This window comes from Mixophyes fleayi, chromosome 1 (genome assembly GCF_038048845.1).
Source record: "Mixophyes fleayi isolate aMixFle1 chromosome 1, aMixFle1.hap1, whole genome shotgun sequence".
NCBI lineage: Eukaryota > Metazoa > Chordata > Amphibia > Anura > Limnodynastidae > Mixophyes > Mixophyes fleayi.
Genome location: NC_134402.1, coordinates 80,998,469 through 81,142,647, shown reverse-complemented (window position 1 = coordinate 81,142,647; position 144,179 = coordinate 80,998,469). Strand labels below are relative to the sequence as shown.

At 40.1% G+C, this 144,179-nt stretch overlaps 2 protein-coding genes and 1 long non-coding RNA gene across 4 annotated transcripts; 1 reads left to right on the top strand and 2 right to left on the bottom strand.

The window, feature by feature from the left end:
• Nucleotides 1-22,834: 22,834 nt before the first annotated feature.
• Nucleotides 22,835-56,589, bottom strand: LOC142104889 (uncharacterized). The gene is made up of 3 exons (XR_012679675.1): nt 56,533-56,589; nt 23,112-23,215; nt 22,835-22,924 (listed from the first exon to the last, which is right to left on the bottom strand). It is a non-coding gene; the product is annotated as an uncharacterized LOC142104889 (long non-coding RNA).
• Nucleotides 56,590-56,731: 142 nt separating this feature from the next.
• Nucleotides 56,732-76,653, top strand: NEIL3 (nei like DNA glycosylase 3). Of its 2 annotated transcripts, none has more exons than XM_075197424.1 (10): nt 56,732-56,911; nt 64,825-64,952; nt 67,197-67,331; nt 68,405-68,618; nt 69,388-69,462; nt 69,559-69,725; nt 71,549-71,712; nt 72,720-73,101; nt 75,169-75,343; nt 76,336-76,653. In XM_075197424.1, the coding sequence occupies exons 1-10, from the start codon at nt 56,807-56,809 to the stop codon at nt 76,492-76,494; spliced, it is 1,704 nt and encodes a 567-aa protein (XP_075053525.1). In that variant the 5' UTR covers nt 56,732-56,806; the 3' UTR covers nt 76,495-76,653. The 2 variants fall into 2 exon arrangements, with proteins under 2 accessions (XP_075053525.1, XP_075053535.1); XM_075197434.1 differs by having other exon boundaries at nt 56,804-56,867.
• Nucleotides 76,215-94,287, bottom strand: AGA (aspartylglucosaminidase). Its single transcript, XM_075197446.1, has 9 exons — nt 94,123-94,287; nt 91,935-92,088; nt 89,948-90,060; nt 86,038-86,150; nt 84,680-84,797; nt 84,497-84,572; nt 83,645-83,752; nt 82,467-82,600; nt 76,215-80,077 (listed from the first exon to the last, which is right to left on the bottom strand). The coding sequence occupies exons 1-9, from the start codon at nt 94,244-94,246 to the stop codon at nt 79,977-79,979; spliced, it is 1,041 nt and encodes a 346-aa protein (XP_075053547.1). The 5' UTR covers nt 94,247-94,287; the 3' UTR covers nt 76,215-79,976.
• Between the last annotated feature and the right edge of the window lie 49,892 nt (nt 94,288-144,179).

The following is a 144,179-nucleotide window of genomic DNA, read 5'->3' as shown; positions in this document are numbered from 1 at the left end:
TGTCTTTCACATTGTGGCTTCGCAAGGTGTAGGCTTCTTTATTTTTTAACCATTGGATTATCATAGAAGACAGAAGAAAAGAAGAACATGATTGATTGGTGGAGTGTTAATTTTCTGGTGGAGTATTTTATTGTGTTGCATTAGAGTACAAGCACCAGTGTGCCTTTCAGCTATGTAGTTCTACAAGTACAAGAATACCAAAGCTGTTTATGGCTATAAGGCCTTGCTTGCATTAGTAGTGTTGCATATTAAAGTACTAACAATTTAAATTAAAAAAATATTAACCCAAGGGGTGTTGAGATGAACCCCAGTTCTATCATCTTGAGGCTGTTTTTCCTCAGGCGGGAAAGCGGTTTTTTTGCAGGCAAGAGTCCAATAGGAAATTCAGCCCCATTATGACGCTGCAGGTTTCACTGTTATAAAGTACACAAGATACAAGTTGCTCAATCAATTTATAAACAGCAGCAGGTGCTAGGAAGGGAGGGGTTATCTAGACATGATACAAGTCCCCCAGAACACTGATGTCAACTAATAAAAATGACTCAATGAAAGTGCCTTCTATTTCTGAAAAAAATGCAGAAGTCTTAGCTACACACATTTGCAAATATATGATAAGCTACCCACCAGACTGAAGCTGAATACATCTTCTCCAGGTGGTTACCCACACTGTTAAGATTGATGATGATGACTGACATATCTAGTATGTGGCTGCATAATAATATGTTTAAAGTGTATCTTGAGCAGGCACATTCTAACATATCATTCTTGTACATGCAACTTGAAATAATAACCACGTGCAATTTTAGCAGCCAGTGTGTACATTCAGTGTGCAAATGAACTCCATACAGTTCTGCTTCATTCAAAAACATGGGGCCTGATCCACCCAGGCACGCATACTGGGCTTGATTCATCAAGGAACATAAACAGCGATTTTGTGCACACAATCCACCACAAAATCACTCTGCGCATGCCCAGAACCAGCTAATACGCCACAGAACACAGCAACGTTCAATTAATCTTCTAGTGCAAAACACACTTACTACAGCCTACAATTTCACAGAGGGAATGGGGCATTTGCATGTAGTCACTATACACTAAGGGCAAGCCAATCTAGAGTGCACGCAGCAGCGTCCGATCAAAGCTCTGGGCATCTCAAAAGTACTTTTTTTTCAGCCTTATCTCTTGCTGTTGGTCGATGCAAACACATGTAATAGCATTAGGGATGTGCACCGGCCACTTTTGGGGTTTTGGGTTTTGGGTTCTGATTACCATAAGGTTTTGGGTTCTAATGGGTTTTGCCAAAACACACCACTCAAGGTTTTGGGTTCTGATTTTTTTTTTTAAAAAGCATAAAAACTACTAAAATCCAGTTTTTTTGTTTGTTTTCACTCCTACGCTATTATTAACCTCAATAACATTCATTTCACTCATTTCCAGTCTATTCTGAACACCTCACACCTCACAATATTGTTTTTAGGCCAAAAGGTTGCACCAAGGTAGCTGGATGTCTAAGCTAAGCGACACAAGTGGGCACAAACACGTGGCCCATCTAGGAGTGGCACTGCAGTGGCAGACAGGATGGCAGTTTGAAAAACTAGGCCCCAAAGAGCACATAATGCCAAAAAAAGAGGTGCAAGATGGAATTGTTCTTGGGCACTCCCACCCACCCTTATGTTGGTGAAATAGGACATGCGCACTTTAACAAACCAATCATTTCAGCGACAGGGCCTACAAAACTGTGGCTGAAATGATTGGTTCGTTTGGACCCCCACAAAACGAGCTGCCAAAGAAAAAAAAGAGGTGCAAGATGGAATTGTCCTTGGGCCCTCCCACCCACCATTATGTTGCGGAAAAAGGACATGCACACTTTAACAAACCAATCATTTCAGCGACAGGGCCTACCAAACAACTGTGGTAATGATTGGTTTGTTTGGGCCCCCAGACAAAAAAAGCTATTCATCTCTCCCTGTACAAAGTAAACTGGCTCTACTGAGGCAAGATGTCGTCCTCATCCTCATTCTCTGATTCCTCGCCCCCTTCAGTGTGTACTTCCTCATCCTCACACATTATCAATTCGTCCCCGCTGGACTCCACAATCACCGGTCCCTCTGTAGTCTCTGGAGGCCATAGCTGGTCTTGATTGAAGAATTGATAATTCCTTTTTATGAACATCATCTTCTCAACATTTTGCGGAAGCAACCTCCTTCGCCGCTGCACTAAAAACTCTTTTGGAGTACACACTGGAGGGGGGACAACTCAGGTAAAATAGAGCCAGTTTGTACAGGGGCTTCCAAACTGCCTTTTTTTCCTGCCAGTAAAAGTAAGGACTGTCTGACATGTCTACTTGCATGGTGTCAGCAAAGTAATCCTCCACCATTTTTTCAATGGTGACAGCATCCAATGCAGCGACAGTAGACATGTCAGCAATGGTTGGCAGGTCCTTCAGTCCGGACCAGATGTTCTCTGCATCCCCGCCAGCGGGTCGTTTATGAAATCTCAGCTGTTTCCTCGCAAGAAAATGAAGAAAATGAAGGAGGAGCTGTTGCCATGTCACGGTCCTCTTCAGATGACAATCTCCTGACCAGCAGGTCTTTGCACCACTGTAGACTTGTGTCCGCCGGAAACAGAGACACAACATACGCTTTAAACCGAGGATCGAGCACGGTGGCCAGAATGTATTACTCTGACTTTAAAAGTGTGACCACCCTCGGATCCTAGCAAAGCGTACGAAGGGCTTCATTCACAAGAGCTCCATGCTTTGTGGAATCACAATGGTTTACCAGCTCTTCCCTCACTTTCTCCAGCTGCTTCTGCAACAGCCTGATCAGGGGAATCACCTGACTCAAGCTGGCAGTGTCGGAACTGACCTCTCGTGTGGCAAGTTCAAACGTCTGGAGAACCTTGCACAACACGGAAATCAGTCTCCACTGCGCTTGACTCAGGCGCATCCACACTCCTTTGCCTATGTCGTAGGTGGCTGTGTAGGCTTCAATGGCCTTTTGCTGCTCCTCCATCCTCTGCAGCATATAGAGGGTGGAGTTCCAGCGCATCACAACCTCTTGTTTGAGGTGATGGCAGGGCAGGTTCAGGCTTTTCTGATGTTGCTCGAGTCTGCGGTAGGCAGTGGCAGAATGCCGAAAGTGGCCAGCAATTTTGTGGGCCACCGCAAGCATATCCTGCACACCCCTGTCACTTTTCAGGTAATGCTGCACCACCAAATTTATTGTGTGGGCAAAACATGGCACGTGCTGGAAATTGCCCATATGTAATGCCCGCACAATGTTACTGGCGTTGTCCGACACCACAAATCCCCAGGAGAGTGTAAGTGGGGTAAGCCACTGCGAAATGATTTCCCTCAGTTTCTCTAAGAGGTTGTCAGCGTTGTGCCTGTTACTGAAACCGGTGATACACAACGTTGCCTGCCTTGGAACGAGCAGGTGTTTCGGAGATGCTGCTACTGATGCAGCTGCTGCTGTTGCTGCGGAAGGCGATGCATCTACCCAGTGGGCTGTCACAGTCATATAGTCCTTAGTTTGCCCTGAACCACTTGTCCACATGTCCGTGGTTAAGTGGACAGTGGGTACAACCGCATTTTTCAGAGCACTGAGGACACTTTTTCGTACTTCTCTGTACATCCCGGGTATCGCCTGCCTAGTGAAGTGGAATCTAGACGGGATTTGGTACCGGGGACACAATACCTCCATCAACCATCTAAATCCCACTCCACTGATGGCGGACGTCTAACACCAACATAGCTGTCAAGGATGCAGTTATACGCTTTGCTATAGGATGACTGCTGTCGTACTTCGTGCTCATTCCAAACGACTGTTGTACGGTCAATTGTTTAGTGAAAGACGTAGCGGTCTTACGACTTCCCCTCTGGGAAGATGACCGATTCCCAGCAGCAGCAGCGGCAGTAGTAGGCATACCGCTGCAGGATCCTCCGGAAGAATCCCGGATTGAAGAGGACTCAGTCATGCCGGTGACATGGCCTGCAGGACTATCTCTGATCGAGATTGTGGAGGAAATTGACGAGGAGGGTGTTGCTGGTGTGGATACAACAGGACCAAGGGATTTAGGTGTCCCTGGACTGCTGACGGTCCTAGCCACAGTTCCTGAACTAAACACTGAATTATGAAGGGTCTTCAGGTGACGTATAAGGGAGGATGTCCCTAGGTGGCCAAGATCCTTACCCCTGCTTATTGCAGCTTTACATAAACTACATATGGCAATACAATTGTTGTCCGGATTGGGATAGAAATAATTCCAGACCAAAAAGGTGGATTTTTTGGTCTTCTGCCCAGGCATGACGATGGGCTTTTTCATCCCATGGACAACAACTGTTTCCCCCCCTGGTGCCTCATTTAAGATAACCACATCAGCATCCTCCTCTACAAGTTCCTCCTCAGCGCCAGCTACATCAATATCCTCCTCCCGGTGTACAACATTGACACCTTCATTATCCAAATCTGTAACTGCACTGTGGGTGATCCTTCCAGCATATGCAGAGGACGTGCTGCAAATGGTGGAAGGAGCCACTTCTTCCCGTACAGTGATGGGAAGGTCAGGCTTCGCAACCACCAACACCCTTGGACTCGCCTTGGGGATTGGTGATGACATCTCTTAAGGCAGAGTTGTTTGCTGTGTTGTTGATGACGGCTTAAATCTCTTAAATTTTTTAGAGGGGGGAGGAGGAGGGCTTAGATCCTTGGGTGAAGCTGAACCACTAGTCATGAACACGGGCTAGGGCCTTAGCCATTCCTTGCCACTCCGTGTCGTAAATGGCATATTGGCAAGTTTACGTTTCTCCTCAGATGATTTCAATTTCTTTTTTTTTATCATTTTAGTGACCTTTGGCTTTTTGGATTTTACATGCTCTCTACTATGAAATTGGGCATCGGCCTTGGCAGACGACGTTGATGGCATTTTATCGTCTATGTCATGACTAGTGGCAGCAGCTTCAGCATTAGGAGGAAGTGGTTCTTGATCTTTCCCTACTTTATCCTCCAAATTTTGGTTCTCCATTATATGCAGCACAAGAGAGCGTACCCCTAAACCACACACACTCGTCAAAGCCTTTAAAAATTATATGCGGCACAGGACAGTACAACTGGACTGGAGTTATACAGCAGTACCAATGGAATTATATACTGCAGGAACAGTGAACGTAGTTATATTGCAGTACCAATGGACTTATATACTGCAGGAACAGTGAACGTAGTTATATTGCAGTACCAATGGACTTATATACTGCAGGAACAGTGAACGTGGTTATATTGCAGTACCAATGGACTTATATACTGCAAGAACAGAGAACGTATTTATATTGCAGTACCAATGGACTTATATACTGCAGGAACAGTGAACGTAGTTATATTGCAGTACCAATGGACTTATATACTGCAGGAACAGTGAACGTAGTTATATTGCAGTACGACTGGACTTAGCAGGACAGAGCACAGGACACAGCACCAATGGACTGAACAGGACAGAGCACAGTACACAGCAACACTGGACTCAGCAGGACAGAGCACAGAACACAGCACCACTGGACTCAGCAGGACAGAGCACAGGACACAGCACCACTGGACTCAGCAGGACAGAGCACAGGACACAGCACCACTGGACTCAGCAGGACAGAGCACAGGACACAGCACCACTGGACTCAGCAGGACAGAGCACAGGACACAGCACCACTGAACTCAACAGGACACAGCACCACTGGACTGAGCAGGATACAGCACAGCACCACGAGAAAGAGCAGGACAGAGGACACCTAACACACCCTCCCTCTTCCCTGATCAATGCCCGAATGAAGATGGCGGCGGAAAGCAGGGAATATAAAGAATCCGAATCTCACGAGATCCGACGGCAGGATCCTTTAAGCCTCGTTTTCAGTTTTGCGATCAGCGGGTATACCCAAACAGTGCTCGGATCGGGCTCGGATCCGCACTGTTCGGGGGTGTTCGGATTGCGAGAATCCGAGCCCGCTCATCCCTAAATAGCATGCATACTCAGCTGTCATCATTAGCAATCGGGTCTTAGACTAGACCTGTAGCAAGAAATACGGCTGCAAAACAAGTACCTGAGAGATGTCCAGAGCTCAAATCAGACACTGCTGCATGCTATTGAGATTGGCACGCCCTTTCTGAATGCCCCTTCCGCACTCCTTTCCCTCCCTGAAATCGTAGGCTGTAGTAAGTGTCCTTTGCGTTCGAAGATGAATTGAACATTGGTGCATTCTGTGGCATGTGAGACAGTTCTGGGCATTCCTTGATGACCAAGGCTCATGGTGTTCAGAGCTGGTTATATGAATATAGCATAGCAAACAAAAAAATGTCATCATGGATTGTGCTTTATTATAATTAGTTCCAGTTCAACAATTTTCACCTTTTCTAGTGAATTAGTTCAACACACCTGAGAGCAATTAATACTACATTGCCAAGAGTCTGGTTATGGTCTACTGAAAGTGTTAATATTCTACCATGAAGAGTCACTCAATTGCAAAAAGTACTATAGTGAGAAAAAGCACTTGCATTTAAAATTTGAACAGTCAAAGAGAAATATATTAAAATTCAGTTGCTGGGACGGATGAAGCAACACATCTGTTTACATATTTATTTTTGGCACCCAAAGGAGCCTGTTAGCTAAAAAATCTTGTAAACAGCTAATAAATTGCTTCTTTCCTCACTACATCTTTTTTTTCTAGCAGATTAAATTGCAGTGGTTTCAACATAATTGCCATTTTAGGAGTTAGCCCGCCAGACATACGTTAGTACATGACACATAGGAGCCTGTTATCAGTTTAGTTCCAATAAAAGTTGAGAAGGTTTATTGAAGTTCATTATGTTTTCAGATGAAATTTGCCAAAGACTTAAATAACATTTATCTAACTTAAAAAAATATATGCATGACATTGCAAGACTCCTCAGATGATTGTGACACTATTTCTCCTTTAAATGTTTAAAAATTCCTTAAGTGGCATGAACATCATCATCATTACCATTTATTTATATAGCGCCACTGATTCTGCAGCACTGTACAGAGAACTCATTCACATCAGTCCCTGCCCCATTGGAGCTTACAGTCTAAATTCCCTAACATACACACACAGACAGAGAGAGAGAAAGAGACTAGGGTCAATTTTGATAGCAGACAATTAACCTACTAGTATGTCTTTATAGTGTGGGAGGAAACCGGAGCACCCGGAGGAAACCCACGCAAACACGGGGAGAACATACAAGCTCCACACAGATAAGGCCATGGTCGGGAATTTAACTCATGACCCCAGTGCTGTGAGGCAGAAGTGCTAACCACTTAGCCACCATGCCCCCATCTGTAAGAACATAAATAAAATGGGGCTCATGTGAGTTGGACATACATCCAATTTTTTTCCCATAAAATACACATTTTCAGAACTAAAACAAAGTATGCATTAAATTTGTATCCAGATTTTGCCACAACCTACAATTTCTACAGAGAGAGGAAGGAAGGGACAGTAAACATAGGCAGAGTTTAGAAAGGGCGTATTCACATAATTGCAAACCAAGTAGACCTTGGTGCGGATGCAGATATGTCTGACAAGAGGCATCTCTCTTGTGGTGCAATGATACAAAATGCTGGTGACAACAACGTTTTGAGGTTTGTATATAGGTGTTATAATCCACCATTTTTAACTAACATTGCTATATTAAAGTGTCATTTGATGTTCAAACTGAAAAACATATTTGAAAGAAATTCATTGTGGCATTCTCTGAAGGTGGCAATATTTTTTCGAAGTGTATTTATGTGAGAGCAATATAATTTGATATGGGGAATTTAGTTCCCGTATTAGTGTAAGCCCCTTGCTAGATTTGCAACAACATTAAATTGTTGGAATGGCAATCGCTGTACATATTCCAATGCCATAACTGACTGTTGCACTGTTCATTTTACATAACTGGGAACTCCTGCTTATAACTAAATGACTGAACGTTGGCGTCCAACTACCTGCTGCCTTAATTGCTCTTCACATTTTGGGATGATCATTGGCTTGTGAAGATAATTAGGGACCCCTGCTATGCAATCTAAGCTAGGAATCTTAAAGCTAATTAAAATGAAACTCTGCACATATGCAGCTGGCTGATAAAATTGTGCTATGTTTTATCTGGATCATGGAAATACAAGCGAAGCACTGATTTCAAATAAGCTTTACATATAATTTCATAAAACAGCCATAAAAACATAATTCAATTAAACAAGTCCATATTTCTTCATTGTTTAGTTGTTCCTTGTGTGTTCTGTGTAAGGATTGTAAACAAATTTATAATTTCTTTACTTTATTCAAGATTTTTCAAAGATTTTTGTTTTCAGTCTTGTGTTTTTCACAATGATATGTTAATATAAATCTTACTTAAAACAATATTAAACTGCAACATTACAATTCCATTTCTAATTTAAGCCTTTAGAGTGTTCAATAATTTGAACCACTCTAGCATTGATCTTGTTGTCAAAGAGGCAATAATAAAAAAGCATATTAAATAACTTTAATGTTGTATTGGCGGAATTTTGAATTGTGTGTAATTATCCTTGATTGCATCAAGCTTTTTTGTATTTCTTTCCTGGATCCTAAAGTAAATATTTTATTTCTCAGAGTTATAGTTTACACAAAAAAATGTATTAATATATCTCTATGTAAGCCAACATAGTAAATATAGAACAGCTTCAGATCAATGATCTCATCTATAATTCCTACAGAAAGGCTTCCTATACTTTTAGCTGCAATGGCTCACCAGTCAGCATCCATTGCTCTATTTTGACCTGATGCAAAGTTGGATGCAATCGTGCCTAAAACAAAAGTGCTCACTGTATACACATTTACAAATATATATAATGATTTTAAGAGATAAATATAAATTATATATATATATATATATATATATATAGTGAGAGAGAGAGAGAGAGAGAGAGAGAGATATTGATCAACTTACGCCAACGTCTTCCCCCTTCTCGTCCAAACATGCATGATCAAATGCTATGCTTTTTTTATCTGGGTTAAAACTCACCTGCACACAGCTTTTAAATGCTTTCTGAAGCTTTAGCAGGTGTGGGACATTTGGGGACTCAGTTGAGCAGTAGGGGGGAGAGGGAGAGAACAAAAAGAGTGGTTTCCCTTACACAAGCCAGTGCCAGCACTATTCTATGACAGGCTGTCCTGGTGACAAGAGCTGGCTGAACACGGTAAGCTGGGTAATCGCTTGCAAGGGCACCCTCCCAACTCACCTGCGCTGAGAAAACTGTTTTCGGCGCTGGCAATGTGCCACCCTAAGTTCCAAGGGCATGTTGCTAAGTTACTATGCCATAATCTTCAGGGGGTTTTTTACATCCCATGAAACTTTGTGAAATTTATACTTAATAAATAATACAGTCATTTTATTCTAGTCTGTGTGGTGGGGTTTAAATTCTGCACAGAAAAAAGAATATATAGTGGGTATTCCACTTAACGCCAGATTCCGCTGGAGAAACACGAGAAATTCCACAGGAAAAATTTAGGGTATTTCACTGACTCTAACTCACAGGTTTACCTATATGTTTTGAACAATGAATAGAAAATGGTGAATAATTAAAAATAGTGGAAAAGCAGCCATCCTCACCTGGGAGAGCATATATTTGATGACCACAGTATAACACAAAGCCTATATTCTGGTGACAACAGAAAAATACAGAGCCTATATTCTACTGATCATAGTACAACACAGAGCATACATTCTGTTTAGCACAATACAAAGTCAGAGCCCAGATTATGGTGACATTAAAAATCCAGAGTCCATATTCTGATAACCCCAGTAATATTTCATGGTTCACTACATGTATATTAGAATCACCTGCAGCATTTCAGTGGTCTGCTTTCTCCAAAGTCTCCTGGCTGCACTGATGCTAGAGCTTCTCACCTCTGATCAGCTAAAGCTACTTAGTCCCAAAGACTAGCAGACTAAGCAGCTTGTTAGGGGAGCTGAAGCAGGGAACACCAAATATAGGATTTGTAGTATGTGGTTTCCAAGCCACGCCACCAGAGTGGGCATGTTCAGCATGCAAGCATCATGGCTATCGTTTTAGACAAATACACGGGCAATACTGTGGGCACTACTATTAGGTGCACACAGCTCTCCCTTCATGAGCAGAACAATGTGAAGTAGACATACCTTCCAACTGTCCCTGACTGAGCTGGACACTCACCCAAAATCAGGACTACCCCAACGGAATCTGTACCTGTTTTTGTAGCTTTCACTACCTGCTGCTGTTGGTGTCTTAAGCTCAGTTGCTCCTTGTCTGGATTCTGGAATGGTGGGGCCATATTTGGAAAAAGGTAGGTCCTTGAAATACAGAAAGCCCAAACCAATCTCAGCATTAAATTAATAGCACCCACATTTAATAATTAGGCCTCCCTCCATGAAACCAACCGCAACATTAAATTAACAGCATTCACATTTAATAAATAGACCAATTTCCCTCCAACCAGTCCTGACATTAAATTAATAGCATTCGACTGTAAATTAATATTATTCCCATTGAATAAACTTGTTTCTCTCTCCCCAAAGAGCTCGAGCAATAAAGTAATAGCATTTACATTTAACAAATAAAGCTATTTCCCACAACCATCCTCAACATTAAATGTGAATGCAAATTATTTAAATAGCCTTTCATCTATCACCACACCCTAGATAAATAGTCCAACTCCCACTGACATTACATTAAGACAACCCCCCCATACTTATCTTCTTCCAACCAGCGCCATATTGAAGAGGTAGCTCATTTGTTTGCTTTGTGTGCAGCCTGCACACATGGGATGGCATGTCTGTCATGTGGTGCACATCTCATGTGACACATGTGTCACATAGTCAGATAGGAGGAGGCTGACACTCACATAGCAGAATGGAGGAACCAGGATGATCTGCTGCTGCATCAAGTAAGGTGTCTGGGGCCAGCTAGCAGGAACGATACAGTGCCCTGTTACCACCACATTCCTGGGTTGGGGGTATTTCCAGGCAACTGGAAATCACCCAAAACTATGTGCGTGCCTGAAAACACAGCTAATAGGTAAATTGTCCATGCCCTATGGCTATAGAAACCTAGACAGGTCCTGAAATATCATACTATCTGGGGGGAAACTAGAGATAGGACAACCCTACTTTTCATATATGAAATCTGAATAAAAACCCAGTCACATGGTTGACCTGACAGTGTAATATATTAGCCTGAGGATTCCTTGTAGGATAATGCTCCCTATTCCCCGAACCTGCAAATCTGTGTTGGTCCCATTCCAGGGCATCCTGCAGTTTGGAAGTACTGACCTCTTTAAATCACTCCAATTTAGCGACTCCTCTAGGACAGCGCTAATTGCTTTGGAAGTATCCCAAATTGATACTTGAAGAAACAGTGGTCAAGTGACAGCAGGGGTGGGATATCCCAATCCTTGTCATGAAATCCTCACAGGTCTGCTAACTGGGGAGAGAGGAAATGTTTGTTTAGAAAAACTTTGGTTGTGAATGTCCATACAGTAAATAAAATAATAGTGTATGTTACTCTCCTTGGAAAAATAATTCTCTGCATCCTTTACCCTGGCCTGTAACATCTATTTTGATTTCAAAATGAAGCCACGCCAGATGAAGCTAGAGGTTGCATTATTTAGCTATTAGCAAGCTCAGGTGATGTACAACTACTTTTCCCAGCAAGGTGTATGCCCCCTCGTCTTGTCTATCTGTTTTTTTTAAAACATATTTTATTAGGGAATTTTTCCATTTTTAAACAGTATACAGAATAAAATACATTGAACAATCAACATATATAGTGCGATTAAGAAATTCAATACGAACAAGAACAATAAAAGTAAAGACAAGGAAAAGAAAAGCAGGGGACAGGGAGGGGAGAGGAGGAGCAAGTCTCAGTAAGAAGAGAGAGAAGAGGGAGGTGAGAGGAAAAGAGCTTGTTAGCATGATAATAGGGGGGGGGGAAGAAGGGTGTCTGGCCTGGCATCTAGGCATACAATAGGCACTTCGCGCGTGGTGCATAACTGATATTAAAAACGTCAGTTTCAGCACTAATCGGGTCTTGGTTGTTCTATTCCATAGGAGGTGAGCCAAGGGTCTAGATTGCTCCAAATTTGTTTGGGCAATCATTGACAATGCTTGTAATGTGTTCACAGCGGTAGGTCTACCATACTCTATTAATCACTTCAGGCAACATGGGGGATTCTGGTTGTTTCCAGCTTGCCGCTATTGCGCATTTGGCAGCATTGAGTATATGGCCCACAAGCGCCATTGTTCGTACACAGATAGAGCTCTTGGCGACTCGTGTCCTGATCTTAGCCCACTACTCCACCTCTAGTTCCTGGTCTTGTCTATCTGTAGAGCAAGAAGTCAATTCATTGCACATGCACAGTGTATTCTGGAAGCACTCACAGGCATTACCTCATGAAGTCATTGCCTCTGTAACACACAGCTGAAAGCTTCTTCTTACATGGGAAGAAATGGTAAATGTTGGTGCCAACTACTACACCTATTAACATAGTTTATTTGGATTCATCAGCCTGTGGAGGCAGAGAGCTATCCATGTACTAGTACATGTTTTTTGGTAGTTTTTACTTGATTAGCATCAAGTTTGTAATGTACCAATAATTAGAATGTTGATTGAAACTTTGAAGACTATAATTCTCAAAAAAGTGTAGACTTATTCTTTAAAAATATATATATATTTTACAAGTGAAATTAGTTGTATTTTCAGTGCATTTCTTTGTGAGTAATTGCTTTTACATTATATCGCAGTGTACTAATATGCCAATTCTAGATAATAATGTAAAATAAATGTAATTTAAATAGTTTTGAAACAGAAACATTACCATGCCCACACAAAATTAATTTGACAAAGGATACATGTACATTAGTTTTCAAATTTACTTCCCAAAATGATGAAAATCCCATGTGAATCTGTGAATGAGTGCACTCATCCAATTTAATGATTCTCGCTGCTAAGCCTCTGTGTACGACACATACACAATGTAAGTGAAAGCAACTTATTTAACTGCGCTGTCTCTCTGGGATACAACAATGTCAATGTTTGAAAAATAATTTGATGTATTACTGATTTAATATGCCAAAGGTTGTCATACAGAAACCTAACAAGCTTATTCAAACTAGCAGCTCCACAAATTGCCAAATGCATTATTGCTTTTGTCTGCTGGAAAGAGAGACAGATGTTGAGTGGGTGGAATGATTTTCATTAGTAAATTAACACTATGTTTTCCACTTTTACTATGCCTCTAAAAAGTAAGTTTGTAGAGTACTAGCTATGTTGACAAAATGAATAGAATTTCTATATATGTAAAACATATTCTAGGGGGTATATTAACTAAGCGGCAATTCCGCCAAACCCCCGATTCTTGGCGCTTCTTGGCGCTTTGCCATCATTTTTTAAAATGCCAATTTTATTAAACACAAAGCCCATCAGGTTTTGTCTTTAATAAAATTAGCACTTTCATTTTTTTTTTAAAGCGCTGAGAATCGGCAGTTTGTCGTAACCGTCATTTAGTACATATACCCCTAAGTGTATTTATAGTTGTTTTTATCAGAAGGTAATGCAGAGCAATACATTCTACACACTCATTATAAGTCTGATCATTCATTTTTAATATCATGCAAGTAAAATGTAGGTTCTTGCGGCACATTGCAGACTGAATATCATTGTAGCTGCTAATAAACTATAGATAGAAAGATATATTGGACAACCATCCCTGATGAGCTTACCACCAAAAAAAGTTGCACTTGCTTGCCCATTGCTCTCCACTTAATAACAAGCCACCTTCAGGTTACTTTAGTTTACTGGTTTTATATTCCCAATTGTAACTGTTATCAATACATTGGTTAATCTGCATTTGTATCATCCTGTTATCGTTGCTTATTTTCCTTGTCTTTGACTATAACACAGAACTGCTATGTTCTTTCTATTTAATACATCTCTACAGAAAAAAAACAATAGTCAAAGCTGCCTGGATGATATAAAGGCCTTGCTGAAAAACACAAATGTATTCCATGAAGGTAAAACAGTGCATTTAGCAGATTTTTTGGAATAGTATGTAGAAAACAAGGTGAATGACTTTTAATAGGAATTCTCAACAAGGTATAATTTTAATATATTGAAATTCATTAAATATACATACTCTGCCATTCATTCATTTAAAAAATATGCAGACAGATGCAGACTATAATGTAATCTACTAACCAAAATCCAAAATAGGATATACAGTACATCATAATAAAACAATGTTATATTTTTCTAATAAGATAAATTACAGGTAATTTCACTGTAGTTTTCTTTAATGCACTAATGCTTCACATGCACATTTGTGTTCTTTATTTAGTTTATCACCTCTTGTGTCTGAGGAACACTGCCCTATTGAAAGTATAGACCTGTGCCTGGTTTCTACCGCCTTGAAGATATGCAAATTTTCAGTCCTTTTTCAAGGAGGAAAATGCTCTGGCAGCAGCTTAGAACTTCAGTGACCTTGGAGGCACCCGGATCACCTTTAAATAACAAATATATGTCCTGGACATGCAATCACCAATTAGACACATGGGGAGATAGAGATCACTATCCCAGTGCACTACAATGCACATCCGGAAACAGACAGAAAACACTGGTTACGGTATCACTGGTGTCTCTTGGATAAAAATAGTAATAGTAATGCCCACAGTATCTATGTCACAGTATCCCTAACATCAAAGCATGTGTTTACATAGATATTACAGCCAATAGTATTGCATGTCAATACACACTTCAATAGTTAAAAATGTCTAAAAAAAATATTAAAATTATAATAGAAAAAAAGGGTGGGGAAAATCCTGTGACAAGGAGATACATTTTACCTGTACATTTTATTATGGCCCAAAACCATACTTGCCTATTCTCCCGGAATTCCCGGGAGGCTCCCACGGACTCCCGGAAGAGTAGGCAAAGCTCCAGCATTTACCGAAATTCACGGCAGGTTAATCGTGTTATTAAGCTCCGCCCCCTCCATTCAATGCCGTGAATTTCGGCTTTTTATAGTGGGGGTGGGGCTATGGTGATGCGACAATGTCACCACGCCCTCCTCCTACCCCATGTTGCATGACTCTCCCCCGGAACTCTTAACAGTGTGCCCAAAAAACATGCGCTAATCCTCTAATAGAGTGTGTTAAAAGTCACAGTATAAGCAGTGTCGGAATTACTATACTATGAGTACAGTAACTATAGGGACCAGATGTGTGGGGAGCCTAGCAAAGCCACTACCCCCATCCGGGGCCCCCGCACATCACCTCTAGGCCTACCATTCTGTTCTAACGTGTGCAGAGTAGAGTTCTCTTCTGAGAGGCGTATACGCCGGCTGTGCATGCTCAGAAGTGGTCCCCTCTCTGTTCTTTTCAGAGCAGAGATGGGGTGCTCGAGAGGTTGCAGCTGCATCACTAGGCCACTACCAAAACTTTGCCTAATTCAAATACCCAAGAAAAGGTTTTGACCACTTTACATACCAACTAATTTTCTCTTCAGCCTGAGCCTTTGCACATCTTGGGCCTGATGCACAAGCGAACATACAACTTTTGCAAGCCTTTTCACTCTGCCATGCCCACAAAAAATCCTGCAAGTACCCACGTTTATGCAGAGCAGAACACATCGACACTTGCGCCTGTTGAGGCATGATGGAGGAGGGAAGGGGCCTTTTAACATAAGCTGAGAACAGTAAGGGCATGTTTGCAGAATTGCGAGCTGATTCAGACCTGAACACGGAAGAAGATACGCCTTTTACAGTTCTATTAAATGCCTTAGTCTAGGGGCTGGTGTAAATACATGCTGATGATGATCTTCAACACTAACGAACCGCTTCAGATCGTCAGATTGCAGTTTCACTTCTATAACTGCTGGGTACTTTCTTAATTGACCGTGCATATATTATAAAAATTTGTGTATTAAAAAAAAAAAAAGTTTTTGTATTTTCATTCATATGTGAGGTTATATCTGCTGTATTATATAAAGCCCAATAGCAAATGTGTTTTTCTCTATGGAGACATATGTTTACAAAGCAAGTACGCGGTGGCTGGACAATGTACAAGGATTATTAAAAAGCACTGTCCAGCCGCCGCCTACTTGAATTGCCCCCTTAACAGCACTTATACCACTTTCATACTGCTGCCCCGGCAATATCCCGGGTTGTTAACCCGGGATATTGCCGGGGCACAGGGCAGTATAGATAACAAGATTCCTATTATATGGTATAGATGTTACTAATTGTGTAACACTTCTTTAAGGCTAGGTGGGCTATTGTAAAAAAATGTGTGATATTTTGAATGAATGATAATGGTCTTTTGAATGCACACGAGATATTATTTTGTTTTTGTTTGTTAAGGTAATTATGATTAGCCTCCAGTAAATGCCTCAACCTTAATAGCTGGGAGTTCCCTTCTTACCACATTATAATGTTGCTTAGGAGAGGAAAACTTACTGGACAAGAAGGTACCAGGTTGTAATTACAATTGAAAATGTTTGCACAGTGAGTGGACACGTCCTCCCCAATATCAGAGGCATCAACCTCTAGGAAAAAAAATATATTAGGAGCTAGGTGAATCAAGGTGGGCAAAAAGTCTGTTGAGACTATAGTCTTGGCTAGAGGCGTAGATGAAAACTTGGGAAAGGATGTGGTAGGAGCTATAATTTTAGAGATATTTGGGATGACTCTCTTGTAATAATTTGCAAACCCAATAAAATGTGCATAGGTTTAATACTAGTAGGCCAATCTAAGACTGTTAATGCCTTGGCAAGATCCATCTGAAATCCTTTTTCAGAAATTTCGTACAGCGGGAATGGATGTTCCTTTTTTTCAAATTGCCATGTTTTTGTAGGACTCATCTGACACTTTATTGATACAACCATGGAAAATTGTTGAGAGACATGATGGTATAATCATAAGGTGCACTGCATAAATTTAAAATGCTTTTCTTGTCCTCACATTCTGTAATGCGGATGAGATTAAAGGCTCAACACAAATTCAGTTTAGTAAAGAATTTGGCTCCTAATATATGTTCAAATAGTTCAGTGATCAGAGGAAAAGGATATCTGTTTTTGGCGGTTATTAATTTTAGTCCTATAGACAGGCTACAGTTAAAACATTCCCCAACTGAATACACTCTCTCTCTCTCTCTACCTATTTGGTAAAATTACTTCTTCACTTGGTCCCACTGGGCCTCCTCTCCCTTCTTTGAATCTTGAAGATGGCTCTCACAGTGTTGTTAATGGTTGCTCCGTGCTGTAGCTGGTAATGGCAGACTGTTCATGTAGGTTACTCATAGTTAGTTACCCATGTCTGTGCCACACTTGCACCTCTCACATCAGTGCCCAGGACCTCTCTCCTGATATTGGTTGTGCAGTTACTTGTGTCTTTTTGTATGTAAGCAAAACAGTGAATAAGGAGTAAATACATAACAACATTTCCACATAACCTGCAAGTAAATTTAAACTTGTCTCTTGTCCATGGTGGTGGCTGTATACTCTGGCAGTACACCAGGCAGACACATTTGGACTAATTCATTAGAGCAGGTATCTGCTGATTGTGAGCGTATAGTACGCAACATCACTCTGCACAAGCTCAGAACCGGCAGCTACGGCCGGTAAAAAAAGCCCTTTTGGGCGGGGAAGGGGTTTGTGGTCATAGTGACTGTACAGTGTGGACGTGCCAAACTTGAGCACAAAGCTACGGCCATAGCAAGCTTTACGGCTTTATGTCTGTCTGCAGCATCTCTTACAGTCCATATGGCACATGTTTGTAATAAAACAGTACACCTTGTGTAATAATTGCAGTGAAGTGCCCACTGTCTTAATGGAGAAGTTCACAGTGATATGTACTCTGAAGATCCAGTCCAGAAAATAGTGTTGCCCCTCTCAGTTCACTAAACACTTCTACCATCTGTGAAAGAGGATGGCTCTTTTAAGTCCACACATAGACGAAAACCTCAATTTTTGTCATTGTAACAACAAACGGTAAACCCATTCAGAAGAGTCAATTACATTTTGTTACAGGCTTTTTAACTCTTGCAAGACTGCATCTCTCACTGTGAATGGCAGTCAGCGCAATTCCTGTTGTACTGAAATCACATTCAGTCACCATTTTCTTTAATGTACAAAACCTTTTGCACATTCCCATGGTGCCTCTGTTTAAATTTTTTCACTTCTAACAGCTAAAATTGGAGTCTTTGTTGAGGTGCATGGCTTGTTAGTGGTAATAAGCACATTTAACACTTGAATAAGTAAAGCAACAAAAAAATCTCTGCCTTAGCAATTCCGTTATGTACAATGTAGAATTCTGGAGGTACACAGTGTTTGTCAAAAGCCACATTGGCTTGTAAGCAGAATGTGATTTCTCAACTCACCAAATGCAGTCTCGGTTCAGTCAGTTGCATGTCAGCAAAGCTTTTTAAGTAGACAGAATCGGGTAATATGGAAACTGCTGAACCAGTGTTTAACATTAATTCAATAACCTGTGGCTGTCCTCCCAATGTAGTTTCAATCTGTACAGTGCACATAATTTTATCAGCAATGCATATATTTATATTTTCAACACTTAACACAGTAGCCTCAGGTGTAGCAACCTCATATACTTTAGACTAAATACTCTGACACACCTTGGCAAGATGTCCTTTCTCTTGTTATTGCACTGCATTTCTTTAGCAGGTCATTCATAAAATCTGCAGTGTGATATCCCTTCTGTTGCTCCCTCATTGGCTGGCAATTTGGCTCCCAGTTAAAAGGCACTTCCTCCTGCAGCTCAGTGCCTGTGCTTTTGGTCGCCTATCCCTAGGTGCTAGACTTGGCTCCTTGTATCTCCTGCTGGATTTCTACCTCTCCTGTGATACACTTGCCCTCCGCAGATTATTACACCTCCTGTGTATTCTCCACCATTCCAGTGGTAAACCTGCTGTCCGCAGACTATTACATCTCAAGTGTCATCTTTATCATCCCTTTGGTATATATCGGCCATCCGCAAACTATCTCCTTATCTCCTGTGTCTTCAACCAGCTAGCACCCCTGTCGGTGCCATACAACTCCTTGTTTTGGTGACTTCCCTTAAAGGTCTCTCCTGGTACTTCCAGTGAGGGCAGCGACCTGCGGTGCAGACGCAGCTAAGATCAAACCACCTTGCGGAGGTCCCAGTTGAAAACCATCTGCCTGTTAGTGCTAAACTGGGCAGACCAAGAATCCAATTCTACTAAACCGTGACACTACCGTTTTTGCCTCTGCCATTGCTGATTCAATCTGGCTAGTGATATCCATAGCCTCTGTCGTGTCAGACCTGTTTCCAGCAGCAAATGCACTCTAGTGCAGGGTTAAATATTGTTATACAGTGTTGATGCTGAGCAGGGATGTCCCTGGGTGTCACTATAGCTTGCTCACAAATATTCCAAAAGTTTTGACCTTTGGTAACTCTCCACAGATATATATCCCAGAGACATAACTCCCCTAAATAAACAGGTCATAATATCCCGCACATTTAAATACCAAACATGATGGAATTATGACAATGTGACATACCTTTCCCAAAGACATGTGATTACAGCTGATCCCTGATACCGCCAGTACCTGTCATTCACAACGCTGGTGTGATTTCTGCCCCTCAGTATAGAGTGGCACCCAGATTTCCCAAAATATGAACTATGAAGACATTTTCCTTTGAAGTTCATATTTCAATATACTTGTATAGGCAGTCTTCAAATGCTGCCTTTGTCTGCAAGGATGTCAAGCTGTGAACGGCCCCACAAAGTCAATTCAGGTGTCCAAAACACTAATTTGTGTCAGGATATAGCTCACAGCAGGGGCCTTTGAAGCTGCTATAGGTGACACTACTATCTTCAAGCACTGGGATGTGCAGTTACCGAACACACACACAACTGACTTTCTGAATTCACATTTTACACTTTAGTAGCTCAATTTATCAATGGATTCATTTGATATACCATATTTACACTTCAGTTATGGTTTAGGCCTTATTCCCCACAATTATGTAATGGGTTAACCATTATAACTGTAAGTTCACTATGTTCACGACACAACCACTAGCGTGTAATAAATGTGCTGGCCTTCTGCACCAAGGCAGTGTATCAGTAAAGGCTCTCCTCTTGGGACTCCAAGGCTGTCATTGGCCCTCTGCTCTTCTCTCTCTACCCCACCTCTCTCTGTGAACTCATTCAAGTATTTTGGCCTTCAATACCACCTCTATGCTGATGACATGCAAATGTATCTTTCCTCCTCTGACCTCTCTCCCGCCTTCCTAACCCAGATATCTAGTTGTTTCTCTGCTGTAACTACCTGGATGCCACAGCACTTCCTGAAACTCAACATCTCGAAATCAGAGCTCCTCATCTATCCTCTCACCAATGATACTATCCCTCCAATATCTCCCTCTTGTCACCCAAGTCCGCTGCCTTGGAGTCATCCTTGACCTCAGCTTTACCCCTCATATCCAGTCCCTCACCAAATCCTGCCCCTTCATCACAAAATTCTGTCTCTTCCTCTCTCAGGAAGCAAACAAAATCCTGATCCATTCACTCATAATTTCTCGTCTCGACTATTGCAACCTCCGTCTTATTGGCCTTCCTGAATCACACATTTTCAACCTTCAAAACCTAGGCTCATTTTCCACCGCACATCTCCGCTTCTCCTCTGAGTAATTCCCTTCATTGACTTCTTATCCGTTTCAGAATTCAGTTCAAGCTCCTTACCCTCACTTACAAAGCCCTTACCAATGCTTCTCCCTCTTACATTTCTGACCTTGTCAAAGGTACATACCTACCCGGCCACTCCGCTCTGCCCCTGACCTCCGCCTCAAGTTCACTTCTTATTACTTCCTCCCATGCTTGCCTCCAAGACTTCTACTGCCCCTATCTATGGAACTCCCTACCCCGTCTCACTCAACTCTCCCCCAACCTTCAGTCCTTCAAACGCTCACTCAAAACTCACCTTTTCAAGCTCGCCTATCCTACCACCTCTTAACCATTCTATTCATCACCTCCTCTTTCATCTCAATCTCTGCCCAGATGGTCCTACTGTCTCTCACCACCCCTCCCTCTAGAATGTAAACTCTCACGGGCAGGGTACTCTCCACCTATTGTCCCCCGTCTATCTACTGTCTGACTCCCTAGTTTGTCCTGTCACGTCTTTTGCTGCACTCTGTGTGAGTCCCCATGGCATTACTCACACTAATCTGTGGTACTTATATGCATTACCTCATGTATTTCTTACTTGCTTCTGTATCCGGCGCTATGGATTCTGTGCCTTATAAATAAATAAATGATAATCGTAATAATAACAATAATAATTGGGGAGGCGTGAAGGGATTTACCTGATTTTTCCTCCTGCAAGAGATCCTGATTGGCTGGTGGATCTCTGAGGGTTTTTATGGGTTTACCTTCATCTGGGTTAACTCTCCTTTTGCCACTTTGCAGACCTTGATTTACATTTTTGTGAGACAGTGGTATGTTTGTGATACAGCTGTTAGGATTGAGTACGAATTAATGACACTGAAAATAACGACAACCAATAGAACTACACGAGAATGCCTACAAGTGCATTATCACGACAGCTACATAGTAGACGCGATGTAAAACAGACGCGCGCTATGCCACCACATAATATAACGGCATACATAAAATCCCTACTTATTTTAAATAACGATAGCATAAATGACTACAATAAAGGTGAACGACAGTGCTAAATGTCTACACTAGAAATGCCTACTGAGAAATATTACTTACAAATATAAAAATCACTACAAAAAAATATCCGACAAAAAATATTACCTACACTACATAAATGCCAAAATAAAAATGACTCTGAAATAATAACTACAAAACTGAAATTACTACTAAATATATTCCTACATCCTATATTAACGACAGAATATTAATGTCTACATAAAAAATCACTACTGAGATATAAACCCTATACATTAATTTTGTAAACAAAACAAAATTGGTAATCTATTACTAAAAATAAAAATTCCATTTACTCACGCAAAAAAAGGTGTATGAAAAGGGTTAGAGTGAAATCGATATCATTAATAGTTATGTAATTCTATATTTACCCAATTACTACATTATATATTAGCTTTATCAAACATTACAGTCTCTGTATCTTATTAACATATTCAGCTTATTATTGACAATTAAAGGTGTTAGGGCCATAATAGTTTAACAGAACTTTGAATTTAGATGAACATATATACTTTTCCTGACTATGCTTGTTATTACTATATGTTGTAATGTATTCTGTAGCCATGTTTGCTACAGCCTTTTTCATCATACTCACAAAGCATTACGCCAGTTAGTATGTTTTTAATACCAATAATAGGTCAGATGTTTCGTTGTGTTCATAATTGGTATTTAATTAGACCTTAATCTTTTGTTCTTGGAGGAACTGTTATTATTAACCAATATTTTATTTTAACTGCTGCCGTTTATGAAGTATAATTGTCTATGTTTATATTAATGCAGACGTAAATTAAAGCAAATTGATGTATACCTTGTAATGTATATATTTTAAAGAATAAATATCATTATTATTTTTTATTATTATATTCTCAACCATTTTTAATCATATTGTGCAATACTGTTATATACATGTTATTATAATTCTTTCTTATTTTTACATTAAATTTTTTTTTAACTGTTTTACATCAACCAATTATTTATTATTTAAAACATAGTTCATTTTCTCACGTAAGCATTCTTTTGTATATGTGGTATTTATATGTGGTTAATTTATTAATATTGTCATTATTAAAAACAGTAGGCTTAATGTTGTTAATATACAATTCACAGATACATCCATAGATTGGCCAGATAAATCTGTTCTTCTCAATTCTTCATTTCCCCTGTATTTTTGAAAAACAAAAAGGACATTGTTAGCATAAGAAAGTGTATAGAAAATAATAACAATATTCCTAGACACACTTTAAATGTAAATTTCCTGATTAAAACACTTCAATCACTGTAACATCTAAATTTTTTAAGCATAACTACAAAAATATATGTTATATCATAGCCCTTACAAGTACTTACATTTGATTAGGAAATGGAAGGCCCTATGCCATCACTCCAAGATATGCCAGTTATATTCATGGATAGCAGTGATGGACCCTGTTTTGTCTTTGTATTAGTTTTCTCTATGGAATAGAGATTATAACAATGTAATTCTTCTTTATTGTACATTGGATCCTATAAGACAAACTCCAAATCTTCATTCAATTTAACATCTATCCTAATAATGGTAATGTGTTTAAAATTAAATACAGTCTTAGTTAATGAAAAAAAATATTATATTTTCATAGTCAAATCTAATATATGTCATCCATAATAATTGTATGTTCATATTCTTCTCCATGTGTATTAACCATTTAATATAATCTTAAATACACTTGCTTATTTGCTGCGTATTTTCTTCTCTATAAGCAAAAAAATTAAAACACACAATTTAGTTGAAAATTAAGGAGAGTAAATTGGTCATTAAAAATTTTGCATCCACGGTACTTTATAGATCCTTTCTATTGTTGAAATGCTCATAGGCCTGAGGTAATTCTTATTCAGCACCCTTCTCTTCTTAGCATACAACATGTCCTTTATTTCCCAGGTAGAAAAAGGTCACAGCTAATATAAAACTAGCATTAAAAAGTAGTTTGCAACATGTGGTAGCGCAATGCTCAGACATTGCTCTAAGTGGATACTTACGGGCAATTTTTGGGAGCGCAGCTTGACATCCAGACTTGTTTGAAGACCACCTCAGGCACACGATTTCCTATAGGATAAACAACATTTTAAGGAATAAAACATCATTCGCCTGTTCATTTTGATCATGCAACAGTCAACATTGCTCATGCTCAGACATTGTTACTTCTCCCAAGAGACGCCTATTAGTCAGTGTTGACACTGGCCTTCCCAGGGCGCGGAGTCTAAGGGACCTACCGCTCTTGAGAACAGGAGGTGGAAGATCCAGTGGACAGACTCAGATGTGGAATGGCTGGACGAGACTGTTAGCTGAAATAGCAGAAATGAAGCAAAAGTCCTAATGGGTCAGCGAGGTTCCGACATGCTGAGGCAGCCACAGGTGAGAGAGTCACCGGATGGAATCCCGGAATCACCGGAGAATGCACCTAGGAGCAAGCCGCAGAGAGGACTAGGAAAGCCGGGTCGGTACACAGGTTCAGCCGGGTCGGATACAACAAGGAGCAGAAAGTAAAATGGTTAAAGTGCTTAGCCGGGTCGGATACACAGGTTCAGATACACCAAAAAGCAAACAGATGAATAGTAAGCAAAGCAGAGGTCATGCACAGGGGAAACAGCAATTGCAGCACAGGTACACGGAGGGAATCCAGACGCAGAGGAGTAACTCGTTGCTCTGACACATCTAGTGTGTCAGAACGGGGAAAAAATAGGAGGGGAGATTCAAATTCCCCTTCTCCAGATCACATGATCGCAGCCGCCCCGGCCGGAAGCACGGAGCAGCGGCCGCGATCGGAGGTAAATATCTGACAGACATTGCTCTAATTGCATACTTACGGGCAATTTGTGGGAGGAAAGCTTGCATTACATATATTTTAGTTGCACAACCAACTTGTTTATAAGTGGTAGGCGATCCCTCTTAAATATGTCATGAGGTCCACTGTTTCCCTCTGGCCAATGCATCTTTGTAATGCAATTTCCCGTTCTTTTTGCTCCCGTTGTGGCGGTGTCCTTCTATTGTTGCCAGTCACCTTATGAATTTGGGCTTTTGTGGTGTTTTGCTCTTTAATGAAGTAGGTGATCGGGTTGTACACACCTAACTTCTTCTCGCCCAATATGCTGTTCCATCGCCGGTACCAACCTCCCAATTTATTATGTGTTCACAGGATGGCCAAACTGTTATTTTCATGCACCGACCACATTCTGGGGGGAACAACGGTGCTGTAGATTGGCTGCAAGTTCTTTTGCTTCGTCTACCATGAACATAATTTTCTTCAAAATATTTTATGACCGCTTCTGCATTTTCCAGTAAATGTCTTTTCAGTTCTTCAAAGGCATCTGGGATCTCGTTCAGTGGCAATAAGGCAAGGGCTTGAAAATGCCTCATGCGGAGTGCAAAAGCTGGGTCAGTGTCACACAGCGGAGATAATCCTGCTGTCTGTATGCTACGGTAAAGGCTCTGATCCAGGTGAAACAAGCAACATTTATGCTGGCAGGTTCTAAATTCTAGCTAAGTGGCATTGATTGCAGCTATCTCAAAATCGGTGAGGATATATTGGGGTGCCAGGTCGATTTCAAATTCCATGGCATAATCCTGTAGTTCTTGTAGAAACTTTTGATAGCACTCCTGGCTTTTACTAGAAAGTAATCCATAAACCAGTGGCACAAAACGTCTGGTGTGTTCATTTGTACAAACCATAGCGTGGATGGTGTACATCTGCCTAAATAATGTTGGGCATGTTTTGAAGGTGCCATTCATCACCCAATATGCGGCCTCCTGTAGTTTTTCCAAATTTTCACGTCTTGCAAATAGTAAAATTTGTTCACTGCCAAATGTGGTGTCCTTCCCGAAAAATTGCTCTCCATCGATTTCTTTTAAATTGTCAGGGACATTTATATAGTTTATAGACGCTGGTTGTGCCAGCATGTTAGCGAGTCTCACTCTCTTCACAGAGTGCCTGAGAGAATATCAATTTGGCATGTACACTGTGCTTGTTGATGGCATTTCAGCTGTGACACGCTGCATGATCTGTGCTGGGCTCTTCATCGTATTACGTGCCTGTTCCCTGATGTTGTGTCTTGCTCTGGCAACATCAGTTCTTTCTGCCCTCGCTGCGTGGTTATGTTCAGTGTGTGAGATGAGCTTGCGGCTATTGGCAGATTCCACGGTGATGGCCCATGCGCGACAACTTCCATTCTTAAACTTGTTACAACGCCAATAACACCTTTCTCCATGCTGTTTGTTCCTGGTGAAAAGAAATCCATCAACGTTGAGTAGATTTCCACCTTTCTGAGATGGCACTAGTGAAACAGATGCAGTCACCATAATTTCGGTAGTAGTTTAACCCATGTCTAAACAAGTTCCTCGAAATTGCAGAGATTTGTCACAAAGGTGGATAACAGCGGAATGGAAAGCAGGTATCCCAAAGGGGTATATAGCAAAATCCGTTCTCTGTAAAAGATTCAGGCAAAGCCAGGTATACAACATGAATTAGCAAGCTTATTCAGCAGCAATAAGTGGCGATGTGACTCTGGTCGGGAGAAGTTTTTATAGGGGCAGATGTGAGGTTGGCCTATTTACCTATATTACATAATTATTTACACTATGTCTGAATTATAGCCCAAAGTTGAAGATGTCAAACTGTGTATCTCTGCATTAATTTAATGTTTATTAATGAGTTAGTTAACACTTGTAACAGATAAACTGTCATTTGACAGTCGGTCGCGTGAACTTTATTAGCTTGTAAATTTGGCGACAGATTTTCAGTTTGTTAATACATGGAGACAATCAGAATTTCTTAACAATGTGGGGAAGTAGTAAAATGAATTTAACTGTTGAATCAGATGCTATACATGTTTGTAATACGTTATTCCATATGTAATAAATGTACTTTCTACAGTAAATTTAACGTTGTATTTTTATTTATTATTAATTACAACTTTGCAATTTTTAATTTCACAATAAAAGACACATTCATAACACTGGTGGGTTACTGACCATGCTATGTTAATGAACCCCTGTGTCTCTCTGTCTGTCTACCCCTCCCCTTAGATTGTACGCTCCCTTGAGCAGGGCCATCTCTCCTCCTGTTTCCTGCACCTTTAACTCTGCTCTCCAGCTACCTTTTCCTCCACCCCTCTGGGGGTCTCCCCGTCATCCGCGCCCTTCCTCTTGGGCTCCGGCGCCTGCTAGTCTTCCCTCCCCCCTCTCTCTAGCTGTGCTTTGAGCTTACTGAGTTACTGTGCTTATTGTTTACTGTACCGTGCCGTCCCACCTTGTATTGTATTGGTTTGTCCCTGTACGGACACTGAGTGGCGCCTTATAAATAAAAATTAATAATAATAATGAATATTACTATCAATGTTATGTAGCATGTATTAGGTTATTTTTATACGTTTTTAAAAAATATTTAATTATTGCAAGTAATGCCCGTTCCTGCAGGGCATACTTTAGGTTTTAGACTGTTTAAATTTAATTACTATGTAGGCAATATACTTTGGAATTCAGACTCAATTTATAAAGTGATTGTTGGTCAACTTATGTCGTAATGTCCTATTTTTGACTTTAAATTTTATATTTGTGTATTGTTCCAAGTTTTTATTTGAAAATTTGCAAAGTATATTACACTATTTATCAAGTTAACCAGTAAATTAACCAAGAATTAACATTCTATTGTAATACAGATGTTAATATTCACTGCAACCACATTAACCATAGACCCCTTGGAACACAAATATATTTTAATTAATTGCATAGAAAAATTAAATTACAATGAATTCAGACAGTGTAATTTGAAAAACAAAAAGTTTTTATTAGAAATACAATCATTAACAATATATATTGAAAAACCACAGTTTGCAATATACAGTATTTGAACATAAATTATTTTATGACGATAATAATGTACAATGACTTTGGCCAAATTTTTTGGTGAACATGTTCAGATGGTTAATAAAGCTTTGTTGGATGCTCTCAAATCTAGGTCACTCTTTTAATTTCAGTTAGTGCATGTTTTCTTCCTGAAAATATTCAGTCAAGGTTTTGCTTTCACGGTTAAGCTGACTTTGTAACATCTGTTGAATGACAAAAAAAAAAAGTTATACATCACATATTTTTTACCAACATTAAAAACGAATATTTTAAGTATGAAGATTTATAAAGATTAACACAGCAAAAAAATAATTATAAAAAAAATGACTAGACCTAATGATTAGAAGTTATTTTTTTTAAAGAAAATTAGATTTAGAAATGCTGTTTCATTTACATTTATTCAGTGTGTATTTTGAGAGTTGAAGTGGTTATCTTACAAAACACTTGAGTAGACCGTCTGTAGTTGAATTTACAATGTCATTCAATAGACTGTACAACCCAGCCTAAAAAAATAAAAAATAAATACTATACACGTCCTAAAAGTTAATTAAAGAAGGAGAAAAGATAAGAAGACTGTGAGAGTCCAGATAGGGGTGAAACAGTCCCACAAATAAATATAGAAAAAATAATTAATAAAAAGGACCAAATGAGAGATATTTGTTGGTTGCCAATTGTAATTACCTGATGTGCCGCTGTGGCGCAGGGCGGGCGATTCTTCTGTCTTCAATGATGAGGCATGGTTGGTGACTGGTACTGTTACAACATGAAACCTACAAAGAGTGGCATAAAAGGCCTGTGAGCTAATGCATTTTTGCAAAAGGAAAAGAGGAGGGATAAGGCAGAAACAAGCAAAGAAAGCCATGGTCAAGGGAAATACAAGATGGAGCCAGGGAAAGAGATATGTCGGTTGCCAATTGTAATTACCTGATGTGCTGCTGTGGCGCAGGGCAGGAGATTCTTCTGTCTTCAACGATGAGGCATGGTTGGCGAATGGCACTGTTACAACGAGTGTTCTGTTTTGCACATAAGTTAAATACTGACTGTTTTTTCATGTAACACACACATATCAACTTTAAATTTCAGTGTACAAGACCAATAAGGATGAAGCACAGCAGTCATTATACAACCCACAATCTATAGCTGATGGATTCAGTTCCTACTACACTTTGCTATATAATCTCCCCCTGCCTACAGACTCCCCAGATATTCTTCACACCCAGATACAAGACTTTCTTCAGACTTGTTCCCTCCCCCGCATTACTGCAGCAGAACTTTCAATCTTAAACGCTGAAATCACGATAAAGGAGATTAAAATGACCATTAAGACCCTAAGAAATTCGGCAGCTCCAGCCCAGATGGCCTTACGGCAATATATTATAAAAAAAATTGCCTCTGATCTTGCACCTATGCTCCTCTCGCTTTTTGAAACAATTTTGAATGGTAAGAACTTTGAAAGGGACACCACCAGGGCGGACGTTATTGTTATAGCTAAAGAGGGACGAGACCCTAGTCGTTGTGAAAGCTATCGACCAATTTCACTACTAAACGTAGACCTAAAGCTATTTGCCAAATTACTAGCGAACAGACTAGCCAGAGTGATTCCCACCCTAGTCCACCCGGACCAGGTGGGTTTTATCCCTGCTCGACAAGGAGCCGACAATACTAGGCGAGCTATTGATCTAATTGAAATAGCAAATCGGGCCCAGGTTCCTGCTCTGGTGGTGTCTCTTGATGCAGAAAAGGCGTTTGACAGGTTCTCATGGCCTTTTACGAGAGCCACCTTGGGTGCAATGGAGTTCAAAGGCCGTTTCCTATGCGGACTAGCGTCCCTCTATCATAATCCCTCAGCTATGATCATAGCCAATGGCGCCGCGTCGTCTCCGTTCTGTATTACAAATGGTACTCGATAGGGCTGCCCACTCTCCCCCTTGCTGTTCGCTCTCACGATGGAGCCACTGGCGTCGCGTGTACGCAAGAACCCGGCAATTTCTGGAATTTAAATGGGGACGACTGATTATAAGATATCTATGTACGCAGATGATATTCTTCTTACAGTCACCAATCCCCTCACCTCCATCCCATCTCTTCAAAAAGAACTCAACGAATATGGCGCAGTATCTAACTTTAAGATCAACATGGACAAATCGGAAATTCTCCCTCTTAACCTACCTCCTCACCTATTAGATACGCTGAAGAGCCAAACAAATTTCCGATGGCAACGAGATAAACTTAAATACTTGGGGATTTACCTAATGACCCATTATAATCAGATATATGCAGCTAACTTCCCCAGGCTCTTAGACTCACTCAAATGTGATCTTGAAAAATGGGATAGATTATATATCTCTTGGCTCGGCCGCATGGCGGCCGTAAAAATGAACCTCTTGCCACGAATTCTTTAATTGTTTCAAACCCTACCTGTTCGAGTACCCTCTCTTGCGCTACAGACCCTCCAGAAGCAAATTACCAGGTTTGTTTGGGCGGGCAGACGACCCCGTGTGCGGGCTTGCACGCTCTTCCGACGAAACTCAGAGGGAGGGGTGGGCCTCCCAAACATCTCCAAATACTATATTACTGCACACTTGACCCAACTATTTTTATTTCACTCCCCATCTTCCACAAGGCTCTGGGTAGACATTGAGGCTACTTTTTTGCACTTACTCTCGCCCTATACATTACTTTGGATATCAATCAAACATAGACCGCCACTCTCTTTACTCTTATCCACCATCCGTTTCTCCCTCCAGATATGGGACTACAGTACTCGCACGTTTCAACTAATAAAAAATTCGGAAGCTATGTTCCCACTGTGGAAAAATTCAGCCTTTCCACAAGGACAACAACACTCCTCTTTCCACCACTGGTCCCGACGGGGGTCTAAGATTTATTACTGACATAGCGCCTATGAGGATATTTCCTGAATTTGCTGACTTACAAGGCCGATAGGACATCCCCCATGACCGTTTCTACCCATACCTTCAGTTAAGACATCTATATCAATCAATCCCAACTCTTAAGCTTATATACCACTGTACACCTTTAGAAACTTTTTGCAGAGGTAAATCCCTCCCTACTGGTTTAATCTCTACTTTTTACAGCATTATGGTGGCATTTCGTCAACCTGCCAAAGATCGCTATGAGCTGAAGTGGGAAGAAGATCTTGGCGTTGAACTAGAGGTAGAGGAGTGGGCTAAGATCAGGTCACGAGTCGGTAAGAGCTCTATCTGTGTACATACCAAAGAGAACTCGTATAACCTCTTATATAGACGGTATTTAGTTCCAACCCGCTTGAAAGCCATATATCCTGATTCCTCTAGCTTATGCTGGAGATTATGTGGACAGAAAGGCTCATTCCAACATATTTGGTGGTCCTGCCCGGGACTTGTGGAATTCTGGCGGAAAATTCACAATCTAATCAATAGAGTCACCTCAGTAAAACTTCCCCCTTGCCCCTCATACTCACCACTACATAGGCCTATACCAGACGTTAGCAAATATACAATGGCTTGTGGACCATATACTCAATGCAGCCAAATGCGCAATAGCAGCAAATTGGAAGCATCCGGAATCCCCTTCACTGCCTGAAATTATCAATAGAGTATGGCAGACCTATAGCTGTGAACACATTACAAGCATTCTCAATGACTGTCCCAATAAATTTCGAGCGATTTGGGACCCTTGGCTCGCCTCCTATGGTGCAGAACAGCCAAGGCCCGATTAGATTGGAAACCGATGAATATAGTATCAGAAGACGTTCAATATACGGTTTGTACCTGTTATACATTTAGAAGCCAAGCCAGGTGCCCCTTCTCCTTCCCCCTCTCACCACACTAACATGTTTTCCTTTTCCTTTTCCCTTCCTCTCGTTGTCCCCTGCCCTCTCTCTTTTTTCTTTTTCTTTCTCTGTTCTTACTTTTATTGGCAAAGTTCTTATTGTTTTTGTCATTCGCAATGTATCTGTTGTTTGATCAATGTAACTTAACCCTTACACTGTTTAAAAATTGAAAAATCTCCCTAATAAAATATGTTTAAAAAAAAGTATTGTGTGCTACATGAAAAAACAGTCAGCTTCTATGACAAAAAGGCAATATTTTGGAACGAAACCAGAGAAAAACAAGCCCGCACTCAGTATATCCCACATTATATATGGTACCAGCTGCTTGGCAATAAGCCCGCGCTCGGTATATCCCATATTGTAAGTGGTACCAGCTGCATAGCAATATAAATGCCCATATATGTATACAAACAAAAAGACAGTTGTCAGCGCTTATCCTTCACACTGCATATCTGTGTGTGTCTAGCAAAATGAAAACATGAGGTATTAGTTCATATTTTGATCAAAAGATTTAAGCCAGCATCCCAACGTCAAGAGAACCTCATTATATGCATGTCCTACACTGACCTATATGCTTTAAACACCATTAAAATGCAGTTAAAATAAGATGCACTCGCCTCCCAGGTATAGGGATTTACATCTAGCAAGGGCTGGTTTGTGAGCCACACCCAAATGTGCCTTAAATAGGCTTAATGGATAATTAAAGCTATGACCTCTTTTATTAATGTCCATTAAGCCTATTTAAGGCACATTTGGGTGTGGCTCACAAACCAGCCCTTGCTAGATGTAAACCCCTATACCTGGGAGGTGAGTGCATGTTATTTTAACTGCATTTTAATGGTGTTTAAAGCATATAGGTCAGTGTAGGACCTGCATATAATGAGGTCCCCTTGACGTTGGGATGCAGGCTTAAATCTTTTGATCAAAATATGAACTAATACCTCATATTTTCATTTTGCTAGACACACACAGATATGCAGTGTGAAGGATAAGCGCTGGCAACTGTCTATATGTTGTGTATAATGGACTGTTTTGTTGTTAATTGTGTTTTGACACCAATAAATATAAATGAGCATCAAATAAATAGTATTGATATATGTAAATAATGGGTGCGTTTTTGTTTGCTAACTATCAGCATACTGTTCAACCATTTGCATGTGTGGATATTTTACATTTTGAAATATTATACATGTGTTTATTAATGTATGTATGTCATTTTTGGGTTGATGTTTCATTTATTGGTGTCGATATTTAGGTAAGTCGTGTTCATTGATATTTCTATATTTATGTAGGGATCGGAATTAGGTAAGTCGTGAGTTCTATTAGGTGTTATTTTGGATCGTTCATCAATTGGCCGTCTTCATACATATTTCAATATTTCTGTAGTTATTTTGGTGTGGTCGCTATTATTTAGGCTGTGATTTGTTTTATTAGCTGTTTTCATATTAGTAGGGTTTTAATGGGTAGGTATGTTTGATATAGGTTTTTTGAATGTGTTGTGATTAAATATGTTGTGATTGTGATTTTGTAATTGTTTTAATGTCATTATTTTTGTACTTTTTTAATTTAGTTGGTCGGGTAATGAATCGCATCTAAATATTAACAATCGCTATTTTTGCGTCGGAATTATTGTAGTCGTGTTAATTAGCGTAGGGAATGTGACTACAATCGAGCTGTTAACAGTTGAACTCATCCGTTACAGGTGAGACTGCAAGATGTCGGTAAGTCTAGATTTTGGGGCATTTTAATGTTCACTGGGTTTCCAAGAATACTGGGGCCAAGAGTGTCAAATAATTGGGGACAAGGGGTATGTGTTGGTGCAGCTTTAGGAACCTGATGAATAAGGCAGTAAAGATTTGGCTTTCCCGGCATTGTAATGGTACATTTAGGCAGGAAAAACTTAGGGAAGAGAAAGACTGCTGATCTTATTTTTAATATAAAGAATATTATGTCTGCTTTTGGGACTCAGTGGTCCAATACTCAGTTTATTTGTTCTAACATGATAGTAAGGAGGTTTTGTAAAGGCATTAGTGGTGGTACTCTCATGAATGACTCCTGAAGGAAGGTCAGTGCAGTGACTGGAATGTTTATGTTGAGAGAATGTAGTCGTGTGGTAAAGCACCCAATGATTCAGTTTCAGTGGCACCCAATGATTCAGTTTCAGTATGACCATTTATATAGATTGGATGGGGTGTACCACATAGATAAAGATTTGGGTTTGTTTATAGAGCAGTTGTTTTGGGGGTTAGCAGGGTGTTAAGAGGTTAAGGATGGTGGGTCTGCTTCTATGTGGGAATCCTTGCTTAGGCGGGAAAGCATGGCACTCATCAGCCACAGTTTATCGCAAGATGCAGTTGATAAGCACTCTCCTTCATAATGCGGCTGGAAGTTGTGGGGGTCCTGGGCACCATCCTTGCTGAGCCAAGGAAAGTGGGTTCTTCACATACGGTAGTGCTGGGTGTATAGGGCTGCCCCCCAATGGTTTATTATTTTGGTTGGAGTCAAGGGTTTGCTCATGCTATCTTTGGCATGATTCCAGATAATTAAAGCTATGACCTCTTTTCGTCAAACATGTCTCCTGTGTTTCATTTTATTATAAGATTTAATATTTTTAGCTTTAGTGTTAGGTGAAGGGGAGAACATTAACTCCTAGGTGGCTTTTAACAGGACTGCATAAGCCAGAGGGTGTTTAAACGCCAAAATTGGGTTATCATTCCTGCACATGGGAGGGTAGAAGTTAAAGCAGCAGTTAAAATTCTGCCGCTGGGCTGGTTTAGGGGATAGGTCCAATAGGTGTGAAGTAGGGAGGGTTCTTAGGATTTAGGAGTCTATTTATTAGAGTTGGTTTGTGACTACTTCCTCTTGGATTTGTGAAAATCCCACCCACACCTCTATTTTTATTTTTTATGTTTATGTAATATTTGTTACACAATAACATATTTATTTACAGATGGAGCAACATTGTAAATACACTATTTATTATACTCTCGTGCTTACAACTACATTACAGAATATTGTCCCTAACTGTACTAATGGGACCTTCACAATAATCACTAACAGTGTAAATAACGAAACACTTGGAGGTATTTCTGCACCTGGAGTTGTATAAACAAAAAAAACTAAATTTTGCAGCATATGTGAGACCCATTGCCTGAATGTCATTCCATCAAGCATTAAGTAAGATCCTATATCAGGGGTTTTGGTAACAAAGACCATGGTGTAAATGTATCAAGCTAATAGTTTTCCAGTGGGTTTGAAAAAACCAATTAGTTTCTAGCTATGATTTATTTAGTTTGTAGTACATTCTACAAAATGATAGCTAGAATCTGAGTGGCTGCATATAGGCAACATCTCCACTTTCCAAACCCGCCGGAAAACTCTCCGCTTGATACATTTACCCCCATATAGCCATTATTAGGAATGTGTGGGGACCTCTGTGATACAATACTGTTGTTGGGAAGGTTTTCATCTCACCTGGTTCTCCTTGTTCTCCTCTCAACCTGTCAGTAGATGTCAATACTGAACAGGGCTGTTAGATCAGCAATCATCTTCTTTAAGTCATGCACCTTGTCACGGGCACTAGGAGTCTTTACCCAGGGATCACCAGATGGTAGGCTTACCAGAGCAATGTAGATGGTAATAGGGTACTCTGGTAGCTGGGTGATCACGGAACATGAAATGATGACCGATGAGATGCTCAGGAAAGTCTATGACTAGCAACACTGGTAATACTGAGGTAATGATTAACAAGGAACTGTATGGACAAGGACACGTGAAGGTAGTCAGTGGTCTGCGATAGCAAGTTGTACCACTGCTATAGTGAGGAGGTGCACGGGGGAAGACTGCAACACAGGATATACACAGGCACCTTATACACGATCCACAGTAATATGCACAATATAGGTATATATATATGTAAATGACTGATCAGGTCTGCAATCTAGAAAGTCTCTTGAAGTAGTCCAGCACAATGATAACACAGTCAATGATGGCAATAGACTCAGCGGATAGCAGACTCCAGAGAGAACCAAACACAGTCCAGCAAGATATGCAATACACAGCACAGTCAATGAGAAGTATGCATACCGTGGTTCAGCAGTAGCAGTCAGATGGAATTGCAGCGGTACCTGAGCGGCTGGAGACCGACTGGATAGGAAGTCCCTGGATAGGAGAAGCAGCGGTCTAGCAGGTGCAGCGCACAGGTGAGTAGACCGACAGGGACACGAATCCACAGGAGTCAGCAACACGTGGAACTGGACTCATAGGAAACCCAGGAGAATGGAGATGATCCAGCAGAGGGTAGTAGAAGAGATACAAATCCAATGCTGACAGGAGGGTAGAGGCCAGTGGAACACGTGAAGGCGTGGAGAGTGGATCAGCAGGAGATGGACGATAGCGCTGACCACAGCGGCAGGACTCAGCGGCACACGGAGGTAACCAGTAGCAACCACAGGAACCAACAGCGATGGGAAACAGGAGTGCAGCGCAGGGCAGGAGCTGTAGATCACGAAGTGAAGCAGATGGTAATGAAAAGCGGCAGTCTCGAGGAAGGCACAGCAAAGATGAGATGAGAGTGTAGTGCACGGAGGCAGCGGATAGTAATCAGCTGGCAGTCACGATGTTGAACACAGGCGAGTTGCAAGCAGGAGACTGTAGTGCACAGAGGCAGCGGATAGTAGTCAGCTGGCAGTCACGATGTTAAACACAGGCGAGTTGCAAGCAGGAGACTGTAGTGCACGGAGGCAGCGGATAGCAATCAGCAAACAGACTTGATGAGAAGCAGGTGAGTGAGGTAAAAGCTGGAGTGCACGGAGGCAGCGGATAGCAATGAGTAAACAGTCACATAGATATAACATAACGTTGAAGTGGTGTAGAAGACTGTAGTGCACGGAGGCAGCGGATAGGAATCAGCAAACAGTCATGATGATACAGTTGATGGTAGAAGTGGTATGGAAACCACAGAAGTAGAAGTGGTTTGGAAACCACAGGAATCAGCAGCGCTGAATACACGAGAAATACAGGAACACCTTCAGAGACTCATGAGGAATGAGACTCCAAGATCAGGCAACGTGGTAGTGACCACAGGTGCTTAATATAGGGAGGTTGCCTGATCTGCCAATTAAGTTAAAGGGGTATACACTAAAGTATAGAAAAGGGCTGCGCATGCGCAGACCCTCAGGATGGCGGACGGCCACGGTTCCTAAATGTCCGGGAAGAGGCACTCACGGTCCGGTGAGTGACAGTACCCCCCCTTTTAAAGGTGGGCACAGAACGCCTGGAACCGGGCTTGTCCGGATTTTTGGAGTAAAACTTCTTCAAAAGGACAGGAGCATTAAGATCTTCAGCTTTGATCCAAGAGCGCTCCTCAGGACCAAAGCCCTTCCAATGAACGAGGAAGTGGAGGACTCCTCGCGAAATTTTTGCATCTAGTACCTCGGTAATCTCAAAATCCTCCTCCTGATGGACTTGAACTGGCTGCGGAGCTGAGGGAGGAGTTGAAAAACGGTTGATAATAAGAGGTTTGAGCAAAGATACATGGAAGGCATTAGAAATCCGAAGACTCTTAGGAAGAAGGAGTTTCACACATACTGGATTGATAACTTGAATGATCCTATATGGACCAATAAAACGAGGGGCGAATTTCATGGATGGAACCTTCAAACGAATATTTTTTGTGGATAACCAGACACGATCTCCAATTTTTAGTGGTGGAATAGCCCGCCTCTTCTTATCAGCGAAAGATTTATATTTGACAGATGTCTTCTTTAAACAGGTTCTAACCTGAGACCAGATATTTTTAAAGGTCTGACAAACAGTCTCCACCGCAGGAACTTGGGTGGGCGGGAGGGCAGGAAATTCCGGAAAAGACGGATGGTGACCGTAGACCACAAAGAATGGAGTTTGGATGATGACTCATGGTACATGTTGTTATGGGCGAACTCAGCCCAAGGGAGTAACTCTACCCAGTTGTCTTGATTGGCTGATGAAAATATCCTTATAAAAGTCTCAAGATCTTGATTGACACGTTCGGTTTGTCCATTGGATTGTGGATGGTAAGAAGATGAGAGTGCTAATCGTATGCCCAAGGTTTTACAAAGGGCTCGCCAGAATCTGGACACGAATTGTACTCCTCTATCAGACACAATCTCAGATGGACATCCATGGATACGGAAGATCTCTTTAATGAAATGTTCAGCCAGGATAGACGAGGAAGGCAAACCAGACAGAGGGATGAAATGAGCCATCTTCGAAAATCTGTCCACTACCACCCAAATAGTGTTATGGTTCTTACTAGGTGGTAAGTCAGTAACGAAATCCATACTAATATGGGTCCATGGTTTGGACGGAATGGGTAGTGGTCGCAGCAACCCTGCTGGGGTTCTGCGGGAGGATTTGAATTGCGAACATAATTCACAGGAAGCAATGAACTCTTTGACGTCTCTCCTCATTGAAGGCCACCAGTAACTTCGAGAGAGGATCTCAAAAGTCTTGTGTTCACCGGCGTGTCCAGAAAAACGAGAGGCATGGAACCACGAAAGGATTTTCCTCCTTAGAGTAGAAGGCACGAGGGTCTTCCCAAATGGTAGCGTTTTGGTGGATGAAGCAGCCAGTGAGATACATTTGGGGTCTAGAATGGTATGGTTGGACACCTCTTCTATATCAGAGGACGTAGCAAAGGCTCTAGATAAGGCATCAGCTTTTTTGTTCTTGGCAGCTGGTTTGAAGGTAATTATTAATTCAAAACGGGAAAAGAAAAGAGACCATCTTGCTTGACGAGGGTTCAAGCATTGGGCAGACTGGAGATATGACAAGTTCTTATGATCCGTGAAGATCGTCACCGGATGGCGAGCTCCCTCCAACAAGTATCTCCATTCCTCTAATGCGGCTTTGATAGCCAGTAATTCCTTGTCTCCGATGGTATAATTCTTCTCTGCGGGTAGGAGACCCCGAGAATAGAAGGCACAAGGGTGGAATTTTTGCTGTTCCGAGCGTTGGGAGAGAATAGCTCCTAAGCCCACATTAGAGGCATCTACTTCTAGGAAAAAAGGGAGTGTCACATCAGGCTGACGAAGGATTGGAGCCGAAGAGAAGGACTCTTTTAATGTTTGAAAGGCTTGAATAGCCTCAGTAGACCATTGCTTAGGATTAGCCCCTTTACGAGTCAGGGCCACAATAGGAGATGCAATGGAAGAAAAATCTTGAATGAAGCGTCTATAGTAATTGGCAAAACCTAAAAAACGCTGGATGGCACGAAGAGTAGTTGGCTGGGGCCAATGTAGTACAGCATTTACTTTGTCAGGATCCATCTTCAGACCAACTCCGGAAACAATATACCCCAAGAATGGAATCTGGGGTAATTCGAATGAACATTTTTCTAATTTACAGAACAATGAATTTTTCCGTAGCCTGGAGAGGACTTCTGCCACATGTTGGTGGTGAGAAGGCAGGTCCTGTGAAAAAATCAATATGTCGTCCAGGTAGACGACGATACATACATATAATAAGTCCCGAAAAATCTCATTAATGAAGCCCTGAAAAACAGCGGGGGCATTACATAGCCCGAAAGGCATTACCAGATATTCGTAATGCCCGTCTCTGGTGTTAAACGCCGTCTTCCATTCGTCACCGGAACGGATTCTGATTAAATTGTAAGCACCACGAAGATCCAACTTAGTAAAAATACGGGCTCCCTTGATGCGGTCAAATAACTCAGTGATCAACGGAATGGGATACCGGTTCTTGATAGTAATGGCATTGAGTCCACGAAAATCTATACAAGGGCGTAATGATCCATCCTTCTTTTTGACAAAGAAGAACCCAGCTCCAGCGGGCGAGGTGGAAGGTCGAATGAACCCACGCTGGAGGTTCTCCCGTATATATTCAGATGTAGCTTGAGTTTCGGGTAACGAGAGTGGATAGACCCGGCCTCTGGGAGGAGTCTTGCCAGGAAGAAGATCAATCGGACAATCCCAAGAACGATGAGGAGGAAGACGTTCAGACTGAGCTTTATCAAAAACATCGGTAAATGAAGCATATTGAGGAGGGAGTCCCGGTGAAATAGCTGAAATGGAAGCTTGCTGTACCTTGAGAGGAATGACTTGGGAAAGGCAATGATGGTGACATTCAGGCCCCCAAGACGTGACTTGAGGGGTGCGCCAGTCAATCTGGGGAGAGTGACACTGAAGCCATGGAAGGCCTAGGACAATCGGACTTGTCGTAACAGGAAGAATTAAAAACGATATCTCTTCATGATGCAGAGCACCAATCTGAAGGGTTACTGGAGACGTACTCTGGGTGATGAGACCGTTGATGAGACGTGATCCATCGATAGCCGTCACAGTAATGGGAGTTTTTAAGGTAATCATTGGTAGAGACCATTGATTAACTAACGATTTGGAAATAAAATTTCCTGCTGCTCCGGAATCAATCAATGCCTGTGACTCAAAGGTCTTGGTAGCAAAGGAAATAGTCACATCAAAAGCGCAGACTTTAGATTTCATAGACGATGGAGAGGACTCCAGGGACCCTAACTTCACCTCTCCAGAACTAGTTAGGGCCTGGCATTTCCCGATCTCTTAGGGCAGGAGCTGAGGACATGAGTGGAATCAGCACAATAGATACAGAGTCTATTCTTGACTCTTCGTTTCCTCTCCTCAGAAGATAACTTGGAACGTCCAATCTCCATGGGAATCACAGCGGGTGACACTGGACGAAATTGAGGGTTAGAGCGAAAAGGTGCTTTAGCAGAAGTCGTTTTCTCAGCCTCTCTTTCACGAAATCTCATATCAACACGATGGCATAGAGAGATCAAATCTTCAAGTGACGAAGGAAGCTCTTGGGTAGTCAGTGCATCTTTAATTTTATCGGAAAGCCCCTGCCAGAAGGCGGCAACTAGGGCTTCAGTGTTCCACTGAAGTTCAGAGGCTAAGATCCTAAATTGAATGACGTACTGGCCTACAGTATGAGATCCTTGTCGCAGACGGAGGATGCTGGAAGCAGCGGAGGTCACACGACCTGGTTCATCGAACACACTTCGGAATGTAGAAATGAATTTGGCACTATCTTGTAATATTGGATCGTTCCTCTCCCACAGAGGGGAGGCCCAAGCCAGGGCTTGTCCTGAAAACAAAGAGATAAGATAGGCCACTCTGGAACGATGGGTAGAAAAATTTTGAGGTTGGAGCTCAAAATGGACTGAACATTGGTTAAGGAAACCCCTACAAGTTTTGGGGTCTCCATCGTACTTTGACGGAGTAGGCAGGTGAAGCGTGGAAGCTATAGACACCTGGGATGGCAAAGGGGAAACGGAGGAAAGCACAGGAGCTTCAGTAGTAGCTGTCACAGTCTGTCCAGATGTTCCTTGGGAGGTTAATGACTGATAACACTGAAGTAACAGCTGTTGGCGGGCATCCTGTTGCTCCACACGGCTAACCAGATGTTGCAGCATCTCTTTGGCGGTAGGTTCCACATCTGGGTCTGTCATGGCCTGATCTTACTGTCACGGGCACTAGGAGTCTTTACCCAGGGATCACCAGATGGTAGGCTTACCAGAGCAATGTAGATGGTAATAGGGTACTCTGGTAGCTGGGTGATCACGGAACATGAAATGATGACCGATGAGATGCTCAGGAAAGTCTATGACTAGCAACACTGGTAATACTGAGGTAATGATTAACAAGGAACTGTATGGACAAGGACACGTGAAGGTAGTCAGTGGTCTGCGATAGCAAGTTGTACCACTGCTATAGTGAGGAGGTGCACGGGGGAAGACTGCAACACAGGATATACACAGGCACCTTATACACGATCCACAGTAATATGCACAATATAGGTATATATATATGTAAATGACTGATCAGGTCTGCAATCTAGAAAGTCTCTTGAAGTAGTCCAGCACAATGATAACACAGTCAATGATGGCAATAGACTCAGCGGATAGCAGACTCCAGAGAGAACCAAACACAGTCCAGCAAGATATGCAATACACAGCACAGTCAATGAGAAGTATGCATACCGTGGTTCAGCAGTAGCAGTCAGATGGAATTGCAGCGGTACCTGAGCGGCTGGAGACTGACTGGATAGGAAGTCCCTGGATAGGAGAAGCAGCGGTCTAGCAGGTGCAGCGCACAGGTGAGTAGACCGACAGGGACACGAATCCACAGGAGTCAGCAACACGTGGAACTGGACTCATAGGAAACCCAGGAGAATGGAGATGATCCAGCAGAGGGTAGTAGAAGAGATACAAATCCAATGCTGACAGGAGGGTAGAGGCCAGTGGAACACGTGAAGGCGTGGAGAGTGGATCAGCAGGAGATGGACGATAGCGCTGACCACAGCGGCAGGACTCAGCGGCACACGGAGGTAACCAGTAGCAACCACAGGAACCAACAGCGATGGGAAACAGGAGTGCAGCGCAGGGCAGGAGCTGTAGATCACGAAGTGAAGCAGATGGTAATGAAAAGCGGCAGTCTCGAGGAAGGCACAGCAAAGATGAGATGAGAGTGTAGTGCACGGAGGCAGCGGATAGTAATCAGCTGGCAGTCACGATGTTGAACACAGGCGAGTTGCAAGCAGGAGACTGTAGTGCACAGAGGCAGCGGATAGTAGTCAGCTGGCAGTCACGATGTTAAACACAGGCGAGTTGCAAGCAGGAGACTGTAGTGCACGGAGGCAGCGGATAGCAATCAGCAAACAGACTTGATGAGAAGCAGGTGAGTGAGGTAAAAGCTGGAGTGCACGGAGGCAGCGGATAGCAATGAGTAAACAGTCACATAGATATAACATAACGTTGAAGTGGTGTAGAAGACTGTAGTGCACGGAGGCAGCGGATAGGAATCAGCAAACAGTCATGATGATACAGTTGATGGTAGAAGTGGTATGGAAACCACAGAAGTAGAAGTGGTTTGGAAACCACAGGAATCAGCAGCGCTGAATACACGAGAAATACAGGAACACCTTCAGAGACTCATGAGGAATGAGACTCCAAGATCAGGCAACGTGGTAGTGACCACAGGTGCTTAATATAGGGAGGTTGCCTGATCTGCCAATTAAGTTAAAGGGGTATACACTAAAGTATAGAAAAGGGCTGCGCATGCGCAGACCCTCAGGATGGCGGACGGCCACGGTTCCTAAATGTCCGGGAAGAGGCACTCACGGTCCGGTGAGTGACACACCTACTGAACACCTCCAGTATGCTCTTGTCCCATACTCTGTATATCTTGATGCTTATTAGTGAAGGAACATTCACTGTATTTCACAAAGCAAACACCAAAATTAGGTTTTAAGGCCTCTCATGTGCTGATGTAAGGCCAGAAGTATTTTGGTCTGAGATAAGATATTAGGTCCAGGCTAATCAGATCTAGGCCCAGAGTCAGTGGCCAGAAAATAGCGTAGTCAGGGACAGGGTCAATGGAAGTCAAATAGCATTGTCAGGTCCAAGCACAGGGTCAGCAACAGTGAACAATTCAAAGCACAGCAGAAGACAGGATCCAATTGATAGCTATGGGTGGAAGAGGTATAAAGCCACAGGAAGGTGCACTAATTACTGGTTGGAGGATGATGTTAACTGTCGCATTGCTGGAATGGCAATGCGACAGTTATAGTATATTACTGCACCAATAGTGCAGAATCATAGAGGCCAGGAGCAAAGTCATGACAAGTGGTCTGCTTGGTACGTATGTCCAGGTGGAGTTATTTAAAATGTCCATGGTTTCTCTAAAGATCATACCTGTGGCATTGTGAGGATTGGAGATTTGGGGATTAAAACAGTGTCTTGTGAATCACAAAGTATAGATGAGAGTAGTGGATCACGTTCTTTGGCATGCAGCAATGATAACAATTCTTAGCAGGTTGTTTCACTTGTCATGTAGCATGTTCTTGGTTACATCTTGCAAGGATTTTTCTCAGGGTCTTGGGGCTGCTTCTCTGCATGAGACAGGGACAAAGGAGGTGAGCCTCAGTGGCAGGAATCTTCTATGCTGGTTAGATCTGTAGATCATTGATGAAACGGAGAAAGAAAATCAGATCACCCAAAAAACATGAAATGTCCACCACCCATCTCAAATTTTTTTGAATTTTTTTTAGTTAAGAGAGGAGGTCAAAACAACTATTTCTGCCAAATATCTCGACTGTCTGACAATTAGTTGATTAAATATTGATTTTCAATGTATTAAATAATTTACTAATCGCAGCTTCTTTATACAGTTTATTTGAAGTATCACGGGTGTTTATTAAGGAATCACCACAAAATATGGATTATTGATCTAGTGTACACTTGAGTAAAATGCTAATTTTACTCAAGTGTACACTAGATCAATAATTGTTTACCCGTGGTGACCAGCAATTTTTCTCTATTCAAACTTAACACTGTGCTTACTGGAATTTATTGATTTGGCACATTTGGATGCAGCATGCTATTAGTTGTTTGTTTGCACCAGTTTATTTAACACAGTTTTAAAGGAAATTATTTATTTAGTCAATACTGTAACACATTACAGCTGTCACTATGACACAACCCAGGAAAATCGCTAATCAGAAAATGTCTGGATCTGGCATGACTGTTTCTGCAGTGTTAAGGACATTACTAATATAATATAGGGATCTCCATATTGAGAAATACACGTTATTATCATGCTAATGGTATGGCAAGAGAATGTCCACAGAAAGATTCATTGTACATACATTATTCTAAAATAATTGTTATATACTGTATAAAATAGCACAATATACTGCAAATGTAACATTATTATTTTGAACTGTATTTTTCTTTACTGCAGACAGGCTATGGAAATAGTTGAATCATTGACCAAAGTAAATGACAAGATTGCTGCAAGGCAATTTCAACAATTGTTTTCCATGAAATATGATGAAAAAAATATGTCTTTCCATGATTTGAAAGATGCGTAGGAGACTAGGATGGGAATATGGACAAATAAGTTATGCCTGTCATTATCAATGTTATTATTGTTACAGAGTGGAGGAATGGTGATGTTTTCTGGCATTTTTACCATGCTGTGATTGCCTTTAACATTTGCAGTAACTATCACTGAGAAGTAGTGTCCCACTGTGTTTACTCATTTATATGACAGTACAATCCATGTAATTAATTTTAGCGCAAGGGGAAGAAAGTTTATGTCCTACTTATTCATCCCGATATAGCATGATAGAAAATTCTCAGTGTCCAACTGTATTGGGCAGTGCTTCAGGTTTAAAGTTTAAATTGAAGCTTGTGTCCTGTTTACTCATCCAGCTAGAGTTCTATGAAAAATGAACAGGGGATATTTATAGTGTATATTTCACTTAAGTCTTTTTGTTTGGTTGTCAGTTTTGCAGAAAAGGTTGTTTATTCACCTAACACAAGCAAAGATTGTCCAGCATATGCTTTCTTAATGGAGAACCATGATAAGATGACAGCCATAGGATGTGTACGGGTGAAAACAATTTACACATAAGTCAGGAGTCCTTATGTGTTTCCCGCAATTTCATAATCCTGTGAAACACATGTATTACTGTACAACAGGGGTATCATCATGTGAGTAGCATACATTTGTGTATGATTTATTTACTATGGGGAAGAGCAATGATTGGACTTCATGTTAACAAGGCATGTTTTGTGGCAAAATTGGACACAGATCCCGTGGTTTGGTCATTTGAGCGAATTATGGAATGGTGCCATACTTGAGTAGCTTAACCCCGTCACAGATATATGATATTTTTTTCTCATGGATCCACACTACAGGCTGACATTCAAATCATAAATCAAGAAATGGGGCATTTAAGATTGTGCATAACACTCCATCACCCAACTGCAGTTGTCAATGAAGCTGGTGGGTCCTGCAAACATTTCATACAATTCCTGGCCCAACAATCTAAGTAAACAGTATTCAAATTTAAAAAAATGTTTGTTTAATACAAACACAACGTAGTACTGCAGGATGGTGGTTAGTCCCAGCACAACTTGCCAATCTTTCATACATCACCTCCAGAAGGGGCAGATAAATAAAAAATATTATTTCAATACATGCTCGGAATGTCTGATAGACTCAAGAATTCCGGGTACTTCTCACAGCCCCCGTAGAGAACAGGCTGTCTCCCAAACTGGGGCCTCAATGATTTGATTGCACCGATCCATCACAGGGATGGGGCCAAAATGACAATATTTGCGTTTCAATTTCGCCACTCTATATCCCCCCAAAAAGCTGTATAGAATGTCTAGGGTGGTACATCCAGGCTAAATCAATGCAATATGAAAACTTTAGAATTAGTCTGGTCAAAGCTAAACTGACTGCAGTCTTGAAGATATTAAGAGGATCAAATCTACACTTAAAAAATTGTAGGTAGCATATTAAAATAATTTCCAGTGACAGCTTGCTGCTTAGTGGGTGCATCTAAGCCTGTCATGAGAAATACTGTCTCTGTGGGGATACCATATCTGTAAATATAAAGGAGAGGACACGCCGCACCATATATGTTACTACAAATTTTTTAGGAGGTGTCTGGCTTGATCGAGAACTTGTGTCCCAAAAGCAAAGCTAATTTTGGTAAAGTACAACACAAGTGAAAAAAATAATCTTCTTTGTAATTTGCTCCCATAGTAAATTAGAGACACCCATCTAAGCTTTTTATAAGGCAGGAATGCAGTTTGTCTCTGAATTGTAGTTACAGTCAGAGGGCGATGCGTCAATTTAGGAAAAAAGAACAGATAAGGTATTGCAGATTGACCTCCTTGGCATCATGGTGCACTACACAGTTCAAGTAACAAATGTGGGCCTCATTTAGAGTTGGATGGATATTCGCTCAGAACGGATGCAGACAAAAGGCGCATATAAAATAAGTATATTCACGTGTATCTTTTTCTTCATCTCCAAAACAGTAGCATTAGCACCAGGCATACATGAAGTGTAAGAAAGGTATATACTTTTATATGCCCCACAATATCATATCAATAGTGTAGAGCTGTGCCTTGACAGTGTTAGCAGTAAATGCTAAAGTCACATTGCCCTATTTGTACACAATATTCCAAAATAGTCAAATCTTATATACATAAGATATAATAGTGTCTGAACAGTTATTAATTAATGCGAGTCACATTTTCCATATAAAAGGTAACAAACACAAAACAAATGACATTTAATGAAATAATGGTCCAATGGCAATCTTCTTTTCTGCAGTAGACCAAATGGAAATGACAAATACTTGATGAACAACATCATTAAATACAGCCGCAATTCTGATGAATTAAGTATTATCAGCTGGAGGGTCAATACTCAATTAGCCAAACAGAAGCAGATAGTTATTGCTGCTAATTATCATTATAATCATTCTGTTTCGCTGCACCAGCAAAAGATTTGCCTCCTGACAGGCATACCTGCAAATGCTTCCACCTCTGAGCCGCATTTCCGCGAACAAGCCCTTACTGTACTTGGCCTATGCTTGTCTACCTCTTTCCTCCCCCATTACACCTCTCTGTACGCAAGGAAACTGAAGTCAAAGTTATAGTTATATATATATATAGCTAAAGTCTACATACACACGTATGTGTTTTTATTTTTGATGTTCTTGCACAGTATGAAAATGTATTTCGTATGCAAAAAACCCCCAGAAATATGTCCAACTCTAAATGAGCCCCTATGTGAGACCATGTAATTATTAGTGGGTATTGTCAGAAAACCTGGATGAAATGCAAGCCGGCAACTTATAAGACAAACTGAGCCAAATATTCAATACTGTGTCATACCTCTAACACAGAAGATCCTATAAGACACTAGTAACATAGTTCCCTACTCTCCTGGAATGTACGGGATACTCCCAAGTTTCTGGGAGTCCTCCTGGACTCCTGGGAGAGGAGGGCAACCTCTCGGCTTCTGGCTAGCTCGTTAGTTAAGTGATGGGGGCGGGGCTTCGCATTGCGATTCACGTGTCATCACGGTCCCAACCCCCACTGTAATAGGCTACAAGGGTTGTAACAGTTTAGGGGGTGAGCCCAAATGATTTGTTTTGCTTGACCACACCCCCAAAATCGTCATGAAATGAAAAGTTGATGCAATGGAATGCTGTTTTAACTTCTTTGGACCAATTAGAGGGATCGGATCCCTTTTTGGTAAGGGCTGTGATGGGAGCCACATAAGTGGGGAAATTTCTAATGAATTTCCTGTAATTCAACGCAAAACCCAGAAAACGTTCTTGAGAGTGGTTGGAAGAGGCCAGTTGAGAATCGCCTTAAGCTTCTCTGGCTCCATCTGTCAGTACCAGAAATAATGTAACCTAAAAAGGAAATGGATGGTTCTTTGAAGGTGCATTTTTCCAATTTACAAAAGAGCCTGTTGGTACAGAGTCGTGAAAGAACCTCTTTGACATTGGCACAATGCGATTCCAGATTATCGGAGAAGATAAGAATGTCGTCCAAGTAGACTACAGCTGTTTTGTCGAGGCGGTCACGGAAAACTTAATTGACATAATGCTGGAGTTACTCAATCCGAATGGCATAACAAGGTACTCGTAGTGCCCGTCACGAGTGTTAAAAGCCGTCTTCCATTCGTCCCCTTCACGTATTTGAATTCAATTGTAAGCCCCTCTGAAATCTAGTTTGGTAAAGATGGTGACACCTCTGACACGATCAAACACTTTCATGATAAGGGGCAAAGGATAACGATTTTTAATGGCAATATCGTTCAAACCTCTATAGTCAATGCAGGGGCGGAGACCGCCATCTATTTTCTTCACAAAAATAAATTTTCCCGCAGGTGAATAAGATGGATGGATAAACCCCTTTTCAAGGTTCTTCTGGATATATTTGGACATTTACTTAGTCTCAGGGAGAGAGGGTGAGGTATTTTCCCTGGTATCAAATCTATAGGACAATCCCACTCTCTATGTGGTTGTAAGGAGTCAGCACCAGCTTTACTGAAGACATCAGAGAAGTCCTTGTATGGTAAGGGTGGAAGCTCTTGACCAGAGACTGTGGTTCGAAGTGGTACAACACGCTGGAGGCAGGAGCCCTTACAAGATACATCCCAGGATGTAATCTGAGACGCAGGCCAATCAAGCTGGGGGTTATGCAACTGGAGCCAAGGTAAACCTAGGACTAAGGAATGTGAAGCTTTGGGAATGATCAGAAGATTAAGCAATTCTGAGTGCAGAACCCCCACTCTAATCTTGAGGGGATGAGTCTGGTGGGTGACAATACTATTTGAGATGCAACTTCTATCCACTGCCATGATGTAGAAAGGCTGCGGAAACAGGTCTGTGGGTAACCACAACTCTTGAGCCACTGTGGCAGTAATGAAGTTTCCAGCAGCACCAGAATCAAGAAGAGCTGAGAGGTTCTTGGTTCGCTGAGCATGTTCAAGAGTGATTGTTAGATTTTTGAGGAGAAGAATTGACCACTCATAACCTAGCAAGTAAGGGTCCCGGAGCAGCACAGTAAAGGCATAAGCTTGCCAGTCACAATCTCTGACGCTCCTCTTTGGTAAACCGAGAGTGGTTCACCTGCATGGGCTGATCACTTGGCGGTGAGGACTGCCGGGACCGAAGTTAGTGATGCGGCTTAAAACTTTCACTCCTTCCTTTCTGCAGGGCACATTCCCGAAACAGTAAAGCAACTTTAGTACACAGGGAAATTAGTTCATCAAGTGTAAAAGGCAGATCATGAGTAGATAGCTCACCCTTAATTTTATCAGACAAGCCACTCCAGAAGGCTGCGATCAGGGCCTCATCATTTCACTTAAACACAGAAGCTAATATTTAATACAGAACCAAGTATTGGCACACAGGACGAGAGCCTTGTCGATGCTGAAGTGGTTCTGACTGGCTCGTCAAAGATCCGAAGAAAGGCTGCTGTAAATCCAGAACATAAGGAAAGCAGGGAATCTGCTCTTTTCCACAATGGAGATGGCCAGGCTAATGCTTGTCCCGATAGGAGGGAGATAATGAATGCAACTTTTGTTTTCTCCATAGGGAAATTGCTGGGCTGCAGCTCAAAATGGATCTCACAGTGGTTCAGAAACCCTCTGCACAGTTTTGGACCGCCATCAAAAATGGCATAAGTTGGCAGATAAATATTAGTAGCAGTGGCAGGAACTTGAACAGGTGGAGCTTGTGCAGGAACAGAAGAGTCATCTGAACTGAGAGTAGTTTGAATGCTATACCGACAAAAGGACAATTCTTGAAGGAACTGCATGATTTGTCCCTGTGCAGTTTCCTGACTCATGAGCCGATTCACCAGGTTTTGCATTGGGGCAGATCACCAGTGGAATGCATTTGGCCAGTGCAAACTGTCACACCTGAGGATCTGTCTGTACCCAAACTGGGTTGTGTCTCTGGAGTTAGGCTGGTGACTACGCACACAAATCTGGGTGGCCTGATTATGTTTCTTTGCATGTAGATGAAAGGACAGGAGCAGGTGGTGATAAGCTAGCAGAAAATACCAGGGATCTCTGGAGTGGAGACAGAGTGGGCAGCATCCTGCAGAGAGATTTAAAACCAGCAGAGCCTAAGATTAGCAGAGACAGTTTGGAAAGACAGCGGAGAGGTAAGTGACAGGACATGAGAGCCTGGTGCGAGACAGTGCCTCCCCATCCCTGCTACCTATTATAACCATCCACCCGCTGTCCACTTCTCACCACTATTCTCCCCTTCTTCCATGCTCTTCCAACCCCTGCAACCTAATCTTCATCCCTTCTCTTAAGTTCCTCCTCTTTACCCGTGCACTCTGGAATGCCAAATTTGTCTGTAACAAGCTTACTTGCCTCCATAACCTTTTCATGTTGCGCTACTTCATCCTACTTGCCTTCACTGAAACCTGGATCCCACCTTCTGATACAGTCTCCGCTGCTGCTCTGCTCTCTATCCTTTAAAACAAACTCCATGCTTTGACGGCCGCCCTGGTGGTGGCATATAGGTATTTATATTATAGCAAATAATTAAATAATATTGTTCTGTTACAGGACTGAACACAGGGCTGATTTATCAAAGTGCAATGAGCCCATTTGCTTTAAAACACTGATGTTTGCCAGCAAAAGGGCTTGAGCAGAGCACTGGGTTAAGGCTTTGGAAGGCCTTGGACACTTGAGGGAGGGGACATATTTTAGACAAATACACAGGCAATACTGTGTGCATTACAGTTAGGTGCACAAGAAGTACAGTGCGATGTAGTACTGTCATTCCTGTCAGACCAGATTCAGGATGATTGGCAGACTGTCCTGCTCTCTCCTACTTGTTCTTGTCATTTTCACTACCTGTGGCTGCTGTTGTCTTTAAATCAGTTGCTGCTTGTCTGGATCCTGGAATGTTGGAGACCTTATTTGGAAAAAAAGGGTACATGAAATTTAGAACACTCAAGCCAACCCCGCCGTTAAATCAATAGCACCCACCTTTTATAATTAGCCCTCCTTCCAGCCCCAACATTAAAATAATAGTATTCACATTTGCTAAATAGATCTATTTTTCTCCAACCAGCCCTGACATTAAATTAATAGTATACACATTTAGTAAATAGACAAATTTCCCTCCAACCACCCCCAAAATAAAGTTAATAGTATCCCCAGACCAATAGCCCAGTCCACGAACTTAAATGGGAGGTTGATTTGGGCAGACCACCAGATGAGGACACCTGGTCAACAATCAGAAAGCAGGTCTCGAGGACCTCTATCTCCTCTCTTGTGAATGAAAATGATTACAAAATAAATCTTTGGGTGTACCTTGTCCCGACTAGGTTGAAAACAATATACGGGACCACATCTGACCTATGTTGGCAGGGATGCGGCGAACGGGGATCATCCCTCCACATCTGGTGGTCCTGCCCAAAAATTGCATTGTTCTGGGATGATGTGGCTGCATTAATTAGTGAAGTTACACAGATTCAAATTACTAAATGTCCCTGTTCCTTCCTTTTAGGATCTCCACTGCAGGCTCTTGATAAAGATGCAGAAAAGTTGTCCACACAAATACTAAACGCATCCAGATGCCTAGAGGCTAAGAACTGGAAAAAGTCAGATACCCCATCTAGACAACACCTTTTCAATAAAATATGGTTCCTGACATCAATGGAAAAAAATTTGGTATACCTAAACAATAAATCCCAGAAATTCTCCCAAATGTGGTGCGACTGGTCTATTTACAATAATCCCCCAATACACACGATGACAGCTCTCATCCACAGGACACTTCATCCCTCTTCCTATAACCTGCCTAACTTGAAGCTGTCTGTGGATTCACTTTTCCTCAGAGGAACGCTGGCTGCCGGGAGTCCCATGTCTTGTCTTAGTCTTTTCCCCTCCTCCCTCATGTCACTCTCTCTGCTTCCCTTCCTCATTATAATATAAAAATAGACCTCACACTCTGATTTATCATTCATTAGTTTGGTATATAATATGTTGATACAGTTCTGACCTCCTAACTGATTGTACACTTTACTTGCCTTTGTTTTTGTGTACATTCTTATGTGCTTTAGCTGGGGCTGCTTCATAGACTCCTCCATACATTTATACTGTTACCTATTTTGGCTTTCTACATTGTATGTATAAATTGTGTGCTGGTACTCTATAAATAAAGTAATTACAAATAATAAATAGTTGTTTCCCCCAAACTAACCCACATTCAATTAATAGTTCCCAAACCACCCCAACATTAAAATAAAGGTCTCATCACCCAATCTTAAATTAAATGCCCCACCCACAAATGAAATTGCTCATTAATAAGCCCCCACCTACACTCCACCATTAAATTAATAGCCTACCTCCACATTATATTACGACCCCAATTCACTTCCCTCCCACATTATGTTAAGATCCCTTTCCCTCTCACACATTATATTAACATACTCTTTCCCCCTCCCTCACACATTATATTAACATACCCCACCCGCTTCCTTGCACATTATATTAACATATTCCACCCTCCCTTTCCTCAAACACTATATTAACACTTCCCCTTCCTTCTCTCACACATACATTGTTCCATCCGCACGGTGTAGGAGAGCTGCTCTGCAGATATGGGACAGCTCCTGTCACATGGTTCATGTCCCATGTGATACCGGAGGGTATATTTACTAAACTGCGGGTTTGAAAAAGTGGAGATATTGCCTATAGCAACCAATCATATTCTAGCTATCAATTATTTAGTACATTCTACAAAATGAAAGCTAAAATACGATTGGCTGCAATAGGCAACATCTCCACTTTTTCAAACCTGCAGTTTAGTAAATCTAGTCCCAGGTGTCTTACACCGATAGGAGGCAGCCACACATAGGGGAATGGAGGGAGAGGAACGGATTATAAGATCCGCGGCCAAATGATGGAAAGTGGTTTTTGCCAGAGTAGCCTGTCCCTGGAGGGGGTAATAGGGAATGGGAAAATTTCTTACATTGTCTGACTGAAGGAAGACAGTGAGTTGCAATGTTGGAATTTTACCAACACATTGATAGCCCCAACATGTAACCTTAATAGCTTCTCTCACAAACATTACATTAGTATCCTAACAAACACACACATTACTTTTATACCCCACCACCACACTTACCTGATCTGCAGAGCTTGCATGATTTCAGAAACAGACTCCTCTATCTGCCACTTGCACAGTTTGGGAAGGATGGATGCCTCAGGCGGAGAGGAGAAAAGAGGAGGAACAGCAGGACAGCGGGGCAGTGGGAAGGGTGGAGGAAAAGGGCAGTTGAAGAACAGGAGGGAGCAGCCAGACAGATTATCAGGGAGGAAGAGAGGAGATCAGCCACCTGCCTTGGCTTACTGCGCACCCTGTATGTCAGCCTAAGCATCTTACCCTAGGCTGACAGGCAGGTAGTTGAGCCAATCAGGGCACAATGCTGATCCCTGCTAAAAGCGGTACATATACAATGTTAGTGCCAGACCACGGACGGACCTTCCATTACAGAAAAACTGTAGGTGTAGAGTGGGCCCATAGGTCAGTGAGCCTTTGTGGGCCCATTTGATTCATGGGGCCATGTGCACCCATTTACTTGACGTGTGCAGTAATTGCAAATTGCCCTTACTATCATTAGAGGCGAAGAAGAAGATTTAACAGAATAAAAAATAAATATTAAAATTTCCACCCAAAGAATTTTAAAAATATGGGTTTTACTCATCAATCATCATCACACAATACAATGTTTTTCACATGCAAACTGAACTTGATTATAATGTAATGTTATATATTTTAAATGTTCCTCTTTAATAATTATTATCTTATAAACCTCAATTAATAATAATACTAATACTAATAATAATAATAATAATAATAATAAATCCAAAAATATAATGCAATGTACAAAATAAAAGCATAAGAGGACATTTGAAGGCCAACAAATTCAAAACACAAATCTATGAATGACTAAACCTTTTTTATTGCTATTATAATATAAAACTGAAATTAGCACCTGATATGATCTTTACTAATAACTTTACTAATAAAAAGTCTAAGGGGCTGATTTACAAACCTGCATAACTTCCCAGGTCCAGGAGGATCTGTGTACCCATCCAATGGGTCAAACAGGAAAGCAACCAAAATCATCTATATTTTACATTTCTCAAAACCTAATTTGGGGGTTGAATGTTACCACAAAACCACTAAACTCCTGGAAAGCTACATGACTTGGTAAATAAACTCTTTAAAGTAAAAATAAATAAATTACAAAATGAGGATGGTTACTTACTTGTGCTTGCTTAAATGTGAAAGGGAGGATTAACGGAGGACACCCAAGGTGAAGTAAAGAGAGCAGGCAAAATACTACTACTACTAATAATAATAATAATAACGATATTAATACACCACAGAGCCACCTTCACTCCCAATCACAAGTGGGTATGGCGTCATTAGAATCAAAGTGTACCATTCCCATTTCATTTATATGCATTTACTTGCATTAAAAGCATGATTTTTTTTTTTATACCAGTTGGTAAGGGACCTAATAAGGACAAAGAGTTTATATGTTGAGTCTGAATGTGATATTTGTACAACAAGGTTATGGTCTCATTGGAGCACTGAAAGGTTTGCAAGCAAAACAAATCACAAAAGAAAAAGTAATAATATGAATTGAAGGCCATTGCCACTGCAATATTGTTCCAAGGGAAACTACACCCCCACTTACCAGCAAATCTATTTCCCAAAGTTATGGACCATGCAAAATGAAAGCAATGAGCATGATGTTGCATTGCAGCATCATTTTAATGATAGTAAAAATCTACAGAGAGTTCATAATTGCATCAAACATTAGGAGCTCCAATTGTCCTCTATAAATAATAATAGATTGTATCCTCCATTGGATCATAAGGGAGTTATTGGAGAGCTACAGTAGCACTTTTATCTGCCAAATAAATGACATTATACCTGTTAGATGTTTATAATTATCCAAATGTTTATCTTCCGAGTTCAAAGATTATTGTAACATGTGGCACCCATCATACATATTATTATAATGGCAGCGGTAGTTTCCAATGATCTTTGCCAATTCAGTTCTGATACTTCACATAACTCTTAACACACTTAACAGTTTCTATGGACATCATACAACAAAGAATGGCCTTTCTGATGAAAAGGCAGTGTACTTTTGTCGGCTTCGAAGTGTAATCACCCTGCTTGCCATTGGAAATGTATCATAGTCCCAAAAAAATTGTTGCATCTTGGTTACAGTTCCAAAAATCTAAGCAGTTTGGTTACACTTTTCTATTTATCACCTTATGTGTTCCCATCAATACACTCACCATTCAAGTCATAGAGTTGTTAAAAAGAAAGTGTCCCAACCTGTGTAGCATAACTAATCTTTAATATCCGGTCATTTTGTCTGTACAGTACAGACACCATGTACAACAGTATATCACAGGTTTTATATAATTTTAACAGATGTAGTAATAGTGTAAATATACACTTCCAGTCTGACTCACTTTCACATTGCCATGTCCAATGATTCCACTTTTACTACTTATTTTACAACTACAATAAATTGGGATATTAGTGATTATCAGCTAACTGATGTTAAAAAAGGCAAAATGTTTTACAGTAGGCAGACATTCACACCCCATATGAATCCAAACAAATTTGTAAACAGGCAAATGAGATTGCAGTGCCTTTTTCAAGGTTTGCAATGCCACGTTTTGCTGTTATCCATTCATAGAGACACATTTTTTTTTCTTTATGTAATTAAACAAAAATGTAATATGCTAGTTCAAGGTATTGCATTTGGAAAATTAGTAGGGAAAGCAGAATAAAGCTAAACATGAGTCATGTCTATAGGTATGTATATCATACTTGCCTTCCGGCTGAGCAGGCACTCTCCCAGAGAGGCAGGAATTAATGATACCATTTGTGTAATGCCCCATCTACGTAGCTACTCACAACCGGGAGGCAGGGCTATGGTGACACATTGGCATCACCATGCCCTCTCCCACACTTGCCAGAAGACCTCCCCTCTGGGATCTCCTGGCGAGAAGACAGCAAAAATGGGCAAGTATGATGTATATACAGAATAACACAATTAGGGTGATGCTTCAGAGCCTTCAGCTGGATACCATTACCATGGAAAAAACAGGTAATACCATCCTTAGTTGGTGTTACTTTGCTTAATAAATTGCCTAATACTGATGTACCCATAAAGGTCTATGGGCACAGCGTTAGGTGCCGGTAATAAAGTTAATCCTGAGAAATCTCTGATTTCTCCAGCGTTAAACCATTGTCAGATAAGAAAAAGCAGTTAAAGGCATATTGGCAGAATTTACGCTGGCATTTTGGCTCTTCACTGCTTGTTAAATATACCTCTTAGTTAGAATAGGGTCTAATTATCAATAGAGGCTAGTGGGCGGCAGTGAGAATCATTGTGAATTGCTACAGTATTAGTGTCCTGCCTGCTTTAACCCCTTGATAAATTAAAAGAAGAGCTGTAATGTCATTCTCTGGAGAAAACAGCTATTTCCTCCAGATCTTTGGCTCATTGGAGCTTAGTAAATAGACCCTAATGTGTAATAAATAGATCCACAGCAGATGTAAAAAGAAATATCATACACGTCTAGATGCTAAATATAATATAAATAGATTTAATGGTATTATTAACCTACCTTTTTCCACATTCTCCCTCTGCTGGAGGCTTGGAGAGATCATCATGCTAAACTCACTGCACTGTGTATAGTGTACCGATCAAAAAGACAGCCGTTTCCACCAATCAGAATTCAGCTCTGGGGCACGAACCAATGGGAAGTTTGTCTATGTGTATGCACTTCCTGACTCGCCACCAATCAGGAACATTTGTGCGCGCTGTGTATTACCTGAGCTGCCGCCACATTTTGAATTCTGCATTGGGAAAGTGGCCGCAAGTACTGGGCTAAACGCATCATGGTGGAGGGTCCCGGCTGCACGCTGAACGGAGAGAAGATCCGGGCTCGGGTCCCCCAGGGTCAGTGTGTTATGGAGCTGCGGGGAAGTGCGCTCAGCAGCAGGGTAATATGCGTCATGTTAAAGTCTTTCCTTTTATCCCTCACCTGACCTATGCCTCTCCTGTTGTTGAATAATCATTTCAAGTATTCAGCATGAGTTCACAAATTGTATTAAAGTTAAAAAGTAAAGTGCAAATATAATGTAATCCAATAGCCGTAGGCAACACACCAGATAAGAAAAGCGTAAAAACCATGGGACTAGTTGTTTGCAGTTTCTTCTATTTAATATACCGTAAACCACGGAGATGCTTTCGATACATCTGAGCAGTTCTAAACTTGGACAGACCGTCCTATTGCACCATTGAAATCCATTATATTACGTATTTTCTTACAGATCTGCTTCATTCTTTATTATGAGTGTTTTACTAATGGGTTCTGTAAGATTGAGTATTTGTATTTTTTTATTTATTTATTTCTACATTCATGGACACCTGAATTCCAGGTAGGTCTTCTGTACTCTCTGGAGAACAGGTCACTCTCCCACTTCCTAATGAAGTGGTTGAAATTGGGGCCACCATGAACTGATTTGCTGCAAATGGTGTCATTTTGGCCCTGCCCCTTGTAATGTAATCATATTGGGACAATCCTGACTGATTTGCAGCGCCGCGCTCCCTTCCGCTGTTGCAATTCATGTCACCTCCAGGAGGGGACAAGAATAACGTTGGCAAGTATGATTTTCTATCACAGTACCGTGGGTGAGAAGGTTGAGAGGCAAATGTGCAGCAACAGTTGTTTGAGACAGAAGTATGTGAAGGTGCCATTGATTGAGGTAAGTAGTCCAGCAGGTGGCATGAAAGCCAAAGTTTCATCAAGAGGAGCAAGAGAATGGTTAATCATGAAGGGTACATAGTGATGTACTAAGTAATATGGAGGATAGTCCAGCAACTCATTTTATCCTCCATATTTGTCCTCTCTGTCGCTTTGTGTGGACATTTGTCTGGGGGGCATTACTAGAGGGCCTGTTTCACTCCTGGCCCAGCTGCCAGTCCATAATGGTTCTTAGCAAAAATTACTGATGATAAACATTTGAGTTCCAGATTTAATAGTATTTCTTGTGGGTTTGCATGCAGTTGCAAGGACTGGCGCTACGGGCACCTATGCAGCAGTCTGTGCTTGGAACAATCTTTGCATGACCCTTCTTTCTCTAGAGTGATTACAGCTGGTTTACAAACATAGTATTAGTCTATACACCACCATAAACAGCGCATCACTAGTTAACTAAATTAACCCCTTTTTTTGTCACAGCAGGATATTGCCAATTTTTGGTATGCTTAGTTTATTCCCCTACTGTAAGAATGGGTTTGAGATGGTAGAATGTTAAAAATGATATGGTATACTTTCTTTATTCCTATACTATGTAATCTTGAATACATTATCTGTGATCAGTGGGTTTGCTTTATTTTTCTGCAGTATTCCTGTCCTGGCCACTTCCTGTGGCCCTCAACATGATGGACAGCGCTGTCCTTACTGGATGGCCAAATGGTCTCACTGACTGCTTTACTTTCATTCTTTCTTCACAACAAAATGTGGTTTCATTAATTTGCTGCTACAAATGGAAATCATACTCTAAATATGAATCTGTGGCCGGTTACATTATCATTAGATGAAGTCAGAGTTATTTATCCATTGGTTCTCCAAACTAGCAAGGCCTTCTTGTCGACTGTTAATGTGGAGAGACTGTTAAAGTCTAGAGGAAAGGTAAGGGAAATGCAGAGAGGGATAAATTAGGCTGATTTGGAGCTGTATTTTGTGGGCAAGGTACATGAGGCTAGTAATCTTGGCAAAGTGCTGTGTTTGGTGGGTATGGTTGGGTTGCTAATTTGCACCCACAGTTGTATTTTGTAGGCATTTTTTTTCTGCTGGGCCAAGGGCTATGGTGGAGGGCAAGGTACTATGGTGATAATTAAGCTGTTGGCACTAGGATGGATACAATGGCCATAAGGCTGTTAAGTTGAGCTCAGAACTGCATATATTCAAAAGACTGCTATGAGCAAGACCCTGTTAATTTGGGTACAGGAATATGATAATACTGAGTATAAAGCTGTTATTTTGGAGACAATGTTATAGATATCATGGGACTGGTGGGCATGAATATTTTAATCTTGGCACAGGTCTGCAGTAGGTACAAGGCTGTTATGTTGATCAGACCTGCATTAGACTTCTAATCGGTACAGGGCTGTATATGTTGGGCATGTGGCTGGTATTACTTTTGCTATATTGTGCACAAGTATTTACTTGTTTTGTGTAATGTGGATTGTACAATAAGTGTTTTTATTTTCACTGTAGGGTGTATGTTAAGTATTTTTACAGCTATGCATGGTACACACACTTTTAAAATTTTGCCATCCTGATCCTTCCACCATGTAGATCCTTCGAAGTTGGGCAGCACTCTCCTACCATATAATTCTGAAGAATGTTACTAATGTGTAGTATATGTGTTCTTTATCCACTTACCGTTTATCACTGCTATAGATAAAGTATATTACAGTAATAATGTCACATTTATTATCTAGTTTTGATTCAGATGACATGCCATACGAGATTGAATATATACCCGACAACCGCCCACATTTAAGAGGAAAAAATTAAGAAAAAACTTCCTTCAGGTGACATTGTAAACACAAGCTACAATACATTTTTTACACACTCACACATTAACATACATGTAAAAGCATGCACACACACACTGCAAATTATACACTTATGTAGTTGTTTTGGTTGGCACACTAAAGTAACACAAAATCTTTAAAAACTTTCTCGTACAGCAGAACGTCGCTGGCGTAAATCTTGTACCTCTAATGATTTTATCACATATACTGCTATCGACCACACCTATCGAAATGCTCTGGACACTGCAAAACAAACATACTTCCAATCTCCCATCTATGCTCAGGTTTCTAACCTCAAATGCCTTTTTAACACATTTAAATCTCCTCTGAACCCTCCCACTCCAAACCTTCTGACTACCTTCAGTACCCAGGATCTCGCTTTCTATTTCAAGGACAATATTAATTAGATCAGACTAGAAATGGTATCATCTCCCTCGATAAGCAATCGGCTCAATTCCTTTGCAGCACCCTCTGACACGCTCTCTTCATTTAACCCCGCAAATGAAGAGGAAGTATCTACTCTCTTCTTATCTTCATACTCTACCTCGGTCCTCTTGATCCCATACCCTCAAATTAGTAGGTCCCTGTCTCCTGTGCTCATTCCATCTCTAACTAAAATCTATAATCTCTCTCTCTCTACTGGTAACTTCCCATCATTATTCAATCATGCAGCGATTACTCCTATTCTGAAAAAACTAAATTCTGACACAAACTCTCTCTCAAATTACCACCCCATCTCTCGGCTCTCATGCCCCTCCAAACTTCTCAAGAGAATTACCTACACTCACCTTACACACTTTCTTACAGTAAACAACCTATTGGATTCACTTCAGTCAGGCTTTTGCTCTCAACACTCCAAGGTTGTCAATGATTTGATCAGAGCTACAACTAATGGCCTCTCTTCTAATTCTCCTGTCTAGATCTTCAAGACGCCCCTATCCTGGTTCTCATCCTACCTATCTAATCAGTATTTCAGTGTTAATTTGTCTAGATCCACCTCTGCTCTGCTTCCTTTATCAGTCGGAGTACCACGAGGCTCAGTCCTATGTCCTCTGCTATTCTCTATCTACACCACTTCTCTCTGAAAACTAATAAGCTCCTTTGGATTTCAGTATCATTTCTATGCGAATAATATACAAATTTATTTATTCTACGGATCTCTCGCCATCTGTGTTGTCCCGTGTTACTGACTGTCTTTCTGGCATTTTGTCTTGGATGTCCTCTCGCCAACTCAAACTTAATCTTTCAAAAACAGAATGAATAGTATTCCCAGCCACCAACAGAAACCTCCTGCCTTACATTTCTATTTCTGTTGACAGCATGACCATAAATCATGTTGCATACATCTAAAAAAACATTTACAGAATACATACATATCTCACACAAAACACTGCAAAAACTTTAATTCATGCACTCATCTCCCATATTGACTATTGCACCTCCCTCCTTACCTGTCTTCCCAAAATCAGACTCTTACCCCTACAATCTATTTTGCATGCAGCGGCTAAATTGATGTTCCTTGCAAATCGTTCTTCCTCTGCTGAGCCACTCTATCAGCCTCTACATTGGTTGTCTGTTTTTCAAATAATCCATTATAAAATTCTCATAATACCATACAAGGCCATCAACAAAATTGCACCAACAGACATCTCCTCACCTGTCTAAAAATATCTCCTAACTCGACACCTCTGTTCTGCACAAAATCTGTGTCTCTCTTCACATCCTCCCATTCTCGGTTACAGGACTTTTTTTGAGCTGCACCTACTCTGTGGACTTCCCTCCCTCGCACAATATGACTTTCCTCTAGTCTTCAGACCTTCAAGCTTTCTCTGAAAACCAAGCTCTTCAGGGAAGTTTATTATATTCCTCAACCACCCTCTTAATTTCCCTAGGTTACTCTTACCATCCTCTACACAGCTAACACAAGACAACAACCATTTGACAAACATTGCTGTGTGACTGATCATATGGCCCTCTCATACTTATTACTTTTGCATTCTAGCTTAACCAATATGCAATATGATATAGCACTTACCCTTGTGTATCAAATTCCCATTGTCCCATAGATTGTATTGTCTTATTATTGTTTGTTCCCAATTGTAAAGCGCTGCGGAATTTGCTGGCGCTATATAAATAAATGTTGATGATGAACATTAGTTTGAACAAATTGCCACAAAAAAATTCCATACATTAATTTAGTTGCTCTGTAATTAAAATAATTGTCTAAGCTGATATTGCATGAACAGTGCTCTGAGCACATGGATCAAAGTTTCTTATTTCAAGCTAGGTTTGTATTCCGTTCTTTGGAAATTAGCTAAGTTGCGGCTAAATACTTGTGTGCCTCAGCCACAATACGTTTGTATTTCATGCTATACTAGTGGCTGTGATTGACTGCAGTCTAGTAAACTGCACAATAGTGTACATATTTTATTTCATATCGCATATATTTTATTTCTCTATAATTAGTGTTATAAGGACACTTTCATCTTTATAAATTGTCGTTCACTCTGCTACAATGCTCTGCAGTCTTTTTTTCTTTTTAAACAGTATGTAAAGTGATGTTGACTTCAACTTTAATTACTAGTTTGTTCTCAGTGCTCAGGCGAAGTAATTGACCATGCTGTATACCAGAGCATATGCCAATAGTGGTTTTGTAATTACCTGGATAGGAATGAAAGACTGCAGATGAGTGCTATAGTCCATTAGTGAGACCTGAAACGTCTTTTACATAATATCCCTTTCTTATCTGAGGTCCGTGGCTTTTCACCATCTGTTATGGGTCTGTCTGCTATTTAGACTTTTAAATTGCATACAGCCTCAAAGAATTTGAGAAACATGAGTTGTATATCAATGCTATTGTATCCCTCCTGGATATTTAGGGGACATTTTGCTCTGTGATAACTGCAAGGGATGATTTGTAAGAGATTTCATTACATTAAATTATTAAAACAAATATTCCAGCAGTGAAATCTTAGATATAATGGTGGTAGCTGAAAAGGGTAATTTAACTGGGAAATGGCTCTCAAAAGAGATGGCATGCGGGTTATCAATTTAGTTGAGTAGCGTACATTTTTTTGAAAAATGATTGGATAAACCAGAAAGTTTGATAACCGAACAAGGCTAGACTTTGTAATCAATCTTTCCTATTAGGTTTCCTTTTAATATACCAATGCCAAGTCCATGGGGAGGACTTAGAGACCTTGTTATCCTATGCAAAAAAATGCATCTATACTGCACTCTATCTTGTAAATCTGTTACTAGTATTTGGAAAGTTAACAAGGTGACCTATTTTAATGCATAAAGTGATGTGACTGCTGCCTGGGTGAGCTCTAAATCATGGTAGTCTAGCCATTCCCATATGTTTAGATCATTGACCTTTGCACATATATACGCAGGTTACTTTCAATTCCTAAAAGACTTAAAGGATCTTAGGAAACAACATAAATGAGCAAGTGAATTGAATGAGCTGCGAAAATTCACAGACATCTGTACCTTGGTAGAGAAGCTGTACATTTCTATTTATGTGTGTTTCTGTTTGGTACAAGGATCATTCTGAAATGTTACGTTCTCAGCAAATGTGTGCCAAAAAGTGACTCTCCTGTTAGGTGAAGTTGGGATGGTTTCTGGATGCAGTAGCTTATATATTCTTCTATGCAAAATTATTAATAAATGTAGGACTAATAGATATGAAAATAAACTTGTATGTAACATTTCGCACTGTTAATTATGAATGATAATGCATTTGTCCCTGGTTGTCAACAACCTGTGTAAAACATATGTGATTATTTTTGGCATGTCTGTTTACCCCTGCCACAGGTGGAACTGTATATGTTGATCGTCATTAGCTATACCTGTATCACACCTAATCCACTGAGAAACAATGGTTGTAGCCTGTGACAACCTGTCATGCAAGTTAACAAAACCACAGAGTTGCACCTGTATACCATGTACATTCACCTTTTATTAGCAAAAGCCATTTGGTCTTTGTTCTATACAATGTTTAGAGATAAATATTTAAATGCTTACAAAAAGGTTATAACAATATAGTGGTGCACTTTATACATAATGTTACAATGTAGATTGTAGCATATTATGTTTGTCAGTATTTTCTGGTGATTGCATATTGTGTATTTACAATTTTGTCTAGGCATTCATATTATGTAGGGACCATGTACATGTGGTGTGCAGGGTGAGGGCTCTGTCTCATGGGTAGTTTACAGCAGTTTCCCAAACCTGGTCCTCAAGTACCCCCAACTGCTCATATTATGAGGATTTCTTCGACTTACCTGTCTATGATTAATCTAACCTTCTCACCTGGTTTACATTGTGTATAGGGATTAGTGCCATTTGGTACACTGTGTAGTGTATTCATATGCAAGTGGCACTTCCCACTTCAGTTCAAGCTGGTCCTTTGCCCAATTGTGTTGTATGAGTAAGCAGTAAATTGTCAAAATAAGTCCATTACAGGAAGATCTATGTAAGCACAGACTCTCTAAAACTGTAGTTTATTCTGGAATTGTAGAGGAGATGATCGAGGCAAACAAACGTTTAAGCTGTGTAAATTTGAAGGAAAAAAAAAACAGGTATTGGGAAGTAGCTCGTACTTGGCTGAGTGTCGGCAAACATTGAAGAGGGGCAACGCCTAATAAAAATGTAATGTTATGCTTTGTCCAGTTAGTTAATGAGTTGGGATTAAGATGAGAAGCAAAACTTGTTCCATGGGGGTTGGAGAGGTGTTTGTGTCTTTTGGGGGGGGGGGGGGAGGTCATCCTTAGATGATTAGCATTGCAATTTTAGGTGTGTGTGCATTTGTCCTCTCAATCTGAGTCCAATGCTACGCTGGGGGTAATTTGTGAAGTTGTCCTCTCTTTAGGTCGATTCCCTAAGAATATATGTGGGGAAATCAGGGCTACCAGATCTGCTTCTATATCGATAGATTTTATTTAGGGGGTTAGTGTGGAACACAATATGAGACATGTGCATAGTTTTGTTTTAAAGGGCTCCACCTTTTTCACACTGTTTATTTTTTGGAAATACTACATATGTTGTATGTAACATGTTACTGCATAGCATTTATTAAATTGTAAATTGTGTTGCACATAATCAGTCATATTTATCACAAACCAGCGCTTTTAATCACATTTTTTTTAGAATAAGATTTTCTTAAAGATTTCTTTGAAGCGGATATATGATGAATTTACTACTTGTTTCGCTTCTGGAAAAGAAATGGTATTGATATCACTTTTGTAACTTAGTTTTTAATGATATTCCTCTTTTTTTCTTCTTCATCCACATGTTCTATTTATAGAAACCACCTACCAATGCACCTTCTGCCCCAACTAACTGTATTCTTCAGTCTTTGATTTCAAGCACCTACACTGGGGTGGAGACCTTGGGAAAGGAACTATTTGTGTATTTTGGGGTGAAAACTTTACGGTAAGACAGTTTAAGTGTTATTTATGTGTCATAAATACCTGGCCTAAAATGACCACATACCAAATAAAAACTTGCATGTATAAACCTTGTTCATATGAAGGTGTGTTTAAAAGGTTTGGGTACGCTTTAATGATTCTGAAAAATCCAACACCGAGGAGACCTACAAATAAAACTCGAATTTAGCAAAGACCGATTTCAATATAAACAGACTTGCCTGAAAACCGACGCTGCAGATCTCCAATGGGACCACCATGGTGACAGCAACTTTATTCCGAATGGACAGCTCTTCGGCAGTACAGTTTGACGTCATCGCGACCTCTCTGAATGTTAATTCAAAGCGGCAATGTCGGGACCTCGCAGATTAAGTCTAAGACTCGCGATGACGTCAACCTGTAATGCACTGTGCTACTGGGAATCCTGCTCTTTCTACTCTAATTCTGTGGAATCCCACATGCCTCCAATCCCCTCCTCACAACATGGCATTGCCTGTCACATGCTGCCCTCTCCTCCATAACCTCACGGGTGGACAGGTTCACAAGTTCACACAAGATCAGTACACTTGTCTCTTAAAATACTGCTCTGCTGTGAACATTTCATTCACCATCTATTTATATAGTGCCACTAATTCCGCAGAGCTGTACTGGGAACTTACTCACATCAATGATCTAATTGGCTTATAAACAGGGAACATCCTGGGTGAGCAGGAAATGAAGGTGGGCACAATAAGGCACTATGACCCTCTTTAAGCAAACCTTTAAAATAGAATAAAAAAAATGCCAAAAGGAACATTTGAGCAGCTATATAATCCAAGGGAGAAAAAATACAATCTGCAGAAGCTCGCACCTTATTAGAAAATGCTTGCACTTGTGGTTCCCCAAGTGCCAGCACTGTCAGCCGTGGGTATGCTTGTGCACCAGGGTCAAAATGCTTTATTACGACAGTCCTTATTACCCCACACCCACCGCCCATGGGTGTGAGAAAAGCCGTAGTACTTTCAGCAAGGGGCTGTGTACACCTTTTGGGGGGGGGGGGTCTGGATATTTTTTGCGGACCCGATCTCCCTACTGAATCCAGCCTAGGGCTGGTTTGGCATTATGGCAGAGGGACCCCACACTGCAGGTTTTCCTGCTATAGTGCCAAAGTCTAGTGCTGGTAATAGTAAAATCCGGAGGGACCCCACACTTTTTGTCCCCGTGATCTGGCTAGTATCAGACTTTATTTTTCAGTCCTGCGCATGACTTAGAAAGACCACTTGGAACAAAACATAAATTAATATAAGCATATGCAAAGTCATGTTATTGCTTGGTAGGACCAGAACAATTTCTACCCTATTTATTATATTGTGCTGGTGCTAAAATTGTTCAGTTGTAGTTTAATTATTAGTTTGTTTTATCTTGGCTGAGCCAGCAGCAAACGTAATTTTATTAACTGCAAATCTGCAGAAGAAAACGAGGTTCAATGTGGAGAATGAATTCTGTCTGTTTACTGGACATATGGCTTTTGCTCTCGTGTGTGTATGTAATATATATAGATATATATTATAATTTTTGTAGCATTTGCCTTCCTATTAAATACAGGGGAGAATGTAATGTCCCGTTCTCAATGAATGATGATCTTGAGTCTGAAGTACATAAGTTTCTAAAGGTAGTTGCTTGTGGCAAATAAGTTATAACGCCCATTGATCACCTAGTGTTTGCAGTAATATTTTCTCCAAGCAGAACAGCCCTCAGTTCCATCTTAATTTTGTAAAACAAACAATGCTCCTAAAGAAAGATGCAGCGATGCATCTCTGAAATGACCTTGGATAAATATTTAACGATAACAAAACTAGATAATTTAGTAGTAAATAATTCAGAAGTTTGAACAAACATCAATACACTGTTTTATTTCAAGTTTACAATAATAGGTGATATATGTTAAAAAACAAACAAACAAACTTAAGTACGTTTTAATTTCACCTCTGCCATTTACAGATGTAGGACTCCTGGCATCAACTTGCCTAACGGAATCTGTTTCGATCTCTAAATTTAACATGGCAACAGTGCAAAAAAGACCACCAAATAAAAACTAAGGATAGATTTGATTTTTGATTATCCAGATAAGACCTTGTATTTTATTTTCAATCAAGCAAACAAGATAGATACAAACTGATGTATAGTCTTTGACCTGCTATGCTGTTTGTATTGTTTCCTAATTCTTTCAGGTGTAATCACACTTACACCATGTCCTATTGTTATCTCGTAGAGTCCATTTTGGAATGAATGGATCAATGCGCATTAATCCAGCAGAGAGGAAAGACAGAAGTGGAGCTCCAGCCGTTCTAGAAGTACAGCTCACCAAGGACTTGATTTGCTTCTATGACTCCACAGTCGATGTCAGGTAATTCTTTGCCCTCTATAACTATATCTAATGGCTCCACAGCTGCTCTGTGGGTTAGAGACTTGGACAAAAGTAGATACGTTGGTGACAATATTTTTCCCTGTGTGATGGTTATTGTTTTTTTTTTTTTTTTACTATAAATAGGATTTGTTCATGTAAATATTTTAGATTATATTATAATTACTAATAAACTAAGGTTGTGTATTATATAAATGTAACCTTGGCAGTAACCGTTGGATTTAATTAACATAATTGTATCTCTTCTTCTCTCTACCCTTGTTACATGTATATAATTCTCTGGAATCACAGGTCAGATTGAGCCCTGTACAACTAAACCTGTAAAAAGAATGCTCTCATTTCTCTAACAATGTCATTTTTGCAAATCATATTTCAGGTGCATTTCCAACTGAAGGGAAATGTTTTCCAAATATTCCAATTATACATTTATGCTACATTGTCAAAAGTATTTTTTTTTTTCTGCCATAATGGATATGGGCAAAATTAAAGTTCACACAATGGTGTTAGTCTGATTTTACTTCAGAACATTTTTATATTGAAGGATTTCTTCAGCTATAATTCTGTTTTCAAGGTGTTCTGCGTATGGGCTGGTAATACTAAAATACTGGGACAAACATCTCTTGTCTCCCACAGGTATATCCTGGTTTCCGACTGTTGTAGATGCTATGCGAGGGCTAACCTAGCAAGCTCCTCAATATATATTGTTATTGCTCTCTGAATGTGGCCTGAATATTGCAACAAATTTCAGGGTGCAAGACTTTTAGATAAATTCACTTTGTCATGGTAGAATCTCTCAATGTATGGTACAAAGCTTGAATACATTTAATGAGCCTCAATTTAGTAAAACTACCTATAATTTTCTATCAATTCGGAAATAAATTTGAGTGAAAATATATACAAATTCAGTAACAGCTAATTGCATTATCATATTTCTTATGGTTGAACTAAATGTATTTAATTTTGGCACCTATTGTATTTGAAACTACAGTGGGGCCACAGTAGGAAGTGACTGATTTGATCTGGTTTGTTTGTAAATGTATTTTCACTATCCCAAGGAATTCATCAGAGTGTCAGGAAAAAGTCAGATTATTTCAGGATTTGGATGTCTGCTCCTCGAAATTCAGTTTTTCTAGAGCAGAGTCGGAGGTCAAGAAGCAGGGATGTCGTATGCTTTGTGACGTGCTCCTAGATCAAGCAGTACTACCTGGCGTTGGCAATATTATTAAAAATGAAGCACTTTTTGACAGTGGCCTGCATCCTGCAGTTCAGGTACACTATGCTAATTTTATATGTTCATTCAGTCAACATAGAGATAAATTCAGAAGTTTAACTATTTACCATTGACCTTGTTAACATCTGGATTCCCTTGTAAATTAAACATACCTGGGAATATATTCACTAAACTGCAGGCTTGAAAAAAAAAATGGAGATGTTGCCTATAGCAACCAGATTCTAGGGGGTAAATGTATTAATGTCCGTATTCTTCAACTCCGGCGTCTTCGGCGATTAAATTTAAAGCAACGCTGCATTGTAAAGGGAAACTTCCCTTTACAATGCAGCGCCGCTTTAAATTTAAACGCCGAAGACGCTGAACACGCTTAAGTTGAAGAATCCGGACATTAATACATTTACCCCTAGGGGCTAGATATACTAAGCTGCGAGTTTGAAAAAGTGGGGATGTTGCCTATAGCAACCAATCAGATTTTAGCTGTCATTTTGTAGAAGGTACTAAATAAATGAAAGCTAGAATCTGATTGGTTGCTATAGGCAACATCCCCACTTTTTCAAACCTGCAGCTTAGTAAATCTAGCCCTAGGTGTCATTTTGCAGTATGTCCTAAATAAATTAACTAGAATCTGATATAGGCAACATCTACACTTTTTCAAACCCGCAGTTTAGAAAATATGCCCCCTGCACTTCATTCAATGAATGTTAACTTTTTTAGTTGTGATTCATTATATTGCAGTTATTTTTTAATCCATTCAATAATGATACAAAGATCAAGGTTTTCTTTTTAAACTATACTGTTGCTTTACAGGCTGGTCTTCTAACAGACAGAAATGTGAGCCATCTTGTAAAAATGACCCGTGACTTCACTCTTCTCTTTTATAAGGTAAACAACCTAAAGTGTAAGTTGCTGAAAACATACTTAACCAAAATAATTTATTTTAAAACAAAATCTGGATACAAAAATATCTTTGTCTTACAGTGTCGAAAGACTGGCTCGGGCCTCTACAAACACTACAAAGTGTACAAAAAACCGAACTGTGGACAGTGTGGTACAAAGATCACAGTATGTCGGCTGGGAGAACACAATAGAATGACCTACTTTTGCTCAAAGTGCCAAAAGGATAAACCTCAGCAGGTTGACGCAAGGTATAAAAAAGATTTTGAGAGCCATTTGGCTAAGGCTTATACTTGCTGAAAGTTGCAATTAAATGTTAAACTCACTGCGTATACATTCTGTTTAAATCCAATTTTTCACTTTAAAGTAACCAGACACCTTTTTTTAAATGCATTTTGTGAAAATGTATAATAATTGGAATATTTGCACCTATGATATGGAAAGAAAATATTTCTTTCCCATAATGTGGTATTTTTGAATAACAATTCCAATTTTAAATGACCTTTTTTAGTTTTATTTGCTCATTCAGAACATTTATCCACTACCCCGTTAGTTAGAAGTCATCATTAAGGATATTTTAGATATTTGGCTTTCTACATAGCTTCCCCCAATCTAGTTGAAGGTATGCATGAGTAATTTTTTCAGCACCATGAAGATACACATTGCTGTACATAATTGAAAAACACTGAGCGTAGACAAGTGAGAATGTAAAATAATTTTTGCAGCAGAGACAAAAGGAAATGAGTTAACCTGTCATGGAGAGATTACACTCAAATAAATGCACTTGCTTTCACCACTGCATGCCTGAGCTAAAAGTACTCATAGGACGGAATGACCCAGACTGGCACTTCATCCTGACGCCTTCTCATCGATATTTCGTCAATCGGGACTAGTGATCACTTACTCAGTCCTGAATGAGCCCATACAGTTGAAAGAGCATGTGGAAGCACTGTGAGATTGAATGGGATGTTGAACAGGTGGGGTCTCTGCAACAGGCTGCAGTTGGCATGTGGGGACTCTGCCCAAACAGGTGCTGGTAATTTTGAAGTGTCTCTACATAGATGGCGGGCAGTTTTATATGTTGTTTTGTTGAGTAATTTGTGCAAATGATGGTTTGTTATTGGGTATATATGGCTTGCAGAATTCTCTGCAGTATATGGTTTGCAATTGGAGTTATTTCTCTGCATTATTCTATTTTCTGCATAACAGAATGGCAGGAGGTTTTTGATTTATGGTGTGCAAGGGCCTCATGATCTTTATTCCTGATTACACCAGTACTTTTCTTGATTTGATGCTTTAGTTCCAATAATAAATAGGTAGTTTAACTACCATACATAGATGACTACCTTAAGTAGATCCTATGCAACAAAAGTCTAGACCTTGATGCTACTTACTTTCTACCGTTCTCACTGCATTTTTGTAAATGAATGATGAAACTTGTAAGTAAGTTTAGTCTTCAAAGAGTCAATAAACCTAAAACTTAAGCCACATTACACATCTGTAGGCCACTGTCTGAATCAGATCTGATATAGGACAAAAAGATTCTACGGCACAGTACTGTATGCTTGTGATGACCTCGGCTTTGTCCATATGTATGAATCCACCAGTCTGGAACAAGTAAGGAACTCCCCACCCCCCTCCCCCATTCAAAGCCAGCCACACTCAATTTCTGGCTTGCTTCACTTGCCAAATTAGGTTGTTCTATTTGCTTTCGATGAAGGTTAGAGTAATTCTCATACAGGACAGATTTACTGAATTTCGGGTACATTATTTAGCTCCATGTTACAGTGTCTTATAGATGGCTTGTGTGTGTCCAAAAATAGCTTTACTTATTGTTTAGTGTAAGTATCCCAAAATGCACTTGTGATTAAAGATCAAATGCTAAAACCTTGGTAGTAATTGGATGTATAGATATGAAAATATATTTGTATTAATCAACTGAACAAAAAATATTTTAAAGCTTTATCTGATAAAAAAAAGAAATATTTTTGTGGCTACATAAAATTGCTTTATACACATATAAACATGATCAACTCATACACCATTTTGTTTGCATTTGTCCTTTTTTATTAAGTGAACTCCAAAAAAGAAATAGTATTATTGGATGGGCATGTAGACAAGAGGCTCAAGACCATGTGAGCAAGAGTGATGAAGAACACTGGGCATGTGATGTCTGCACTCTCATTAATAAACCTTCAGACAAGAAGTGTGATGCATGTTTCACCCCTCGACCAGAAGGTATGATACAACATTAGTATTATGTGTATCAGTTTCCCTACTTTCTGGCTCTTCAAGTTATTGCAGGGGTAGGCAACTTTACACACTCCACTTATTGCTGAACTACTACTCTCTGTATTTACAATGATTCTTTTGGTTCCTACTACATTCTCATCAGTGGATAAAAGTTTCCAGCTCTGACATTTTCCAATAACTTAGTTATTCCTTTCTGAAATCTCAATGTATATAGTGCCATCACATTTGCAGTTGTATTGGACATTTGATATAAATGTAATTTCATTATGTCTTTTAGAGATATAATATAAATGTACTTGTCAGGATTTTAATGACTTTTAGGTTTGTAGCTGAGGAAATCAGAGTTTAAGCCATATTTTCTACATTTACTTTCATAAGGATCAGTAAATTTTTGTTGAAATCTTGTGTGTTGGCTGTGTCATGGTTGAGGATGGATGGGACGAGGGCAGCATAGTTTAGCAGGACCAGCCTTTCTACCAGGATATGAACAGGAGCATATTTGGATTAGGTTTGGGCCAAAGAGTGGCAGGGTACATTTTGTAAACTGATAGACTTCAAAGTCTTTTATAAGGGGGGAAAAAAAGTCTAGAGCAGTGCTCAAGCCCCCTAACAGCCCAGCTTTTCCTGACATCCATACTTGAGCACAGGTAGTTCAATAAAAATGGCACTAATAAAAAGTTGCCTGTACTGAAGCACCGCTATCCTTAAAACCTAAACTGTTTAGGGGATATTGTTTGAGGACTGGTGTTAGGAAACAAGTTTTTAGAGTGTGGATTATATAATCAATAATAACCCACTATAAGAGGCCAATTAAAGAGGAGTTTTGATAAATCAGTGGTGATTTATGGGATTGCCAAAGGATGAGAGATACAGAAAACTTGTATTGGAGAATGTGAGGGATACAGGTGATAAGGGACAAGTTTAATATATGCAAATATATAATATACAGTCGTCTTATGATATATTCTCCCCCCCCTCCTTTCTCATCCAAGCTTTAACAAAGTCAGCTAATGAAAACTATGCCACTGACCTGGTTAAATATCCATGTAATAATTTTGGAAAACCACTGTCTGAAGTCAAGATAAATAGGAAAACGGCTTTCGGACACACAACTTTGGTACTGAGTGATTTCAGTACAACAAGTGATACAAATAAAGAGCAACAAAATAAGTGTGTCTCAACTGCAGCGATCCCCATCGGTAACAATTACAGCAACATGCACAGTGTATCCAATAAACGGAGGAGCAGTGAAAATGAACACTGGACAGATACTTTAAATGCTGTGAACAGCACTTGTTCATTTATTCATCAGCAGAAGAAACAGAAGACTGAACATACAACACCAAATAGAAGTGGTGTTAGCTTCCCCATAAGGTAATTAATTCCTCTACTGTATATAATACATTTTAAAGTGCACCTGTCTCCAATACACAATGGAGGCAGATATTTTGTGTTCTGAACCAATATCGATAAGAATGAATCCTATAACCTGACCATTAGTCCTTAGTGCCATAATAGATTGTAAATGGATCTGTTGTATATAGTCAACTGGGGTATTTATAAAAAAAAAAAAAAAATACTAAAAATTTTTAAAAAAACTCCACTTTAAATATTTCATGTTGAAACATTGTGTATGACAAAACTCAGCTGTTCCTTATTAAATAAGAACTAGATAATACATTATAGCAATAATGTCCTTTAAACATCTTCAATATATGAGTAAGGTTGTATGAAATATTGGTGCATTATCTCAAAGGTTACTCTAGGGGTAACTTGCCTATGGGTAGCTTTTGCACTAACCACTAACTGTGTGTCACCCTTTATGCATGTGAGAACACATTTACAACATTTGTAGACGCACACAAGTTTCATCTTGGGTGATCTGTAGAAATATCTGGTAGCTGCATTTTTTGAGCCTAATGCAAAGTTAAACCTTAAGTCCCATAATTAAAGCAAAAAGGAAACTTAAACCCGTCATTTGCTAGCAAGTGTAGTATTTTTCATATTGCACACAAGCTGTAGTTTTCCATTGCAATGAACACCTTTTTGTTTTAAGAGGTTTGAAAACATCCAGGTAACTACAATTCTAACACTAAATATACTTAAAGCTCGAGCTAATAATCTCACTTTTCCAACAATTACATTCCAATTGTCTTAGCACCCAAATGTACTTTATCACTGAGATGAAGGGGGTCTTGCGTTTGGATGTGTTACTGTAGAGAAGGGGACAACTTTTAAGCTAAAGATTTTCATTCAGTTGATTAAAATATTGTCATCTGTCTGTTCCTCCCCACTCTGATCCTTGTATTCTCTGCACCACATCTCACTCGGTGGCATTAGGACACTGACTGTATAATTGCCTTGCAAAATACCACTTTGTTTTTCCTGTGACAATCACAGAAAATGACTTTCGGATTATTCCTTCAGTGCAAATAACTTCTCATACAGGTATTATTTATTCATGCCATTGCTATGAACCTCAACTACATATTTAAACAGTGTGTGAGAAAAATAAATGAATTATACTTGCACATTACAGACTGGATAGACCTTACAGCAATGTTGATAATCAAACCCCATAACTGTTCACGTATTTAACATTTAAAAAAATATAAATTCCAAAGCTGAACTTAAATTTCACTGAGATTTTATTTCTCGTTAGTTGACACACAAAGCAGGATTGCAGCATTCCAGTTCTGCAGCACCATTCTGTGGAATGGCATTTCATTAAGTTTAGTCTATGAATACAGCTGGAATTACAATTGACAATTCATTCTGCTATAGGAAGGTAGGACCAGGAACATGAAAGGCAAATTCTGGCAGTGAAATGTGTAAAGTTTCACTGTCAAATGTGTAATTATTTGAATATTTCACAGAACATTTATGAAAATGTTGCTCTTCTCTTCTACTAACCTCTGTTTAAAAGCAGTACATGACTTGGATGTATGTTTATGCATTTATTGAATATGTAGTGTACAATCCTTTTGATTACCATGGTAGTTTAATTGAGTTTCAATGTGACGAGATTGTTTACTTGCTGGACTTGAAAATCTAATTTTAAAATGGTACTTTACTAAAATGTATGCCACCTAGCTCTTCCGGCTAGCATTCATAACAATCATGATAATTTGTAAAGAGTACACCATCGCAAAATCCAGCCACTCATTTGGACTAGTACTTAACATGCTCTAATTGTCAGCTATGTCTGTGCATTGAAAAATTAAAAATGCCCAAGCCAGGAATAGCTACAAATTGTACTTCCCGATAATTAACTCCCTTCCCCAAAACAAACTATGCACAATGTTTCCTTTTCAGTAGCCTTTGGCAGTATCACCCTAAAATAAATTAAAGCAAAAATAGTTCTACATTTAACTACAAATAAAGGTGTCTGAACATATGATTCAGAAGTAGTATGCGTAATTATATGACTTGCTTTTACAGTTCACCTCAGGTTAACACGACCGGGCCCAGTTCTGCACTGACTCCAAGCAGCCCCCTCTGCAGTAAGCATAATCGCCCCTGTGTTCTTCACGTTGTGAAGAAGGATGGAGAGAACAAAGGGAGAATATTTTATAGCTGTTCTCTGCCCAGGGAAACGCATTGTGAATTTTTTGAAGTAAGTAAACTTTTCTGTTTCCTCACTCAACTCAAGTTGTTTCTATATATAAAAGACAACATTCAGTGATACATGTAGCCTCATTAAAACAATCAGCTTACTTAGAGAGATATACAAAACTACACATATCATGCAAGTCAGTCACTTCAAACAGGATAGATATCTAGGTAGTGCCATTTACAATATGTACCTTGTCCAGCAATGCTGTGTTACTATTTGAGCATGTCGGAAGCAGGACAATTGCAAAATGCTTACACAAATTGGCAAAAACCAACTGCAAATATTTATAGATAGGTTACTCTGCAGATTCCATTAGATAAAAAGATAAGGAGATTCAATATATATATATATATATATATATATATATATATATATATATATATATATATATATATATATATATATATATATATGTATGTATCCTGTAACATTATCAAATATATATCTATTTTTAAGCTGAACCAATAATGTGGTGTAATGTTACTGGTGGCTAGTAATTGAAAGGCTGTGTTCACAAATATTTAAATCTTCCATAGTATATACACAAGACAATTTTAAACTTCAGTATGGTTTGTAATATTATATACCAGATTTCTAGCAAACAGCAATATGTTTCCTGTAATTAGCCATACAGGCTCTGAATGGTTGTATGTTCACACATATAGCTATGTAAAATATCTTGATTTAGGTAATAACCTGGAGATTTTATGTACAGCTAACATTTCAAGCATTATTTATGTTGATAGTCACTTTTATAGAAGAACTTCTAGCAACATTATAATATATGTTTGAATGTTGCTAGTAGCTCTTTCATAGAAGGTAACTTATTTAGATTTGGTTATTTACTTAAACATATAAACAGCACACTCAAAGATCCATTGTTTTATTTGATTACTAGGTTAAGTAGCAACTGCAGTCAATATTGTCACATTTAATTACATACATAGTTGTGTGTATCAGAAAGGACATCATTTACAATCATCTCTTCACAGTGGGCAGATCTACATTTTCCACTATGTAATCATGGAAAGCGGTGCATTATGAGAACAGTTTTGAAGATCGGTCCAAATAATGGTAAAAACTTTTATGTCTGCCCATTCGGCAAAGGTAAACAATGTGGCTTCTTTGAGTGGGCTAAACCATCAGCTTAACACTCGTATGTGTTTATATGCCAGTCATTGCTGCTGCTTTGTGTACATAGATATACAATTCATGTACTACCGCTGTCTTAATCTCATTTTCTCATGTGAGTGATTTTAAAATTGATCCTAAAATAAAAAAAATTCAAAAAGCTTTTTTTTTAACCTGATAAAATTACATTTTAAAATGGAAAACTTTGTATGCAGTGTTTCTTTCATTTGATAGAAAGTGTAAAATTGCAGGGTTGTGTAATGTATACAGGAAACATGACTGCCTCATTGATGTGAACTCTCAGCAATACCAGGGCCATATGCAAGTTTTCGATTTTATAAACGAACATTCTATTTCTGATTTTAAAGGTGGAAATGTAGTAATGTTAGTAGAAACTGCAAAATTAATGTAAATACTGCCCTCTATGATTGTGAGGATTTACTTTATCATCCACTTTTGTACAAATCCTGCAATTAATTGTAGCCACTGTTACCTGGAGCTGGCCCATGGTGCTTATATGCAGGCAATCAGTGCAGTTTACAACATGACACCATCCACTCCTGTACAAGAGCACATTCTATTGTACTCTAGCAAGTATAGAAATACTTGCCTATTGTTGGGCTATGAGTGAGCTGGCTTCACGCTTCTGACATTTACAAACTAAATATTAGTTTCTTTCTGCAGGATATACAAGTTGTATTACTCACAGCCTTCAAGTGGTTTCTTTTACAAACTGCTAATGATCACATAGGACCGGTCTATAGCAAGACTATATGAATGTTTCAAGTGGCTATTGTGCCTAGAGACCGATGGCAGATTGATGTCAGAGAGATTCAAGTATTGAGGTTGATTTCATGACTGCAGTGTTCAGAAGCTCATGTAGCAACATACAGAATTCTTCAGTTAGATTGTGGTCAATAAAGTATTGTTTTGCAGATGAGTTATGTAATGCTACATATCTAGTTTTGAACATAAGCCCTCTTTAAAATCTATTTTGTGGATATACATGTACAATCAGGTAAATCTAATCAAGATAATGTGTTATATTGGCATTCAGCAAAAAAATAAGCAAATATATGAAAAAGTAAGTACACTCTTACTGCTTACACATCAATAAAGAAGGTAACTTCAGCCAATACTATTAACCAACTGCATAACATTATTTGATTGTCAGGAAGGGGTACCATCTTCAAAGGCAGAATATTTGGCAGTTTGTTGTTGGGGCACTCAGCTTTGTGTTGGCATCATGCCAATTTAGATAATAAAACTACATTGCAAAGAAGCCATTATTGCAGCTGTGTTGAGTTATACCACTGTTGTCAGACAATTTGAAGCCTATCATTTTACAGTGTGAAACAGATAACATAGAAGACACTTATTTCTATAGTGCCACTGATTACACGTTTCTTTAAGTCAGACAATATGGGGAGATATAGTATAGTACATTAAGTGCAAGGCAGAATTGACAAATAGGAGATGAGGTACCAGCTCCAGCGTGCTAACAATCATACAGAAGAGAAGATAGATTTCATGAAGAGTTTCATCAAGTATTTTAAAGTGAAGATGCACTAACAAGTCTGAATTAAAATGGCAGTGCACTCTTATTGTTATGGTAGGCACCTGAAGCAGTCAGCTGAAGTACAGCTATAACCAGAATACAATGGCTGATCAAGCTATAGTAAGGACAGTACAGGAACTTAAAAAGGGAAATTAACTGCTAGCATTTGGGAGAGGTATTTTTTTTTTTTTAAGTTGAAGGTTAAAAAGATTTCTTGTGACCAGAATGAACATTCAGGTTTTGTTTATCAGACTCCTGCCGTCTATACTACAGTTGCCAATCGTCCTATAAGTGGTCTTCCCACCAAATCCCCCCAACTATCAGAATGCTCCAAGAAAACACAAAGCTACATTAAGGGTTTTACAGCTTTCATGGAATGGTAGCCTGGAGCAAGCCCCTTTTCTACCCAAAAAAAACCCCCAAAAACATTGCAGTAAGGTAAAGTTTGCTGATTGAAACATGTACATTACATTCTTGAAGAAATGGTGGTTACACACTGAAACATTAAGCTAAAGAGTGGCCAAATCAATGCTGTTGACTTGTTATTCATTCTTCTTACAAAACACAAATCTGAACTGACCCAATTACATTATACAGATATAAAAGATATGCCTTCATATTCCTGCATTAGTTCCCAATTTTGAACAATTTCAAGGTACAGGACACCTTTCTGCTTTAGCAGCTCTCACTTCTCTATATACACACACTACCCTTTAGAGAAGGTGAGCGCAGTGTGCACATCTATGTATTACAAAACACCATTGCCTGACATGCCCTCTGTTTTCCTTTCATTAATTAACTAATATTTCAAATACATACAAATAGATCAGAAGTAAAGGGAATAAATATGGACCTTTTTATATCTTTCTAAAGTCTCAAATCACACATTTTTCCATAAACCAATTGTTAATCAATGACAGTTCTTGTATGATAAAACATTTTGATAAATTGGTAGTATACCTGTGAAAAATACCTGTATTCCACAAGCGAGTATACCTAAAAATAGGAATTAACATACTGCTCTGTGCAATCTAGCTTACTAAATCTAAAGGAAGTAGAAAATAGCATCTGTAGCTATCTACTGGTTGTGTTTACAGATTAGCAGACATTCATTAAAAAAAAAAAAAAAGTCAAGCTATCTTTTGCAATTCAAGTATGATTATGTTTGAAATCAAGCCACATAATACAATACGTTAATAATGAGATTTCAAGCATTAATGTTGGTCTAAATTTATACAATGAGATACTCTGTATGTATACACACACACACACACACACACACACACCATATGTGTAATAGTGTTAGTTAGACAACACAATATTGTTTCAAGTATGGTCTGATACTTGTTAACCATAGGCGCCAATTGTAAAGGACTGCTGAAGAGCAATGCTATTCACCCATCATTTGAAGAAAGGTTTAAGCCATATGCTTAATACTATAGCTACCATTCCCTTTCCCTAAAAGGAAGTCCCCTATTTAATTTATTATAAAAATACATGGAGACATTGTGCAGCAGAGATACAAAATCCTGGTGCACACCATAACCAGCAATGGCTGTGACACTACAGAGATTCATGACTCCCAGCACCACCTCCCCAGCTAGCACAAAGTACAGACATTAAGGTGCACCCATATAATAAACAAGTACCTATTTTTTTCATTTAAGGATTTCTTCAGTGTTCTACAATAGGTTTACAGACTGGTAGGAATATATTTCATGGAGTTGATATGTCTATTTCAAACACCCAACATGTTTCAGAAACTTGCATATATTTTGTGTAGGTTATTTAGCATAAAAAAAAAAAAAAAGTTAGCATTTTAGATTTAAAGAGCTAATTCTCAATTGCTTTGTTTAAGAGTTCCTGAAAATAAAAATTGTGACCTAATGAGTTTAACAATATTAGGTACCTTTTACCCTGTTTTAAACACTTCAATATTTTAAACTATAGGCAATCTACAATCTCATCTTGTGGCTGTGAAAGTCCAGGCTTGAAAACAGTGTAGTGAAATTGAGAGAATCCTGGAGCCTTACTGCAGGCAGCACCTACAAGACATAGAAAACAATGTGTTAATATACTTGGTTTCAATTATAAACCCTTTTAAAAATACTGACAAAACTACATCTCCAAAACATTTTATGCTTGTGGAAAAATGTATTTACCAAAGTATGTTTTCAATTGTAAATTGAATGCCCTTTTGATTTATGCAATGACCTTACAGCATGTAGCACATTTAATAACATTAAAATGCAACTTAAAACTAGTCATGTAACTTAAAAAAAACAAAAAAAACCCTGCAGCATCTTAATGATTAAAGAGTAACAACCTTCTCCAAGTCTAATCTCACATACACAAATCTGTGGGAAGTAAAAGATCAAAGTATGAAATAAGCAGTCTAAGATAATAAGTCGTATTGATCGGTAAATTGTACTCACTGCTAAACTAAACCATACTAATGAGACATCCTGCACAATGAATGATCTCTGATTTCTTTGAAGTCTGAGGCCTTTCTATATAGTTATGCAAAACAAAGCTAGATTTAAACGCCATGCGCCATCATTGTAGTGAGCAATTTGTAATAGGGATTTCTAAAGATTTGCAAAAGGAATGTGTCATACATAACTCTTTGCCTGGGACTTGAAACCAACTTAAACATCTCTATCTTGTGGCGTTCATGTTCTGGTCATGTAAATAAAACATGTAAGTTATAGTTTTTTACATATGGCAAAGGTCATTATAATTATTTCTAGAAGTAGGAGAACCCTGCGAAAGAGAAAATAATGGTGGTCATAGGTTAGGGAAATGTTTAAAAAACAACTGCACATTAAACATGTAACGAGTATGCCCACTGTATTGATCAAAATTTAACAAGCCTCACACCCCTCCCTACCTTTTACACACACACACACACACACACACACACACACACACACACAGGTATGGGGGCGAGGGTAATTTTAATATAGTTTCTCTTTTTTCTTCATAGTGTGTGTTTATTTTTTTTATATACTTATTTTACACACAAGTGCACTATAGGTCACTGCATGCCAGGGTATGCAGGCGCTTCTAGTGCCTGCATGCTCTGGCTACCATGGGTATGCAGGCACTTATTGTACAAGCAGCAGGATACCCAAACAGTTTAAGCATGCTGGGGGTTTCTGGGACCAGTCGTGCACCAGTAAAAAACTAATGATCAAGTTTATTACACCATATAAACACCATATAAACACACATATATATGCCTTCTCACCAGCATGATGATTCACTTACTATTGCATTATCATTCTTTACGCACACACACATTTATGCCGAGTCGCACGGATCTGAGACCCAGGATATATAAACGATAAAAGTGTTTGTGTGAATGCAATTTGCAATTATTTTTCCCTTTACCTAATTTTTTACAGCTGTAATAAATCTTTCCTGCACACTAACACTATAACATCCAGTTACGTGGCTCTAATACTGCTTACAATGTTTTGTTTTTACTTCGCATTGTAAGATACACATGCATGTTAGAGTGTCAACGTGACAGTTCCCACAGATTTGTGTGGTGGATGCTAAGGTGAACTTAATTATAGAATAAACACCTGTAACATCATGCTAAACTCATCATGTGTACAGCCATAAAAAAAAAAAAAATTTTTAACTCTTGTACAATTAAATCAACAATCTTTTGTTAAATTGATGATATATTGAAACAGCACTTCGTTTAAAAGCAAAAGTTTTGTTGAACTGCGCAAGCTGTATAAAGAATGCTTTCAAATAATGAATCATTTATTAGCACAGTTTAGTCATTTTGCTGGCTGAATATACAGCCTATTAATTCACTAGAAATAAAGTTTCTCATGCCTCAGTGATGTTACTAACTAATATACAGCATTAGGGGCATAGTCAATTGTCCGGATTCCTCACCGCGTAAAAACTACTACTGTTATTACGGTAATAGTTAGCTGGATTTCAGCTTGCGTCTCAGGGAGCTGCGAGCTGCAATCCAGCGAGAAAAATAAAGTAATAACGTTTTTTCAGCTCACTATTACCGTAATAACTAATAGTGCGCGGAGCGCAAGATTTTCGCCGTTTCCACCGACAATTGAATATGCCCCTTAGAGTGTAGCTAAAAGCTGCTTCTTACACTGCGAATAGTAAAAACATATACTGCTTGGGAATGTTAACCAAGTATGTAATTTTCCGTAATAGTTTGGCTAATGCAGGAAATCTTCAAATTGAGTCTACAGAAGATACAGTATTTCTTAACGCACTATGATATAAAGATACAGCATGCAAAAAAAACAAAAAAAACTTGGCTGTACAGTATTGCTTACACACATTCATGTTTTACTGAATACTTATTCAATCTAAAAAAAAAAGTCATACAGAGTATATTGTCCTGAGAATATAGGATTTCAATATTACATGTGTAAATAAAATTACCATAGCTTCCTGTCTTGTTGGCACAGATGATAGCCCCAAAAAAGACTGGAACATGTTTCTGGATCCTAGCAATGGCTTTCTGACATGCGGCACTAGGGTCTGCTCCCATCCTCATGTTCTCCACAGCTTGATAACTGAAACAGCACAATTATTGATTTCATTCCCATTGCAGACATTCTGTACAATAAGCATTTTGCAATATATCCAGTGTGGTGTAACAAGCAACATGTTGTTAACATTTCTGTAACTGGCCTTAAGCAGAGAAAAACAAATCTAATGTACACAAGACAGTAGAGTTATTACTTCTCATAGCTTATCCCATACAATATTAGAATATGTAGAAGATTGGAAATGTACTCTTCCCATCATTAAACTGTTGGTAACACGTTCTAGTTCTGGTCGTAGAGGGGGCTTCCATGAGCCCAGTCTACATCTATACATCGCATTAGTATGTACATACAATTGAAATAATTTACAAACACAATGAAATTGACTTCTATATTTAATGTATTTTGCTGAAAGGTAAATTACATTTGGCCCTATTTCTGTTCCACATCTTGCCAAGTATTACTATGGACTTTACTTTCTGTTAGACCTTCTGAGACCAGCGTTGAAGCGTCCACGACCAGCACCACCTGCAGAACTTGCAGAGCAGCCATTAATGTGTTCGAGGAAAATTGGCACAGTTTTCATGGTTTCTGAGGCCATTTCATTTATTGAGGTCTTTCCATCCTTTTGCTGCAAGCCTCAATTCTGTTGCAAGTTGCTTACATCAGTGTTCTGAATACAGGTGACAGAGGGGATCCTTGGCTGTCAACAACATGCTTGCAACAGCAAGTTATAAAATGATTGATTTTGCTGTGCAGTACATACACAGCTTTTCAATTGATATCCATGTATTCATATCCAAAAATTCACCCCAAAATAAGGCACAGCCATTATTTTTCAAAACTGTGCCTATCCTTTAATGTTGCATGTATTGTGCCACTAACCAACTGCTCACTGTTCGGCAATAATTAATAATTTATTTTATGGCGGAGTTAATGTGCAAGTTCACCATATTGATCATTTGATAGATGCAGTCTGTTTGGCCCACTTTGTGTTCTCTTTGAAAGAATTGTAATCTCAACAACTTTAATAGCAATCTACTGGAATCCTAACAATTAATTCTAAGTTACCTCGGCAAGAATCGCATCATGGTATCACCATCACCTGTGGCTGCTGCTCCTCCCACCGAGCTGTCTGCATAGGATCCAGAACCAATTACTGGCGAGTCTCCCACACGTCTAGAATTAAATTTAGATTATATATTATTAAATTGTGCACCCACTTAACACAATGAGTACTACAGAGATTAACACTTGCATTAAAGAAGTGTTTCCCCTAATACTGTGTCACCTCTTCTGCTTAGTATTATGTTTTATGGTTCATTACCTATATCCAAACCACTTTTTGCATGTCTACAGACACATCAGCCTAGTATTGTGCACTTATCTAATCATTCCTGTTTGTACAGCAATATGCACTTCACATTGTGACAGCAGCACCTGAAGACTTGCATAAAGAGGTAGTTCTGGCTGCTTGAAAACAGGTGATGCCTGAATCCCCACAGAGACCCATACTATCATACTAAGCACAGGGCAGTACATGTACATAAGTGGAAACCTCCTTAATGCATATGTATATATTAATGTACCTCTTACTGGAATTAAAAAGAAAAAAAGAAGTTATCTGCTACCTCATGACATTTAACTCCCTGTTATATTAACAATATCTTCAAAATTTAATTACAGGGCATTCCCCATTCTCTTATAGTCAGTTTAATTGCAGATTAAAGCTTTAAGACAGTAATATCAATTGACAACTTTAGGTTTTACAGTGTTACACCATGAATGAACATATAAAGTATATCATATATTTTGGACAATACCTTTCATAGTAATGGAAACCTTGTTCTAGTGGAGATAAATTTAAGGAAAAAGATAGATCATGAAGAGAGTGCCATGTTATTACAGAGTGTACTCACTCACCCTGGGATTTTGTGGGATGCTCCATTTGTGGAGGTCCCTGTAGCTACATTTCCCTTTTTATCAATTGCAATCATGCCTAATAGAAAAAAAAAAAGAAGACATAGAAAATATGTATATATAGATATAACGTTAGTCAACATTTATGCCACAGTTAAAGCCAACAGGAATAGGAGACATGCTTACCAATGGTATCATGGCTGTGCAAATCTACTTTTTCCTGTGGAGAGGCTGTTTTTCCATTTTGTAGTCCTCCAAGAGGCTTATAAGGGCCACATGACTTTGCAGGATCTGGAATCACATTCTGTAAACCACATGTAACAGTGGTTGTGTGTTAAACACAAGTATAACCCCTTCTCTTTATATTTTTATTTATTTTTGCCAGGCCTGCCTGTGTAGTAGGAGCCACCCACCCACCCACCTATGGACAGGGCCCCAAGAAGTTGCTGTACCATGGGCCAAAATTTCTCTTGCTAATGTTTAACAAAACAATACTCAACCAAACCTTTTAATATGGAAAATACCTTGTGTCAGTACAAATATAAACAAATATATCAAAACACAGTTTATCAAACACAAAGAGCAACCACTTTGACAAGGGTCACAACACTTTGTTTTCTGCTCATTTGTTCACGTGTCCCTAGTTTTGACGTGGGAGAAACAGAACAAAATGTAGTCTATCAAATCTACAGTCTTCCCAGTGGAGCCTTTATTATTTCAGGAGATGAGTGTGTCAATCCTATGTGAGGCAGCCACCTGTTTATTTCAGTGAGGACATGTAGAAAACATTGTCAATGTAAATATGGGATTGGAATCAAGCAGGAATCCACAAACTAAGAATTTGTGTTGTTGGAAGACACTATTCCTTCCACTATCACTGTAGTCATGTAAGGCCCCTGTGAAACTGATGTGAGAAGGTTATGGTGTCAAACACACATTGGCTGAAACTGCCTTTTGGCCCAATACAAAGATCACTGTTCAGTTTTGCCAAGCACGAGTCTAGTCGCACTTAGACCTACCAGTCGTAAGATACCTGCATAAACAAAATGACATCAGAATAGCTATCCGATCATTATCGGGCATCATACTCCATTTGGGGCAACAAATGACTCAATACAGTGTCAATTAAAAGTAGTATACTTCTTAGTAGTGAGCTTAACATTTCACTCTCCTGCAAACTCAAATATTGCTCTGTACTATAAAATAATGTTTGAGATTTATATAATCTGAGTTACCATCTGGTTTTCTTGCCCATGTAGCTCTTCTACCGATTTCAGAACTTTTAATGGCAATTTATTCAGATACAGAAACCAATTTACCAAAGAACTTGACATAATGTAACAAAATCTAAAATAAACTGCTATTATGAAGACCCAAAGAATTACATGCGATGTTATAAAAAGATGTTAAAATCATGTGAGTAAATGAGGCAAAATATGTTTCCTTTCTTATGACACTAATAGGCATAATAGATTACTTATAAAATGTATAATACATTTATTTTGTCAGCAAATATAATCTATTACATCAGTAATGTTACTTACTTTACGAAAGTTTGGTTGACAGTGCTGATCCAGCCATTTTGTATAGATGGATAATGATCTGTTGGTGGTTAAGTCTTCACATACAAAGCCCATACTCTCAGCAAACAAGGATGCTAAAATTGATATATTTTATAAGTTAGTCTGATTTTAATTCTTATCGTGTTGCCTCAAACTGATCCTTTACAGATTACAATTAGTAAAGTTAAATTGAAACATTTAAAAACACAAGACAGAACTTAATTGAGCTATAAAAACTGGTCTTACAAACACAATTCAACATTTTTCAATTTCATATCTATTGGGCAAACTCCATTCTGTGGAGTGGATCCTACTCTACTATTCCTAGTATTATTGCAAATACCAGAGAATTTACAAGAACAGTCAGAATCAGCTCTTATATAATTGAAGCGGCCTTCCTTGTATTATTTCCGGAATACATTTGCACATGTCCTAGGAAACATTAAAGTGGTACTAAACCTGGAAAAAAAAAAGTGATGGGTTATGCACTAGGAAATAATATTCTACTTGCCTTCAATATCAGCTTCTTTACCCAGAAATTAATTCAGAAGTTGCTTATTGTGAGATGGCCTCATTATTATGAAAAGACATCCCAAATCCTAAACCCAAGACTTAAATTAATAAACTGCCTAGTAGGCAAACTATGTTACAAATGTTATGGCAACTAGTGCGGCATAAACTTGTAGAACAATAGTAGAAGAGGTCTACACAGAATAGGGACAGGCCAGAGATCTGCGGACTGGACAGAGCACTGGTGCAGACGTCAGGCACAAGCAGGGTCTGGGTCACAGGCAATGGTTCAGAGTCCAGGAACAGGCAGAAGTCATACACAGAGAAATCAGTCCAAGGTTCAACACCAAAATAGCACAGGAGCAGGCAGCAGTACTGAGAAAGAATGCTATAACCGGCAGGGACACTCAGTCATCGCTGCCTTAAATACTGCCAAGGGCCAATCAGAGCAAGGCACAAGCGATTCCAGGTTTTGCCTAATAGATTACTGACACATTGTCAAATGAGAAAGCAGAGTGCCCAGCTGCTAAACTAAACCTAATTAGTCCTGCACACGGCGGCAGGGAGATACAGGCGTCCTGGTTGTTGCCTAGGCAACCGGGTGTTGGATACTGGAAGTGACGTCCCGGTCGTCATAGCTATGGCCGGGACGCCAGAGACCAGGGGCAGTGAGTCGGCCACCGCGGCTCCTGACAACAAACAACCTTTATCTCCTTTACCAGATTAGATATAACAAATTGACAAGGAGAGTAAAAGTATTTGATTACCATTTTCTTTGCTTTCAAGATGCAATGATCTAGGACCATTTCATAAAACCAGAATTTATAGAACTGATAAGTCAGTAAAAAAAAAAAAATAGAAAATATAATCAGTGTTTGGTACAGGATCAAAAGCTTTTTTTTTTTTTTTTTATTAAAGCCGATACCAAGCAATGAATGACTAAGTCATAGGAACACAAAGGCCCTTCTTTCAAGAGCAAGGTTTACAAACCGGTCGATCCAATTAGCGGAGAGGTTCTGTAGTAGCATAATGCGTTGTGTTTCCGCATAATGTTTAGGAAATTTGCCCTAAAATTTTATAGGTGCAAGCAAAAAATTAGCAATTTTTTTCATTACCATAATTGCCATTTTTGTGCACATAAACAAGTTGTGCAAAGCTACTGCTGAACCTCACAGCTAATTGAAGCGCCCCAAATTGTCTTTGTGTTTAGTTTTCTTGAGTCTACTTTCAGGTTCATAGCAATACATTTAAATGATATTTTCCACCCTCATATTTTTATAAATGTATATCTCTATTACTAATTGTAAGATGGCTTTCAAAGAATTGTAATTCATTTTCCAGTCATGTGGTTAAAAGGGGAAAAAACGAAAAACAAACCATTGTCAGCTTTTCACAGCAGTTCGGATGAACAATTTTAAACAAAATATGATGAAATGGTCCAGTGTGGTGATCTTTCTACTGCCACCTCATTGTCCAGTTAAAACAGGGCTGTGATGTTGTTGATGTCCCTCTGCCGTGATCTTCTCATTAATGTGAATGGGAAGTACACATAAGCGCTGCATCAATAACACAACTCTTAGGGGAAATTCAATTAGCTGCGATGTTCTTCATATACTATGTTACAAATCTCAGCTCATTTTTATTTTTTATTTTTTTACACCTCTATGGGACGTGAAGAAAAATGAGCAGGGATTCTGGCGAACATCTCCAAAAACTGTCTCAGCAATGGTCGAGACACTTTGCGGGTAACGGATTCCCCCCCCTAGTTTGAAAAAGGCCTGTCTAAGTAGGAGAGAAGATCGTAAGGGTTAGACTGTTGGAGCCTTTGTGAGAACCCACCAGTCAGGGTAACACCAAAACGAAGGCAAATAGAACTTTGTAATTTATCTGACCTTAGTGAAATCTGCCCCAAAATAACGCTTTTAGGGGAAGTGTCAATTCTCTGCATTGTTCTTTAGTATGGTAATGGATGCACATTGTTATTGTTAATATCAAGGCGATGATCAGCAGCACCTCATGCGGAGCTGAATCTGACACATATACACGTGATGTCTCTCACATGTTGTTCACTGTGGTCCATTACAGTCAATAAGGAACAATGTCCTGAGAGCATCAAATTGTTCTAGCAGACTTATTTTTTATATCTATTTACATTTAAGAGAAGTAGCAAGCAGAAGGGAGACTATAGAATTTTCATTACCATGGAATGACTTGGTTGGTTGATTGTGTGTGTGTAAATATATATATATATATATATATATATATATATATATATATATATATATATAATTTTATACACACACTACCACCCACTTTCACAGAGATCAATAGGGCAGCTCCTATTCTGCAAATATTGCACAACTGACATTAAGTCAGTGAGTGTTGCCAATTTATGACCCAAGTAAATGTTTCTTGCATGTCATTTTAATATACTTTTTTTCCCCCTTTCATTCTGCTTTCAAGGGTATAACCACTCAAAATGTTTACCATGTTGAGAAAATCAAATAATGTAATCTTTATGCCCTCATTATTGTATGTTAAATATAAAATTTTAACACGGATATCCCATACGATGACTTTTGAAGAGAAGAGACTCTACATTAAATCCTGTATCATCAAGACACAGAAACAGCACTACCAGGACTGCTAAGTGGATTTAGTCTTCGAATTTATTATGTAGTATCAGATTGTTTTTAAGATACTGTGAACATTTACAAAAAATATTTGCAATATGGTTGAACAATGATTTAAGCATTAAACGGGGAGTTATACTTTGTTTCATGTTGTTTAAGTCTGTAGTTACAAGGATAGCAATAATCCTAACAGCTTTAACTGCCCTTGTTCTCTTACGTCCCACCACCAAGCTGGGCACACAATAGTAAAATGGTATTTCCACCTTCCTATGACTTTATATGTATTGGTATGTATATGCCTACCTTCAACGTATAGGTTTATTAGTTGAAGGTAGGCATATACATATATATTTTATACAAATATTTAGCTGTTTTGTTTACTTCTGTGCTTTGTAGATAGAGATATATATATAGATCACTGGACAGATTAAGTGTTTTTGTTGCCACTGGATACAACTGTTTCCAATGCAGAGTATTCTCACAAAAATACCAAGCCGGTTTACACGATGATAATACATGACTGAAAACAATACAACAGTGTACTTAGTAAAAGCTGTAGGAGTGCATGTTCATGTCAATAAAATAAAGTCTATTGATACTGAAGGTAGAAAAAAAAAAAACCACCCAAACACCTTTTCAAATCACTACACAACACTTAAATAAGATAACATCCCCAATTTGGCTACAGGAAGGAAGATTGAATAAAACAAAGCAAGATAAATTAATGAAAGTTATCAAGACCAACGTACCCGATTCTCCAACTAAAAATGTGTGCTTCGTGTGCTCCATAACAGCTCGGGCCACACCAATGGCATTTTTTATCCTTTTAAGATTAGCAACAGCACCAGCTTCCATTGAATTGCTGAAATATACATATTAAAGAATAAGTGTAATAACTAATTTCATTACAATTGTATTATTTTGATATAGTTTAATGGCTTATCTGAAACATGTCATTCCTTCAACATTATGATCTTCCAAAAACTTAAGGAAGTAGGAATATTAAGGAACATATCAATAAAGACTTTCATATTTTGAGTATTCATTGAGGCTTGGTACAGGCGTGCCACTTTATTCTAAGAGATATACCCTACACTACAAAGGGATTTTCCCACAAAATAGCATTTGACAACATAAAGAATCATCTTTCAAGCCAAACACAAGTGGAAATGCATGTATAAACTATTCTAAACAGGACCTCAAACAGATTCAACTTGGCGCGAGGAGGTGTCTGTGGAGACACCTCGCGCCGATGTTATGGATGGAATCTTCGCTAATTTTTCACGAGGAAAAATGAGCGGAAATTCTCTGTGCCACATCGTCAGCAATGGAATCTCCCCCATAGTGTTGACAATACGCTCCCATTCCAATGTTTTCAACTGCATTGGAACACTGAAATGGAATAAGAATTGTTAAAATAGTAATAAAAAAGCACAGCACAATGCAACAAAATATGTTTCATCTCATTTGGTATGAAGATTTTTAATTTCTCATCTGTTCACATGTGCTCAATGTGCATTACAAATGCATCTTTAACGTAGAATTTTATACCAATGTGTACATAGCCTAAGGCTGGGCACATACTACAGGAATTTTCTCCTGATGCGACATCATTAGCGATTTTACCAATGACTGAAAGTCCCAATCAGCATGCCCATTCATGTGTACACATTATACATTTTTTTTTTTTTTTTTTTTTTTACACGATTTACCTTCAGCTCTGTGGTCTTCATCTGTCACAACCATTGGCTGAAAAGATAATCAGTGTTCTCCCCAGCACCTATTTCCACCCAGCACTTGAAGCCCAGCAGAGTCCTATTATAATTGAATAAACTATTGTTCCTCCTATTAGAACAGGCACTATGTGAGCACTACAGCCAGCAGTGTGTGTTAGACCACTGACCACCAGTCTGACCAGTCCTGGCAGGTGTGGGAAATAACCTCCAGCATTTTTCAATATTATTGCAAAGAATAACGCTGCCCCGACTGGGCTACTTCTTAATACCACCCGGCTGGCAAACTTTTTTGGGGAGAACACCGATCATGACTCAACTCTATCCAAATCTGCCAACATTGCTGGCCATGAGTGCATACACACTTCAGAATTTGCCAGACATTGTTTCATCATTTATAGTGATTTTTAGCCCAGTTACAAAATCAAGGGACATGATTTGCTTTGGTACGAGAAAACATGATCATGGGACTGTACACACTAATGCAATATCGGACCTGATGGCCGTTTATTGTGTGATTGGCATGATAATCGGGTGAAAAACCTGTGATGTGTACCCAGCTTAAGGCTGTAGTATAAAGATAAGATCAGCATTACCTACAATGAAGTCATCTTATAAAGTAAATAAGCAGCTTTTGGTCTGCTCCCATTGATTGCAATATTGAACAATTAGCAACAACTTCCGAGCAGACCGTATATCAGTGCCATGGCAAAGTTTTAAACAGCACATTAGGAGCCAGTGCCTTTGAATTCCAAGGAGAACAGGAATCCAGACACTCTCACAATAAATTATGCGTTACTTACAACAATGGTCAGCTGGTTTTATTTGAAGGAACATGTTCCTTGCTGCTTATTGTCTGAGTAAAACAGGAAGAACAAACATGGTATACCTAGAGCATAATAAATCCGTTTGCCAATTTTTGTAATTTCTTTATGTTTATAAAGTGACAGGTAAACTAAAAAACATAATTCCTAAAATGTGCATAAATAGAAAAATAACTTACCCATCCATAATCATAGCATCCAATGTTGTTTCTCCACTTTCATCAGGGCTTCCTCCATACCCCACAGTGCCATCACACTGATCAATTTCACACTGTGCACAGCCTTTCTCAACTGCATCCAAAGCAGATCCACCCGCTGCCAAACGTTGCCAAGCTAAACATAAAATCATGTTTATATTAGGGGGAAAACTGATTGAAAGGCCTGTATTGCAAGAATAATATAACTAGATCTTTCTGGATCTCAGTGCAAAATGTGTAACTACTCGTACTGTTCTCTTTCAAATTCTGCATTTAAGAGACAGCAAATGGGACAACAGTGCACTACATAGGGTTTAACATTATTAAAAGAGTAATCCTAACAGAGGCAACTGTTATTCTCCTTAAAATAGTTGCCTTGCCTTTATTTTTGTAAAGTGTTATTCTATAATGGTGACAATAGACACATCACCCCTTGACATTATGTGAATTATAGTGATAACTCTTCCATCCTAAAACGTTTACAAAATCAAATAATTGAGGATTATGATCTGAAGAGTATAACAAAGATTTCTGAAAAAGGACTGATGTGAATGAGTTCTCTGTACAGCGCTGCGGAATCAGTGGCGCTATATAAATAAATGGTGATGATGATGGTAAAAGTGCTGTAATCTCCTGGAACCAAACATTTACTTTCATTTTCTAAACCATACTAGAAAAGTGGCACAGAAGTGATTTGGTTAGAACATATTTGTCTTCATAAATTTTATAATAATATCCACTGATACATTGTAACCAGTGAGAGATGGACACTACAGAGCATCTATAAACACTACATTTTGGTGCAAAACCACATTTTATAAGATTAAAGTAAAATGTCTGGTTGCTATTAGTTACATCACCTTTTTTCAAAAGCACAAGTATTACTAAATGTCCTCAATTGTCTACTAAACCCATATCAATGTCCCAAACAGATGAAAGAGTTCAGGAAAGTTTGCAGTGTTTCCAGTACATGTTAATGCATGAAGACAATAGTGTATATAGAACAGGGATGTCAAACTCGTGGCCCAAACCCCTATTTTTTTGCAACCCCCCAGAATTTTTTTTTTAAACAAAATAATATTTATTTTTTCAAAACTTGGCACCCTCCTCCCCTCACACTGAATGTCGGGCATGATATATCACACCCAACATTTTCAGTGAGGAGTACACAGAGAGAAACTACGACAGACAAGACAGAAGAGAAGAAATCAGAAGAAAGAAGGTAATAGAAAGGTAAGTGATGGGGAGCAAACGCAGCATAATGGAGGGCACAGTATGAAACGGGAGACAGGCGAAGGGGAGCAAAAGCAGCATGGTGGGCACAGTGTGAAACAGGAGAAAAAGCAGCATGGAGGGCACAGTGCGAAACGGGAGACATGAATGGGAGCAAAAGCAGCATGGAGGGCACAGTGCGAAACGGGAGCAAAAGCAGCATGGAGGGCACAGTGTGATGAAAGGGGGGGGTGACAAAATTGCATGAGACTTTTTCTGTTGGCCCACATAATCTTGGGGGGGGGGGGGGTAGATTAAATTCCCTGCATTCTTTAGAACAGCATGGGCCACACACTATTACTGTTACTAGGGTAATAGCTGCACATTAATTATCCGCAATGAAATTACCATAGTAACGGTAATACTGCGCAGCCCATGTTGGAACAGACTTTGATTATATGGCCCAATTCGGGTTTTGAGTTTGTCATGCCTTATATGGTGTAAAACTAAAATTATACACTAGTTAGTTACCCACTGGAGTTTCATTTTTTTTTTATTATAAAAAAAAGCCATAGTAAAGATAGAAAATTTGTGTAAATAAGTATAGAAGTAATTAGTTATCTGTTGTTGTACAATGCCTGATCTATTTACTGAACACTAGGGGCACTGTTGCATGCGTTACCTTGACACCTCATGTTAAATGCCAGTGGAGAACCACTATAAAATAATGCAATAAGTTACATCTATGGTTAGCCAGCACATTTTCGTCTACTTTATCACTAAGTAGCGTATATACCAATTTAATATTATTAGTTCATTCTTGTCCTGGATTAAAGCCAGCCAGTCACTATGGGCTGTTACTAGTTACTGTGATGATCACAGAGGTGATAAGCGCGCCCCCGCCTTCCCAGAGCCGGGCACAGGGTAGTAGACTATCGCGGGCCCGCGCTCTCTTCACCTGTTTGTGTCGCACTCCGGAATGGCCACGTGTTGATGACCAGAGGCAGTGAGGGCTGTGAGTACACCGCACACAGCTGAGCCGCCAGCACGTACAGCACCGGGGAGCCGCCGCCGCCCTCCATCTCTCCACACTGCCGGATATGGAAATGTCCACGTTACTGTGGGGCAGGGCCAATTAAAGGCTTGTATTTGTTGTGTTTACACAGGACCTAGTGATCTGCTTCAAGACAAGAGCAGTTGCGTATATTTAAATAGTCTGGTGTTTGTTCATTTTTGCCTCTCATCAAACTATCTTATATTGTCCCTACACATGTATACTTTGTTATTTCAGCATGTAGTAAATGATTACATTTCTAATTACTAACGGACAACTAGAGGCTACCTGGTTCTCTCTAATAGTAAACCAGTCTGTTGTCACATTGTGAAAATAAGTGCACATTTGCTACGGTCCCTTTAGGGTTTAGGCAATGACATTACTGTGTTAGTTATGCCAGCAACAATACATTATGATTCCAGCAGAGCCGTAACTTAAAATGTTAGCGACTGGGGCGAGAAAGAAAAATCCCAGCCCCTAGCTCTCAATTTTAATCAAATGAGCTTAAAGTATACATAAACTGCGCCCCCTTAAGTGTTGCGCCCTGGGCAGTCACCCCTATCGCACAGCACTAGTTACGGCCCTGGATTACAATGCCTGGATGCGATGTGAACTTGTGCCAGCTCTGTAAGATATCACCTCCAGAAACTGGACGCCTGCAAAATATTATTACAGAGAACGAATGGAAAAATTAAAATTTATGGTGGAAAACACCTTGAAGTGACAGCTATGGATGCTGTCATAGTAACTAGGAGAAAGCAGGTGTGGATCTAGAATATTATTTTACAGGTGGGGGAGGAATTTAGTACCTGCGCCCTTTTTGACAGCTTAGGCTTCCTGCGACTGCACACTGTGTGCAGGTCTGTTCGGCAGAGACAGGCAGGTCGGCCACTTTGATTGTGTTTAAAACACAATCAGAGCAGTCGGGCAGGACTCTGCCTGTCTCTGTCGAATGGACCTGCACACAGTGTGCAGCCACAGGCAGCAAGCCAGTGCAAGGGGGGGCGATTGCCCCGATCGTCCCTCCGCCCCCTGGATCTGCCAGTGGGAGAAAGTAGCCTACAGTCATGGCCAAAAGTTTTGAGAAAGACACAAGTATTGGTTTTGACAAAGTTTGCTGCTTCAGTGTTTTTATTCCTTTTTGTCAGATGTTGCTATGGTATACTGAAGTAAAATTACAAGCATTTCATAAGTGTCAAAGGCTTTTATTGACAATTACATTAAGTTTATGCAAAGAGTCAATATTTGCAGTGCTGACCCTTCTTTATGAAGACCTCTGCAATTGCCCTGGCATGCTGTCAATCATCTTCTGGGCCACATACTGACTGATAGCTGCCCATTCTTACCTAATCAATGATTGGAGTTTGTCAGTATTTGTGGGTTCTTGTTTGTCCACCCGCCTCTTGAGGGTTGACCACAAGTTCTCAATGTGATTAAGGTCTGGGGAATTTCCTGGCCATGGATCCTAAATTTCGATGTTTTGATCCCGAAGCATTGTTCATTACCAAACTCTTCTTGGATGGTTGGAAAAAGTTGCTCTTTGAACCATTTTGGTTTTGGTACCATTCTTTATTCTTGTCTGTGTTCTTAGGCAAAATTGTGAGTGATCCCACTCCCTTGGCTGAGAAGTAACCCCACACATGAATGGTCTCAGGATGCTTTACTGTTGACATTACAGAGGACTGATGGTAGCGGTCAAATTTCTTTCTACGGACAAGTGTTTTTACAGATGCCCCAAACAATCTGAAAGGGAATTCATCAGAGAAAATGACTTTACCCCAGTCCTCAGCAGTCCAATCCCTGTACCTTTTGCAGAATATCAGTCTGTCCCTGTTGGTTTTTTCTGGAGAGAAATGGCATCTTTGCTGCCCTTCTTGACACCAGGCCATCCTCCAAAAGATTTCGCCTCACTGTGCGTGCTAATGCACTCACACCTGCCTGTTACCATTCCTGAGCAAGCTCTGCACTGGTGGTGCCCAGATCCCGCAGCTGAATCAATTTTAGGAGATGGTACTGACGCTTGCTGGACATTCTTGGGGCCCTGAAGCCTTCTTCACAACTATTTAACCTCTCTCCTTGAAGTTCTTGATGATCCGATAAATGGTAGATTTAGGTGCAATCTTACTAGCAGTAATATCCTTGCCTGTGAAGCCCATTTTGTGCAAAGCAATGATGGCTGCATGTGTTTACTTGCAGATAACCATGGTTAACAGAGGAAGAACAATGATTTCAAGCACCACCCTCCTTTTAAAGCTTCCAGTCTGTTATCCTAACTCAATCAGCATGACAGAGTGATCTCCAGCCTTGTCCTTGTCAACAATGAGACCTGTGTTAACGAGAGAATCACTGACCCGATGTCAGCTGGTCCTTTTGTGGCAGGGCTGAAATGCAGTGGAAATGTTGTTTTGGGGATAAAGGTCATTTTCATGGTAAAGTGGGACTTTGAATTTAATTGAAATTCATCTGATCACTCTTCATGACATTCTGGAGTATATGCAAATTGCCATCATAAAAACCGAGGCAGCAAACTTTGTGGAAAAATAATATTTGTGTCATTCTCAAAACTTTTGGCCATGACTGTACATCATGATTAAGGGTAATATCACATTGTGATACAAAACTTCAGAAATGGAAAATAACTGTTTAATTTCCCTTACATTATAAAACGCTACTGAATCTGCTGGCGCTATATAAGTAATTGTTGATGATGATGATCTATAGGTTCCGGGTTCTCTTCACATGACAGACAATAGTGACAAAAAGGTATACTTTAAAAGTAGCTGCAAAATGCATTTTTATAGTTCTGCATGACATTATTATAATAGTACAGGATGAATTCTTTCGCTGCTAAAATTACATTGGAGCTCATACTGAGTTGGACTGATATGCATCCAAAAATATGGTAAAAAAAACATGTAAAAAGCATATTTCTGTGCTTATGCTCAGTCAGACGCATCCCAATATGTGTCTATCTCTACAACAATAGCATATGTGCCACGTTTATATCAAGTGTACATCAGATATACTTTCACCTAATTCAACCCAAAAAGTACAGTTGTGTCTAGTGTAAAGGACACCCTTTTGAGAATGTATAGTGCAGCGCATGCCATATTTCTGAGTTAAGAAAACAGGACCCTTTACAGTCATGCAATCTTCATAGTCGAATATTAACAGTAGAATAGGTTATACTAAAGAACTCAGTGACTTCAGCAATGTCATAAGATGCCACATTTATAACAAGTCATTTAGTCAAATTTCTGGTCTGCTAGAGCTGCTTCGGTCAATTGTAAGCGCTGTTATTGTTAAGTGGAAACCACAAATCAGCCGTAAAGTGGTTGGCCACACACTCACTGAATGGGACAACTGTGTCCTCAGTTGCAACACTAACAAGTTCCAAACTGCCTCTGGTGGCATCGTCAGCACAAGAACTGTTCGTCAGGATTGGGTTTCCATTACCGAGCAGTCACAGACAAGCCACAGATCACCATGTACAATGACAAAAATCGATTGGAGTGGTATGAAGCACACTGCCATTGGACTCTGAAACAGTGAAAACACATTCTCTAAAGTAATGAATCACACTTCACCATCTGGCAGACTGGCGGCCAGGGCAGAATTGTCCTCAAGCTTGGAGGCAGGACAGAATTGATCTCCGGACCAATGTCCAGGGCAGAATTGACATCCAGCCCAGGGGCCAGGGCAGAATTGTTCTCAAGCCAGGAGACCAGGGCAGAATTGACCACAAGCCCAGACTGGACAGCCACCTCTAGGAGTTTAGGCTCGGCCGCAGTCTGGGCGTTCAGGCTGGAAAGCACCCTCTTTGGAGCAGGCTGGTGAGACAGCAACCTCTCTGCAGCAGGTTTGAGGGACAGCACACTCTGCAGAAGGTGTTAATTCTGGTGAAATTTGTTTCTTGGAAACCAGACAGGATATGTAGTGTTCAGCTTGTCTAATGGGCTTTCTATTTGGCCATTATAGCCTGGTAACTGCATAGTAGGCCTATAGGTGTCACAGAAGAGGTATACAAATCCAAACCACCAAAGAAGGCAAAGTCATGAAATAAATTGAATTTACAAAGTCTTAAATTTGTTAAAAACATAGTTCCCTATTTTGTGGTATTATACCACTATCTAGGAAATGCCAAAACAGCAATTCAACAACCAATAGTAATGGGATTTACTTGAAAAGGAATCTGCAAAAATGTTAAAGGATAATTATATCTTTAAATATATGCAATCAAACTATTTGTCTTTTTTAGACGCTTTTGTTAATCTCCGTAGTAGTTTTGCGCCATAGTAGCTTTTCAAAATGCTACCCATTGAGTGTAGAGCAGCCTGCAGTGCATCGTAGCATTGTGTGCAAAGATTATGCGCAATAAACTGCAACACATCCAATAGCATCTGTTCATACTATAAATCTGTCCATTGTAGCAGTTTAGTGGCGCTTTACAAATAAACAATGATTATGATATATCTTCCCTCAACAATATTACCAACCTACCTGTAGTCTGGTTGCTTCTGCTCAAAGCCTAACAATTGCAGAGAAGGAAACACAAAATGGAGTTTGATGTTGAAGGGGTTGGGCAAGACTGTCAGGAATAAGGCCCTGGATCCTGCCTCTTGAGAACCTGTACAAAAACTTTGGCCTAAGGTAACTTCCAGTGTTTACTTCTAGATCTTGTTCAACAATTATGCAGAAGAGCAATTTAGCTGGCTTCGCTGTTCATTTCATTAGATTCTCGCTCCTTGGAGAGACTCTGTATGGAGTCAGCTCTATAAAGAGACATGTTTCCTGCTTTCCTGTGCCAGATTATTGTTTATGCAGAACTCTAACTCCTATTATGTCTGAACTGCTACTGATTTTTACCTATGTGTGAGACACCATCTGACTTTAACCTGAATAGCTACTTGAACTTGACAACTCTTCTGCATATACTCTCTTGGGGCTACCAATTTCTATGGTTCAGCTGCTGCCATTGAATTCTTATCTCGATCCTTCTTCCTGGTGCTTGCCAGCAAAATTGACAAAGATAGCTTGAAGGCTGCATAGAAGTTTTTTTACCTAGAACAACCAAGCTAAAATATATTACTCCACAGGAGGCCAGATGTTGCTGTATTAAAATAAGAGTTGACAGTTGTATTGGAAAATACAATATCTATGATTGGACCAAATACATTTAATGGAAGTCACTTGCTTGTGGACTTTAAGAAGTGAGATCAACTGAGTAGTAAGTCTATTTGTTTCAAAGCATCATTCGGAAAGAAGTGAACTTGCAAAGTAAGTCTTTCAGAGGCAGTTGCACACATCAGAAATTATGTGTAGTTTTTTTGAAGGAATAGTCTAGTAAAAGCATCATCTTGGCTGCTTCTTAATAATGGACTGCTGCTAGTAGGTCATTCTAGTCCTGATAGCCAGAGGGAAATGGTCTAGTGTGTATAATGTGATTTTATTAGCATTCAGTAAATACCACCAGCTTATCACCCTCAGCTCCCTCTGGCATATTCAGGATTCATATGTTTTTGTGGTTGTGATTTTCAGCATCATCAACTTTTACCATGTGATCTTTAGCCTGGTGCTGTAGTGACTGTATAGGCCTATTGGAATAACATTGAATCCTTGGCTCCAATGATTCTCTGTTCAGTATTTCCTGACTTAACCCATGTCTTGACAATTTCTGGTCAACTCCAAATCCAAGCTATCTTTTGCTAATAAAAGTGGACTGGCAAGAGAGAATGACAACCATTAAATCTGCGGAACCTGGTATTGTGGCTTGTCTCACTAGAGAGAATAGAGCAGACATTTTACTCAGAATAGGATTTTGGAGGTTCTCATCTACTGACAGTGCCTCAGCTTCACAGGGTTTAATATGTTGCACTGCAGTTACTGGGCTGCCTGATGTCACCAGCAATGGAAGTATCCAGAGTTGGTATGTGGCTACAATAGAGAGAACAATACTGGGGAATTCTCCATTAGAGAAACCAGCAGGTCTTCAAAGTTTGATTGCCACGCAAACATGGTAAGTCGGTTGCTCATGCAGGCAAAGACGTGGCACAGGAATGCAGTGTTTTGACCTGTTGCTGGACTGACTTGTGTGTTTTGACCTGTTGCTGGACTGACTTGTTGGCCTTTCACTTGGGTCCTAAAAAACATAGGGTCAGCAGGATTACCCTACCCTAAGCTATCTGTGGTGAATTGAGAGCCAGGATGAAGACAGAAACAGAATGTCAGTTGTACGGAGCTCTCTACCAAACACCCATTTTGGACATGCTTCCTCACCGTATCAGGGCTTGTACACATAGAGGTTTGAAACAACACTAATTTAAAGCTCAGACAATACCTTGTTCATTATCTTTGTACTTAATGAATGTACCCATAGAACTCCATTCTAATTTAACTAGCATTAATGCTTGTAAACACTTTTCACAACCAGCAAAGGAAGGGGTTCTTTACAGTAAGGGCAGTCAAGATATGGAATTCATTGCCAGGGAAGGTTGTGATGGCAGATTCAATAGATATGTTTAAGAAAGGGTTAGACAAATTTTTAGCGGAAAGGTGTATCCAGGGATACGACCGTTAATTTAAAATAAAGGATAGTAGTGGATATAGGGTAAAAATTGGATTGCAATATTGAGTCTGGGGGGATTTTCAAAATTGAAACAGATGGGCAGTTGCCTACTCTGGATTAATTTCAAATATAAGAGCAGGATCGCAGGAGATCCAAAATAGGTTGAACTTGATGGACTGGTGTCTTTTTTCAACCTCATCAACTATGTTACTATGTTACAGGCTACATCCATATTTCAGCAAAGATAACTGTTCTCTTGTCAGTCATATTCTCACATTATTTTTTGGCCTATCAGCATCAAAATGTGTTTAATAGGCCCTAAATAATGTATTTGAAATGTTTAAAATTAATGATTTTGGTTGCAAAGCCTTAGGGGTAATTTTATCAAGCTGCAGGTTTGAAAAAGTGGAGATGTTGCCTATTGCAACCATTCATATTCATTTATTTAGTTTGCAGGTCTTTTATTACTGTAAATAATGTACATTCTTACTCATACTTGCCAATTCTCTGTCACGACTTACCCATCCTCGCTCCAGCGCTGTCTTGCGGCACTTCCAGGTGGCGGCTCACGTGATGACAGCCTGGGGCGGGTTTTTAAACCTGCTTTTGACTCACCAGCCCTCGTTCCAGCGATGTCTCGACGCGCTGCTGCTCGGTTCTTCCAAGTGGCGGCTCACGCGACTGCAGCTGGGGCTGAAGTTTCAAACCTGCTTTAGGTATTTAACTGCGCTCTGACACTCGCTCAGTGTCATTGCAACGTTGTTGCCAGCTCCTGACTCCTGAGTTGTGTCTAGCCTCCACATTACTGATTAACCTCCTGTGTACCAGACCTATGCTGGCTTGACCACAATCCTAATTAACCTCTATTTTCTCTGACCATAAGAATCTGTTATACTTACAATTTGCGCAGTGTTTGAATTCCCGTCAAGCAAGATGGTCACTCTTTTTATGTTGGTTCAACATTAAATTGACATTTCGCCCTTGACACAAGAATAAGAAAGCATGGCTCTTTCTAGGTCCTTCCATTCTTCTGACAGTGAACCTTTCCAGAAGAATAAGCTAATCTTTGGTCCTGAGTGTATTCTGGCTACCATACCCCTCATGGAATCCAGTTGTCCCCCTGGGAAGTCCTTCATTCTTCCACATTTAAAGAGTAAATTGCTTCACTGGGGCCATGCCTCCCATTTTGCTGGCCATGCTGGTGTCAGCAAGACCTGGAAGCTTCTCTCACGTAGCTATTGGTGGCCTTCGTTACGCAAGGCCGTGAAAGCTTTTGTAGCCGTTTGTACTGTGTGCGCTCAGCATGAAGTACCTCAAGGAAAACCATATGGGCCTCTCGTGCCTATGCCTGTGCCTGAAACTCCTTGGTATCACTTGTCCATGGATTTTATTACGGACCTACCTCCTTTCAAAACATGTATGGTCATTTGGGTCATCGCTGACCGGTTTTCTAGGGCCGCTCATTTTGTCCCTCTCAAGGGTCTCCCCTCTTCTTCTAGCTTGGTTGACCTATTTATTAAAGAGGTGTTTCGTTTACATGAATGTCCTCTTAACATTGTATCTGACCGTGGTACACAGTTTGTTTCAAAATTCTGGAGAGCTTTTTGTGATAAATTGGTGATTAAACTGGACTTCTCGTCTGCCGATCATCCTCAGTCCAATAGTTTAACCGAAAGAACCAATCAGAAACTAGAGAAATATCTTCGGATGTATGTGTCTGCTAACCAAAAGGACTGGGTTGAATTTCTCCCATGGGCAGAATTTGCCCATAATTATCATTTTCATGAGGCTACTTCGAACTCCCCCTTCTTTGTGATGTACAGGTGTCACCCTAGACTTCCCACATTTTCCCAGATTCTGAAATCTCCAGTGCCTACAGTGGATACTCTTCTGCAAATTCTCTTCTATTTGGACCCAGGTCAGAGACAACTTAAAAGAAGCCTCTAGTAGTTCCAAGACAAATTTTGATAGAAAAATACGTGCAGTTCCTAAACTGGTTCCTGGGAACTCAGTGTGGTTATCCACTAGGAATATCCAGTTAAAAGTTCCAACTATGAAATTGACACCCAGATTTATTGGTCCATTTAAGATCTTGAAGATCGTTGATCCAGCCTTCAGATTGTAAATGCCACCTTCCTTTTGCATTCCGAATGAGTTTCATGTATCTCTTCTAAAACCTGTTGTTCAGAATCAAATTTCTTCCCCTTCTAAACTATCGCCTCCTGTATGGACCCAAGACCAATGGAAATATGACACTGCGCTCTAACACTCGCTCAGTGTCATAGCAACGTTGTTGCCAGCTCCTGACTGCTGGGTTGTGTCTAGCCTCTTTGATCCTGATTACCTCCTGTGTACCAGACCTCCACTCGCTTGACCACAATCCTGATTAACCTCCTCTGTACCAGACCTCTGCTTGCTTGACCACGATCCTGATTAACCTGTGTACCAGACCTCTGCTTGCTTGACCACAATCCTGATTAACCTCCTGTGTAACATACCTCTGCCTGTTTGACCTCGTTCATGATTACCTCCTGCATTCCTTGCTACCAGGTTTCTCCGTTGTACTACTCCCTGGGGCACCCTAGAGGACCGCGATCTGAGGGTTTCCAGCAGCAAAGTCCATCCTGCCTTGCGGCGGTTCTTGGTGAATACCGGGGAATCCGTTAGACTCTGCACTTCTTGGCTTGCCAGCGTCAATCAGGATTAGTATTTAGGTCCTCTGCTTCAGATTCGTAACACTCCCGGATTCTAGGTGGGTCTCCCGGACTCCCAGGAGAATATGGCAGCCTCGGGCATCTGCCCACTTCCTAGTGAAGTGGGCAGAATTAGAGTCGAATGCAGCGATTCTCAGGGAATCGCGGCCAAAGTGCTAGAAGTTGGCAAGTATGTTCTTACTCTGTATGTATAGCGAGTTTTGTGAGCTATTTCTTCAGGAGCCCCCTAATATATATGTACTGAATTAACAATTAGGACTATTGCTCTGAATTGCTTTCACTGATTGCTGGGCACACACACTGTCCGGCTGTATAGGCAGACCAGTGTAACAGAGATGTGTTTAATGATCTCGCAGCTCAGAAGCAGCGTGTTGTATCTAGCAATTTTTAAAGCAAACTCAGGAGTTTGCTTAATCGCAGCTTCATACATTTGGAGACTTGTATAGCTAGAGTGGCAAACAGTCGGGACTCCACTGTCCCAAGAAAATCGCGGGATTTTCAAAATCGGAGCTTAATACATTTACCCTCTGGTGTGCAAATTAAATATTCAATATATTGCCATTCTGTTTGTTGTTTTTTTTTGGGCAATCCACCTTTGTGGGATGCAGAACCCATTGAAATGAAAACTGTGAAATATCTAAATTACTGGGCTGCCTGATGTCACCAGCAATGGAAGTATCCAGAGTTGGTATGTGGCTACAATAGAGAGAACAATACTGGGGAATTCTCCATTAGAGAAACCAGCAGGTCTTCAAAGTTTGATTGCCACGCAAACATGGTAAGTCGGTTGCTCATGCAGGCAAAGACGTGGCACAGGAATGCAGTGTTTTGACCTGTTGCTGGACTGACTTGTGTGTTTTGACCTGTTGCTGGACTGACTTGTTGGCCTTTCACTTGGGTCCTAAAAAACATAGGGTCAGCAGGATTACCCTACCCTAAGCTATCTGTGGTGAATTGAGAGCCAGGATGAAGACAGAAACAGAATGTCAGTTGTACGGAGCTCTCTACCAAACACCCATTTTGGACATGCTTCCTCACCGTATCAGGGCTTGTACACATAGAGGTTTGAAACAACACTAATTTAAAGCTCAGACAATACCTTGTTCATTATCTTTGTACTTAATGAATGTACCCATAGAACTCCATTCTAATTTAACTAGCATTAATGCTTGTAAACACTTTTCACAACCAGCAAAGGAAGGGGTTCTTTACAGTAAGGGCAGTCAAGATATGGAATTCATTGCCAGGGAAGGTTGTGATGGCAGATTCAATAGATATGTTTAAGAAAGGGTTAGACAAATTTTTAGCGGAAAGGTGTATCCAGGGATACGACCGTTAATTTAAAATAAAGGATAGTAGTGGATATAGGGTAAAAATTGGATTGCAATATTGAGTCTGGGGGGATTTTCAAAATTGAAACAGATGGGCAGTTGCCTACTCTGGATTAATTTCAAATATAAGAGCAGGATCGCAGGAGATCCAAAATAGGTTGAACTTGATGGACTGGTGTCTTTTTTCAACCTCATCAACTATGTTACTATGTTACAGGCTACATCCATATTTCAGCAAAGATAACTGTTCTCTTGTCAGTCATATTCTCACATTATTTTTTGGCCTATCAGCATCAAAATGTGTTTAATAGGCCCTAAATAATGTATTTGAAATGTTTAAAATTAATGATTTTGGTTGCAAAGCCTTAGGGGTAATTTTATCAAGCTGCAGGTTTGAAAAAGTGGAGATGTTGCCTATTGCAACCATTCATATTCATTTATTTAGTTTGCAGGTCTTTTATTACTGTAAATAATGTACATTCTTACTCATACTTGCCAATTCTCTGTCACGACTTACCCATCCTCGCTCCAGCGCTGTCTTGCGGCACTTCCAGGTGGCGGCTCACGTGATGACAGCCTGGGGCGGGTTTTTAAACCTGCTTTTGACTCACCAGCCCTCGTTCCAGCGATGTCTCGACGCGCTGCTGCTCGGTTCTTCCAAGTGGCGGCTCACGCGACTGCAGCTGGGGCTGAAGTTTCAAACCTGCTTTAGGTATTTAACTGCGCTCTGACACTCGCTCAGTGTCATTGCAACGTTGTTGCCAGCTCCTGACTCCTGAGTTGTGTCTAGCCTCCACATTACTGATTAACCTCCTGTGTACCAGACCTATGCTGGCTTGACCACAATCCTAATTAACCTCTATTTTCTCTGACCATAAGAATCTGTTATACTTACAATTTGCGCAGTGTTTGAATTCCCGTCAAGCAAGATGGTCACTCTTTTTATGTTGGTTCAACATTAAATTGACATTTCGCCCTTGACACAAGAATAAGAAAGCATGGCTCTTTCTAGGTCCTTCCATTCTTCTGACAGTGAACCTTTCCAGAAGAATAAGCTAATCTTTGGTCCTGAGTGTATTCTGGCTACCATACCCCTCATGGAATCCAGTTGTCCCCCTGGGAAGTCCTTCATTCTTCCACATTTAAAGAGTAAATTGCTTCACTGGGGCCATGCCTCCCATTTTGCTGGCCATGCTGGTGTCAGCAAGACCTGGAAGCTTCTCTCACGTAGCTATTGGTGGCCTTCGTTACGCAAGGCCGTGAAAGCTTTTGTAGCCGTTTGTACTGTGTGCGCTCAGCATACTTGCCAACTTCTAGCACTTTGGCCGCGATTCCCTGAGAATCGCTGCATTCGACTCTAATTCTGCCCACTTCACTAGGAAGTGGGCAGATGCCCGAGGCTGCCATATTCTCCTGGGAGTCCGGGAGACCCACCTAGAATCCGGGAGTGTTACGAATCTGAAGCAGAGGACCTAAATACTAATCCTGAAAACTGTGAAATATCTAAATCATGTTAGCTAATAAAGAAAATGCCTGGGGGCAAGAAATGATAATCCTCAATTCCTGATTCCAGTGATTTTATTATATCTGATTTATGCAATAATAACGATGGTAAAGGTAATTTCTGGAAAACATGGGGGATGTGCTTACTTTTCCAGGATTTTTTGTTAATGAATGAATAAAAAAAAAACATGCATTTCGGAAAAATAAGCATATGATATGGCAAAACAGCAAATGGGCTGTTAGGATACATTTTTGCACATTCATATATATCACCCATTGCCCTATTTACGTGTTCCTCAGCATATAGTGACAGAATTATTACTAGTACATTTTTTTCAGAAATTTCAAATGATAAACTTTGATAACTTACCTGATTCTCCTGATGGGTGCACCAGGTAAGGAGGCAGCCGCAGATGTCCTCTCACACAGCAGACAGACAGTCTTGAGAGATGATCTCAACAAACATAACTCGTCTGCGCTAATCTCCTGGGAACATTGTAAAGAATTACAACAAATATCTAAATTATAACAAAATAATATTGTGTCATCACACACACATATAATTGACACAATCCCCATGTGCCATCACACACACACATTTACATTGCCACAATCCCCTTGTGCCATCACTCATATTACCACAAGCCTGCTTTGCTATCACACACACATTACTGTACCCCTTCATCATCACCACGCTGTGCCTACTTATGATCACACTGTGCCTCTTCATCATGTTGCTACTTTCCCCCCCTTTCATTCATCACACTGTGCAATGCTGCTTCCCCCTGTTTCTCACACTGTGCCATGCTGCTTCCCTAGCCTTTATCAAACTGTGCCATGCTGCTTCCCTAGCCTTTATCAAACTGTGCCATGCTGCTTCCACCCCCCTTTCATCACACTGTGCCATGCTGCTCCCCCCCTTTATCACACTGCCATGCTGCTTCCCCCCTTTTATAACACTGTACCGTGCTGCTTCTCCCCCTTTATCACACTGTGCCATGCGGCCCCCCTTCATCACTCTGTGCCATACTGCTCCCTCCTTTCATTCATCACACTGTGCCATACTGATTCCCCCTTCCTTTCATTTATCACACTGTGCCATGCTGCTTTCCCCCCCTTTCATTCCCCCCCCCTTTCATTCATCACACTGTACCATGCTGCTTCCCCCCTTTCATTCATCACACTGTGCCATTCTTTCCCCCCCTCCTTTCATTCATTACTCTGTGCTATGCTGTTCCCCCCCCTTCATTCATCAAACAGATGACATCACGCCCGACATTCAGTGCAAATGAAGCAGGAGGAGCGCCACGATAAGGTAAGAATTTTTTTTCAGTGCCCTGCCCCCCACCAACGAAGACCCTGACACTGAGCACTGCTTCCCCCCTTCATTCTTCACACTGTGCCATGCTGCTCCCCCCTTCTCATTCATCACTTTGTCTCGTGCTGCTTTCCCCCGTTACCTCAGTTCCATTACTTACCTTTCTATTGGCTTCTTTAATCTCTTTTCTTCTCTTCTCTTCTGTCTTCATGCTTGCTTGCTCCTCTCTGCGCTCTTCCTCACTGAATGTAGGGCATGACGCCCCGACATTCATTGCGAACGGAGGAGGGGTGCCGCGATGAGGTAAATATTTTTTTCAGTACCCTGCTCCCGCCACCAACGCGAAGACCCTGACACCCAACACTGCAGCTGCTACGGAGGGGGGGTGGGGGCGACTTAGGGTCGGAATGTGGCACATGTCAGGTGGCTGGTTCCTGGGGAGGACCAAGTCACCGGCCCATCTAGCCAACGGCCCATCTGGCATTTGCCTAAACTGCCAGATGGCCAGTCCTGCCCTGTCTCTGATGTATACCTGTACAGGTATCCTCAGTCACAGGTTTTCTTCCATTTCCCCTTATTGTGTTTGAAGTGCTCTCTTCCTATAGAATGACCATTCGCTTCCCTGGCAAGAGTGGTGTATTTTTGTTTAGAGTTCAGTATTTATAGTATATTCCAGTGTTGATCACATTTACTTGCTCTCAACAAGCACCGTGTTCCTGCTTGTCAGTCCCCAGCCACAGCTACTCTCCATCAACTCCTAACTGTCACTCTCCAATTGTCCTTTTCTCTTCAACTCTTTCCCCAACTGCTGTAGCAATCTCTCCTTCCATTCTCCCTAAGAGATGTGTGATTGCTACACCGTCTTGCCCTCAGGCCAGGACAGAATGCAGCGAGATATTCTCCAAGGAGTGTCTCTTACATAGTCTGAGTTCGGAATACTTGAATGATTCTATAGATTTATAAGTAATAGAAGCTAAGAAACAGCATTGACCTCATGTATCCTAAGCATGTTTTAATTCACTTATTTTTTTTTCAATCTCATTTTCAAGTATGTGATACTTTTGCAATAAAATATTATTTTCTAATATATTTGTACTATTGCTGTTTGTTCACAGTTGATAAAGGGTTTCCAGATGAGATACAGCAGGATGCAGACTATGTTCCTTAATAAATTCCTTCATATGTCATGCCAGCCACCAACTCCTCTCCTTCCGCCCCACCTCGGGTGAGGAAGTCCACTCTCTCATTTCTTCTTCCCCCCCTTCTACCTGCCCCCAGGACCCCATCCCTTCTCACCTTCTTCGCTCCCTTTCCACCTCCACCTGCTCCCACCTCGCTCACCTCTTTAATCTGTCCCTCTCCACCGGCATCTTCCCCTCCGCCTTTAAACATGCTCTCGTCTCACCCATTCTCAAGAAACCCAATCTCGACCCCACTTCACTCTCTAATTACCGCCCCATTTCCCTTCTCCCATTTGCCTCCAAAATACTCGAGAGACTTGTCTGCAACCGTCTCTCCACCTACCTCTTTGAACACTCCCTCCTTGACCCTCTCCAATCAGGCATTCCGCCCCCTCCATTCCACTGAAACTGCCCTGGCTCAAGTTACGAACAATCTCCTCTCGACTAAAGCCATGGGCCACTACTCCCTCCTGATTCTCCTCGACCTCTCAGCGGCCTTTGACACCGTTGACCACCCCCTCCTGCTTCACACCCTTTAGTCCATTGGCCTCTCCGGTACCGTCCTCTCCTGGTTCACCTCTTACCTTGCTGACCGTTCCTTCTCTGTTTCCACCTCTGATTCTCTCTCCCCTTCCTCCCTTCCAGTCGAGGTCCCTCAGGTCTCTGTCCTTGGACCCTTACTATTCTCACTATACACCTCTTCTCTGGGTGCACTCATCAGCTCCTTCGGCCTCAAGTACCACCTTTATGCTGATGACACTCAACTCTACCTTTCCTCTCCTGATCTCTCTCCCTCCCTTCTTTCCAGGGTATCCGCATGCCTCTCTGCCATCTCCTCCTGGATGTCCTCTAGATTTCTTAAACTCAATCTTGCTAAAACTGAACTCATTGTCTTTCCTCCCTCTCGTACTTCCTTCCCCTCTGACCTCTCCATCACTGTTGACAACTCATCTATCTCCCCTGTTCCCCAACTCCGCTGCCTAGGTGTCATCCTCGACTCCTCTCTCTCCTTTGCCCCTCACATTCACTCTCTCGCCAAATCCTGCCGTTTCCAGCTCCGCAACATTGCCCGCATTCGGCCCTTCCTCTCCCAGGATGCCACCAAATCTCTCGTCCACTCTCTGATTATCTCCCTCTTGGACTACTGCAACCTTCTCCTTATCGGCCTCCCCCTCTAATCTCGCTCCACTTAGATCTGTACTTAACGCCGCTGCTAGGCTTATTTTCCTCTCTCGCCATTCCACCTCTGTATCCCCACTCTACCAAGCCCTTCACTGGCTCCCCTTCCCCTACAGAATCCTTTTCAAGCTCCTCACTCTGACTTACAAGGCCCTCGCCAACTCCACTGCTCCCTACATCTCTAACCTTATCTCTATTCACACTCCCTCCCGCTCACTGCGATCGTCCAACGATCGTCGCCTCTCTTCCCCTCTGATTACCTCCTCTCACGCACGTATCCAAGACTTCTCCCGCGCCGCTCCCCTCCATTGGAACAAGCTCCCCCGCTCCATCAGAACTTCCCCTAATCTTTCCTTTTTCAAACAAACATTAAAAACCCACCATTTCCTTAAAGCCTTCCAGTCTCATGCCTAAACTCCCACCGGTCGGCTACCTCTCTTTCTCATCCCTTCTTCCCTTCTCCCCCTTCCTCCCGTCTCTCCGTCTCATCCATGTGTCTGTCTGTCTTCCCCTCCCTTTAGATTGTTCGCTCCTTTGAGCAGGGCTCTCCTACCTTCTGTTTCCATCACTTTTAACTGCGCTCTCCAGCTACTCAGCTCACCTCCTCTCAGTCCCTCTGCCCTCTGTCTCCTCTCGCTTCTCTCCGCTCCCCTCAGTGACTCTCAACCTGTCATCCGTGCCCACCCTCTTGGGCCATAGTTACCTGCCTGTACTCACTTTTCCCCTCCCTCCCTCTCTTTCATGCTGTGCCTGAGCCCCCAGAGTTATAGTGCTTACTGTTACTTGTACTGTGCTGTTTCACCTTGTACTGTGCCATTGTTTGTCCTTGTACGGCGCTACGGATACTTTGTGGCGCCCTATAAATAAAAATTAAAAATAATAATAGCTGGAACAAAATCACTGTAAGGCGCTGCAAACACCCTTCCAACAACTTGGGCTGCTGCTCTTCTGAGACAGAATCTGGATCTGTCAAAAATTCAAATAAAACTTGCCAACAAAGAGAGGAGCGCAAAGCACCAAGTACATTAAAATGCAATTTTAATTAGCATGTACAAATACAGTATAAGATAAGCAATTGGCTAAATAGATTATTGACACATTGGACAAAAGGCTAAATATATAATAAAACTGACCAATGGTTGGAACAAGATGTGGCCAAATTGATTAGCATATGGTACCATATGGCGCAATGTTAACTTATAGCCGTTGGATATCCAATCTAGGGTTAATAGTAAATACTGATATAATAATCTTAATGAGCTGAATCCAGGAATGGAATGGTGCACAAAACTGGTAATTCTGAGTCAAATCCACCAATGAGGTATAATGGACCCCGATATCAGTCCAGATGGTAGAAGGATAGTGTGTCAGTTTGCGCTAATAAACAAGGCTGTTAATTGCATCATGATTATAGGAGAATCCACCAAAGATGTTGTGCGGCCCAAGGAGCAGGAATAATTGCTTATGTCTTCTACTGCCGATATTTAGTTATTCAGATATTTGGTCGGCAATGGCAATATTCACTGACTTAGGCAAAGTCCAAGGTTCAAATACAAATGCGGTAAGCACTGTAGAACTATAAATATGGATACTTAGCTTCGCTATGCTCATCCGCGGATCTCAAGCTCCCATCATGAAGATATTTTGGTAACTCCGGTAAAAATGAAAACAGCAATCAACGTAAGTAGGTCCCAGAAAGGATCCAAGAACAACTAAGGTTTGGGCTGGCCAGCACCTGATGAAATTAGCAATATGTAACACTCCTAACGCGTTTCTCGGCGTCCCGCCGCTTCTTCAGAGGTAAGTGTAATAATAAAGTACAGCCGCGCTGGTTTAAATACATCCAAACGGTCACATGAGGTCAGTCATGTGATCAATAGCTGACTATCTGGAAATGTCCGACAATTGGGTTTTCTTTATCGGAGATAGCTGAACTTCCAAATTGAGTCACGTGATCGTCAGTAGTGATCCGAAAATAGCCGACCAATTCGTCAAACTTCACGGAGATATACGATCTCCAGTGGTATGGATCTCAATAATAAAAAGAGCCAAGTCCAATGCTGATCCTTATAAATAATGAAAATAATAAAAATAAATATTCGGATGACAGATCTTCACTTAAAATATATATATATAAAAATATAACCTCTACAGAATAAAAACATAGATAAATTGCCCATGTCTTATACATATAGATAAACCTAACATGATCCACAGATGATTCCACCTAAAAACTGAACAAAGAATAAGGCTTGATTGAATAAAAAATAGATAGCCTATTGATAGGGCTCACTACGGCCTCCTATAGAGTAGGGGCCATAGAATAAACTTAAATGTAAATAAAATACCAACTCAGTAAATATGAACCCACCTCTAAGAGGGATCAATTGAATATGGAGAGATGAGATAGGATGACAGATGTACAATATGGGGGGTAAAGAAAAGTACAAGATGTAAAACGGATGGTACACGGCCCGAATAAAAATGTTCTAAATGTTGTTAAGTTCAATACTATCATTGAGTCCAAACGGCATTAATGTTTTTTACCTAAAGATCCAAAAGGCTTCTCTTTTACAGAGATTATTAAAACGATCCCCTCCCCTAATAGTTGAATCGATCTGTTCAATTGCTCGAACTTTTAGACCTTCTAATTTACCTTTTTGACATTCATTAATATGCAATGATAAATTGTGTGATTTGATACCCTTTAAAATATTGCGGCGATGTTCTAAAAAACGTACATTAAGTTATGTCATAGCTTACCTGCTTGTGAGTGCAGCTATTAACATATAGATTGTGCTATTGTACATGCATACTGTACAAGGTGACAAGTGGCATTATTGTTTATCGGTTCTTATTGAAAATGTTTACATGATGCCTTTTTAATTTAAATTAATATATGAACATTTTTTTTATTTATTTTACTATGTTAAAAAGTATACAGTTAAGGATAAAACACAACAATACACGTACATTTTTTAAATGTTCAGCTTAGAAACCTTGCCAAATGACTTTTCAAAGCTTACTGGCCTATCTGTACATAATGACCAATTAAAAAATGATCAAGTTTCAAAACAGAAGCTCAAGTGTACTGTATTTCTCTGTTTTTTAACCAAGTCGACACCTATAATTACCCAGAAGGACCATTAGCCCAGAGAGATGTCAGATTTACATGCAGTTGGTTTCACTCTATATAGTACCCAACGCAGCCAAGTCCAATTGACTGGAAAATGTATTAAGAATATGAATCAACTGTGTATACTATGTGCATTAGGTGTAAAGAACAGCGGGATAAAGTGTTCATCACCCTCTATGCGCACATATTTTTACCATATTATATAGTTTGCAACTGGATTAATATCATTCAAATAGGAAGACCAGCTGTGCAGTTTTGGACCCAGCTGCTGGCCTGTAGAGCAAATGGGCATCTGGTGCCTGGTTCTGTGTTGGTAAATTCCAGCTGGATTTTTTAAATCTTGTATTTCAGACACAGTTGGAATGAATGGGTGCATCATATTCTGCTGAAGTGGCCCTTCTGGAATATCTTTTTCAGTTCAGCCTTTTTCAGAGCATCAATGGAGCATTGCTGATTAGATTAGTAATCCTCCATTTATATTATTCTATGGTAGACAGAACAGAAAGCTTCAGTTACTGTATATTTCTTGTGAATTACCAGATTTTAAAAACACCATGGTTAATTGACTGTAAAATAGACTTCCAGAATAACCTAAGCTAAGGACATGATACACGTGCCTATTATGCCTCTCACCATATCATTAAAAAAAATATATATATCACTGCATTAATTCCTTGTATAAGTGCCCATTCACTTATTATAGTCTACAGGACTCATTTCATTAAACTGTTAGGCACAAAGAAAAAAAAGTAGGAAAATATGTCATACACTCATCTCTGAAATACAGTTTTGTTCATATCAAGAAATCCTGATCACTGCTATTCGACAAAGTGTTGGATCAAAATTCAAAAATTGCTGCAAGGTTTGTTTTTTCTATTATCTGCTTGCAAATCAGAATTTGCTTTGATTCTCTCCTATTCACGAGATCCCAGCTCCAATTCACCTGCCCACCCAGCCATCTACAATTTATATTAAATGTTTTCATCAAAATATGGCAAATATTTTTATTGTACTAGACAGTGGTCAAAGTGGAAATTTAGAAATGGCACTATGAAAAATGTAAGTGAATAAAATTTGATAGTTTTACAGTGAAAGCAGTAGGCGAAGTGGTGTATGGCATGCCACACTATGCCAGCCTACTTTGACCACTGGTGCTAGATATATACAGATTTAGACTGGTAAGTAAAACAGCTGAAAACAATTATGTTGCCATGTAACTAGCACCTTAAAAAATTCAGATGTGGCAAAGTGCTAGCATATCTTTTACTATTATGCTTGCAAATAGTGCCTAATGTTCTAATAGCTACAGTCAGGGGTGGATCAGTGCATCACCAGGGCCCATAGCAACATATGAATAGGGGCACCAGTGACTCGCCACTCAGGAAAGTACTCCTCTCTGCTCTTTATAGAGTAGTGCAAGGGCATTGCTGGGCTCCACAGCAGTCGCACTTCCTGAGCCCATGATAGTTACATCACTGGAAACTGTCTAACCAGCTTAAATACAATGTGTCTGGTTTAAATTTTTTTTCATTTTGTTTTGAAATTAATGCACATAATGATAAGTACAATTCAATGATGTTTAAAGTATATATATATATATATATATATATATATATATATATATATTAATGTAGCTACTCACAAGTAATTAGTATGCTTGATATTGGGTTGAAAGCTTACATTTTTTGATCAAAATATAAACCAATATCTCAAAATGTTATTGTGCTAGATATACACACATTTACACTTGCCTGGAGAAGGATTGATAACAGCAATGGTATACTTTCTTCAAATCACTTGTCTAATGTAATTTCATTTTGTGAGGCTTTGTCACTAGAATCTGCAAGCAAGGTGGGGGCCGCCATGCCTGTATGGCACTCCCCTCCACCTGCCATCCCTGCTTCTCCGCCGGCACAATAAAAAACCCGGCGGCGCCTGGTGGTGCTCCTCCTCCTTTCAGCTTCCTTCTCACTGACAGTGTTGGGTGTGACATCATCACGTCCCAACACTGTCAGTGAGGAGCGCAAAGAGGAGCCAGCACACTGACAGAAGATAAGAAGGTCATAGACAGGTAAGTAAAGAACGGAGGGGACAGCAATGTGATGCAAGGGACAGCAATGGAGGGTGCACAATGTGATGAAGGAGGGAGGACAGTGATGATGAAGGTGACAGCAATGTGATGGAGGGCTCACAATGTGATGAAGGAGAGGGGGACCGTGATAGTGAAGGTGACAGCAATGTGATGGAGGGCACACAATGTGATGAAGGGGAGGGAAGACAGTGATGTTGAAGGTGACAACAATGTGATGGAGGGCTCACAATGTGATGAAGGAGAGGGGAACAGTGATAGTGAAGGTGACAACAATGTGATGGAGGGCTCACAATGTGATGAAGGAGAGGGAAGACAGTGATGATAAGGGTGACAGCAATGTGATGGAGGTCACACAATGTGATGAAGGGGAGGGAAGACAGTGATGATGAAGGTGACAGCAATGTGATGGAAGTCACACAATGTGATGAAGGGGAGGGAAGACAGTGATGATGAAGGTGACAGCAATGTGATGGAGGGCACACAATGTGATGAAAAAAGGGGGGCAGTGATGGTGAAGGTGACAGCAATGTGATGGGAAGCAGGGGGCACAGTGAAATGAGAGGGCACGATGAAGGAGGAGGAACAGTGATGATGAAGGGGCAAAGTGTGATAAAGATGGCACCATGACATAGAGTGACGTTGAGGGGGGCACAGTGTGATGTTGAAGGGGCACATTGTGGTGATGAATGGGCACAGTGGGATCACAAGGGGGCACAGTGTGATAATTGAGAGGGCACAATGTGATGATGGAGAGGGCACAACCAAACTAATTTACCAAAATTTTTAAATCTAATGACAAAGAATACATATTGTTTATTTATATTATTCATATAGCAATTCATGTTTGCATTTAAATGTATTTATTTGTATTACTCTCTTTATTAAAATTTATTATATGATTTGTTTTAAAAGAAAAAGCATTATTGAATAAACAAATAATTTTTAAAGGATGAGTTCAGTACACAGGTGATTCAGCAATGCGTAGTCAGACGAGCCAAGTTCGGTACACAGGAGATCCAGCAGCTCAGGGTCAGTCGGGCAGGGAATGGTACACAGGAGATCTATGCACAAATGTATTTTTTGCAGGGAGGCGCTAGACATGCTAGCACCGACTGATACTCCCTTCTCTGCGGAAAAGTGGAGAAATCTTTAGACTATAAAGTGCTGCTCGTTTAGTCTTATTTATGCCTTAATTGAATCATGAAAGAGAGAGAACTGTTTACTCGCGTGTATATGTATGTGTGAAGCTTTTCATTACATTGCTTGGAGTGTGTCTAGAAGTGCACTTCTCTGCGGAAGTGTAATATAGATATGAAAAGTGGGTCTCATTGATTCGGCAGATTCCATTGTGTCTCTCCCTTGCCAGAGGCTACCAGCACTATACTGAAAGGTGGTGGAGCTGTTCCTAACCCACTTGTGCTTTTGGGATGTGATAATGAACAAGATTGGAGCCCCTAAGACCTTTGTCCACTATACCAATACCATAATTTTTTGGGGAAAATTCAGTTTTCAAATAAACTTTATGTAAAAGATTTCCCCAAGCTTTGTTGAACACTTATTAAATTAAAATAATCTTTTTTTCTTTTTTATTGATCCAATATAATCCAAAAAAAGTCAGACATACCCACTAAAAATAAATCATCCATCAGCAAGCCACAAGCTTGTTCTCATGCTAGCAGTTTGTGATTGGCCCTGTGCCTCCGGGCTTTAAACATTTAGATCTGACGCTATTGTGCAAAGGTGTTTTCCTGTGGGGATTTATTTTTTATTAGGGGGGGGGGGTCAAATATTTTATTCAATTAAGGTTTATTCGAAAATTGTGTGGTTTTTTTTTTTTTGGGTAATAGACAGGTGTCCATTTTGAGCATTATTAAGTGTTAAGTTTATTAACAACAGAAGGAAATATTCTTGTCAGACAGAACCCCTGCAAGATTGTTAGTTTATTAGGTAGTAATTTCAAAGCCACTAGGTATATTATGTGCACCACAGTACAATTAGTTAAATATACAGTACTAGTACTAAATGCATACTCCGTCTATCACCATCTTCACTATGATCTCATGGTACAACTGGAAATGCGCTTGTTTGAAGGAGTAAAAAGTCCACAACCCTGTCAGTAATTTAGCTTTTTCAGTTTTCCCCTAAATATTGCTTGCTTCAGTCTTATTGTTATGTAAGATTAAGGAGACGTTGGAGTTGTAGTTATTAGGTGTCATGTTTGTGTGTTTGAATGTTTTTATTACATTTTTTGAAGTGCATAAATAAATGCACTTTTTTACTTGTGTAAAGTGCACCTCTAAAGTGCAAAAGGTGTCCCACTGTAAGTATAGCTGACATTTCTTTTTAACCTCGAGTATCCAGTCTTTTTGTGGGTAGAAAAATAATCCTATGACCCCAAACATGAAAGCCCCCCTCCCAACGCATTGTCTCCACACTTTGACTTTCAAATAAATAATCTCAGAGGAATGCCGAGGTCCATCCATCTCCTCCCATAACAACATGCAAAATTTTGCACTGCCAGTCAATGACAATTTCAAGTGTAAAATCTATGTGTGTGGATGCATTTATTCAAAAGTGGGCACAATTGTTATAAGCACTGTGGAGACGTACATTTTGTACTATTGTAAATTCTTTTAATGAGAAAAAGTCACTGCAGCTAAAATGGTATAGGAAATCGGTCCAGATAATAGATTACTTTGAAGACAGAAGCACAACTGATACACTACATTAAAAGCTGTCAAACCAAAGTGGAGCCCAAATTTAGACATGAATCACTATCCTAATTCCCTAAATTGGTAACTAAAAAGTTAAGGTAAGGCACATCAACCATGCACACCATGTGACTCCAGGGGCGGATCTAGGCAACTGCTCTACCCGGGGCGATTTTAGGGGGGGGGGGGATTTAGGCCCCGCCCCCTTTCTAATTTCTAAGGCTGCTGACGGCTGCACAGTATGTGCAGGTCCGCTCGGCAGTGGCAGTGTGCTGTCCCGCTGCTCTGATTGTGTTTAAAACACAATCAGAGCAGCCAGGCAGCATACTGTCAATGCTGAACAGACCTGCACAGTGTGCAGCCGTCAGCAGCAAGCCCCTGCTAGGGGGGGCGATTGCCCCGATCGATCCCCCCCTGGATCCGCCACTGTGTGACTCTTTGTTGACAGCTTTTTTTCCTGCTATAATGCCATTGGCACATTTCAACAACTTCAAGGGAAAGTTGTCTTCTGACAGCCGTACAGTTAGTAGTTAACTAGTTACAAACCTAGAATATAAATAATATTGCTGTTCAATAAAGAAAACAAATTCTGGTAATGTACTGTAAATGAAATTCCATGTAAGCTAGCACTCTGTATGATTTGTTTTTTTACTTAACAATAATGTCAATAAACTACAGGAATGTACAGAGAACGGCCTTGTTTCATTCTGCTAGATACACCAGACAGCAAAAAGTATTTAGAAATTACCTTTCCTGCAAACTCTTAATTTGGTGGAGATTTATTGGCCTTATTTAGTCCTCTTGCTAAGCCCACTCCCAATGCAGAGTCACTTGGCTGATGTCAGAGGTTTGACCTGGTTTTCGTGCTTATCAGTTCAAACCCAACGATGTTACGTTTGTGATGTTCTGTTGGGAGTTGGACATAGTCTGAGGACTACTTACACCCAGCCCCAAATTAACGAAGAATCTGCAAGACAGGTAAGTGCTAGATACTATCTTCTAGAGAGTGCATTAGGCAAATGATTAGAAATGGGTGGGGTACTAATTCTGGAGAACGAGAATTCCGAAAGGAGGGAGGTAGACAGGAGAATTGCGATGCCTATAATAGTGACATTTAATAAATGTAGACTTACTTAAAAACTGACAGGAAACATTTGTGAGACCACTGAAACCCGGCACTGTCGTTCTGCAGACAGCTAAGTTCCCAAAAGTTTGCTGCTTTTAAGTGGGCGATGTCAAGACCCGGCAGCAGGATAAAGTAATTTTTACTACAAAAGGTAAAATAAAAAGCTTAGGGGTCTGTTTTATAAACACTATTAAGTTTGGCAGCGTAAAAGTTAATAGTGATGTGGAGGGGCACAGTGAGATGAAGGAGGGGGCACATTGTGATGAAGGGGGGTGCATTGTGATAATGGAGGGGCAAAAGTGTGAATTTACTAGTGAGTAGGAATTATAGGAGCAGGAATAGGGATAGATAGAGAGTATCAAGGAGTAAGGGAGGAGCGGAAGAAGCAGGGTGTGAGATACAGGGGAGAGAGGGAGATAACTGCAATGTACACTGGATTCTTGGACCTACCCAACTTGGCACTACTGCCAGCAGGGTGCGGAGTCTAACGGATGGATGGTATTCACCAGTGATCACCGCAAGGTTATTTGGGCTAAGCGGCGTCCGTCCGCAGGTTGCGGCCCCTACCAGGAGTGTCAGGGGAGTAGATATTAAGATGTATGCAGACACACTGGAAGTAGATGGAATGTAAGCTCTACAACCAAGTAGCGGAGTGAAGATAGATGCAGGATGAACAATTCAAGTAGCGGTTTAATGGCGACTAGAAGCTTGAACAGTACAGTCTATTGTATAACGACACAATGGGAGTAATTGCAGCATGAGCAGTTCCACTAGTAGAGTAACAGGGACAAGTACAGCTTAGCATTACAGCCTGTAATATAATAGCACAATCAAAGTAGTTGTAGCATAAACAGTCCAACTAGCAGAGTGACAGAGACAAGTGCAGCTTTGGTATTTGGGCCCGCAGTATGGCATCACAGTGAAGACAGGTGCAGCATGGAAAGTCCAGCCAGCAGGGTAACAAAGACAAGTACAGCCTGAGTGGTATATCCCGTAATACAGCAACACAGTAGAGACAAGTGCAGCAAGAACAGTCCAGCCAGCAATGTAGATAGGGACAAGTGCAGCTTGAGTGGTATAGCCCGTAGTACAGCAGCATAGCAGAGGCAGGTGCAGTGTAGATGATCCAGACAGCACAGTAATGTAGATAGGTGCAGCTTGAGCGGTATAGCCCGGGGAACAGCAACACAGCGGAGACAGGTGCAGCTTGTGCGCTACAGCCCGTGAAATATCAACACAGCGGAGACAGGTGCAGCTTGAGCGGTATAGCCCATGGAACAGCAACACAGTGGAGACACGTGCAGCTTGAGCGATATAGCTCGTGGAACAGCAACAGAGCGGAGACAGGTGTTTGGTGTTGTTACGGTATGAAATTGGGCATTGGTGTGCCTCTGAGATATGAGTCCAACTGTGATTATCTCATGTGTTGTTTGTTTGTTCATTTCCAAGTATTAAGAACGCACTCAGGCATGCCAACCATTTTACTTCACCAAGGGGGAATAATGTTTAAAACAAAATTGTATTTTTTAGTAAGAAAAAAATTATGGCTTATTCATTTATGACCATGGTGGGTGTTATGTTAGGCTCTAGTGCTCTGGCTTTGTGAAAGTATTAAGACCCTTGACCAATTCTCTTATTTTACCTAATAGCAAATCCTACTTCGAAATTTTATTATTTACCAAAACACTTGGAATCTTGTCTGATAAATACATTTGAAAAGGAGGCCTTCACTGCACCGTTCACAGTTGAGTGGGCTCACCGTCTCCCTTCTTTGACCCCACAGCCAGGTGCTCCAGCCTGAACATTTATAGCCAAACTGCTTCAATACCAAGGTCGAGAACCAAGGGCCCCTTATGATATGAGAATCAGCCTGTGTCAGTCTTCCCAGACTTTGCACTTGAGGTCCAGAAAAGCAGAGCTCAATTTGTTCAATTAAAACGAAGACTCCGGGACCTACAGCTTCCCTATGCCATGTTATTTCTGGCACAGTTGCGTGTATTGGCGGACAGCCGATCACATTTATTTCCTACACCCAAGAAAGCGATGAACTGGCTGGATGGAAGAGCTCGAACTGACTGCAGGCGAGATGAAGAACTCTGAGATGAAGAACTCCGCTCTATACTCAATGCGGCTGCAAGGCTCATCTTCCTTTCTCGCCGCTCCTCATCCGCCTCCCCTCTCTGCCTTGCCCTACACTGGCTCCCCATTCCTTACAGAATTCTTTTCAAACTCCTGACCGTCACTTTCAAGGCTCTCTCCCAGTCTACTGCCCCCTATATCTCTAACCTCCTCTCCATTCACACCCCTGCCCGCTCCCTGCGCTCGGCCAATGACCGTCGCCTCTCCTCCACTCTGATCACCTCTTCCCACTCCAGAATCCAAGACTTCTCCCATGTTGCCCCCCTTCACTGGAACGGCCTCCCTCGCTCCATCCGTCTTTCTCCCAATCTGTCCTCCTTCAAGAAGGCACTCAAAACTTACCTGTTCCTAAAACCCTACCAACCTTCCACCTAACCCCCTCATCTCATCTCCTCCGCCTGTTCTCCCCCTCTCTCCTCCCAACCCCCTGTTTTCTCCCCACTTCTTCTACTTGCTCCCTGTGTGCCTGAGTTCTGTCTACCCTCTCTTAGGATGTAAGCTCATTTGAGCAGGGCCCTCTTCCTTTTGTTCTCCATACCTGTTCTTCTGCTCTGTCTTTACTGCATTAGCCTGCCTGGAGTCTCTGAAGTTTTGGTATTTTTTTGTTTACTGTGTGTAATGTTTCACCTTGTTTAGTCTACTGTTTGTGCTGTGTACGGCGCTGCGGAACTCTTATGGTGCCTAACAAATAAAGGATAATAATAATAATAATAATAATAATTTGCACTGTTATTTTTTCTTCTCTGTTAGCTTTAGAACAGGTAAACTTTTGGTTGTTATGTATTTCTCATGCCTCTGATAGGTAACTCTCCTGTCATACTTCTGGCAGTTTACATCCTTCCACCTTTCAACTCTGAGGTGCTCAAGAAGGCTTCCAAATTCATAGCACTCTCTCCACATGCTTCTGTAGTGTATATGGGAGACTTCAACACAGTTATAGATGCTGGCCTTGACAGGTGGATGGAGAGGTCTTCTGTGTTCTGTGAGGGACCTCTCCCCTTTGTCAAATTAGTGGCTGATTAGGGTTTGATTGATATTTGTAGAGATTCTCTAGGGAGGAGGAAGCTGGCCTGGAGCGGACTTGCTAGAATTTAAAACAATCCTATCTGGCCACGAAGTTAACTGCTGACTGACTGGCCTGGATGCATGTACAAATGGCATGGGCCTATTATTTACTAGATAAATCTAATCAGTGGCTTATAAATAAATCTAATTGGAGCTCCTACTGCGTAGAAGCTCCGATACGCAATGAACTTAGTTCATTGCATTAGGTCTATTTACAGTATTAGGTGATTTTCTGATGCTGGTGGGAAAATCATCTAATACTGTAAATAGACCTAGCGCAATGAACTAAGTTCATTGCGTATCAGAGCTCCTACTAGGTAGGAGCTGTTTGCGGCGGCTCCTCCCTTTTTTATTTTTCTTCAAGCAAGCCAAAGAATCGTGGATCTTACAAATATGGGCCCCCCCTGGGCGAAGAACAGAAGACTTCAAGCAACAGTGGGCCCCCCCTGGGCAGAAGATGTGAACAGATTTCAAGCAGGAAGTATAAATTTCTTTGGTACAGGGGCAAGCCGAACTTTTGGAATTACAGATTTACTTTGGACTTTGTCAAGCATGGACTTTGGATACAAATTTATTTTGCACATTAGTGACAGACATTTTTGGATTGAAAGCTGCTGACAAGAGAAGAAAACTTCATTGGTGAGTATAGGGTATTTATTATTTTTAATAAAATTATGTGGTGTAAATAAGGCTGTTTACTGTATTTATTGTGGGTTTATTATTTTTAATAAATGTTAGTGGTTTTAACGAGAGTGTAGTGGATTTGTTAACATTTTCTTTTGTGGAACTACTTGTGGTTCTCCAAGTGCCAACATGCCCTGGCTGCCGTGGCTATGCTGGTGCTTGTAGTTCTACAAGTAGCAGCATGCCCACACTATTTAAGGCAACCTGGCTGGCTGGCACTTGTAGTTCCACAAAACAAAATGGCGTATGTTTGTTTTTTAACTCTTTTCTCGCCATTATTACCCTACACCCACCGCCCAGGGGTGTAGGAAGAGCCCTAGTGCTATCAGCACTGGGCTGGGTGTCCCTAGGGGGGGTCCCGCTCGTTTTTTTTGGCTGACCACACTCCCTAGGGAATCCAGCGCTGATCAGTCTGGGGTTGGTTAGACATTATGGCAGGGGGAACCCTGCCGCGTGTCCCCCTGTTAGAGTGCCTCCAACCCTGGCTGGTTTGCCTAGTGCTGGTTCCATGAAAATCGGGGGGGGACCCCACGCAAAATTTTTCCCCGATTTTCATGGAACCAGCAGAAGACAGGCAGCACTAGGGTTAAGCATGAATAGAGGGGGGACCCCACGCTTTTTTTTGTTTTTACTTTTATCTATTATTTACAGTTTTTACAGCTGCCGGAGCTCCGGCAGCTGTATGACAGGCAGTGTAACAGTGATGGGTTTATACAACACGTGCAAAGAGCGTGTTGTATCTGGCGTGTTTGAAAGCAAACTCTCGCTTCATACATTTGAGACTTGTATAGCTGCAGTGGCAAACAGTCAGGAGTTTGATCACTATCGATTTTGCAAATATCGATTTTCACAGAAGCACAACTCCGGCGATTTTGCATGAAATCTCAGCTTCATACATCTGCGAGTTTCAACTCTCCTGAGAAAATAGCTGGATTTGCAAAATCGGACCTTGATACATTTATCCCCAGATGGGTTTTATGCCCGACAAGTCTACAGCCATCAACTTTAAACAATTATTTACTCACTTACAAATACCGGAAGGTTATGGGGATATCCACCTGAATGAGGTTGCCTCTGTCCATGTCAGACAGAGGTAATCTTATTAAAACGATTCTTCAACCAAACTTTTTATACTCTCTACACCATTCTCCCAAGGTGGCTTTTCTCCTAATTTAATAGTCACATTTCCTCTCCAGTCTGGGGGGAAAATCGGGTGAGGATCAAGTTGTCTTTTCTGTGTCGCTCACGTGTCTCAGTGGGTTTAGCCCTTCCAGACTTTACAGCCTACTACTTTGCCCTGCAGCTGACATATCTTTGGGGGTGGCTCTGGGATTCCCATACTGACGTTTTACTGGCTTCATTGGTAGGTGGATGGAGTTTGAGAGGCCAACAATACATGCCTTGCTGGGTCCCCGGACTACCGGAGCTTTCCCACCATTGCTTCGGCAAGCTTTGCTAATTTGGAATGGGATGCTGGGGAGGTCAGATAGTACCGACATAGATACTGACTGTCAAACGCTGGGCGATCGGGCTGCACACCTGATCCTCGGCGCTCTTACCTGGTCCCGCCGACCGATCTCCTTGTTCCGGCCGTCACCATCTTCATGGGAAGACCCAATCTATTCATTCCCTCTGCTCCATTCCTATTGGTTAATCTATTTTGGCTCCAAACTTCAAAAGGCACCTCCTCCTGATGTTTTGTACCTGTTCTTTTAGTTACCTCCTAGGTGCTAGAAGTGTCTCCATCTCTCCTGCTGTGTTTGCCCTTCAATGCCAAAATACTTTAAGGTTTGGTCACTATGGACTATGGAAGTCAAGATATGCAATATGGTCACTGATGGCTGACTTTGACCCTGAGTAGGACTTCCCCTTCCCCCCTTGCTACAGCACTATGTCAATCATATTCTCCCTTCCCTTCTGTCCTCACTGTCTTTTACTTAATCTTTAACCTTACTAGCTGGGCAGCGGTTGTTATATTGTTTTCTCTTTGCCTACTGCTCATTTTACAGTATTACAAGCAAACTGCCCGGAACCTTTTTGATAAATTCACATATATTACTGTTGCTATGCTATCCTGATACGAGAATATGTTATTACTTTTTTAACTTGCACTAAGTGTTTTGGAACGTTATATATGTATTTTAACTACAATTTACTTTTCTATATGTTTTCTTTTATGTAATGTTGAAAATTGTAAATAAAAATATTTGATTTTCATAAAAATCTTTCAACAGGACAATGAACCCAAAGGCAATGCCAAACATTGGTTTTACTTAAGAATGAAAAGGTGACTGTCCTATGAAGGCCAAATAAAAGCCCAGGTCTCAGTCCAAACCGAACTTGTGGCAGTATTTGAAAATTGGAGTGCACAATTATCATCAGACTATCATCTGACTAACCTGAACAATCTGGACCAAATGTGCCTGTATGTAAGAATGGACCAAAATAACTATTGAAGACTGTGCAAAGCTGATTCATACTTACCCAGAAATACTTACAGCTGTTTTTGCTGCAAAAGTTGGCTCTACAAAATATTAAAGTTTGGGACTAAAAACTTATGATGTTAAACTTTAAGATGTTTTTATTAACAGAAAACAATTTCACAACCTTAAAAACCTAATTTTGCGTTTCATTGCTTTAAAATAAAAATATCACTGAGAACAATATATGTTACTTCGTAAAATCAGAGAATTGGTCAAGGGTAATATTACGTTTGCAATACAACACATACTGTAATAATGTGCCTCAACTGTGGCAGGGAATCATTTTGGCCAATATTGAAATTGGGATGAATTTCCCAATTCACAAATTAATTGCCAAATTGAGGCATATTCAGTCAAAATCCAATTAATAATTTGAGAAATAGGCCAAAAATGAGAAACAGGCCAATCACAGTGCATGGAACATAAAGAACACAAAAAGTAAGGATCAACTAATGGGAAATCCAGTTTTCACCAGGAACTCTGTAAGGAAGTGATGGAATTCACTGTTGATAACCCACAGTACATGACCGCCAGGCTAGCTAAGTAGTGATGTGGCAAAATTTAATGAAGAGTCTCTGAGGCCTTAGTTCTTTCCAAACTCTTGTTTCATTACATGCAAACATAGGTCAAGTCTCTTGCAAAGAGCTACCACACCCCATGACACTTAGTTTTTGTACAGCATATCTTGGCACCAGATGCAGCTTTGAGTATATGCATAATTACTCATGATTGGTTGAATGGTGTTACTGGCAGTTAAGCTATACTAGCAGAAATTTAGGAACTTCTGAAGGTTGAGGTATAAATGAAAAAACACAACTTTAGTGTTCCCAAGAAATAAAACTCAAATAAAAAACAGCTTACATAAGCAAACTACATTTTAATAATACAAAACAATATGGTTACCTGACTCCATTTTGTACTTCATTCAACTGCGAAATTCACAGCAGCTGCTGACAGACAGGAGAATGGTAGATATAGGCTGAGGTTGGCAGCTCAGGTACAAAACCATAATACTAGTCCGAGAGCAGACAGCACAGGTTCATAAACTGCTTGAAGAGGCTATTATCTTGAGATCCTAAAGGTATACTGTTTTAGTTGTAATTGATATTGTTAAATTGCATAGTTATAAATGTATAATGTATATGGTTTTTGAATTATTTATGCCAATTTAAAGCAATATGGAATATACTGGTGTCATATAAATAAATGTTGTTATTATTATTATTATTATTATTATTATTATTAATAATAATAATTTTGTGCCTTTCATTTTTTTATTATCAATACATATTACTTCATTAAAACAATAAAAATAAAAACATAAACGCTCTGTGCCATAGTTATTGAACCATATGATGCATACATCATTTAAATGTTAATGTTTATCAGCATCTTTTTAAAACAGATTCCAAGGCTGTTAAAAGAAACTTCTTTAATGTTGAGCAGGGTGTTTTTTGTCTTTTTGAAAGCTCAACTAGTTGTCCCGTATGCTTCTCTGAGGAAAGCTAAACAAAATGGATTGATCTATGTTTTATTTGTAGTTTCTTAGTGTAATTGGCACAGAGGATTTATGGTGCATTTGGTAACTAACTTGCTCAGTAACTTTCCAGCAGAATAACATTGGAACTGTGTCCTTGAAAACTTAAAATCTTATCTTAATATAGAATAGCAATGGCAATTTAAAGCCTCCCAGGTAAAATCTTCAAAGAACAAATAGTTGCTGATAAAAATGGATAAAAGTTGTTAGTTTAGACCACTCAATTGCTTTTAAGATTTTCATCAAATACTTCGCAGCAGTTGAAGCTCACTAGAGAAGCATCCCAACTGAGTTAAAAATCATAAAACATGGGCAAAGTTACCTTTGTTTCTCTTCAGCAAATAGGCAGTGGACAGACTTATAGCAAATATAAAGAAACATTGTACATTTAACTAGATACTTAGAATGCATCAAATACAATGTATGTACTAAAAACACATACACACATAAATATAATTAATAAGTATCTATATACACTAATTGCCATGTGCATAATCCCCAATAGTCACAATAATTTAATAATTTATTGTATTCACATTTTTCAAACTATTTAAATTACTCATATTAATATAGCATTAAAAATGATTATAATTGATCAAAATATATGTAAATATTATATACAGTTTTCCGAATTTAAAACTTACATTGTAACCAGGAAATTCCTGTTCTTTTAAAAGGCTTTGATGTCAGGGTAAAGGGACTCATGGGTTTAAGGTTATCTCTGGGGGTTATAAGAAGAATATATAAATATCTATATAATTATATATATATATGTATATATATATATATATATATATATATATATATATATATATATACTGTATATATACAAGCATTTTATTTTGAGCAACTGAGCCAATGTTTGTACCTCACGCACATCAAGGTGCAAATCCCCACATTCTGTTTTAAAGTCCTGCCCTGTATAGACCACGCATGACCATGTGCAAAATGATGACAATAAAATTGTCACTGCAAAGTCCAGCATATTACCACTTGAAGGGGAAGATTCAATTAGCCAGAATCTTAAGCAGCATTTTTACCATTACTACGGTAAATGATCTGCTCATTTTTCATCACACCTCTAAGCGGCACAGGCAAAAATCAGCTGAAATTTCTTGTAAAAATCCCGTGGCCGCGATGGTCTGAGGAACATTGCGGCTAATTGAATCCCTCCCCTAAGATTACTCCTTTCATTTTACAATTTCCATTTTTGTTCATTTTTCTATTACTGCGTCAAGTCTGGCTCTGTTTTCGAGAGACCTTTGCAATCTAGTATCGAACCTTAGTTTATTGAAAGGTGGGAAAATCTGAAGAAGAACTATAAGCAAGAGTGTAACTGTGACAAGTCCAGCCACCTATTAATTTAGAACCATTATCATCATCATCATCATCACCATTTATTTATATAACCATCCCTTTCTGTAAATTAAATGTTTCTATTTTCTCCTTATTGAAGCTTGGCTTAGCCTCATTTATGCAGTAAATGAAATTAATTTTAAGAGTAAGAGACCTTAGGACTGACTTAATTATATGTATCATTACTGTATATTTGAATGATTTTATTATATTGGTATAAATGCGTCTATAAATGCACTTTAATGTATACAATGTGCCTAGAAGTTGCAAAAGGTTCCCGGCCTGATTTCTACCAAGAGTATGTGATTTCCTTTGAATTTCTTCTAAATGAGCATTTCAATCTGCACCGCTTCTCTGATCAGAATGTATACAATTTTGCACCTCCGAAGATACTGCACAAACAGTAATTCTGGGTCCTTTGCATGGAGTTTGACTATAGAGCAGCACTCTGCACTAATAAGCACAAACATGCTTGGACTTCATTGAATTGTGAGCCTGTCTTTAAACTTTTAAAGATGAGTGTCATTTCTAAAATTTCTGTGATATATTCACCTGATTCCACATATGGCTGCAAAATGTTGCACATTTCACCAGTAGATTTTGGTCTCTGGTGTTACCAGTCCTATCCCAAACACGCCACACAACAGAATGAATTGTTCATTGTCATTCCAGCTCAACAGTATTAATAAGAAAGGCAGTACTATTACTTATTATAATTATTATTATTATTATTATTAGTAGTAGTAGTAGTAGTAGTAGTAGTAGTAGTTGTAGTAGTAGTAGTAGTAGTAATAGTAGTAATTTCTGGTTGGCTTTGACATCTAATGTGAGTCATTTAAACCTGATAATATTTAAGGACAAGAATATTACTAAAACAAAAATCTAGTATATATGCTTATATACTTTTATGTTTGTTTCCTAGATTTACATCAAATTATTTTATTTTCCAAATGGATTACTGTGGTATCTTTTATATTATCACTGATTATTATATCATGAAAGTAAAATGTATTCATGATAGTTATAACTAACATGAGAAATAATATGATTTCATAACTGAACCCTTTCAATAAACTGGCTTTATCATACTTTTATTTAGTAGCTGGTAGCATGTCATACAGTGTTTTGTCTCTTTGATGTTTTTCCAAGCAATAAATAAGTGACCTGTTCAGATTAATCATTGTTTCTGGAGTTAGCATACACTGGTCTATCAGTGTATTTCTGGTTTCCCACTATTTCCACCAACCTCGCTAGCAAATTACAGTCAGTGGGTGACAATCTTTTATTATCCTTTATTATCTCTGGTTGTAGAGGACAAAGTACAAGAAAAAAGATGGCACATTGGGTGAAATAGCAATATTCAATGGATTAAAATCACCAATTAAGATCCCTACTGTCAAAGATCAGTATAACAAAGTGGGGTTTTGCATGAGGTCCATAACTCTTTAGAGTAAGTAAAATAAAGATTAGTATTGCAAACTGCCAATGAACATGGCATTTCTTAATCTCAATGTAGAGAATGTTGAATATTGATAAAAACAACCTATTTTTATGTGATAGTTTTATGGAGAATTCACTGATATGCTGAAATATTAATAACTGATAGAAAAAACTAAATAAACAGATAGTCTATTTTGACAAAACGACTTGGAAAATATTATTTTCTGCATAGGTATTATACTATTTACTCCTGGAAATATTTTATTTTTACTAGCATAATGTTTTTTTTATGACAGGTTATTTAAGGAGTCCATATAATAAAGACTCATGGGAGTTGCTTTCTCAACACTTATTTCAAACATTGTCGAGATAGCAATACGGCACAAATGAAAAACCATCCTATTTATGTGTATCATCTGTACAGTGACAAATGCAGGCTCCAAACTACATGATTTCTACAGTTTTCTTTCTGACAATTTTAAGAAATCAATGCACTGGTAGCAGTCTGCTAGATGTTTATGATAACTCTCAGTGCAGTATCACTGAGCAATCATTACAGCAAGGACCTGAACAGACTGTGGCGGGTTAAGTACATCATGAAGGGTGCATGTCTGCATTGAACACTAGCATCCAAATTCAAAGCCTGTTTTATATACTAGACATCAGTTCGGAGGTCTGTTTTATACACAAAGCACTATAATAGAATTCTGTGCCATACACTAGCCATCCGAGTTCTAGTCTGCTTCATACATTAGCCAACAAATTGAAGTTTAGCTTTATCTACTGGAGGTCTGCTTTATATACAATCAACTAGTCTGGGTTATACTTTGTTCAATATCGTCCAGAATTGCCTCTGCTTTGTATACAAGCCACAGAATTGTGTGTTTGCTTTATATATTAGCCACCAAATTGGGGTCTGCTTTGTACATTAGACTCTAGAATGTGATCTGCATCATATAGATGCCTTCAGAAAGGCAATGGTTTGTATACTGTTCACCAGAATGGGACCTGTATTGAATAGTTGCCAGTGATATGAAGAGGAGGGCAGGTGGGTACTCTATTTGTCCAGTTGAAGGTGTCTGAGATTTCTGATGGGTACACTGCATATGACCATCATGACCACTGCCACATGGAACAACAATTACATTTTTCTCGAAAATGACATGTTGATCCCAAATGCCTTTGTTCTTCTTCTTCTTTGATAAAAGCAAGTAATAGATGCACTATCATCAGTGTGTGGTAATGTAATTACTAGACACAGTGTATGTGGGGCTATATTTCCTTCCCCAGCATTTTATTGTCACTTGAAAGCAGGGAAAGTTTCAAGTGCATGTGTTTTTTTTTGCCTGCAAAATATACAGCATTTGGCATCTATATGATATGCCTGGTTGCTAGGTGTCTGGGATGCAATGTGACTAATGGTGCACAATAGGAAATGGGTTTTGGATTACTCTGTCATAGCTATTCAGGGATGTAGCTAGACTTTTGTGTGCCCTATAGCAAAAAATGTTAAGGACCCCCATACTCCAAGGGGTGTGGTCATCACACAAAAAAACATAAACAAGTGACTCAACAACACCCCACCACCATTAGCCCTTCCTACCACCAAAACCGTAATTTTAATTTTAATTATTAAGATGTAAAAGCAAGTAATGGTCTTAATAAAGTATATCATATGTTTACAAATATAAATACATATTGCATTTCAAAATCTAATCACTGCATAAACCTGCTTGCTTTAAATTGTAATAACCTTATCACAGGTCCAATAACCCACTCAGGAGACAAACCAGATAACCAGAGGAGTAATGTATTCAACATGTAGTTACTGGCCATTTGGTAATGGTGTGAGACAACTTACCATTAGTGAATGGCAATGCCACTAGCAATGTGACCTTGCTGTTTAATTGATTAGATATTACTCACCTCTAGTCTAAGCATAGGTGTCCCCTAACACTATTGCCTACAAGAATTATGGAGCTTCTAATTGATCACATGCCAAAACAAACACCAGTATCACACAGGCCCAGTTTTCACCAGGGTCTAAGAAATGAATCACAGAGCCCCAGGAAAAATGGGTGCATGGAGAAGTGCATGGTGCTCCGGTCAGGGGACGAAAGAGGCGAGTAAAATTTAGCAATTAGGTATGTAGCTTCCATAGGACCCAGATCCCAGGCACAGTATCAGCCACATGTGCTATGGTTTTTACAGCAGATGGATGGTCATCAGCTCGACGGAGATTAAAAGGCTGAGGTTTGGGAGAAAGTCTGGTATAGGTTAGACATGAAAGGGTTAAGAAAAAATGGAAATGACAGGATTACTTGGATAGTCCCATGTTGTGTTACAATTGGAGTTGCTTAGCTGGCCTGGTTCTAAATATCCTGTGAACTTATGACCTTCCTCTCTGATACTGGGCAATCTTGGATAAGTAGCACTCACCTTTTGTTAAGCTGTCTGCTTCTGTAGTTGTCTGTTGTTTGTGCTCCATTTTTTCCTGTGTGCCTTCTTTGTCTCTGTCTCCTTTTGCTGTCTCCCCCCAGCTTGTGCTCTTGTGATTTTTCTATTTTTTACCCTTTTGTGCCTATTTTCATTCCCTGCTTGTTTATCCCCTTCCCTTACTCCTTTCCTGCCTTTATCTTTATTCCCCTGCTCAATTATTACCCCTTGCTTTGCCATGAGTCAGTATGTCCACCCCTCCAGCTCTACCCATGCGGCCGTTGCGACAGCTGGATCCCTTGGAGCTCCGATATGGGTGATCATGGGGTCCCCACATGTCCTCCGCTGTCTGTAAAATGGGAGGGGGGACACGTGGTAAGGCCATCAGTGCGCTGTCAGATGGACGGCTGCCATCAGGTATTGCTTTATGTATCTTTATTGGCCAGATGGTGTGCATTTGACGGAGGTTTTTTCATTGATTGCATTTATGAGAGCTTGAGGAGTTTTTGTTCGGTTGGTATGGTGGCGAGCCATGGTTCCTTATTGTACCTGGCAAGCACGGAAAGTATTGGCAGCCAGTGGCCCCTACCTGGTGGGCGCTCGGCTATTTAGCTAAAGAGTCTGCATCCTGTCACGGGCACTAGGAGTCTTTACCCAGGGATCACCAGGTGATAGGCTTGCCAGAGCAGTATAGATGGTAATATGGTACTCTGGTAGCAGGGTGATCATGGAACAGGAAATAGCAGATGATGCTCAGGAAAGTCTATGACTAGCAGCACTGGTAATATGGATGTAGAAATACACGAGGAACTGTATGGACAAAGGACACGTGAAGGTAGTCAGTGGTCTGCGGTAGCAAGTTGTACCACTGCTATAGTGAGGAGGAATGTCCAACAGAAACGAGGAGGTGATGAGAGTCAGCGGTCTGCGGATAGCAAGTTGTACCGCTGTCTGAGTGAAGGAATGGAATCCAAGTGGAGGTATCCGGGAAGTCAGTGGTCTGCGGTAGCAAGTTGTACCACTGCTATGTGAGAGGATACTGGAACAGGTGACACAGGAAACAGGGATCAGTGGTCTGCCTCTAGCAAGTTGTACCACTGAATATATATGTGAGGAGGAGCACGGGGAGAGACTGCAATACAGGGGATACACGGGCACCTTAAACTTGATCCACAATAACATGCACAATATATTAATGACTGAACAGCACTGCAATAATAGAAAGTCACTTGAGGTAATCCGGCACAAGATAACACAGTCAATGATGGCAATAGTCTCAGCGGATAGTAAACTCCAGAGGAGAACAAACTCAGTCCAGCAAGATATGCAATACACCAGCACAGTCAATGAGAAGTATGCATACCATGGTTCAGAAGCAGGCTGTCAGACACGAGTGCAGAGATACCTGAACGGCTGGAGGCCGGCAGGATGCGAAGTCCCTGAAGGGTGAAGCGGTAATCAAGTAGGTGCAGCGCACAGGTAGGTAGACCAGCAGGGGAACAAATACTCAGGAAGCAGTAGTATGTAGAACTGGACTCCTGGAGAACCCTGAAGAGTAGCGATGGTCTAGACGAGATGAAAGCAGTGAGGCGCAGATCCGATGTAGACTGGCGAGTAGAGACCAGCAGGAACACAGAGAAGCACGGAGAGCGGATCAGCAGTTGTAGACACGAGTAGAACTGAGGAGTAGCAGTCAGCAGGACTCTGCAGGTACACGGAGGTAGCGGATAGCAACCAGCAGGTGCAGCCACGATGAAACACGGGAGAGCAGAGCTGAGCTGGAACTGTTGAGCACGGAGAGCAGCAGATAGGAATCAGTTGTAGCAGTCTCGAGGAAACACGGGAGAGATGAGATGAGCTGAAGACTGAAGCGCACGGAGGCAGCGGATAGGAATCAGCCAAACAGTCACGATGAAACACAGGCGAGTTGAAGTAGATTGAAGACTGTAGTGCACGGAGGCAGCGGATAGGAATCAGCTAACAGTCACGATGAAACACAGCAGAGTTGAAGTGGTTAGAAGACTGTAGTGCACGGAGGCAGCGGATAGGAATCAGCTAACAGTCACGATGAAACACAGCAGAGTTGAAGTGGTTTGAAGACTGTAGTGCACGGAGGCAGCGGATAGGAATCAGCTAACAGTCACGATGAAACACAGCAGAGTTGAAGTGGTTTGAAGACTGTAGTGCACGGAGGCAGCGGATAGGAATCAGCTAACAGTCACGGTGAAACACAGGAGGGTTGAAGTGGTCTGGAAACCACAGGAGTAGAAGTGGTCTGGAAACCACAGGAATCAGCAGCGCTGAATACACGAGGAAACACAGGAACACCTTCAGAGGCTCATGGGGAATGAGACTCCAAGATCAGGCAACGTGGTATTGACCACAGGTGCTTAATATAGGGAGTGTTGTCTGATCTGCCAATTAAGTTAAAGGGACAGGTACTGAAGGGTTTGAAAGGGCTGCGCATGCGCAGACCCTCAGGATGGAGGACGGCCACGGTTCCTAAATGTACGGGAAGAAGCACTCACCGTCCGGTGAGTGACACATCCCTTCGAAGTCTCAAGCTTAAGATTTGGTTACAGGCACCACCCTCAGGTTTGTTGGTGCATGACATCAGCCTCGGAGGGGATGCAGGTCCACTAAGCCTGTGGTAGATGGATACCTGGGCATTGTAAGGGTTCACTCCTGGGAGGAAAACGTCCCCCAGTTAATTTATACCAAGAAGGTGGGTGACCCTCCTTGTGGTATTTTGGTATTGGTTCTAATTGTTTGCTTGTGCTTCCTCCTCCATCATACATTTTCCTTTTAATAAAATTTATTTTGATTTGCCAAAACTTGGTGTCTGTGTATTTATTTTATACCAAGGGGAGTTATATTTTCGGGAGTTATAGCCTGGTTGACCATTAACTGTTAAGCATTTTATAGTTACACCACTAAAATAATTAATTTCTCACATTTGTGTATCATTGGAGCAATTTTAAAAAGTGGTATGTGGATGTGTGCCTATGTAGGTCCCACGTAGTTAAAGATGTGCAGTTGTATAAAATGAAATGCACTGCTTGTCCTCATATTTTAAAATTTGTAAATTACCCTTGTAGAGTTGTTAACCATGGAGCTACTTTTTTATTTTCTCCTTCATCATCATCACCATTTATTTATATAGCGCCACTGATTCCACAGCGCTGTACAGAGAACTCACTCACATCAGTCCCTGCCCCATTGGAGCTTACAGTCTACATTCCCTAACATACACACACACACACACACACACACATACAGACAGACAGACTAGGGTCAATATTTAAGCAGCCAATTAACCAACCAGTAAGTTTTTGGAGTGTGGGAGGAAACCGGAGCACCCGGAGGAAACCCACACCAACACAGGAAGAACATACAAACTCCACACAGATAAGGCCATGGTTGGGAATTGAACTCATGACCCCAGTGCTGTGAGGCAGAAGTGCTGACCACTAATCCACCATGCTCCTTTAACTGAAATAGGTTTTACTAAAAATGTACACTACTAATGTAATAAAACAGACAGTAGTGGAAAACTTGTATTCAATAGGGTGCAGTAGTTTACTTTCTTTTTCTCATACAAAACATCTACCAAACTTAAAAAAATATTTAATAATCCATCTGCTCCCTGTTAATTTAATGAAGTATGGCACTTTTAAAAATCTAGTATTTACTTTTCTCTTGGAAAGTTCTTTAGAGCCAAGGCTGTCACATATATACCAATCAGCCCTGTCTTATACTGTCTTTATTAATCTGTCATTCTTTGTATTCCATTTTTGCAACTGTCCTGTTTTGACAGATCATTGTTATTGAGACCAAATTTTGCAGTAGATATTAGGATAGAACTGCCTGTCATTAAACCTATTTTTATTATCTCTGCTTATTCAGTAATCAAAGGATTTTTATCCCCAAGAACAATAAAGTCATTTTTTTGCCATATACTTTATAGATGAAACCAGCAGTTTCTCATGGGAATCCAGAACTACTGTGTGGATTTTACAAAAATAATTATTAAGCACCATTCTTTTATGCTTTTGAGTTCTATGACTTCTTTGTTCACTATTTTTAAATTTGTTTCATGTGATTCATGCTGGTGATAGCAGGATAACTGTAAACCAGTGGGGGAAGTAATGACTATCTCAGGAAATAGACAAGTACACGGGGAGTTGAACAAAATTGCCAAATGGCTTAAAACAGCAGCAGTCAGCACAGGAACCAAACTATAATATGTTACACATTTAAAGGATGAAAGGTAATAGTAATGTGCAGACTCCCTGCAAGAAGAGAAGTGTTGAACTGACCCAGTTACAGCATGTTTTAGACAGTAGGTAATGATTCCACTTTTTGAAGATGATGTTGGCTTGTAAATATTTTAAAATGAAAATGGTACAATACATTAAGATGTCACTCTGCTTCTATATTTAAGATAGAAAATATATATATTAAAGGATAATTCAACCCAAAGCTATTATTTAAGTTTTGGGTACAACTAGGTAAAATAAGTTAAATAAGAAATTGCCACTTCCCTCCAGTCCTGCAGATCTCGTGTTGCCTCTGAGTCCGAGCAGGAGATTTTTTTATGAGTTTCAAATGAATGATAAGCTCACACCGCTAGCTGAACACAAGTATCTGAAGGTGTGAGTACAAAGTTTATAAGTGTTGTGCACAACAGATTGATGCTATCAAATCATAACTTTCATTATATATACACTACAAAATTATGTATAATCATCATTAAAAACCAGTGACATAATTTAAGTGTTATTAAATATTTTTATGAATTGATTCCTTCAATGTCTCTTCAACCTATTTATTTATTCTTAAATTTAGCATTCAGTTTTAATACTTATCCCAGTATTGGGCCCATTGATTTTTCATTCAGTATGTGTCTGGGATTGCAATCCCACTGCTGGTTCCTAATATATTCAGAATCACAGTTTGATTGCGCATTCTCCGTCGAAGGTCTATGTTTTAGGGATTTTTGCTTATAGTGGTTACTCATTCAAGTCATGTTTACATAGTAGGGAAGGTAATGGTTTTGTAATGCTGAAACTGCACGTTTATTTTTTCCCTTAATTGCAAATTAAACTATGGATCCTTTATGCATTTCAGACATTTAAGGGTAAATTATCAAGTTGAGAGTTTTCCGGCAGCCTTGAAAAACCAATCAGATTCTAGGGCCTGGTTCATTAAGGATCTTAACTTAAGAAACTTCTTATTTAAGTCTCCTGGACAAAACCATGTTACAATGCAAGGGGTGGAAATTAGTATTCTGTTTTGCACATAAGTTAAATACTGCCTGTTTTATCATGTAGCACACAAATATCAACTTTAAATTTCAGTGTACAAATAAGCTATCAAGTATTTGTGTGCTACATGAAAAAACAGTCAGTACATAACTTATGTGCAAAACAGAATACTAATTTCCACCCCTTGCATTGTAACATGGTTTTGTCCAGGAGACTTAAATAAGAAGTTTATTAAGTTAAGATCCTTAATGAATCAGGCCCCTAGCTATCATTTATTTAGTACATTCTACAAAATGATAGCTAGAATCTGATTGGTTACTATAGGCAACATCTCCACTTTTCAAACCCGCCAGAAAACTCTCAGCTTGATACATTTACCCCTTAGTGATAATATTCTCTATGGGATTCAATGATTATGTTTATCTATATAGATATTTTAGTTGTTAATCTATTGGTTACATTAGAATGTCTATAATAAATTTTAACTATTTAGTACCTCCACTCACATCAAAGAGTCACTTCACATCTTTTCCCAGCTCCAGTTTTAAATAGGTCCAAAAGACCAAGTATTAATTATATATTACAATAAGTAGTTTCTGCACTCTATCTGTTTATTAAGTATGCCAGGGACAGGGCAGGTGCTGACATGTTTGGTACTCCCCCCTGCAAAAAATAAATTGCGCCTGTAAGAAACCTACCTGCTCCATGCTCAAGCACTGCTCCATCCGTTCTGATACCAGCACTGCAGGGTGGCGGGTCACATGTCGCCTGTCGGGGTGGGTATTTTGAATGCCTAGCACTATTTAGACGCTGCACTGGCACTTAGCCTGTGTCAGTGCAACATAATTGCTGTGCGTCTAACTCCAGCTTAGTCTGTGCTTTTGCTCTGCTCCCTGTGAGTGTTTCTCTGCCTGGATCTCCTGTGTATCGTTCCTTGCCTGTCTGACCCTGAGTTTCTGGATCTCCTGTGTACCAAACTTGGCTCGTCTGACTACGCATTGCTGGATCACCTGTGTACTGAACTTTTATAAATTATTTGTATATTCAATAATGCTTTTCTTCTTTTAATATAAATCATATAATGCACTTTAAAAAAGAGAGTAATACAACTTTATTAAACAGCAACCATTTATTGCTATATGAATAATATAAATGAAGAATAGGTGTTCTTTGTAATAAAATTTTATATTTTTTGCAAATTAGTTTGGTTAGAAGTATAGAAGACAAAAAAATACCCATCTTTCATCACACTGTGTCCTTCCTTCATCACACTGTGTCCCTATTTAATCACATTATGCCCCCTCCATCACACTGTGCCCTCTGTCATCAAATTTTTTGGCCCTTCATCACACTGTGCCCCCCTCATCACACTGTGCCCCACGTCATCACACTGTACCCCCTTCATCATCATACTGTGCCCTTTTCATCATTACACTGTGCACCTTCATCATCACACTGTGCTCCCTCATCCTTACATTGTACCCTCACACTGTACCCATGCATCATCCCCCTATTGCTCCTTCATCACACTGTTTCCCCTCTCTACCACCTTTATCAAACTGCCCCCTCCATCACATTTGCTCCCTCCATCACCATGTTCCCCGTCCAACACCCTGTGCTCCTGTCATAACACTGCACCCCTCCATTCTTTACTAACCTTTCTATGACTTTATTAGAAAAGGGAGCAGTGAGGAACAAGGGATGCAGCCATCAGTATTTTCTTTTACTGGGCAGGTGGACTGGACAAGCGGGGAAATCAGGCAGAGCGGAGTGCCTCTCAGGTATGGCACCCTCCACCTTGCTTACCCTGCTTACTGCATTCCACTGGTCATGACCAGGGACAAAGTGCAGAAGTGCAGACTTTATTATATAATATGTCAGCAGTCACCCACTTTATCCTAGCACACAGTGCCCCCATGCTATATTAGCTGACAGTGTGTGAGTACCCCTCTCAATCCTCAGCTTATATCTATTGAGCTGCTCTCCACACCCCTGGTTATCTCTATTGTTGCTCTCCATCTTCCCTAACCCCCCAGTTCTCTCCAAGTCCTGAATTAGTTAACTTACCATGGGACTCCTCTTAGCTTCTTCTGTGGCTAGTTCCTCCCAGCTCCTCTGCACTGACAATGTCATGGTCATGACCTGATGTCGTCACAACGCTATGGCGATCAGGCTTAAGGAGATACAGGGCAGGGAGCAATGCGCAGTCTAAGATCCATCTCCCTTAATTTAGCGTTGAGGCTATATTATGTTAAGTTTCAGTCATCTGTTCACATTTTCTATTGACCAGTTGGACTGCTATAGGAAAATAAGATTTTTGTATTTAATTACATCTTATATGGAAAATGCAATATTCACATATAGAACTAAGACAGTCAAGACAGTATTCCCTCTCCAGTATAAGACCCTTAATTACATTATATTGTATACGAGTAGGTTAATGTGACTTTTGCATATATAACTAACACTGTCAAAGCATCTCTATAACATTTGTATTCCTGATGCAAAAATACTTCTGTGTTTTCAGTTGGACATACAGTATCTTGATATAAGTGTAGCTCAACTTATACTTGTAAGCAGGGGCAGGCTTGACTGGGGTCCAGAGGGGCATCTGCTCCCCGGGCCGATCCCATAGTGGGCTACATTGGGCTGGGTCACCTGCATTTTTTGGCATTTAAAATAGGCTGCTGAGTCAAGTCTTGTTCCCTGGGCTAAAGTTTGCCAGCCCTCCCCTGCATGTAAGCATTGATTTTGCAAGAAATTTGCGGGCCCCATAGCAAAATTTTAAAAGGGCTCCCGTGTACCGTTCAAGGGTGAAAAACTCACATATACATGGGGGAAGACTGGCAGTCTTCAGCTGAAGGGACCATAATAGCTGCCCCTGCACTTATGTAGTAAGTACACAATTTTTGCAACAGAATATTTATGTATTTTTTCATGGTACAAAATGAGTCAAACCTGTAAATGAGGTGGTGCTCCATAATTTGTGGATAGTAAATGGTCCTTAAAAGCATTTTTTTCTTTGTCGACATTCTAATGTACACATTAAAATCTGAATGTATCATTTAATTATGTAGAGGACTGTCAATTTTAAGGACAACTAATCTTAAAAAGTAGTTTGTATCACGGTTTGGTATTCTGGACTCTGGATCCGTTCAATAGGTGTTGTAGGAACAGATCCTCGGGGAGTGAGAGTAAGGTAACACACTGGCAAGTGATAGTAGTAACCAAGGGTAAATAGATGACAGATGCAGGATAAAAGTACAATCAGCGGTTTAATGATGACTGGATGAATTACCAGGAAAATCTTGAGATATATATTACATCTTGAGAACAATGTTACATCCAGAATAATACACAAGTGGGGCTAACATATGGTAACAATATATCTGTATAAATTGTGAGTCCTGATATCATTGCTTATTGTCTATTATATGGAATATCGCACTCCATTATGATAATTATTTATTACAAATATAAGAAATCATCTCCCACTTCTGTGTAACATCTCCCACTGACCAATGGATAAATTCTTACAGCAAGGTGTATGAGAGACTTTCACCTATAACAATCCATCTTTTCTGTAGAGAGTAAAATTATCCCAGGTTCTTGCATTCCCCAAGAACTTCAACTCATAGTACTAAGAATTTATAATAGGTACCAGTTAGCGAATATATATATAGACTGGCAGTAACTGGCGGACTGAGCAATAGAACACCAGGTGGTAAAACAATAGAGTAATCAGAGATGATGCAAATGGTTGAGGCAGACAGGGAACAGGGGTAACCGGAGACAAGTCAAAAGGTCTGGGTGGGCAGCGAGCGAGGCATGTCCAGAAACAAAGTCAAGGATGAAAACGGACAGCAGACAGAGAATTTCCAGGGACAGGCAAAAGTCAGTCAACAGGTAATCAGCAGACAAATAATAGCAACACAGCAGACTCACGAATGTTTGAGCAAATGTTATAACAGGCAGAGAGGCTCAGCCTTCCCTGCTACGTCCAGTAGAAAAAACTAATTAGATGGCTCCCTTGAAGCGCTTCTCCTCCCCACAGGGTATGAGACGATCACATGATCGCAATTTTCAAATCAGTAGAGCAGCATCCCTAGCTGCCTAGCAACCAGCCAGAATGGAAGAGACTATGCAAGTGACACTCGCTGCAGGTAGTACCATCCCAGCTTTCTAGCAACCAGCCGGGATGGAAGAAGGACAGATGAGCTGTCACGTATTAGATCATTGCTTTATAACATTCTGGGAATCTTATTTGGGCACGTGACTTTTAATATCCTGATATTTTTTTTATTTTTAGGTTGGGTACTTGTTATTCCAACCAAGTCATACACTGTAGAAATTTAGGACGCAATAGCTAAATGGAGCGCATCACATAAGGTTAAAATAAGATATGGCATTACCATTAAACAGAAATCACAGGGATTCCATCTAGTGGAATAAGTTTGATTTCAATGAATGAAGACACAGTGGTTTAATATTAAAACCATGTCACTTGTCACACCACACAACAGTTTCAATTCACTATTTACTAGTTAATGGCAGCTTCTAAAGCAAATAGGTACACACTACAGAAAATGTCTCCTGATGCAATATTTTTAATGATTTTACCAAAGATTGAAAGCATGTTGATTCATGTGTACACACTTACACTATTGTAAATGATTTTACCTTCAGATCCATGCTCTTCTTCTGTCATAACCATCTGCTGAAAAGATTGTGACTCTGTAAACTCTATGGAGATCTGCACACTTCAGAAATTGCCCAAAATTGTTCCATCATTTACAGTGAATTTTAGTCCAGTAATAAAATCAATTCAAACGTTACTATGTGCTTTGGTGCGATAAATTATGATCGTGGGAGTGTACACAATAATGTGATATTGGTTCTAACAACCGCTTAGCGCTTGGCATGATAATCAGGGGAAAAACCTGTAGTATCTACCTAGCTTAAGATTACCCATATAAATGAATGGGACTGTTGTGGTAGTTAAATAAAAGGTTGCTTGATTACAAAATATAGCTGCTACTTCTACCCATAGGCACTGTCAGTAAAAAAAGAATCAATAGTATGTATTCAGGACTCTATAAGTGCCCAGTCTGCCATGTCCAGCTGGGGGCCCTGATGATTAGTAATTTGTAGAGCCACACTTATGCAATTTTGCTATAAGCATTGCTCAGTTTATGAAATACTAGCTGAAATACCCGGCAATGCCCAGGTTTAAATCTTTAAGTTAATAAATTATCAATGAGCTGGATGTAACTGTCAACATTTTAAAAATATTTAGCAGCTAAGATGTCATCCAAATCCATCCGGTAGAAGGCCCAGAACAAGCTCCCTGTGTCAAAGTTCTGCCCAGTGTACACCAATGGGAGGTCCAACTGGGACCCCAACCACTCCACTAGGCATCCCAGATCAATTTCCACCACTCTGTGAAGTTTTCATCCAAATCCATCCAGTGGAAAGTTGAGAACAGGCTCTCCGGGTCAAAGTTCTGCCCAGCATTCACCAATGGGAGGTCCAACCAGGATCACAACCTCCTAGTATGTCTTCTGGGATCCAATGTTACCACTCTGTGAAGTTTATCTCCAAATCCATCTACTGGAAGGCTCAGAACAGGCTCCCCGGGTCAAAGTTCTGCCCAACATACATCAACAGGAGGTCTGACCAGGACCCTAAAACCCCTGAAGTCTGGCCAGGATCAAGCTGAACCTCCTCACATTGGTTTCACCCCACTTGGTGCAGGAGTGTCCGAATGTATAGCCAGACAGGCTAACAAACTAAAAGACCAATGATTTTTATATATAAGATTTTCCTTTATTTCTGTTTAGAGCCAAAATGCAGTGAAATACTTGCAGGACAGTAAACCAAAAATAAACTTTATACTTTATATATTTCCATACCCAAAACAATGTTGATGCGGGTCATAACATTTATTTCATTTATGGGACATGAGGCACATATTCTTTATTCAAATACTAAGGGTTAGATTTACTAAGCTGCGGGTTTGAAAAAGTGGGGATGTTGCTTATAGCAACCAATCAGATTCTAGCTGTCATTTTGTAGAATGTACTAAATAAATGAAACCTAGAATCTGATTGGTTGCTATAGGCAACATCCCCACTTTTTCAAACCCGCAGCTTGGTAAATCTAGCCCTAAGTCTCTATTGAACCTATTTTTATCCCTTTTCAGTTCTGGGAATGTCTTCGATGATATGGAGATTGGAGATATTTGAACTATTCTTTACTTAATTTGCTAATTATTTGGAGCAATGAGTCCAATAATTTTCACTCAAAGCTTGTGAAATGCTCCATATATCAGAATAGAGTTTTCAGACTTTTGGACTATGAATATTGACCAAAATTATTGAGCTTATATGTGTGGAATAACTTTAATAAAAATTGACTTAACAACAAGATGCAAATAATGGGGGCAGCCATTTTGTGTGCTTAGTCAGGATTCATCCTATGAACTAATTAGGAACATATACCTCATACCACAATAATGTCACTAGTTTCAAGTAATTTAACAGGTAGGCTGCATTCTGATGAATTTTGTTTCAGCCCACAGATTGGTTGTCTCCACTGTTTGTAGGTGTTTGTAGGTTTGTAATGGTGCTTGATGGTGAACACACATGAGCCCAGCATTGAGCAACAGGGTCATTGTTTATTTAGAGTTTAGGAATATA

Excerpts from the sequence above, each read along its gene's own strand:
- NEIL3 (XM_075197424.1), top strand. The coding sequence starts at position 56,807 with ATGGTGGAGGGTCCCGGCTGCACGCTGAACGGAGAGAAGATCCGGGCT. Across the intron at positions 64,953-67,196 it reads TTTGGGGTGAAAACTTTACG|AGTCCATTTTGGAATGAATG; the intron begins GTAAGACAGTTT and ends GTTATCTCGTAG. Across the intron at positions 69,463-69,558 it reads TCACTCTTCTCTTTTATAAG|TGTCGAAAGACTGGCTCGGG; the intron begins GTAAACAACCTA and ends TTTGTCTTACAG.
- AGA (XM_075197446.1), bottom strand. The coding sequence starts at position 94,246 with ATGGAGGGCGGCGGCGGCTCCCCGGTGCTGTACGTGCTGGCGGCTCAG. Across the intron at positions 84,798-86,037 it reads GTCAACCAAACTTTCGTAAA|AATGTGATTCCAGATCCTGC; the intron begins GTAAGTAACATT and ends TGTGGTTTACAG. Across the intron at positions 82,601-83,644 it reads ATGATGCGATTCTTGCCGAG|TTATCAAGCTGTGGAGAACA; the intron begins GTAACTTAGAAT and ends GTGCTGTTTCAG.